This window comes from Prinia subflava, chromosome 1 (genome assembly GCF_021018805.1).
Source record: "Prinia subflava isolate CZ2003 ecotype Zambia chromosome 1, Cam_Psub_1.2, whole genome shotgun sequence".
Classification (NCBI taxonomy): Eukaryota; Metazoa; Chordata; class Aves; order Passeriformes; family Cisticolidae; genus Prinia; species Prinia subflava.
Genome location: NC_086247.1, coordinates 114,592,697 through 114,736,875, shown reverse-complemented (window position 1 = coordinate 114,736,875; position 144,179 = coordinate 114,592,697). Strand labels below are relative to the sequence as shown.

The 144,179-nt window shown below is 40.0% G+C and overlaps 1 protein-coding gene across 2 annotated transcripts; it reads left to right on the top strand.

Annotated features, from left to right (window-relative positions):
* The first annotated feature begins 92,220 nt into the window (after window positions 1-92,220).
* Window positions 92,221-141,346, top strand: LRRC3B (leucine rich repeat containing 3B). 2 transcript variants are annotated; one of them, XM_063420649.1, is made up of 2 exons: window positions 92,221-95,094; window positions 139,635-141,346. In XM_063420649.1, the coding sequence occupies exon 2, from the start codon at window positions 139,800-139,802 to the stop codon at window positions 140,577-140,579; it is 780 nt and encodes a 259-aa protein (XP_063276719.1). In that variant the 5' UTR covers window positions 92,221-95,094; window positions 139,635-139,799; the 3' UTR covers window positions 140,580-141,346. The 2 variants fall into 2 exon arrangements, with proteins under 2 accessions (XP_063276719.1, XP_063276710.1); XM_063420640.1 differs by having other exon boundaries at window positions 92,221-95,378.
* The last annotated feature ends 2,833 nt before the right edge of the window (window positions 141,347-144,179 follow it).

Below are 144,179 nucleotides of genomic sequence, written 5' to 3'. Positions count from 1 at the left end.
CCATATCTTCACCTGAGAGCTCCCTAATTTTCAAAATTACAATAATTCAGAGGGAGAGAGTTGGAATTCTTCATTCCAAGGGTGGCTCCAGTCTTCCCTGGCAGACACCTGTCTTTCAGACAAAGACAGGACCATTTTTTTGTTATCATTTAGAACTTAGTTATAATATACTTATAACCGCATTTTAACATTGGGCAGCTTGTATTCCAAGATTTTGTTAAAACCTATGATCAATTTAATATGCTGCCATTTCTGTCGGCTATATGGTGCACACACAGATCGATTATGTTGTGCCAAAATATTATTCAAAGGAATTATAAATTGCACCATATCAAAACTGTTGTGATTAATATCTCTAACTCCAAAATGAGAAGGTCCTTTTCAGGTATTGCTGGCACTGAGGCTGCGATCTGGACCAGGGAACGAGGGTGGATCCATGCCAGCAGAATCAAAGGACCTGTGGAAAAGCCTAAGGAGTGGACAATATCATCGGAACCGGGTGATACGAAATTAACCCTAAAACGGGAATGGGAGGTGATGAACTGGGGAGATCCACATGATCCAGGAAACATACACAGGATCACACCAGACTGGGAAGCTAGACCGATTTTGCACCAGTGGTTTCAAATACCACCTGGGAAAACTTTGAGACACCTCTGGTACCCTCCCTGGGGAGGAATACTTCCACCACAGACAGGAGGATCGGGATTGTTTCGGACAGAAAACCCCTGTGTTTTTGCCTTAGCCTGTGATTTATATAAAGAGGAGGGGGAATTACAACCTCATACATTGCCAAGCCAAATACCCTGTTTGATTCCCCCAAATACTGGACATGCTGGTTGGTGTAAATGTAAGTGTTTGAGCTGTGGGAAAAATTGGTACTGTAATTCACACAAACGACGCTCTCGTTGCATGAAGTGTAGAGTGTCACCTGAGCCCCCTATCCAAGAAGAATTTGAAACAACTAAAATAATAACTTTGTTGTGTGGATGGGAATTATTAGTGCCTGTTGAACGAGAGGTGGCTGAGGAAAAGTGGGAGACCACGGTTAAGGAGTGTCAAGAACGATTTGCCTGGAAATTAGCTAAGAGAAAGTGACAATAGAGGAGAGGGCAAGACCAGATTGGCCTCTATAATCGCCACCGAGAAGATCACATACACCTGCTGTGGGCTGCAACCCCATAGGCATGGGAGGTGGGACTATAAGCCATACTGGACCTCTCCTGGTTCTGTCACTCATTTTCTGGCTCTTCCCTTTTGGGATGCCGACCAGGCCATGCTACAGGTGTTAACTAAAACTGTGTATGGAAAGACACCGAGGCTCCTTCTTTATTTCTCACACTCATATCAACAGTCACTGTTATAACCCTTCCAGATTAGGAAACTGCATGTACAATTGGAAAAGTATTGGATTGCAGAGAATTTAGGGGGAAGTGAATATGCAAAAGGGGAGAAATGGATGTGTTTCACCCACATTACTGAGAGTAAAGCAAATGTTTTGGTAAAAGAACAATTGATAGACAAAAAAAAAAAAAAAAAAAAAAAATTAGGCCAACACCACCACCTAAACCTGTACCAATTTCACTTGACGGTTTGTATAAGAAATTGGAACAACAATTAGAGAAAGAAATAGATATTTCACGGATGGGTAAAAATCTGTTTGTAGAATTGGGAGAAAGAATAAGTAAGGAACTTAACGTAACCAATTGTTGGGTCTGTGGAGGGGCTTTGATGTTAGAAGAATGGCCATGGAAAGGCAGCAGCTTAGGCCCAATCGAGCTCCTTAAGTGGAACCAAACAAGTATAAGGGGGAGAAAATCGGCCAAGAGGATGGATTTTAAGTTCAGTAGTCATAGGGGAGGAATGTCTTTGGTGTGAAGGAAAAAAGTTCCTTCATGAAGTAGGAAAAACCCCTTGTAAAAGATACAAGGTTAGTAATAGAACCTCTGTATGGTGGATCCCAGAAGAACCTACCATGTACTGGACCCAGAAAAAAAGAAAAAAACGGAAATTGTGAAAATAATAATAAAATCAGGTTTTTTCAATGTAATGATACAGAAAAAAATCCTTATGTTGGCATCCCAGAGATTTCTAAATTTTGGGAGAATATGGATAAGCAAAAATTGGACTATGGGAAAGCTCCAGACGGTTTGTTCTGGATATGTGGGAAAAGGGCATATCCAAAACTTCCCTCTCAGTGGAAAGAGAGCTGTATTCTAAGAATCATACAGCCAGGAATTTTTCTTTTTTGCCTAGACCTGAAGGGGATCAGTTTATGAATATTTCCCCCTTGTTTGATCCCTTGTTTTATCAGATTAATTACTAGTGTAGTTCAAGGTATGCAATTAGTAACCTTGGATTAAAAGATGGATACAACAAAAACGGTACAAAAGATTATAGTATTAAGGAAACAAAACAGAGTAGAAGACCCCCTCCAGGAAGCTAGACTGATTTATGAAGAAAATGAACATAGAAGAGATGCAAGAGAGCAGTAAATATCCGCTCGAGCCAATTTTATTATAAAAAGAAAGAGGAGGGATTGTGAAAAATGCATATTGTGTGTGTGGCTCTACGCAGATATTTACTATATGTAATATGCTAGGTAGAAAAGTTATGCAATATTAACATTTTAAATAATATAGTAAATGTAGTTTTTAACATTGAATCTAAGTAAGAAGTGTGTGTAAGGTATTGTCCTTAGCTCAAGAGCAAAGAGAAGATAACCCAGAGGTTTCTACACAGAGAGAACAATTACAACAAGCCAGACTAAAAACCCCTCTTGGATGTTTCAGAGGGAAAGATGCATATCTCCTTGAATCCACAAAGCTATCTGGTTAAGCCAGACTCCAGGACGCCAGGGGTTTTGCAAAAGGCTCGTGGCAAACGGGCTTTTCTTAGATAAAGTATGCATATTCATTAAAGTTGGTCCTCAAAAATAGAGAGGCTTCTCTCTAACGGGGCCCTTCTCCTTCTCAGCCTTTGTCTGGGAGGGAGGGGGGACGGTAGACCCGGGCTACCTACTTTGCTCTTATTTGCCTCATTATTTGTCCTGTCTCTGAAAACTTTTTAAACTTTTATTATTGTATTAATTTTTTTGTAACCAATTTTTATTCTTTATTAAATTTTCATAAATTTCAAAAAGCGAGTTATTGGCATTTATCACAATAACTCTGTGTCTTTGTTTCTCTTTGCTCTAGATGGGGGCTAAGATTTCTGAGCCATCTTTTTATTTCCTGCTATGTTTTGGAATAAAACTTTAGAATATTGTTCATTATTGCATATTACAGAAATATGGCTTGAAAGTGGTTGTTGTATTAACTTGTACAATCCTGTGAAAGTGGAGCAGGTTTACTCAAGCCACAAATGCAGCAGTGCTTGGACTAAAGACGCAGTTAAAGCACACGTTAAACTGAGCAGCACATGAAGCTGTGAGCACTGGTGAGATAGCTTAGGTACTGTCCTGGTTTTGGCTAGGATAGAGTTGACTTTTTGCTAAGCACAATGCTGTGTTTTGGATTTAGTATGGGAGAGGTCTGTTGGATAGGCAGTCCCTTCAGGCAATTGATGGAATCATACTGGGGGATGAGCAAGAAGAAAATTTTGTCTTTAAAGTAGATATTGATGGATTAGTTCCCACAAACACGTCTAGGTTTACTTCTTGACATGTTGCATATATCTATCTGCTCAATGAGTTAATAAACAACAGCAGAGTAAGCTGTAATTCTGAAGGAATTGGAACACAATAATGCTGCACAGAGATGCTTAATTAACAAGACTGTGAAGTAACTGGAGTAAATTAGCAGAGACAATTAATTTACATTGCATCAAAATACACACTGGAATGCTGCAGAGTGAATGCATAATTTTCATCTCTGATTGCTCAAAAGAACTTATGGGACCTGATATTCAATTTATTTTCACCTGATCCCTGAAAAGCATATGGAGGCTTCTAATGTTTTCAAATTCCATTGTGCAATGTCTGGAATTTAAAGTATTTTTCTGCTTCAAGAGGTTGGAGTTTAATCCCTGAGTGGCAGTGTATCCATAATATTAGTTTCTTCTCTCCAAGGCTAAGATTATACTCTAAAGTGCAGCAGTGGTGACGGTGGCAACTCTTTGTGACCATCTCTAGGAAAAAGATTCATTTAGGTGCAGAATGCAGATAGGTCCTGAAAGTCAAATAAAGAGGTGTTTAAAAAAGGACAAGTTTGTTGTTGCAAGCAAAAATACTCTGATCCAATGAGTAGTTTGAACCCTGTCTCAGATGCCCCCTCACAGGCAGCTGAGGCAAGCTGGTGAAAACCTTGCATTGTGCTGATACACCACAGACTAGGCCCAGGATTACTACATGCTAATTACACTGTAAATTCCAGGTGCTGCACATCTTTAAAACACCACCTTTCTGGCCTCATAAACTACTTCTCTGCTACCAGAGGAAGGGAAGCTAGGATAACTTTGTAGAGTTCCTTGGTGGCACACATTTGATTCTCAGCAGAGGATTTAGGAACACAAAAGCTTCTCCTGAATGACTAATAAAGCGCATCTTAGAAACTCGTGTAATTGAACGCAGACCAACTTGTTCTTTCTTCTGCACCACTTTATTCTTTATTCACAGTCCAATAAGGGTAAAATGCAGGAGGTTCTCTTCACATAACTCCCTGTGTTAAGAAGACATGTCTTAAAGGCCAGTTCCAACCATCATAATGAGCAAAGTTAAATCTGAAGAGGGTCTATAGCCAAATAAATACCCACCAGAATTAAGTGTTGGCTCTGAAGAAACCTGTCTTCAGATTAATGGCTTTGGCACTTCTGTGTTTGCAGCAAGTAATTCAAGGTGCCTACTGTTATAATGCTGGCTGGTAACAGTGAAGCAAAACCCCATCCCTCAGTGTATTAAATGCTTGGTCCAGTAGTGAGTGATGAACTAGGTGCACTTAGCTAGAAGACCTGTGCTAATGTCCCTCTAACGCAAGCGTGCCTCTGAAAGAGCTGCTATAAATTACATCAGGCAGAATTTGTGTGTTGGTAGACTTGGGTCATTTTCTAAGTGTGAATTTGTTGGTGTGAGTATAATGCTTTGTAATTGGGAACATCCTCCTTGGGCATGCCCTACTTACTGTATAGATGAGGTGCTTCTGAGAAAGAAAACAAAGAAATATCTGCTTTTCCTCACTTGAATAGCTCTGCAGAGACTCTGAATGCTGGAGCTACCACTTGCAAGTTAATGAGCAACTAATTCTTAAACTGTACCAGTCTAACCTGAAGACTCACATGCAACTGCATGTGGGTAACAGAGGCAAGAGAAATGTTAGCTTTGAGTAAGAACTCATTCATTTTCATGTCTTCACTGGTTAAAAAGACCCCAAACTACAGAAACCTTAGGTGGAAAGATATAGCAACTGCTTTGAAGAATTTTTTAGTCACGTCTTGAAAGGAGTGTTTTATTTGCTTTGAGTCAAAAAGAGAGAGAGAAAAAAAAGAGAAGACATGTCAAGACATTCTTCACCTTCTTATGTGACTTTTACATTGCAATGTCTACTGAGAAATCCCTGCTGAAGAGGATGATTGCTATTCTTTACCAACACTTCTTTAGGAACTCTGAGTCTGAATTCCTTGACCTTTCATTAAGGGTTTGATTCTATCAAATGAAAATTATACTTCTGATTGATTTTTTGTTTGGTTGGTTTGGGATTTTTGCTATGATATATCTAATTTTACAGTATGGACAAAATCAGCAAAAGTCACAGGAGCATATGTGGGAGAAGGATTTTGGTTTTCAGTGAGAACTAACTGGCTGAATATCTTTTTAAAACTGAGATCATTAAGCAGATTTTTTTTCAAGTAGGAAGGATATGGAGAAGATTCAGTATTTTGCAATCATTGTTTAATTTAATTGATGTTCTGATTCTAAAAGTACAAAAGATTTAATCAGGATTGGCTTTAGTATAATTATTTAGTAAGCTTTAGTGCTGGAAGAATGAATTTAAGTGGGAATGAGACATTACTTCACTCAACTGCAAAACAGAACTCTTGAACTTGATGAACGGTTTGACCTTCTTTCTTTTTATGAATCTCATTTTGCTCTCTCTACTTCAAGTTGTTCGGCCAAGAACAATAGCAGAGGAGCCATGATGCTGCATCAGATGATATTTTCTGCAGAAAATGGTGCTGGGAAATCACACTGGATAGACAATGTTTTTGTGAGGGTAGAAATCAGGAAGTCCACGGGTTGTTCTCTGTAGATTCTCCTAAATCAAAACCCATATTTTAACAAAGTAGGGAAAATGTTCCAGAGTGAGTCGGCTTGTTATGACCACCCTCTGCAGACTCTGACTCAGTTTCATTGTGTGCAGCGTTGTGGTTTGAAGTGTTGCTGCCTCTGGGCTGTCCTTCTCTGGAAGTCCCTGCACCCGTTGTTGTAATGGGTAAAGGGAACCTGTGATTTTATTTGCAGTTTTGGTGAATATGAAAGGGGGAGTTCACCAGAGCACATGGCTTGGTGGGCTGGGGACCAGCTGCTCAAAGTGCAGTTGCCAACTGCTGTGCCTTGGCAATGCAGGGCACCCCAAAAGCTCAGCGTGGGGCCTAGGCAAGAAAATAAAATGAGGCTTAAGATGCCTGAATAATTTTCTACACCACACATTTAGAGGCATTGCTACCAGACAGGAAGATCAAGTTAGATGTCAGAAATGCAATGATTTTATGCTTCCTGGAGGTTTTATTGAAACCTGCTTTTTAAAAAAAGTCAAAAATCTGTTACATAACCACAGCCACCTTGTTTCCCCTGAGGCAAGCTGAGAACAGGTATCATACCAGGGTACCAGAAATTAAACTCCTCTTTTGTGACATTTTCTTTTAATTTTTATGTTCTTTGTGAAATACCCCATCCTAGATGGGACTTTGATATCCACCAGGTCACATTTACTAATATTTTGCTTGCCCATGTTTGTCTGGCAAAAAGGTGGACCTGGGATTAGAAGAGTGAAAAGAGAGGTTGTGTCTGGGAAACCGAGGGCACGTGGCAGCTTTGCCAGGGGAAGCCTGCTTGTGAATGTGGAATAACTCCTGGGAAGCTCATTTAGCTCCAGCTAAATGTTGTAGCTGAAAAAAGAGACCTAGAGAAATCAAAATAACAGTATCTTATTGAATATTTCAGATGGAGAAGCTCACACAAAAGGCTTCCTGAAAGTCTCTTTTCACTTAAAAAGCTGAAACCAAAAATAAATCTCATCTTTAATAATCTGAAGGAGATAAAATCGGACAGTTACTTTTGGGGTTTAATCTTTCTGATGATATCATCAGAAGGAAGAAGCTTAGTATAACATGAGAGTTTGCTAAGTATTTTTCAAGATGTTTCATGTTTGAGAGGAAGAGAAAGGTAACAAAAAATCCCTCGGTGAAAGCTTCCATCATTTCCTTTGTTTGCATTTTGATGACATTTGATTACTTAACTTATAAAGATATTCAAGTGGCTGTAAGTACTTCACCAAACCCTTGTGTGTTATAACTGCATAAACAGTTGAGCAATAAATACTGAGCAGAGCTTTTAGGAGCTGTGAGATGCTGCTCCTGCATCTGTTGGTTGATATATCTCGGCCAAGCTGAGATTTGCCTCGATGAAGTGCAAATTTTCCTTGCTTGTGCTAATGAACCTGGAAGCTGAATGACAGGTGGTTTGGGGGAAGACCGGGCTATTTTACTTCCAGGCATAACTGAGCTGCTTCAGCAGGTCAGGGAATTTCAGAAAGCAATCGGGACAACTAATGGTACTGGCAACCGTGCTGTCTCTTCCAGAAGTTCATTCTAAGTCTTCTCATTCAAGCACTCATTCAGAGGCTGTGTCTAAATCGGGACGTCTGACCAGTTGCTGGTTTCCTTCCAAGTATTCCACCACTTTGCCCAAAGTGGTGTCTGTAGGCAATGAGATGTCTGTTCCTTCTATTAGCACTGACTCAATTTCTAACACTCCCAGAGATCCAAATCGGGGAACTCAATGACTTTTTTTTTTTTTTGAAGATGATGAAGATTTAATGTTTAATATTATTTGGAGTGTTTCCTCTGTGGCCTCATAGACTAGATTTGGTCCTTGCTTTTCTCTAGCTGTGTTGTAGTGAGTGACCCTGGGTGACAAAGTACTCTCAAAGTGTCTTTAAATTGTGATGTGTCAGTGTATAAACAGGTACTTCCATTACAGGTCTTGAGTGTATCATCATCTACATTTTCTTGATTGTGTCTGACCAAATGTTCTTGCCCTAAAGGGGTCAGCACTAAAAATAAACATTTCACGTGGTGAATTACTGCAATTCAACTGGTATATTCTATGAAGGGAATGAAAAAGAACAAAAGAAACTACACTGCTGTCCTTGGCCATTACAGTGAAGAATGAAAATCACACACTGAGGAGAGGAACAATGAGGGAAGCCAATAATGGAATACTGCATCACAAACTGGAAGTACTTCAAAATGAAATACAAATACACATTTCTGTTTGTGTCTGTTATTAGCTCCGTACTGTGGTGCAGGAGGTCTGGGGTAAAATTTAATAGAAAATGTCTATCAGGAGAGCAATGAAATTCCTCTTGACCTTAAATTTGCTTGTTTTTCTGGAGTTTTTTTGTTTGGTGTTTTTTGGGTGGTGATTTTTTTGGTTTTAGTGAGAAGGGACTTTTTTGTTATTGGTTGGTTTTTTTTTGGTTTTTTTTTTTTTTTTGTTTTTTTTGTTTTGTTTTGGTTTTTTTTTGTTTGTTTTTTTTGTTTGCTTTTAAATTGACACAAAACAAACAAAACCCATAAAAAGAACACATAGTGGAAATTAACGTCAATAAGAGAAAATGTGGAATTCTGAGTCTATAACTGCCTCAATGGTATGTTCCCATCTCTTCTCCTGTCAAGTTAGCAGATCTGTACTGTATCACTTGCAGATTCTGTGTGTTCCTTAAATCATCTATTGGCATGTCAAGCATGACAAAACATTTGGACACACTTAGAAGCACACCTTATTTTATTGTCATCTTTGGTTGCACAACAAACTGTAGTACTTAACAGTTACAATTCAATAGCTATGAAGGCTCATCTCTTTCCCATGGGCTTCAGTCATACACTTAGGAAGAAAAAAAATCCTTTGAGTCAATTGGAAGCCCCTCGTGTTTTATTTCAAACCACCGTTAGAGCAAAGAAGTTTTGAAAAATCAGTGGCATGAATGAATGAATGAAAGGAATGAATGGCACAACACTTTCTGGTAGTTGCAGTGCAAGAATAGGAGTCAGGGAAGTCAGATATTTTAGTCTTCTCTTTTTCTGGACAGAGCTATAAAATAATGGGTGTCTTTTAGAACTACAGCAGAAGCTATATACAAGTTAGTCATGTAAAGCAAAAGTTTAAATCTATCAAAGAAACATTAGTCCCTCAGTTCTAATCAAAGGTCATACAGCGTGATGAAATGGAGGGGAGAAGATGGAGAGAAACAGATGATCCACTGAGTGCTCTTGCTAGGAAGCAGCCTCTGAAAAGAATTCACTACAGCTGTAGTTCTGCAAAGCACTTGTCTGTATGTCCTTTTCATCTTCAATAATAAACCCACACCTATGTATACACTTATGGTCTCCTGCATGCTAAACAGCTCTGCTAAATCAAGGTCTATATTATAAGGTTTTTCAAAGTGATGTTTAGAAACTGGCATGTAGTGTTGCTCTGGATGGGAAAACATGGAGCAGTGTTTATCAGACCTTTGTAAAATGCAGAGATCTTCTAGGAGCGATCTTTGTGTTAAGGTATTTTTGTAGGCACACATATGACAGTTTGTTCCTTTCAAAATGGAGAACAGCTGTTTTGTTGGGGTTTTTTTCCCCTTCTGTTTTTGGTTTGGTGTCCCCCGCCATTGCATCCTTCATATTGTTTGGAGCAAATGGTTATCCCATCACTGGACACAGCTAGAGAAAGAATTGTAGCACAGAATTTGTGCTACTTGATAAAAATCCAGGAAAGAGCAGTACTTTCTGTCTTTGTCCATCAGTAGCTAAATAAATGTGGTTCCAAGGGAACAATATTTGCATGGTACAGGGTTTTTTTCTCTAGTTCAGGAGCTAGAAAATTAACAAAGCTGATTTTTAATTCTCCAGCCATCAACCGGAGTCTGTAAATGTTGTTTTGAGTAGAGTGGCAAACAGGTTATTGTGTGAAAAGGCTGAATCTGAAGTGCATGAGGAGCATGGCCTCTGCTACCTACTTACATCAATCTGCCTGTATAGAGATATTCTGGTCTATTCTGGTAAAATGCTACTGCTCAGTGATACCAAACAGAGATGTTTTTACTAAGTGTTACAGTAGCTTTTCCCTGCTTCTATATTTGCATAGAAATTATTCATGTTTACATTAGCTTATAAACTAAATTTAGAATTCTTTAGGATCTTCTTCTTAAATATTCTGCACAGACTGCCGAATACTGTAATATTAGGATTACTTTAGATCCAGCAGCTGCCTCGGATAACATTGGCCATACGGTGTTATTTATGTTTGTGCTCCCTACCAGGAGCAGATGGAATCTCCTTCGAGCAGCTTTTGCATGTGGGAGGCCCGGAGAGAAACTGTTGGTAGCTACTCATCTGCCCTGCCTCCCTTTCCATCCTCCCACCTCTCGTCCATGAACAGGGGACAGAAATGCCAGCTCTGCTCAAATCTTGCCACTGAGGCCAGCTCAGTGCAGACTCTTTCTGTGATGCACAGTCCCTTCATCCTGCTGTTGCTGGAGACACAGAAACGGCCTGGAGCTTGCAGGGAACTGTCAGGTGAGAGCCAGGTGGCCACAGCTCAGTTCAGATATGTCTTGGAAACAGCTGATGCACAGCATCTTTTCTTAAACAAACTTTGGTATCACGATCCTGGGTACCTCTGCACAAGCCTGAGGGAAGCTGCTGCAGCACCCCTCTCTGTGCTCCAGCTTACCTGTGTGAGCACCTCCACATCCTCCTGGAAAGATTTCAGGGCTGCAGGGAACCTGGGACTACCATGACAACACTGCCAGGAGAAGCAGAGATATCTGTTTGAGATGACTGGGGTTGAATGAAACAAATGGAGCAACTTTCTGGAAGGGTCTTTTCCCATTTAAAGGTTATATTCATGGCTGTGCCTGGGTGCACAGGTGGTTCCCCTCTTTCCTACTGTGCTTTATGTCTGTGCAGCACCAGTTAGGCAAGACTAACTTGTTCATACCATGTGAATGTTTGAAGGCACAGACTGATAAAGCACAAATATATGCAGTGATTCAATAACACTATTTTACAAAAGAAGAGTAATTCCTTAAACTGATAACCAGATTGGAAATTGCTTGTGTATAGGAAATGGCTGAAGCTGACAGTGTAGTAAGAGTAAACAAATATGGATATTATTTTCCCAGCAGTGGGGTTCTTCAGGACTCCATTTTAGGCCCACTGCTATTCAACACCTTCATAAACAATTTGGATGCAGGGCTGGAAGGAATAGTAAGCAAATTTGCTGATGATACAAAATTGGGTGGAGCTGTTGACTCCCTCAAAGGTAGAGAGTTTCTGCTCAGACACCTCAACAATTTAGAGGGCTGGGCAGTCATCACCCATGTGAAGTTCACCAAGGACAAGTGGAGAATTCTGCAGCTGGGATGGGGTAACCCTGGATGTACAGACAGACTGGGGAATGAGAGGCTGGAGAGCAGCCCTGCAGAAAGGGGCGTGGGGGTCCCGGTGGATGGTGAGTTGAACATGAGCCAGCAGTACCCTGGCAGCCAGGAGGGCCAACCCTGTCCTGTGGGGCAGCAGAGACTGCATCCCCAGCCAGGCACGGGAGGGGATTGTCCCGCTCTGCTCTGCACTGGGATGGCCTTACCTCAAGTGCTGGGGGCAGGTTTGGGTGGCACAATATACAAAAGATATTAAGCTATTAGAGGGTGTCCAAAGGAGGGCAAAAAAGAGGTGTAGAGGGGAAGATACATGAGGACTGGCTGGGGTCATTTGGCTTGTCCCCCTCACTGGAGGAGACCAAGGGGAGACTTGCTGTGCTCTACGGCTGTCTCGTGAAGGGAAGAGGAGGAGCAGGCACTGATCGTTCCCCTGTGGTGACCAGTGACAGAACCTGAGGGAACGGCCTGAAGTTGGATAAGGGAAGGTTTAGGTTGGATATGAGGAAAAGATTTTTCACCAGGAGGGTGGCTGGGCACTGGAACAGCTCCCCAGGGAAGTGATCACAGCACTCAGCCTGACAGAGTTCAAGAAGCATTTGGACAGTACTTCTGTGCACATGGTGCAATTCCTGGGGATGTCTTGCACAGTACAAAGAGTTGGACTTGATGATCCTTGTGGGTCCCTTCCAACTCAAGGTATTCTGTGATTCTAAGATAACAGTTTACAATACAATTTATCAGAAAACCATAAAAAGGTCCTTTCTCTGTTTTTTCAGTTTTAGTTTCTTTTTCTCTTTTTTTTTCCCCCCATGTAAATTCAAAGCCGCACCTCAAAACAGTGGGATAACATGTTCACACAGCAAAGCTTTTGGCAGTTTATGTTTGGTTTTTTTGATATTTGGCATCCATGAAAGGAAACTGTTCCCTGACACCCAGCAGTGGCTAGTTACATGAGAAATCATGCCCTCCTCTGTTCATGATTATTTATTGATTAAAATACAATGTACTGAATTGCAAATTACTTCTTGGACAGCTTGAATGCCAGATCATTGTTTTATGCCCTTAAAATGCAGCAATACATTGGATACACAATGTTCTGAGTATATCTACCTATTCTCACCTTCCATTTATAAATTATAAAGCAGTTGGTTTTGATAATAGTAGACTGTATTTGTCTCAATAGTACGAAACCTTTATAGCTAAAAATAAACAGGAAATTTAGATGGAATTTTAATTAAATGTGGCTTTTTCTCCTCATTGGGAAACCCTTTCAGCAACAGCTTGAAAACATAGGAGGAAAGCTTTCTTAATGTTCCTATTATCTATTCAAGTCTCAAAGGAGTTTTTCCATCTTGTTATCCAGGGTTTATGTGAACTATAGGTACTTTCAGTGTCTTACTGCACTTCTGATGTTTTAATTTGGATGCCTTTAATTAAATAATTTTAAGATTATTTTTCAGCCTGTTAGAAATGATATATACATTGCCTCATAACAGGTTAGGATATTTTAAAGCTGAAATGACATGTAACCATTGGACACACTTTAGAACTAAAAAGTATTTTTCTAGAGTTCAAGAAATATGGCGTGATGATTTAGAGGACCAGACAGAGTAAAGTAGGCTCTGTGTGTGTAAATGATTTTATGACCACTCATGGTTTAGGAATTTATTACAAGGATTTTCAACAACCTGATTTAAAGGACATGTGAGAGAAGGCTGATGAAACACTAAGTAATGGTTTAACAGAGCACAAGTGAATCATTTTATAGTAATAATCTGCATTAATGAATGGTTGATAAACACATTTATATGGTGGTGGCTCTGAAGCATGAACAGTAAAGATAGTAATAAATCTGTATCAAAAATATGTATCTGTTTTCATAATTCAAGTGAGCCTCCTTACAAAACCCCTCTACTGCAGATGCTTTTCCCCTAACAATAAGCAAAATGTAAACTTATTTGGATATTAAAATCCATCTACCCTGTGTTTTCACATGACCATGTGAGCATGACCATTCTCATAGACCCTTATTTCCTGCTGATTCCTACTGGTCCTACACTCTCACACCTAGGCTAAGTGTTGAGGAATGCATTTAGTGCAGGTGGCTCAGTGTGCAAACTGCAGATTGAAGCTCTGGGAAACTTCCAGTGGAAGATCTGGGAGTTTCCAGTACCTATTGAATGATCATGATGACCAATTTTTTTTGATCATCTGGATTGTTAAGTGGCAGAGGAACCAGAAACAAAAGTGACTTGGTGAAGATCACACAGCTGCCTGTGGCAGAGCTGGAAACTCAGCCCATCTCTGTTGATTCCCATTTCAAAATGTTTATCTTCCAGGTATTCAAATCCTTTTGGGTGTTGCGGGAATCCCTGTACATCTAGCTGAAGGCTACCAACAACAGAAGTGTGCAAAAGCTAAGAAAAACAATCATTCTCAAATTCTTTGTGAAGAGTTGCTCAGGCTGTAAGAGCAAGATCTATCTATGGCCTGTGTTATTAGAGCCCTTTTAAATCCGTGCTTGATCATATATCAGTATTTTATTGTTATTTTGCAAAATCACTCTTCAGTTAAATTACTAATTTCACTCAGGCTAATATGGTATATAAAATGTACTCTTTTCTTATAATATCTCTCTTGATGGAAAAAATAAAAAGGTAATTTATTATGCATGATATTTGCCTAAACTCCTTCTTTATACTCATTTCACTACATGGAAATTTTGTCAAGAAAATGTGCCATTCAACCACCTGTGTTAATCCTGTGTAAATCTGGAGAAGCTCCATTCAGGTTCATTGCAGGCTTAAAATGCTGTAGCTGATAGCAAGATGTGTCCCATGGCTCCCTTTTTCTAAAGATATTCTAAACTTATCATGTAAATTCACACTTTTATGTGCTAGGAGTAGTCATTTGTATGCAAAGATGTTTCACTGCCTTGACTATTCTAAACTGAAAAAATAAAGACTTATTTATCCTGGCAGAGGATGATAAAGATTTATATTGTGTAAATTTGAAGAATTTTTCATTATTTTGGTTGGTTAAGGCTACTGGGGAAACAATCATTCTGGATTTTTTAAAGGACTTGTGTTAGAGACCATATACGTAAGCAAATAATATTTTAGCTCATGAATGTCAATAGAATGTAATATTTATTTATGGCCTTTAACTATTGTGCCTGTAACTAAAGTTGTGTGGAAAATTAGTGAAAGAAAATTTCCAGTGAATATTCTGTGCTGAATAATCCAAGAGTGTGAATCACAGTGTGCCACTGGTATTATATTCTGAGGAAGATTGTGCACACTGGTTACCATAAAATATCTCTTCAGAGACAGGAGGCAGTGAGGTGAAACCATCTGCTGTGTATGTTTGTGTGTATACACATACACATACATGTAAAAATAAAATCTCCTTTGACTTTTCAGAAGTTCATTTGAATTCAGTAGAACTATTTCTAGTGAAACAGGACTTTTTTGGTGTGGGATTGCAGACTGATTCAGTGAGTTATCAGAATGACTGACAGCAACTCCTGATACAGATACACCTGTGGTGAACTTTCACTGGGATGACCCCATTGCACAACCATAGAATCCTGCCTCTCATGAAGATGAGCATGCAAGTGAAGAGACCCAAAGGAAAAGGAATAATGACTTATTTATTTTTAAAAAGTGTATAAATAATTTGATTAAATTATAACAGTCCATGTATTTAAAAATAAAAGGTAGTTAGCAATATGTTTATTTTTTACATTCCCCACATTGTCTTCCCCTGTTTCCCTGATTTGGTTTGGTGTGTGTCAAGCCCTGTGTGTCAGCACCAGATTTCTAAAATGAATTAGCAAGTGATTTCTCATGACACTGATTTTGTCTGGGTTAAGATCTCGTTCATCCTTGGTAGCAATCTGGGGGAGCTGCTGCTTAGATTGTCTTTTTTTTCCCCCTCCTCTCCCTTCTAGAAGCAGTTCATAAACCCATTCTTTATCCCCCATATTTGTGAGGCAAACAGACCAGCAGACAAGCTAGCTTTCAACTTTCTGTTTTTCTTAAGCCTCAGTAAAACAGCAGAGAGAAGATAAAAAAGAGACATCTAATTTTCTTTGGAAGGAATCACACTATTGTCCCACTTGTTTATCCAAGTCTGGCTTTATGGAATTGTGAAGGCTGTTTTTTTTTTGGTTTTTTTTTGGTTTTTTTTTGGTAACTTTTGTTTCACTCCTATAAAAATGATGTGGTGCATTTTCCAAAAAGCCCTCCAAAAGCCTTGACTTAAATAAGCTGTAATGCTGCATCAGAAACACTTACTGAAGCCTGAAGTGGTTTTGCCCACCCTTTTCTCTGTCACAGTTTTCTTAGGTTGTCCTTCTTTAGCCACTGTTGCTTTAAATTATTTTCTCTATTTTTTCCCTTTATTTTGAAAATGCTAAGTAGAGTTAAATGCAAACCCAGACGTTTTTCGTTCAAGGTCCTTAGCACTGTTCTTAGTGCAGGTGGGATGACATTTTATAAGGGATAACTTGCCTCCTCCTATTTCTTTCCTACCTCACTTGAACAAGAACTTCGGAAAGATTTATTTTAGTGTGATGCTGTGTCTAGGAGAAGACATTTGCTCAAATGTGTTTTTGAAAGCTGAATGCATGTGCAAGTGCATTCCAGTTATCTGATTCCCTCTTGATCCTAATGAACGGAGAGAAGCTTTATCCTGACAGACAGTGCTTGACTGTTTTGCTGCTCTTTCCAAATTGTCGCACTGTCTTACCTGTTACAGCTGCCTTCAGGCTGTCTGTGAAAGTTCACAGACTGTAATTCTTTGGGTCATATATTAGCCTTTGGTTTACAAAAGAGTCTAAGTAATCTGAAAATTTCTATGGCATGCCTGCTGACTTTAATAATCTATTATTAAATCTATAAAGATTTTAGGTACTTCGTGCTTTACCTTCATTTTTCTGTGTTAATTAGGGCAAAAAGTCAATCCCATGACAACTTTGTAATGGAAATTGGGTGAATAATGTGTTGGTCAGGCAGAAGTCAGGACTGCTGCCAGAGGGAAAAATAACACCTAATTTTTGTGCCTGAGTAACTAGAAAGATGCTCTGTGGTTAGGAGGGCTGGCTGTGCTTCCCTGGATATGCCTTGCAGTACCAGCTGTCCAAACTTTGAAGGCTGAACTGTAAGCATCTTTCACCAGGCACTAAAAAGCCTGGAGCCATTGGACGTTAAAGTCTTGACCTCTCTAAATTAAAGTTTGTTCTCAACTCACAGAAAATACTTTCACACTTTGGTTAAAATAAAATAGAACAACAAATTAAGAACATCTTAAAGTATAATTACTAGGTTTTTTCATTTTAAGGTGAGTAAAGGGTAATCCTTCTAAAGAGGAGCTTCAAGTCAAATCGGTTTGACTCTCTGGGACATAAATAGCTGTAGCCGTGATCTACCACTGAGAAACCAGAGCTTGATATCAAATCTTTCCTGATATTTTGTTCGATCTGCAGCCCCTCTATTCAGAAACCTTTTGGCAAGTTACTTTCCTGCACTTTGAATTCCACAGCAAATATCTTGTTTGTGATGCCCTCACTGGCTAGCAAGAGAACCTAGGGACAACAGAGCCCAACCTGGGATACAGACAGCAGTGATGATACTACACTCTGCTATTTGATATACCACTCTGGTATTTTTAAGTAGTACTGGCAGCAGGTTTGCAACTGGAAATTTTCCCTCCTGAGAAGAATACTCAATGTGCCAAAAGCTCCCAAACACACTCCTCCTGCTGGCATTTGGGCCAATGAATTTTTCACTGTGAATGTATCAGAGATAAACACCTGTGGCAAACACATGTGTGGAGAGATCAAAAAGCATCTTGTTTGGGTTTTTCAGTGCTTGAACTTTTGCCAGCATCAGCTGTAGTGAGCAGTCAAAGAGCTGTCATGTAGTTGTACTGGGATTTTTCAAACCAAATGAAATCAATAGTCCAGAATCCACACTTCCGCTTAACAAGTCAATTTACAATTAAGAGAATGTACAAGGGAATCCACCTCTGCTGTACAAATAATAATTATGAGTAATATTTTTGCTTGTCTCCTAACTCAAGACACCTTATTTCACTGTCTCACAGTCTCCTTTTCTGTCTTCAGTCTCCAAGTTTTGAGTCTTGTGCAATATTTAAAAAATTAATTTCTGCAGCTTTAATAGTTTCTTACTGGGAGAAAAATAAAGCAGATGGTGTGATTGTTTGTCAACGAGCAAAATCTTCTTTCACAAAACTAAGATGGATCTTAAAACCAACTCTAATAACATATTCTCTATGTACTTATAATGGAAATTTTAGCAATTAAAAAGCTTCCCACTCTTTATTTGGAAAGGTAAACACTGAATATTCCCCGCCTCTTTCTTTCTGTTTGAAGATGATCCTTATGTAAAGACTTGGACCAACCTGAGCTTCACAATTCAATCAGTAGACCCAGTTTGCCCACAAATGTGGAGATATAGTTTCAAAATAATTAAATTGTATGACTGTTCCTGGGACTATATCTGCCTGAAAATTAGCTGTAGCTAGATAGGTAGACATATAGCTCCAGATTTGGCACAAAAGATTATAAAATACTTTTAAATGCAAAATTTGTTATCCAATCAACAGAAGCATCATCAGTTATCATGACAAATTCTGAACAATGTGCTTTGAAAAGTTAATCTTTCTTACTAAAATGATTAATCTAAAGGAACATCTAACTTGTCATATTGGAGTAGACTCATTTCTCCTTTTGGTTTAGTATCTTGCGTCAAAGCACATCATCAGACACTGTAAACCTGTTGTGGCTGGCCTCATCTCACTAAACAAGATTATTGAACACCCTCAAGTGTGAAGGTGTCTCAAGTACTCTTGGAGCCCTCTCTGTCTTTGGGAGGACTATAGGGATGTCTCTGCCTGTGCTGCCTCATGACCATTGTTACACTGCTGCCTGTAAGTGCTCAATGATGCCTTGGATCTACATAATATGAAAAGTATCAATGGCTGAGCATAATATGTTAGGAGAGGAACAGAAAATATATAGGGGGAGAAATGAATTGCTGTGCAAGGAAAAACACTGTAAGCTTTGGGTTGAGGGTGGATTTGTGGTTACCTGATTTTTGCTTTCTTTTTTTTTCTGTAGTATTTATAAAACATGGGATGTTATTGGGAGATGATGCACCTAGTCCTGAGAAGTGCTGAGAATGTAATCCGTAAGTTTCTGACAAGCCCTGACCAGCCAAAATTCTACTTCTTGCAAACACTTTTGCTTGTCATTTGCCCAGAAACAGGGGTCTGTTACAATGAAATGAAAATGTCTTTGTGCGAAAAGAAGTGGATGTTAGGGTTGTTTTTTTGCCACAAACTTTTGATGTGCATGTGTTCTGAAGGGGGTGGGGAAATGAATAGAGCCTTGGATTTTTCTGGCATGTGTATTTCTTCCAACAGTTTTATTTCCTGTAGTTAATTCTCCAGTGTTTTTCAGGATAAAATAAAGCAGATAAACTCATGCATAGTGTAAGAAAATGAAAGTAATTCCAAAATATCTGGCAGAGACATTTTAATCCTAATTAAAACTGAAGGAGGAAAGAGATGAAATGAAATACATTTTATAGCCCTGACTTACTCTCCATCAAGGAGATTTTTTTCTGTTCTAGAATGCCCCTGCATAATTTCTAATCAGCCTTTCAGCCTTCACCATGAGTGACAGAGCAAGGAGGAGAATGTCTGCCAGTGTCCTGGGAGAATTTATTTAAGGTTCTCCTGAGCTGTGGAAGGGATTTGTCATTGTCAGTATCAGCAACGTGGCTGATCAGCACCCTGGTCAGTCTTGTCATCAGAAGAGGAAATAGAGTACGTGCATGTGACAGATAAAGAGAGAGCGAGAGAAAAATTGCCTTACAGAAAAATAATACTCATTCTAGACATCTGTGTCTGTGTGTATTCTAGCTGTTGTTCCACTAATTCTTGGGGAAATATAAATAAGAACCGTCATTCAATTTACTCTCTAATTTACTTCACTGAGCACTTGGGAGATGAACCTGTGAGGGAGAGCAAGCTGGCCTGAGGAAAAAGGAATGCAGTGCTCGTTCCCAAGATATCCTCTTTTATACATCCTGAAAATTTGTCAGTTAATTTCAGGAGACCCCAAAGAAACTGTGATAAGTGAGCCTCTTGTGTTAAGAGGTTTGGGATCTGCAAAGCATCCAAAATTCCAGGGGTTTATCTGAGCTTATCAGCAGTAGCTGACACTGTTTGATCTGCCAATTGAGTCAGGAATATCTTTGAAACAGGTGTTTGTGTGAGGTTTTCCACTGCATTATGATTCTGGTCAGCTTCAGGCTCTCACTGCACTTCCAATTTGATCTAAAAATACTTTTGCTGATGCAGGCTATAAAACACTCAGTTGTAGGTGAGGTGGTACTGTCTTCCCTAATTGCAAGATTCAGTTATTTGTAATTTTAAAGGTTGAGAGATACATCTCTGATAAAACCATTTACCAGCATATTTGAGCTCTTCTGACACAAGCAGGAGGTTTTCCTTCCAGATCATAGGTAAATATAGAAGATGTTTTCTGTAAAAAAAAAAGATTTCTTTTGCTAAAGCCTGAGGTGCATCAGACCTTCTATTATTGCTTTCTTTTCCTTGCTGGAGCAAAAGAGCTGCTGCATGTTAGGGAATCCTGGTCAGCCTGTACAGCAAATCCTGCCCAGGCTGTTCCTACAGCCGAAAGGGTATGGCTGTGGCCAGTGTGCAGAGTTCCTCTTGGTTGATTCAGCCTCCTTTGAAGCCATTAGCTGGCTCTAAGTGGCTGAATTTTAAGTTTAGTAAAGGCATGGCATAAGAGGACAAACAGAATATTAGTAGACACACCTAATTTGCTGAGTTTGGGCTCATGTCTTCCACCCATGACCTTGGAGTCTTGAAATTGGGGCCTGAAGGAATCAGCTGCAGATTATCTCTTCATACACTCATAATCTGTGTTTAGATACTTCTTCTTTGGGTTCTGTAGTGGCATGTGGGAAAACATAACACTGTAAATCCTTCGTGCCGGCTTTAAGAATATTCAAGGACTAGAATTTAAGCTGGATATCTAGATTACAAAATTTTAATAAGAGAACAGGCTATCACTGTGTTTTCACTTCTTTTTTTTGCCGATTTTAATCATGAAACAGCTGTACTCTTTACAGCATCACAGGTTTTACAAATGTTCTTGAATCTTATAGAAAATGGTAACAAAAGCTGCTCTGAGGTTCTTGACTTTAATTTCATTCACATATACATTATAAGACGCTATTAAGGAAATTAAGCAGTGATAGAGTGAGAACTAAATTTGTATGAGGCACTAGAAAAAATCTGATGTGCAAAAATTGTTTGAATAAATGGCTGGTTTCCAACGTCACTAAAATCCTGTAGCTAGTATCTAAAGTCCAAACAAAACTGCTAGAGTTGATGGTGGTCAGTGGAGAGGGAAGGTTTGTTGCATTTTTTTAAAAGAAGGAATTTCAGTGTTTTCAGACTTATAATATTAATTAGAAAAAAAAAAAAAAGATCATGTGACATTCTAATGAAATCTAGTTCTTCATTGTGCTTGCCTATCCAGGACTGCATCAGTTATGTTATGACTCCAAGACAACTTGGAAGGTGGATTTTCCACAGGTGCAGTATTGGTTCTCATTCAAAAGGGAAGCAATGGCACTTGGGGAAGAATATTTCAAACAGTTTAATCTCACGCTTAAGAAGAATAATGCAGTCAGTCTCTGCTGCGTTTGGCTAGGATAGAGTTAATTTTCTTTCTAGTAGCTGGTACAGTGCTGTGTTTTGGATTCAGTATGAGAATAATATTGATAACACACTGATGTTTTAGTTGTTGCTAAGCAGTGCTTGTTCTACATTGGAGACTTCTCAGCTTGTCCTGTCCTGCCAACGAGAAGGGTGGAGGGGCACAAGAAGTTGGGAGGGGGCACAGCCAGGACAACAGACACAAATTGGCCAAGGGGATATTCCATATCATATGACATCGTGCCCAGGATATAATGTGGGGAGAAAGTTGGCTTGGGAACTGGTTGGGTACCAGCTGGCAAGTGGTGAGGAATTGCACTGTGCTTCACTTGTTTGGCATATTCTACCTCTTTTTTACCATTACTGTTATTATCATGATTATTATTTTCTTTCGTTTCTGTCCCATTAAACTCTCTTTATCTCAACCCATGACTTTTCTCACTTTTACTCTCCTGATTCCCTCCCTCATCCTGTTGGGAGTGCATGGTGGGAGTGAGCGAGTGGCTGTGAGGTGCTTAGTTGGCAGCTAAGGTTAAATCAAGACACTTTCTCTGACTGAGACTTTTATAGGGCACTTTCCACTAAAAATATTTTTAGATCAAATTGAGAGTGCAATTTGGGTGAGGAAATTGGAATGAAACTCACTTCTAAACTGTTACTCATCATTTGGAAAACAGGCCCACAAGAGAAACCAGGCATAGGGATAAGTTAAGCCTTAACCATGAAGAATTTAGAGAAATAATGCAGCTGAATATGGAAATGAATAATCCTACCCTAATTTTTAAATTTTGGCTGTCTTCTGTTGAAAATCATACAGTTAATAACACTTTCCTCAGTAGGGTATTCTCATTTCTTTGCCTTTTTGTTGTACATTTACCTGTTTGGGTTTTGTCCTGTTTTGCCAGCCAGATCTCTACATCTGTGTCAAAAGACAGGTCATAAAAACTGAAAGTGAGTCTTGAAAAACAATTTTGCTGGAAAAAATAACTAAACCTGCTTACATGTATTGCTGGATCCTACATTGCTTTTGTCTTGGGCAAGGAAATGCAGAGAAACTCTTGGTCAGCCAGCTCAAAGCGTTGCTGCTAGCCATCAGAATTTATTGCTGAAGAGAACTTGTGGTAATCAGTTCCCAGTGCAGAGACCACGCTGCTATATTTGGATCCTGCTCAGAAGGGAAAATAATATCCAGGCAACAAAATGTTTTGCACTGTTTACCTCAAACTTAAAAACAACAACAAGCAGCTTGAAGGCTGAAACTAATTGTGAGAGATCTTATCCCATAAACACCTACGAAAGACAAGAGGTATAAAAAATAGGGTCAAATACATGGTGTCTTCTGCTATCCATAGGTGTAACATCCTGGGGGTGACAAATCATATATAATCAATATATATGGAATTTTTCTATATAAAGAAGCATGGTGGCTACATGGATGAGTGGAAGTTTCTCCCTTCCTTGCCGAAGTTCAAATTACTTAGTTATTTTTTTTCTCTTCCTAAAGTCCTGGATGTTTCAGATCTCTCCCTCAGAACATCATATACATAGTGATTTGATTGTCTGCCAGGAAACTGGTGAGAAGCTAATTTACTGAAAAGAAAACAAACAGTAATTGCAAATGAACAGCGAACCTTCAAGTGTGGTCAAGAGCCCTCTCATACTTGTGGATTTTTCTCTGTTGTGGTGGTAATCGTGCTCCACACCTGAGCAGGTGCCAAAGGAGGTCTGGTGCTACTGTCTGGATACTGTTGGTTGTTGATGTTGATCTCTCCTGAGTTTAAATAGTTGGTTTCAGCCAGTCGTCCTGCATCCTCCCAAAGGCAAGTCATCCTGTTCCAAGTTGAACAGCTCAGATGGTTTGCCTTCCGAAGGGCTGGCTCCATCACCTTTGACTACTGAGGGAGTAAAGCAACTTGATAATTAGGCTGTGTTGGATCCCTGCACTCTTAGCTGGGGACAAATTTTACCTCTCCAGGAGAAAGGCAATTCTTGTGAATGGAAAACACATGTCATCCCACAGCTTTAAATCTATCTATGGGGAAATATAAGAAATACTGAAAATAAGATATTAATTTGATTTTAATTGAAAGTATAGATTAAGTATGTCTAACACCTGGGGGAAATACATATTTTTTGTAGTCTTTACCGAGTTCTGGTACACTCTGGGTCAAAAAAGGTGCAGAAGGCAACAAATTGTCTTCTGTGGATGAATCTTTTCTCCAACTGAGTTAGATTTGTTGAGGAGTTTCATGCGCTTCTCACAGGAACAGAGCAATTCCCAGGGAAGGGAAAGGTCACCTTCTTCTAGCTGCAACCAATGTGGAGTCCAGTAATTTGTAACTAAATCATGTCTGACAGAACTGATAAGTCTGCTCTATTGTGAGTGTAAATATCAGAGCTGCACTTATTAACCTATGAATGCGAAACCTCTCCAGAAAGCCCACTTAAAATTAAGGCAGATGATAACAAATTTATGCTTTTTCTCAGAGCTGAAGAGAATAACAATGTATAAATATATAAACTTCTAATTACGAAAGCATCTGTTTATGTCAGGAGTTGGTCTTGATACTTTTGATTTCCTTGCTTTTGCTTTTCACATTGAAATGGCCAAGTTTAAGGTGGCACAGCCATGACTCCACGAAGCAGGGCAGCACCAGATTGGCAATCCCCAAGCTGCCTCCAAGCGGTGAGTGGTGTCCGTGTGGCACAGTGTGACATCACAGAACCAGGCTGGCACAGGCCCCCAAAGTTGTGCACTGCATCAAGTGTTCCACACGTGGAAGGAGCCCCGCTGGCACCAGCACAGGAGTCCTGGCACCAGGCTCTATTGCTTGCTGTGCTTCTCATTCCACAGTTCATGCAAGGCTGGTGAGCTGCCCCTAACTCAGTGCTGCACACGGCCCTGACCTCGGTGACTACTGCAGCTGAAGGCATAGACTGAAGTAAGAGTATAATCATTTACTATTAAAGTTTAATCCCTGGTGAGCTGGATTCACAGAGTTACACGTGTGACTCCATGAATAATGATAAAGCTGGTTGCCACGTGAATGTATGATAGCACTGGCTAAATATAGAGAAATCATTAAAATTCTATCTCTGGTTTCCCTTAGGATCTGCTTAGAGATGAATTTTATCCTGATGACACTCCCTCCTCAAAATTATATTAAAAAAAAAAAATCTGAGCATACAATTTGTTTACATGCTTTGCATTCCTAAAAGGATGTAAAAATGTAAAATTCACTGAATGGTGCTTCTGCTGGGTATAGCTGTGTAGAGACACAAGAAAAGAAACTTACTGAAAAAAAGATGGCAAATTTTCAGTCATGTATTAAAAGGTCTATATACTGGCCTGATTTGATGAAAACAAAATCCAAACGGACTATTTAATTTTTTTTTAATAAGCTAGGTGTTATTTTCCTTCTCCAGGTTTCTCTAGGAAAACAAAAACCTCAGCTTCCAAAATTGTGAAGGAGAAATCAGGGTTAAACCAACTCCTTCATTTTGTAGCACATTTCCATCACTTCCTTTAGTGCACCAGCACTGCAGCTATAAAAGAAACCAGGCATAAAGTACACTTGGCATAGTTCACAAGAAACAATTCCTAGCAAATAAGATCGTTTTGCAGTAGGGTCTTAATTAGTTTTTTGAAGTCAGAAGAGGAGTTCTCTAAGCCTCCCTTCCTTCCACCCTTTTCTGTTGTAGCAGCACAAGAGAGAGGAGCCCTCAGTAGCCTGGGATTAACTTCAGGCTCAGTGCTGGGCCCTTTGCATGCATTTGCATATGGATGTAGCATCTATCAGTAACATCAACATTACAAAGACCTGAAGGCCCCCTGTAATTTGTGCCTTTTTGTCAAAGCTAATGTCATATTCTTACTTGTGTCCTATGAAAGTGCATGGAATAGAGCAGGGTCTTTCTAATACTTTACAGAAGAGTCACAAAGTGTGAACAGAGACAACAAATAGGTCATTTTGATGCTGCAATTATTCATTTCCAGATTCATGGAGAAAATTTAGCTGAGACTTGAATTTAATTACCTCTGATAGTGAACCCCATATTCAGACCTAAAGGCATTTGCTATTCTGGCAGAGGGCTGAGGGTCTCACTAAAAGCACTGGTTTGGAAAAGGATATTTTCACAGCCCCAGGAACTCCAAGGTAATCCTTAGAATTTTGAGCAGTTAATTTTGTTTCTACTTTGGAGGCCAACAGGCTGAATTCATGTCAGACAGTGGTGAAGGGAAATATCCATCTGGAAAGTGAAATGAAGGGCACTGTGAGCACAAGAAAGTAAAGCAGGATACAAATATTGGAGAAAAAGAAAAGAGAGGAAATATGTGGATGTTGTTCTTCTTCTCCCTTTTGATCCCAGGAGTCCTTCAGTGCTGCCTCACAGGGAACCAGTGTAACACCTGACCAGGGAGGCAGAGGATGATCCTGTGAGAGATGTTTCATCTAAGTGCAGAGTTAGGCACAAAACTTGAGAGGGAATGATGCCATTTGTACTGAGAGTATTGCTAAGGCCAGGGAATTGCAGGCTTCACTGCTTCACTAAACTGTGCCCCAGGGACAGATGCAACATTTCCCTCTCATCCTTTCTCCTGCCCACTGTTCTGCTATACAAGATATGCCAGCAACAGAGGGGAGGTGACAAGTTACAAGCATGGTTTTCCTCCAGACAAATCATATTGTGGGAGATTAGAGAGGCTTCAGCTTCTTGGTTTGTCCGAAATAAGGTAAAAATAATGGATAACAAACTAATGATTGTTTTTTATTAATTGGGAAAAATGAATTGGTAAACCTTAAGTTTTTGACCTTGGATATACTCAATGACAAGTTGAGTGACTTTTTATTTTTCAGATGAGAAAATAGTTGTACACCCACACAAATATTCTCATTATTAAGAGTAATTATCTATCCAGTATTCCCAATTATTTCCATTATTCTCATGAAATACTTCTTACAAATCCGTCTAGCATTCCTTATTCCATTTCTACCAGCCGAGGTGACATAGATGCAGGTGATCTTGCCTTGGGTCAAGAGGAAGCACAAAATTATCTTACCTCACACTTTATTTTCTGTTGCATTTTTCTATTAGTTGTTGGTTTGGAGAAGCGTATTCTCATTTTTTTGGAAAGCAAATTTCTTTGAGGCTTGTTCAAGGTAGGCGAGTGGGACCATACATGATTTCCAATGTATGTTTTGGCTCTCATCAGTGCACTCTGTCAGAGTTGCACGTCTGAGATATTCTCACAGGTCTGTTCAAGTATTTCACTGTAATGTCATGGTCATAGGGCAGCAAAACTCTGCTTTTATGGGTGGGTAGGTCCAAGTCTTGTAGCACTATCCCTGTGAATTCAACTCAGACTTAACTGCTGTACTCTACTGATCCTTCCACTTTGATCTTCTGTTTTATACTCAGTGCAGCTATGGAAGTGAATACAAAAACTCAGCATGAAAAATGGTTTCAATGTGGAAATTGAGTTCTTCATTAGAATTTAAAAATGCAGGCTCTCATATCTGCCTCCTGGGGAAGGCAGTCAAAAAAGAGAAGGAGAGAAAAGGGGAAATAAAGGAAAACAATTTTTTATTTTGCAAGTGCAGTACTGTTGACTAAGTCCATTGGGCTATCAATGTTGTTAGCTGGAATTCCTGGGATTTGAAAGTAGTTGAAAAACAAACAGCGTATGTTTATATGGGGCCACTGTGGAATATGAGCACGCAGCAATATCTCATTTTGAGGAATGAAAAATATTTAGGAATTGGAAGTTATTTTCATCCAATATTTGTCTGCTATCACCTATCCAAGGCATGGTGCATATCAAGGAGTCAACAATGGGAATCATGTTTCTTCTGTCTCTGCTGGTGTTTTCATATATAAGAAAAGTAACTTTACTTTTCATCTTTGGAAATAAAAGGGAATTTTTAGAGTTCTTAAAAATTGTTTTTTTAAGAGTAGCAGAGGGCTATCAAGATGGAGCGGTTTTATATTTTCAATTTTTGTAATCTTCATGCTAAAATAGAGCCATGTTTGCCTTACTTTGACTTCTGTTTTCTGCAAGCAGCTCTGTGCAAGCCACCCAGAGTCTGTGCTGCCAGCTTGGCTGAGCTGTCTGCATTGTGGGTTGGATTCTTACTCACTGTCTGTACAGCTACCTTGAATGCATTTAATAGCGCCAAGAATGTGGAAGCTATTCTCTTGTGCTTCTATAAGAGAAACCAGTTTAGTTGCCTTTTTCTCCCACCAAATTTCCTGTTCACAGCCCTTCATGAACCCTTTTTTTTTTTTCTGCAATAATGGTGGGCTGACATTCTCTTGAAACCTCTCATTTCCAAGAGATTGCCTGTGTATCCTTACATTTTTCACCACCAGTTCCATTTGCCATATTACTTTGGCTCCTATAGGTGTTGAAAACAGTGATACAACCTGGAAAGTAAGCCCAGACATTTCAAACATTGGATCCAGCCGGACAACAAAACTTATTTGAGCTTTTTGATAAACAATTATTTTAAATGCTAAATGATCCACAGAGTTTGCTTCAGTCTGCCTTGCTCTTTTGAAATCCTTATGAGTCCATAGAAGGCAGTCAGATTGAGTGTCAATGTGCACTACCATTAATAACTATCACCAGCATCTCTCCATAAATGTGTGTGGGTTTTTTTGTCTTTATGGACTGATATTTACATATGTAATTTGTATTTTATGTGCTGCTCATAATGGATCATTTTGTTCTTGTCAGCTTGAAATTCAGCAGGACTTGACAAAATCTCACAAGTTTCCAGTGCACTTCCTTTAAGATGCAGAGCAACAGAAATCCTAAGTGTTAGAAATTAATGCTATATACATAAAATTAGGGAAAAGTTTAAAATAAACAGATCAGTTTACCAAATAATTCTAGATCTAGGAATATACCTGCTAGCAACTGAGCTGCCTAATGAAAGACAGTGATCTTAATCCTTAATTAACAATTAAATTATTAAAAAATGCTAAAGTTTGCTTAAGGGAAACAAATAATGGTGAGATGCCTGTCTCACCTTTGCTTAAGATTGTGTTATTTTATAGTGGAGATTGAACACTTTGCAATCTTGTTTTCTTCAGAATTTAATAAAGTTATCCTTGGGACCTGTCAGCTGCCCATGAAGAGAGGATTTGGTACCATGTACATGTGAGAAATGGGAGTATTTATTCCAGAATGATAGTTCATTTAGTTCTGAAGTTCTTTATGCATGTGATAATGGCAGATCTTTAAATTAATCATCAGGATTAGTTCACCCGTCTTTATTCAAACAAAGCTGTATGCAGAAACAGAAGAGAGTGATTTGAGGTATACTTGTGTTTTGAACATAAAAGCCAAAGTAGATATTTTCTTGCTTTTTGCCAATCTACTTCTAAAGATGTGTATGCAACCTCCTAAAGTATTTGTAGGGGGTTTTGTGTTTGTTTGTTTTAACACAGGCAGGTTTCCTGGAGATTTTTATAGAAATAAAGAAGCAGATTCTTTCTTGGAGCTTACAGCTTGTATGCATTTTGTATTGTCAAAGACAATGGGTCAGCAACAATATTGGAATAGCAGCTGAAGATGTAGCTCTGCAGGCTTTTGAACTTGTGGTTCTTCTTGAGCACAGCATGTTCACAAGCTCAACCTTATATGCTAGATATTCAATTAAAGCCATAGAAAGGCTAATTAGTAGGTTAGCTGTCTCTCATGTGTTTATAATCAAAGCAGAGCACTGGATATTGGTCTCAAACCCATTGTGTTTGAGATGGAATATGGGATGATAATTTTCGAAACCTCACAACCATATGTTCACCCTGTGCTAGAGAAACAGATTAACTTGGTACTACTTAGTTGACCAATTTTTCTTGACAATTTGGAGATTTTGATAAAAGGGTGTCACTTTTGGGTACTACGCCACATGCATGGGAGCTGGTTTTTGCCCCCAGAATGCTTCCATGAGCACAAAGACAGTGATCCAGGAGACACTGCCTACAGGCCTAAGGAAAGATGACAATTCCTTGAGGACCCAGTGTGGGGTGAGACAGAGGGTGATCCAAAGCTCATCCCACCTAGATCTGCTGTCTCTGTCTTCAAGAAGATATTTCTGCACTCATGGGAGACGAAGGCAAGTGCATGGGGGCATGCCTCGTGCCCACATGAAGCAGTGCATACGTGGGCTGTGCCCACATCACCAGAAATGGAGAAGACCCAAATCAAAAATAAGACCCAGGCAGACCCAAAAGGCCCTGTCTGACCAGGGGTGCTTTGAGACTGCTGCCAAAGTTCTCAGGATACAAAGGGGTGCCTTTAGTGAATAATCAGAAACTCGCTCCAGCCCTGTAGTACTGGTTCTTGGCAGAATTACAAACTGCCCTCTGTGTGCTGAGATACTGACCTCAGTCAACATTCTCAGGATTGCTCCCAGAAGTTTTTGAATCTGCAAGACAACCAATATTTTGGCAGATGTTCAAGACCTGTATGTGTGTATGTGATATTTATTTCTATATCCTGAATCATAGTGTTCTGTGAAACTTCTGTCAAGACATTAGAATGTGTCAAATTTCAAGTCAAGCGATCTAGACTTCCATTTTACTTGTTATTCTACTGATTTCCACCCCCACCCCCCATTTGACTTTCAGGAAAAATGAAGGCCAAAAAGCAAATGCAAAACTCCTCAAGTATACAAAGAAAGAAAATATACCTCACTTCTTACCCAGTTAGTTTCCAGATCTATTCATACCCTTCACATCAGCGGACTATTGAGTACAGCTGACAGGCATGAAAGAGTAGCTTCAGACAGGCAATAGTTTAGGCTGATACAGGCAATTCTGCAACTTGACAGTCTGGGAGCTAAGAAGGATTTGAGGAGAAGGATGAAAGTCTTGCCCCCATGTCAGCTCTACCAGTAGCACAGCTTACCATAGACCCTACACTTTTGGTATTTTGCTGGTTGTGTAGCTAAGAAGGTGAAGTAGATGTGGAGTGGTTTTTCTGGAGCAATGCCAGCTCTTTCTTCCACAGAACAGCAAGGCTAATTGTATCCCTGACCATTTTCTGGCTTGGCCTTCTAATCACTTTACCAATCTTGAAGGATGTAATAAAACTAAAATAAGTATCAAGCTGAAAACAATTGATTTATTCGAATAAGGAAAGTAGAGATGTGGATTTTCAAAATGTAGAGCAGAAATGAAATAGAAGTTGGAAAGCCAGATTTGGAGGAGCTTTCAGTTCTTGAAGTTGAAAGAAATCCTCAGTGCTGAAGCCAGAATCTTTGTCACCTGTAACCTAGTGCCATGTTCTGCTTTAATATGTCTGTGGTGTCTTTGCAATGGCTATCTATATCAGTGGCATGGAACTATGTCCAGAATGATGCCCTGCCTCCTCTTCAGACCTGCAGTACTCCTCACTCTTGAAAGTCACAGTGACTCCCATAACTTATTCAGTGTAATATTTACACATGGATCTCAATTCTGTTTTGCTACAAAGCTACATCAACAAGAACAAAGTTGGAAAAATCAAAATTTACGTTGTGGGGGTTATTCCTGTTCTCAGATGTTATATATAAGTTATAAAAATTATATACAAAGACCTATTGAGTCAGGAAGATGCTGGTATCACTTTATACTCCTGGAAACTTTTACCTGGGTAAGGTTACACCTTTTCAGTATTCCAAAACCTTTTTTTTATCTTCTTCTTTGCTGGTGTTTTAAATTGCTAGCGTCTCAGAGGTGCTAATCTCCAGCTTCACTTGTTCTGGAAATTCAATTCAGAAGGTAATTCTAATGAAGGTCCTCTGGAAGTGAAAGCCAGTAATGCACCTCAATGATCCATGGATGTTTGAGCTGCTCATTAATATTCAACCATAAGTCCTGTCTGAGTTACAAGAGCTCCAGTGGTAGAGCCGGTGCTTGAGAGGTAGAAAGTCTCAGGGATGTTTCAGGTAGATAAAAGTTAGATTAAACCAGGATGAGAAGATAAAGTATGGATAAAATACCTAGCTAGACAATGTAGAAGGGTGTAATAGTAAACTAATAATCGGAGAGATGTTTATACTATTTTCTGTAAAGTTCATAATGGGGAAAAGAATAAGAGTTAACTATGTCAGTAACTTAGACATTGTGCTGGGGCTATTCAGGTGGTGAGCCCACGATAAGGACCAGAAAAACTCTTCATTCACAAGTGCAGGAAAATACTTCACTAAAGGGAAGTCCAGGGGCATGGAGTCTCTGTGATACTCTAAGTCTGCAGGATGATTTTCATTCAAATACAGGTAGCAAGCACAGGTCAGTCCGTAAGTGTGACACTTGCTCCACACAGTTCTGGAAAGGCAGTCTGGTGCAAGCTCCCATTTCTCTCCCAGGGATGTCCTGTGCTCTTCTGGCCCAAGATGCTCATGGGGAAAGCACTGTCTGTGCAGTATTTGTCTTGGTAATTTATAGCAAATAATATCCATATTATTTTCCTTTGATTCTATGTATTGTGTGGCAAATGGCCTGTCTTGCCATCAAGACAGAATTGCTTTCTATTCTTGCAAGTGTAAGTGCTATGGGGACTTGAAATGCTGCTCTGCTCTGAGACTTGACTGGGCCAGATATTTCTCCCTTCCCCTGGAGCTGTAAGGGTGAACGACCTGAGCAAACCCCTTCTCTTCATTTGTGCCTCCATAGCCCCCTGTTGCTGGCAAAGTGTTTAAGAAATGTTACACTTCTGAGGGATTAATATCACCCTCTCCTTTGGGACTCCTGACTTAGGTGCTGAAAACTAAGCACTGGCTTTAATGTAGTGTTTTGTCCCCCATCAAAAATAAGGAGAAGGAGTAATGGCTCAGTGCATTACCTGGCCAGCTACTTTCCCAGTTAATTCCAAATGGCTGCCCTAGGCCAAAGGCGAAGCACCTGCTCTACTTTGTTGTGCTATTAAGCATATTTCTGCAGCTGTGCTTACATTAGGTTTGTTCCACTGTGACCTCCTTGAAAGGCTAAGTGCACCTTAGTGCAAGTAAGAGTTGCAGAATAGTCTTCAAAGACTCTTTCATGTTATATTTTTATCTTTGTCCAAAGATAGGCTAGTCATATCCATAAAGCTGTGATTTCTCTTTGATAAACAAGGTTCCTTAAGATTCTCAAGCAGCTTAATAGCATCTATGTCAGAACCTCCTATTTATGGTGCTAATCAAAGCCCTTTGGGATCCCTACAGACCAAATACCTAAGCTGCTGTCTCTACATCCTTCCTATCTCTGTTTTCAGCTAGGGTCCCCAAGGCATCTTATAGACATATTCTCTATGAAGTTATTTTCACTTTGTTGTATTTTGTTAGAGCTCATAAAAATATCTATCAGTAAAAAAATTGTTCTAACTCACCTCACATAAATGTACTGATGCCTTAATTCTCACAGTACCCTGCCAGACTTTTAAATATTCCCTTATTTATTTACTACTGATTAGATGATGTATTTTTTTTAACCAAATTATCTCTTCTTACAGTTTCCATTATACCAGTTTTCTGTTGATGATGACAGTAAAAATATGCACGATATGGGGTGGAATAATGAGCCTGCTGAATAAAAAATAAGGCCAAATTTCTTATATGTAATAATATAGCAAAGATAAGATGTTAGATGTCCTTCTTTGCTACTGTTTAAAATGCATTGACTTCATCCAGGGACGCTGGATTCCTGGGATACATGCAGATAGTTTTCAGAGATCATTATAAAGGTACCATTCCAACAGCAACAAAATATAACTAATACTTACAGGGTCCAAAAATCCTAATTCTTCAAGCTGTGGTGAAATGTTCAAAGCCTTTTTGACTGCTGAATTGTCTGCTTGAGATGTGGCTAGCAAGTTACTGCTTTTTCTCCTGACAGTCAGATGGTATAATCAGAACCTACATGACATATTTGTCTGTCTTTAACATTTTATCACATTGCTCCGTTCTTTCATCTAGAAACTAGTACTTGTCCTTCTATGCAAATGTATCTATCTATTCATTAGTCTGTTGGAATGTCTATAAATATTAGATTGTTTTGAGGAGGCAGGGCTTAATTTGTCAAATGAAAATATTTTTCTCCAGTTTTTAAGCACATGAACTGTGATGGATGCAGTAAAACCCAAAAGGTATAGCTATTTAGCTGGTGGGTGCCTCGAAAGTGTGTCACACAAATTACCCAGCTGGAGAGAATTGAAACCACAGTGAAAATCCTATTATTAACTTCAAAAACATATGGACTGAAAAAAAATATCGACTTGATGTGGCAGTTGAGGCCCATTTTTAATGACTTTTTCAGTCACCCATGAGTAGGAGCCCAGTCAATGTATGGAGTACCCTGAACAATATTTCAATCCTTACATTTCACTGAAGATCTATTTTCTTTCTCACCTTCATTGAAACCTCTTAGACTATCTGGTTACAAAATGTCTCAAAATATGCTCTGGCAGCCAAGTGAAAGCAGTAAAGTGGTTTTGTTTCTTTTGCCTCTTTTCCAAAGTGGAACCATTCTGAAATCCATCAAGCAGCATAACAGCAACACTTTGTGCGTACCCTGAAATAGAAGAGGTGTAAAGTGATGTTGTTATTAAGAGTGCCTGTCCTTTGTCAGATAGCTTTGGAAGTAGAGAGAGGCATTACAAGGAATGATATTCACACTGATAACCACATGTCCAGTTGTGCTCATACATGCACTTTTCAGAACACTACCGTGTGCACTGACAGCCTGCAGAGGATCAGCTTAAAAAATTTCCTTTGAGTTATTTCTTAGCCTCCAGCAGTGTCTGGGAAAGGTGTTTGTGATCAAACTGAAATGTAAAACTGTGATACTATAAATACTAGCAAGTTCTATCTCATGGAGAATATCCTTCTCCAATATGACATCAAATTCTTATTGAAGACAGTAAAATCGGTGTTGTATTGACATTTCCTCTGTATCTATTTCATGTTAAAGGATGTTGATAACTGCCTACTCTAATCATTTCTGCCTCAGGTAAATATTGGTATTGTCCTGAAAGAAAAGCTTATTTCCTTATTACATTAGGGTTTTGTGGGTTTTTTTCAAATATTATTTCTACTCTGATCTGTGGTGAGTCATACACTTTGATATAACCTTTGTTGATTTCCCTGCAAATATTTCATTGGGTGACAAGTACCCAGAGTACTCAATTCTTTGGACAAAAAAAATGCCCAACCTGTCTTTCCCCTCTACATACGTTTCCTCTTTTGTAAGTTTTCAATATTGCGCCTCAATCTGGGTATGTTTTTCTGCTCATCCTTGGCCCAGTACCTTCAAGCTCTACTGCAGCAACATGAGAACAGGAATAAGGAGTTAGGAATCTGTGTGCAGTTTGATGACTGGATAGTCTGAAGGTCCTAGAACCGCATTTTCAAAGTCACTGGGTTGATAGCCACTACCGAATTGTCCTCTTGAGGAACAGTTAGGGAGCAGTCATAGCAGCCTGTATCCCACTGGTATTTGAAGTTTCCATTCCTAAGCATGGAACTATGCTGCCTGCTCACACATCTCAGACACCTTTGGGCAGCTGCCTGGGGTTGGAGAGGCACCTTGAGTGTTGGTCCCATTCCTCCGTGTATCCAAGATGCCATTAAGCATCTGTGAACTACCAATAGGGTCAAGAACCTTTTGTATCTCAGATATGACCTTTAATCCTAGACCAGAGATTTCCAGGGCCTGAATGAGAAATATGCATACTACTTCTTTTTCAAGCCAAAGTTCAGTTTTTCTTTCTTTACATAAGCTGGACAATGAGTTCCCTTCTAGAGTGTCAAGGGTTTGCAGCAGAAGCTGTCCAGCATATACCCTGTTATTCTGCTCTGTTTTCTTATTGCAAGGCTGCATGTCTTGGTTTGAGGGGAACTGAGTTTTTCAGGAAGTTGTGGTCAAACCAATCAGTGGTCAGGTTTGAATGTTGGCACCTGGAGTGGCCACTGAGGGGTTAGACACGCCTCTGAGGACACAAGGGGTTAAAAGCAAGGTCTCCCAGAGGGAATTTCTCTTTCTGGCTCTGCTTTCAGGAGAGGAGCATCTTCTCCCTCTTCCCCTGCCCAGCTGAGCAGGCTGGGTGGGGGAGGGGAGCCAGGTGGCCAGGCTGAGGTAGGCCCGGGGCCCAAGGCGGGGGAAAGAGAGAGAACTGGACTGGAGCTGGGCCAGCCCCATCCAGGATGGAGGGTGGAGAACTTTGGAGGTGCCTTCTGTCCCCCCATCCCCCCTTTTCCCATCTCCCCTGCCCCGCCAGGGAGAAGGTGCTGAGCTGCTGCTGCGTGTGGGAGCTGTTGGAGCCTGCGAGTGCCTGGGCCTGTGGCCCTGCCGGGAGCCAGAAGCTTTTAACCTTATCTGAGGCAGAAGAAAACTTTTCCCAGACATTGATTCTCATGGCTGATGGTTTCAGAAGAGAAAGGGACAGCCTGGGACCGAGATGATAAAGGACGATGAAAAAGAACCCCTCGATGGCTAGAGATGAAGAGGAGTGGCTTCTGAGCTGGACTTTTCTTGCGTAATGTTAGCCATAGACAGACCGTGAACTCTCCTGAACTTAAATAAGACTGTATTTGGGTGGATGCATTTGGCTCAAAACCAAAGACTTTGTGGCCTGTTCTTGGAACCCTCGGCCCCAGGGGTAAATGAGGGGGGGGACTGCTTGTCCCAGTATCAGAAGATGGCTGGTTTGGTACTTGTCCAAGCATCGTTAAAAGAGCCCTATATGCGGTTTTGGTCCATGGACAGTGGTGAGAGCACTGGACATGGAAAGGAGGGTGTCACCCTGGTAGAATTCTCTGGGCAGTGCCATGGGTGACGTGGGAACACGGGAGGGTGGACCTGTGTTTCCTGTGGGGGGGTCTGTGGTGTGAGAGAGACTCCTCTCTCCCTGGATGGATTAAAGATTGGTTTTTTTGAGTGATGATGACTTTGATTGGGAACCCAGGGTTTTGGTTTAAGCAAGTAAGATGAGGGTAATGTGTAAGTGTTAACAGTTTGAGCCCGTAAGGGGTGGAAATTGGGGGAGGAGAAGAAATGTTCCGGGAGGTTTTAATTTCTGTTTTTGGGTGTTTAGGTTTTCTTTTCTATTTTCTGTTATTATTTAGTTTAATAAAGTTTTCTTTCTATTTTAAGTTTTGGGCCTGCTCTGCTCTGTTCTTGACCACATCTCACAGTAGTTCATTAGGAAAAACAAACACTCATGGGTGCACTGGCGTTTGGCCAGTGCCAACCCATGACACTGCAAAATGGGGAGGATTAAGAATTCTGAAGTTCTGTATTCTTTTCTTCCAACAAAAGGCAGTACATTATGATGGCTTTATTATTGAAGAATTAGGGAGAATAAAGCCACTTTAGAGAGGAGAATCGGTTCATTCACTGTAGTGCTTACTAAATACCTGCATGTTTCTAGTATGAATACCAGCCTCTGGAGGATGGAGATATCTCCTTTCTTCCTGACAGAGGTTCTGCCAGTGATTCTAGGCCACATGAGATTGCAACTCTGGAGGAAAGAGTTTGAATTATGAGTGATCTTTCTTCAGAGTTCTTTGTGATTTTTTATTGTCAACATTGTTCTTGTTCTTATTTACATGTACTAGGCCAGATGTGCACAGGAAAAATGAGGCATGTATGACCACCAGATAAATTGCTACTTGTAAGTGCAAAAGTTATTTTCACTAACAGAGTGGATGGCCAGGAACCTGTTTGGTATTTGGCCTATTAGAGGCAGCTGGTGACAAGCTATTAACAAAGGAGAGTAGCAGATTGGTTTTGTTGGGACAAAAAGAAGGCTGGGCAGTTTCAGTGGTGCCACATTTACCCACAGAAGGGAAATGACTGAGAACAGACACCAGAAATGTCTTATTGTGGGTTTTATTAACACCCATTTTCTCTTTAAAGTAAAGAGAATAAAACAGTGGCTGTAGTAAAAGTTAAAAAGAATTTGGAATAGAAAATTGTCTGGTACCCTATCACTCTTCCTTTGTTGCACTTCTTCCTAAATCTGTGATTTCAATTACGGGTTTTTTTCCTTCAGATAATGAGTCTATACAGTAATTTTTACAACCCAGAAGGAAACACACCTTTTAACAGAAAGATAGTGGTTAAATCTGCAAGTGAGAGTTAAATCATCCAGTTGAATAAAGGGTGGGAAATATTCAGCAGATTGGGTACATGAACCATTTCTTGGACAGTCAGTGATTAAAAAGAGAGTTTCAAAGTCCTAAATAAACAACATATGGAGAAGAATTATGAATTTAACCAAAACTGCAGTGTGATAGAGCAGGAGTTTCTTATGTGTTACTGGTTCCAATAAATATTTTAAATAAGTAAATCTGCAGTAAATAAAGACAAGGAGGAAATGGCAAAGCAAAAAACTTGAGGGAACAATCATTTCAGAGAGGCTGAATGAGTTTTCCAAAGACTAAATGTTCAAGATAATGCTGTTTCTATATTTCTATTGGAGTACAAAAGCTGAGTTTAAGAATCAGCAAAATGCTGTGCCAAGGCTACAACTCAACTTGTCCAACAACAGCCTCACATATCAGCCATAAGGGAAGCCTTCAGTTGGATAAGGATGAGCTCCTCTTCGGGGCAGGATTTCTTTCACAGGCATTATGTTGAACACAGCTCCCCATTTTATGGAGAAATGTTGGAGACCTGTTTCAAACAGTTGATAGTTATATAAAACACAGTAAAGTTTTTCAGGATCACATCCTTCCAGCACTATATTCCTCTGCCATCTTTTGATGGTAATGCTAAACATTCAGAAATTATAGGTTCTGTGTTAGATTCCCTGATGCTAACAGAGTGCAAATATGTAGATATCCTCTATTCACCATGAATAAAAGATTTTAAGATAACCAAAAATAAAGTCAAAAGAAGGTTTTTGTAAACCGGCAGGATTGAAGCTGAAGGTACCCCTCTGACTAGTGTTCATAGGGGCACCTATTCAAGGATAATAATTTGAATAACAAAAAGCAAGTGAGCCACATTCAGGAGCCAGAAGCCTTTTCTGTCCCTTCTACCTCTGCCCAAAAGGCTGTGCTGAATTATGAGGCTGCTGAAACAGAGGCAGTGAGAAGGCACAAGTGGTCTGTGCTTGGTCAGGGGAAGGCAGCTGTAGGGTGCCACTGCCACTGCCTGCTCTTGTGCCTGCCCTCCCCATGCAGTGCTGCAGGGTTGGGAAAGAGTGGCTGGAAAGCTGCCCAGGGAAAAAAGAGCTGGGAGTATTGGTCAAGAGCCATCTGAGCATGAGCCAATAGTGTGCCCAGGTGGCCAAGAAGGCCAATGGCAGCCAGACCTTTATCAAAAGTAATGTCACCAGCAGGACCATGGCAATAGTCACCAGTGAGGTCACATCCGGAATGCTGTGTTCAGTTCTTGGGCTCTCACTGCAAGAAAGACATTGAGGTGCTGGAGGGGGTCCAGAGAAGGGCAATGAAGCTGATAAAGGATCTGGAGCACAACTCCTACAAGGAGCAGCTGAGGAAGCTGGGGGTGTTTAGTCAGGAGAAGGCTCAGCCACTAGTTGAGCCACACTGCCTTTCCCACACACCTGAGCTGTTTTACATGAAGACCTCTGTTTAAAATGAGAAGGGGTTAAATACTTCATATTCCTGTGCTTGGAGTTCTAAATAGTGTTGAATGTTCATTTTTCTTAATGAAAAACACATTTAAACAATGTAGGCTTTTCTTATTTCGTTGTAACTATCATAACACTACAGATTGCTCATAATATGCAAATGCCTATATCTATTTGGAAGCGTGGCTACTATCACACTGACTATAAATCTAAATTAACAGAGATACATGATTTACGTGCATATGATGTAAGCACTCAAGAGGCAGGCTATTTGTAAGAGAAACATAATTCTTTTATTAACTTCCAAAACCACCCTGCTTACACCTTTGGGAATTCACAGAGAAGATGTGCATATATAATCGCATAGGAGCAATGCAAACAGGAGTGTGATTATGGGAAATACAATTCTGTTTACTATCTATAACATCTTTGATTGTTGATTATTCTTGTCTTGGTGCCAAAAAGAGTCAGAATATTGCTAAGAGTTAGTTCAGGACAGTGGATCGTAATGAGTATAATTGTATAATGAGTATAATTTACATGGAGAAGAAAGTTTTTTCTCTGTCTACAAAACCAGAATTAAATCTTAATTTGCTCTGTATGAAGCAAAATCAACTATCTACTTGCAGCAGAGCCCCTACCAACATAAAGACAAAGAAATGAGTTCATATTAAAGGACCCTGATTCAACATATTTGGGCTCATTCACTGATTTTTCCACTTGCCCTTTGACATGTCACCTAATTTCCCTGCTGAAATTCCTCTGTGAAACTGATTAATAATATTAATATCTTTAGCTAATTTATTCAGAGAATATGCAGAATCTGGAAAGGTGGAGAGCTAGACTTTGCTGTGGAGGAACCACTTTATTACAACTAGCCTGCTATACGAAGGACCTAGTCCAAAATCCTGCTGTGCCTTAGATTTCTGTTAGTAAACAAGAGGAATGAGGTCTCCTGACCTCCAGCACATGCTAGAAACCATGCTGATTTAGTCAACAATGGCTCATTATCCAAAGTGTTTATTGGATTCATTAAGCACTGAAAGCTGTGGATGAAAAAGAGGGCGTGCTTTAATTTCCTCATTCCTGCTGCCACTTTTCTCACTTTCTTCACACTGACATTCCTGCTTTAATTAAATGTTTAGCTCCTCCTTGTGATTTCTGCACACACCATTTCAATGACATAAAGTGATGTTTCTTTGTGGCAAAAATATGTCTAGACTGTTAGTAGATCCTCTTGTGTTTTAGAGATTATTAACTGGGAATGTCCTCCTAAATATTCCACCTAAAGTGTATTTGTCTGGCTTTCTCCTCTGAGTAAAAAAGTATTGCCTGGGACTGGCTAGACAAGCCTGCTGTGCAGAATTGATTTTCATGTTTTATAAGGTACTGATGACTCCCGTGCTTCTGTTGCAAGTCATTTGCCTCTTGATGGGCTCTCTTTCACATCAAAAGCCCGAGCAGCAGCAGTAAGCTGATCAACATCAGAACCTCAGCAACTACAAATACTGAAGACCTTGAAAGAGAGGACAACTAATGTTTAAAATATTATTTTTAGGCATTTTAACCAGTTTTGTGTATTTGAGGGCTAACAGTAACATCAGTCTTTTGTGTTGCCTGCCTAATTATTTGACTTTAAAAACTAACTTATAGTGGGATTGATATCCAGCAGTGGGAATATTATGTGAATACAAACCTTCTGAAGACAGATGAACCAAATTATTTTTTCAATTCCACTGAATTCTACCCAACACAAATTCTCCATTTGCTCCAGCATAGCATTTTGAAGAGGGCTGCACTTTCTAGTCAGACTAAATGAGAAAGACAGAATACTCTGGGAGCTGGCAGGAGGTTTGAGCTCAGCTGTCTTTCATTCTTCCTTTTTACTTTTTTTTTTCCTCAGTATTTGAAATAATTTCTTACTGTTTACTATTTTCCATTATTCTTCTGTTCTACTGCATATAACAAATTGGAGGTGAAAAGTCACAGAAATTATTTTTCAGGTTTCCTGTCATTTATCATTAAAATCAAGTTACTGAGAAGTACTTGTTATTAAAACAAGCAGAGAATAAAAGCATCTGGAGTGATTTTTTTTTTCTGGAATAGTGACAAAAATGTGGCGTGACTTTCTCACAGAGGCCTGTGATGTCATCAATATTTTCATTCTATTCAAACTTAATTCATAGGACCACTTTTCATAGCTTTGTACTTGTCAAGGCTCATTGAGTAAAAGTCTGAGGCAGTAAAGTGTTATAACTATCTCAGCACACGTCCTTCTATCCATCCTTATTTAAGATCTACAATTACTTCTGGCTGTATTTTCTCTTTTGTTACTCTTAATTTCTTTCTGCAGTAAATTTTTAGCTTTATATTCTTTACTGTATTAGTTGCATAGAAAGGTCTTATTTTTATACTCTTGATGCAGATTTTCAAAAGCAGTTCATTAAATGTAAGGTAATATTATTTTTAATCCCAAAATTTTCATGGTGAAAAAAAAATCACATTTTGTAAGTAAAGACTATATTTTACTTAGCTAATATCTAGGAGGTCCAAGTCTTATTCTCCAGTACTGGGACAAATATATTTACAATGAGGTATTAAGAAACCAAGTTCTTATTCCCATATTTTACACAGAAAACAGATCTATGTTGGATACCAGAAATGAGGAACAAAAATCCAGAATGCTCTCTTTTCCCCCCTTTTCTGTGTTCTAGAACATCTTCTTATCTTTTTCAAATTTTGCAGCTATTGGCAGGAGTCACTGAGATTGCATGCATCCTTTGACTTATGGCTGTCTTCTGAAAACTTCTGAAGAGCTTAAATGTCAGCAGTTTGTCAGCTGTAGTGAAAAAAAAATTGATCCTCAATACGAGAACAACCATTTAGGAAATAGGAAATACTGTTTTAAATTTGGTAAGATACATCTTTCTTCCTGAGAACTGCATTGAACATTAGAAGTGTTGATGCCGTATCTCATCTTTAGAACTAAGTTTTGGTTTTTTCCTTGTTAGTATTATGGTTCAGAATTACAGTGAACTTGTTTTTACTTAATATTATTCATATTAATGAAATTATTCATGTTTAAAATATAAGTTAATTTACTTGGTTTAATTAATTAATTAATTAAATTAAAACAAGGAAGCCTGGTTAATTGAGTTCTTCAGTCTTCTCACATCCCCCTGGAAGCCTTTTATTCTCAGCAAAAGCACTTCATGGTGTGCTGTAGTGGTACAGAGAGAAAGAGCATAGTTGTCTACTTGTTCAGGTACTTTGTCTCAAAATTATGGATATTACTCAGCAAGTTTGAGGAGGCCTCAGACTGAAGTCGCACAGTGTCCAGGATGCTTTGTATATTAATCCTCTTTTATGTATCTTCTTAATTTGCTGGTTTTAAACTTGTTAAGAGCTTTTTATGTGCTTTCCCCTCAGATTCGCTTAAATTACAACTAGTTATGATTAAAGAGATGATTGATAACTCAGGTGGCAATAGGCATATACTGGTTTGAGGTAGATAAAATTTTAAGTATCTCAGATGGGCATTTTTACTCTGGTCTTCTTTCAGTGGTTACAAGTGTGGAATATTTTAATGAGCAAAGAAAGATGTTAGTTTTCTAGGTCCTTGGGGTTTCAGAAATAATGAGCTTATCTTCATAAATTTCTGCCATTTTGGTCTTTCCAGTTCTATTCAGTTCTATATTTCTTCTATTGTTAGAAGCTATGTTTTAAAAATATCTGAACTTGCTTTATGATGGCAAGAAGCATTTTGGAAGACTAGGAGTTGATGAGGGAGGAAAGCCTTGACTATTCTGTGAGGAAGAATGAAAGAATTGGTTCTAAGGAGAATCAAGAAGACAAAAAATAGTGTTTGGCATCAGACTGAGGATTAGATCTGTTTTATTTGCTCTTACCAGGAAAAGTCTGACTTTGCAAGTGGCTAATGGGAGCCCATTGTTTTAGTTACAGGAGTAATCTGCTAGAGTGTGTATTTCAGAGTGAGATAGCAGAGATCCTTTTCTTTCACTGTTACCATTTTCCTCACAGTCCTTTGGAGCTGGGTTGGGATCTGGACCTCAGCAGTGGAGACACAAGCCATGCCCAAGTCCCTTCCTCCATATAAATTCTTCCCCAAAACATTAATTTCTCTTCCTTTCCGTTAAGTTCTTTCCTGGCCCGCCCCAGAGTTAAAAAGGAAAGCTTTGTATCTTTGTGTTTCCCAGGTAGCTTTTTTCAGCTGTGTTTCTTGCTGTCTTCTCATCAAGTTGGTCTCTTGAGAGGATTGGCATTCCCAGCGTGTAGTACGGTGCTCAGTTGTCACTAGCCTTGATGTCCCCACGGAGGAGCTGAAAGCTTGCCATCAGGTGGCTATCCTAACTAGGAGATGATCACTGGAGCTCTACATTTTAGCTAGTCTTGTGCTATGGAAAAAATAAGTTTACATCCTCTCCTATGAGGTCAAGTTCTACAGAAGTGCAAAGCACAGCAGAGAGGATAACCAGCTCCACACTCAAACCAAAGACTGGAATTTCATGCAAATGCTCTGGAGGACTGTTCTGGTCACATTCATAAGCTTGAACACATCCTCCAATGTGTTACAAATTTTTCTCTCTCTTTCTCTCTCTCTCTCTTTTTTTTTTTTTAAGATGACTCATTTTAATATTCTGAATGTAACTTTTTTTATCTTTGCATATTATGTTAGAAGTCATGATTAGGAAGCAATAAAAGAAAGTAATTGTGCAGTAATATGTATTCACATTCCCTTTCTTATTTCTCTTACTGTTTGCTAGTGGTATTTTTTACTCATGAAATTTGAATTATTTCTTCTAGATTTCTTCTAATAATGTTTAATTGCAATGTGTGCCTTGTGTCCTTGTTTTAAACTTTTCTTAACTGCACTTTCAGCAAAATACACAGTTTAAATTACAGAGAGACGGCCTTAAATAATGAAGTGTCATTAGAGGCTTCTTGCCTGTGTTCATTATAGCTGATATTTTTCAGCTTTCTCACATTGTGCTGTAGTGGTAAATGCTTCCTTTATGCCTCTGACCTTTAATACATTCATTAAATTTAATGAGTTTAAAATGTAAAAGAAAAATCATCTTGACAAAAAGAGTCATCAGGACTCTTATTTAATAGGAAAAAGAGGACCAGATTCACAAAGCAGGTCTATACAAACCTGCTTTGTACTCCTTCTACCTGCTACGATATTTTGTTGATACAGTATATTCAGTCTGAAAAGCTGAAGGAAAAATAACAGCAGGCACTTGAATACCATTCTCCTTATGTGGTGTAAGAGAATTTGCTATTTTTCATGGTTAGCAAGGCAATGTTTACGTCCAGTTGTGACCAAAGAGTCTGCTACAAAATGTAAGAAGTGGCTTGTTGAGGAGTCAAACCTGGTTTGTCGTTTGTTCATTTTTTATTTTATAGGAAGAGTTTAGCCACAGCTGCCTTAGTTGTGATTACCGGTAGTTCTTGAAAGTTGTGCCAAAGTAATACACTATGAAAAATTTACCTGTTGTCCTCTTGAGAAAGATATCTCCATTGTATTGGGCTAGCATGGATTGGGAGTGGGATATGCTCCCTGTGCTGCCTTACAGAGATAGAAACTCCTTCTACAGTACCACTGCAGAAGAGATCTCCATTCCAGGGACAGATTCTGCATACTGCCATCTCTCACTTTGTCCTACTGAAGAGTGCTAAAGTCCTTCTACAGACATGCAGGTATTTTATTGGTGAAGAGTGGGCTCTTGGCTAGCCTTTTCTGCAATAATTTACTTTTTTTTTTTTTCTGCTGGGCTTTTGAAGAGATGAATAAATTCAGACTGCAAACTCTGTAGCTTCTCTTACCATTTTAGAAGTCAAAATTTTTAGTGTGTGTGCAGAAACTGCAAGAAGTCAACGAGATGTGGCACAGTATCAGCAGGGACAATGCTGACATTGCCAGGGTTTCTCCTGGACTAATCACACTCAACATGGTACCACTTGTGTCCGTGGGCTCTCTGCCCCAGCTTCTCCTCCAATATTCATGTGTTGATTTCCCACCCTCTTCCTGAACAAGGCATCCTGATACAATCATGTTGATTCGTACAAGCAAAACCAGAAAAATAGCATGGAGTCAAGTTAGGTTTGCGACTGTTGGATTTTTCATTCTGTGCATAAGGCACATTTTTATCTGCTTCTCTTTGCCTTGGTCATTCAGACAGTAAACTGGGATAGGGACTGGTCTTCAGAAAGACCATGCTCAGCTACTTGCAAGGGTGCTACAGCAGTTGAAGTAAGGAAGAATTGTAATCAGCAGATATGACTAAGAGGGAGTGACTACATTGCTTATTTCCTCATGATTTACATGCCATCTTGAGCACAGGCAATGCATGATGATGAACTATCTTTTAAAGAAGGAGGACCAGCCATATCCTTTAGATATTAATGTTGTGTAGGCTTTCAGACCATAAAAAGATGTAAGCCTTTTTACTCATTAGGTTTATGAAGGTCTTCAAATGGTTAAATATGAAAATATTGACATGCTCTTGAAGCGTTCATAAGAAAGTGGAAAAGCAGAGAGGGGAATTAGCTCAGAGTAATGCTTTGTGTCGTGTATTTAGCATGGGAGCAACTTGAAGCAGAGCATAAAACTTGTGCAAAGCCACTACATGCATGATTCTTTTGGGTATGGGGAATACCAGAGGATAAAGATAACTGTATTGATGATCTCCTAAACTTCTCAATGACACCTCTGGCCATTTGAAAATGTGGGAAATATAAGACTTTCGAACAAAATTTTCTACTACAAGGAAGTTGTATAAAAGAATGGAGACTTTTTTTCATTTAACATCTTGTCCATTGCCTAGACAAATTTGCAGAACTGGTACATCAGCTTTAGAGTCTTCTGAGGGAAAAGAATATTTTGTTTTTGTTTAATCCTACCATTCTTTAATCTGACATTGTACCATGAGCCAGCACTTAAATTCAGGGTGGCTTTGACAGGTTTCATGCTTTATAACTCTATTTTCTCTCTCTAATTCTTATATCTTAAACCTATGACTTCTTTTTGTGTTTTCAAACTCATATTTGGGCAAAAGTCATTCTAGCCTAATCTTCCTGGAGATTTATGAAAAAGGGTTTTGTATGTATGCAATAAGGGTGTCATGAATTGGCTCAATAAAGCTCAAATAGCTTTACAGTAGCTATTGTCTATTCCACAATACTGCTCTGCACATAAACTATGGCATTATACTGGAATTAACCAGCTTGACAGATGACTTTAGTCTTGTTTTGAATACACTGATTGACATGTCATTTTGACCTGAAAATAATAATGGAATGCTGGAAAGAGTCTACAAATTCAAGCATCAAAGAATTGCTCAATTTACTTCAATAGTTTTCAGCCTTTATAATACAACTGCAGAATACATTAAAGATTATTTTGGTACTAGATGATAATCTAACTGAAAATATTATTTCCATGACTATTTAGAATATTAATTATTTACTACTGCCTTGACTTATGCTATTAGTAAATTCAAAGCTGAGAAAAACACTATATTTTTTTTTTAATAAATCAGATTTCATATTAATTCTTATCTCAGTTGCCTACAGTCTGATAATGGATAGCATGAAAAGTACTTCTTCTAAAAAATTTGTTTTATTAATTGGATTTTACTGAGTACATTAACAGAGAGGAGGCATTTGGATGATCTGCCATGATTTTGGTTAGGAGGTACATTCTTTACTTTCCAGTATCTAATGAATTCTGATGGCTCCAGCTTGTCTGTTTCCTCCTCCTTGGAATGGTTTTAACCCACAACTTTCATTTTCTTGTTTTCAGTTGGCCCATGGTATTGTGTGTTCATAGGGAATGATATCTATATATTGCTTTTCTAAGGAGTACTTTTGTGTTTAACATCAACTTCTTTCTACTTAACTGTTTTGTATCAAGAATATCTTATGTTACCATCATTGTCCTTTGTTTCGGTTTAAAAAACTGAAGATCTTGGAGGTACAAAACAGATCACATGCCTTTATCATGGACCTCCTCTGCATCCATCTCTGTACTCCTTGGTATGATTTAAGTAGGGTATTTTGGCTTTTTAAAGTAGTTAGCAATTTTATATCTCTCAATTTTCCCAGTTTTATCTTTTCTACATCTGTAGCAAGTCTGTTCCTTTTTTTAGCATAATCAACCAAAAATACAGACTGATTGAAGTTAATTTTCATTCCATTGTGTTGGTATAATTTCCTTTGGGTTACAGCACTCAAAATATACTTACAGACTGCACTGGTATGTAATCTGATTTTTTTTTCTGGCATTCATTTAGCTCAATAATGGCAATAGTTAGTCCTGGTTTATGGTATATTAAAAGGAAGCAGCACTTATCACAATGCTTCTTAAAAAAATTTAAAACCCTTTCAGTTTTCTTATTTTCATAATCTCTCCCTATTTCATTATTTTGATATATTTAATTGCCTGACTCCTTTACCTACACCTACCTAATTCTATTAGCCTGAGCAGCAGATTTTGAGTTTTGCTTTTCCTCACTTCAATTTACTGTTTATTGTTCATCCTTCTAATTTACCTCACTCTCGACCTTGCATTATTTTAAAATTAAAATTTCCACTTTCTTTCCTCATATCAGCCAGGAGTAGTGAACAGCACTTAATTCCATCATACTGTGGCAGTTGAATCAACCTCTGTGGCACCGAGTCCAGTCACACTTATCCATTGCATGAGATTTTACGTGTTTTTATCCTTCCATACCCAAATTTCCTAAGGTCTGATCATCTTCCTCACAAGGAAGAGAGCCAATGGTATTAGTAGCCATGAATGTCCAAGGATGTATTTTTCATTAAAATTTTCTAGTGATGCTCTTAAATTAATTCTCAAATTCCCAGAAATTCTCATTGCTCTTGGTTCCTTTTCTCTGGATATTGATTATGAAGAAGAAAAGCCATAAAAATTATGACTATCATTGCCAGCACCATCATCACTAATACAGCACACTGAGTAGGTGGCATTCCTAAAGTCAGGCTTTATCAAAAAATTCTGAAATATATTTGCCAGGTACCAGGGCAGGCCTTTCCTGTGAAGAATTGCTATGTATGCAGGAAAATGCCTCTGTGGTAGGAAATCCCCACTGCACTGGAGTTACACAATAAACTTCAGGCAGGCACTTCTGCTCCATTTTTCTATAGAGTAGTGACAAGATTATAACTATGCAGTTTAGGTTTTATTTAATCACTGATGGAATTTCTTTTAACAGAATTGCATTTGTTTTATTTGGAGAACCCTGAACAATATAAAATGATATTTTCCTTAGCAAAAGATGATTGCTAGTGACAGACTGGCAGGAGGACAGCTGTATTCTAGGAGTTAATACTGCTCTGACAAAATTGAATGGAAAGATGTTGGTTTTATACCAGCTGAAGGCTGATCCCACATCTTGCTTCTGCTGCCTGCCAGAAGGAGAGGAGAAGTGTAAAGTTCTCTGGAGGTGAGGGCATAAGTTAAGGCTCTTCACAAGTGCAGCTGCCCCAATGTCAAGCACTGCTGTGGTAGCTTAGCACTTCTCCAACTACATCCTCTAGAATTAATCTGGTGAGCCACTGCTGAATTTCTGAGATTAGAGAGCCCCCCTGCAGGAAAACTTGGGTTTGGAGGAACACAGAGTCTTGCTCCTTGTAGCAAGCCTGGTTTGAGTTGGCTCACCTTTCCCAGGATACTCCAGCCTATCTGGTAGCAGATCACCCCTATCCCACAGGCTACTGTTTAGGTCTCCCCACATCAGGACTTTGTCTGGTTATTACAGAATCCTGCAGGTTACTCTCTATTTTCTTGACAATACCTCCATATGCTATACTTTCTGTCTTAAATTGTGTTACTCCAGCTCAGAATAAGAACATCCCATCTTTAAGAGTGTCCAGGTTCATCAATTGAAAGAGAAAAAGCTGAGGCTTTGCATGAAGAAGCATGAAAGCTGCAATGAAAGCAGAGAGGTTCTCTCTTCCACCACATTGGTTGATTAACATATAGTGGACACTGCAGGTAAAACAAGTTTTAAAGAAATTAAAATTGAAAGTGATAAGAGGGAGCCTATTGTGTGAATCCAGATAAGAAAGGCTGCCAGGAGGTCTGTGTAGGGTGAAGGAATGGAGATGGAGGAGAATAAAACAAACACAGCTTTGACACTAACTTGGCTTTTGTTCTTTAGTTTTAGTTCTAGTTTTGTTTTGCTTTGTTTTTTTAAAGAATGCATAATCTACCATTAAATGTAAAATAAGTGATTCCAACATACCAGCCCCTAAATCTTGCTCCTCCTTAGTCACTAGAAGTGTATGAAAAATGCAAATCACTGATCTCAAAAACTTACAGCCTCAGTAACTGAGGTAACAGGGTTTTGTTTATAAGAATAGCATAGCACTCTGCAGCATAAACCTTCAATTAATCCTTTAGTGCAACCTACGACGATAGACTGCATGGCATTATCCAATTCTGTTCTAGCTGTACCATAAGCACAGTAAGTTAAAAGTGCTTCAGGCAGCTAAAATGACACACTTGAAATTTTTTGTTGTGTTTCTCTGTTCTGCGTTCAGTTGTGCTAGCAGGGGGAAAAGGTGAGGGGGAGAGAAGATCAGAGAAACCCACACAGGTTTTAAAATAGAATTTGAAAGGTAGTGTTCTTTATTTACATATTTTACTGTGTTTTTTCCATTGTGTATGCATATAATCCTTTCCATCCTTGCTTTTTTACGTGGGTGTGGGTACAGATCCTTACCTAAGGCAGGCAAAATAGGTGTCAGTGGGAGTGGCGTGGTGCCACTCTAAATACAGGTTAGACGTAAAGGCTCAGTTTTAACTGCCTAAGTTTTGGGGCTTACCCTAGATTCAGGTTTGGTGTGTAGGAGGAATCCGTGGGTCTGGGAGAAACCAGGCTCTTTGCCAGGCAAGACCTTGGTGTGCACCACCCTCTCTTTCCCTGTGTCCTGGCATGTTGATACGGGGAGGGGGAAGCCAGCAGACAAGTGATCTTACTGGGATAGTGAGGATGACCAGGCAGGTCATGCTCTGCCCACTGTCTCTATTTGCCTTTGAGATGCAGCCATACCTGGCTCAGGTTTCCTTGATAACCCTCATAGGTGTCTGCAGAGCTTAACCTACTCTGGGAAAGCCAATGACTTTCCTCTGAAGGAAGCTAGGACTGAATATATTTCCAACACAGACTATTCAAGAAATTGTCAAAAGTTAGTGGGAAGAAACTACTGAAAAGATATGTCTTTGGAAAATAAGAATGTATATGGGATGTATACATGGAATGATCTATACATACCTTTCTTTGTCTGTATTCATAGTGTGCAGCCTGAATTCTGCCAACACTGTTGGCAGAATTATGTTTGGCATAAGAATGTGCTTTAGTGCATCTCAAATATGATGGGACTATTTCTTTGTCCTCTTTTGGCTGGTCTGACAAGAAACAAATTTCTTCAGTTTATTTGTTTATTTATTCATTTGTTTTTTTATTAATTCAGTTTATCTTTATAGCCTATATCTTCTCAGCCAGGATTTTCATTCCCACCTTTTCCAAAAGCTTTTATTGTTCTGTATTATTTCCTGTTGTTAGAGTTTTCCTACTGTTATTCATCAGATATACAGGCACATATGCATTTTCTGTAGACTGTAATGCAAACTACTGCTTCACTCTAACAGGAGTATTTGCATGAAAGAGGACCAGAGATCTTTAAATTTATTCTGAAAAAATCCTGAAGGCCCTGAAGAACATGTGCTAGGTGATTTTCATTCCACTACTTTGAAACAGTACTGATATTGAAATGTCCTGTAGGGATGGCTTTAGAGAGACAAGCAGTCAGTGTTGGCAATGCAGTGATGGCAGTGCCTGTGGTGCTTTGGACATGTTATTGCCACTGCATTTTGTTCTGGAAGATAAGCGAAGCACAGTAGTTATGGGCTCTTTGACCAGTATTGTTGGACGGCAGTGCTTGTGGTTTCTGCAGTGTGGGGTCCTCTCAAGCTATTCTGTGAATGAGAGAATCTAGGAGGAAGTAGTGGCATTACCCAAGAGAAAATGAACCTATTGATTCCTTGGAGTGTTATTTCTGGCAAACAGTGGTTTTTCCTTGGATACTTTTCACAATGCTGGAAGACCCAGCAGGCACGAAAGTGCTAAGACATGCCATGTTTTCAGACACCTGTGAAGATAAATTGGTTGTGAATTAGGGGTTTTTGAGTTAAGTGCCCTCAGGACAGGAGATGAAAAATTAGTCCTCCTGTTTGTGAAATGTTTTCTGTGTAGCTAAAATAAATTTTTAAAACCTGGTAAGATTTTCCTGGTGAAAACCAAATCTGCATAGAAAATTTATTTCCAGATTAACCTCCACTGGTGTGTGGTTTATTTTTTCCAAACTGACTCAGTGTGCTTCAAGGCATCTCATTTTACTTTCAGTATTTCTGTGGTGGATAAATTCCAGTCTCACATGTGTGATTTCAGGAAAGTTTTATTTTCTTTCAGCATTTTGTGTCTGTCTTAAGATGAGCTAATCAAAGGTATGGATTCACCGCTCTCTTTCTCTCCAGGCAGCACCAGGCAGAGTAGTGTGTACACCTTTACCACCTGCAGTCAGCACTGCAGCTAGACATGTGCTTACTCCCTCTTCTCTCTCTCTCATAAATGATAATTATTTTCTGTCACCCTTTATCTTGTCTCCTCGGATTATTAACACTGTGGGGCAACAATATTTCTTTGCTTTGTGTTTTTACTGCACTAGAAAAATGGGATGTTGATCTGTTATAGTTTCTGGAAAAAATTGAACCAACCTCAATAAGCTATTTATGAATATTACAAGGAAAGGATATGACTCCAGCTAGCAGTAAAACCATCACAGACATTATTTTGTCTATTTCAGGAATGGAAAGAAAAGACTCACGTTGTTCAAAATCTTTTGTCTTCCTTTTATATTACTTTTTCTTCCTATTATGAGTTGTTCAAGTGCTGCCTAAAGCAGCTTCTAAATTTCTAATCTAATGGCCGTGTTGTTAAAGGTCTTTTTCTAAGCCCCTGGCTTTGTTGTCTCTTAATCCCATTAATTTTTTTTCTCCTCTGTTCCCTTCCCCTTTGTCACTGGCCCTGGTGGAGCTACCAGGTCCATCCTGTCCCTGACAAGAAAACCAGCCCAAAAAGTACCAGGGACCTCATTAGTTAGAGAGTTGTTGAGTCCCCTAGTGCTGTCTGTGTTTGGTTCTGTGGCATATACAGACTTTTTATTTTTAAAAATCTCTTTGTTTTCTGTCTTGCTGGGGGTTTTTTGTCCAAGGACTTCATTCATAGCAAGCAGAGAGGGCTGGCAAGGGATAACCTGGAATAGGTCCTGCATCCACAGTCCTTGATAAACTGGGAAGAGGCTACCCTTTCATTACTGATCCTCTTTGTCCCCTTGAATATGAGAAAGATGGAAAATGTTGATTAGCTTTTTGTCCTTGTTGCCTGACTGGTTAGAGAGAGAAATGAGAACTGGCAGTGGGGTGGATGCCTCTTTCCCTATACAACCCTTGGTGCTGCTGTGGTTATATGACAGGGAAAGGACAGTAAGAGCTGAACTGGTCCACAAAACTCTCTCACATCTGTTCAGTCCTCTTTCCTATCACAAGTGGATATCCCTATTGAGAAGTTACATTTGTCCTCTAGCACACTTGTCCCAAAGCACTGCCAGCAGTGAAAGTGGATTCACTGCTGAATGTATATTATCAGTCCATACCATATGCAGTCCTTTAAGTTTCAGCAGAAAATGAGCTATTTTGGAAAAACAATGGGTTCTTTTGCTGCTACCAGGCAGGGGTAGATGAAGGCCACAAGAAGAGGATCAGTGAAGTTGGCATGTAATGACATTAGTCTCCTTTGAAAACAGCTGAGGTGTTTGAATTTGAAGCCTTTGAATTTCACAGAAAATCCTTGCTGTGGTGTCAGGTGTCGGCTGCACACTTTAATATGGTTGTTTATAATTTTTTCCACTTGTTAAATCTGTGTATATAGCATCATGTATTTTTTTAATATGAATATTAGCGTTTTTATCTTGGGATCACTGAAAAGGAGATGTAGTGAAGATGTAATGTTTACTGTTGTGCACATTTTCTTCCTTTGCTGTGAGGGAAAATAGTAAACATGATATTTAATAATATCCAGAGGTCTTGAATGTCACTTTTGCAAGAATAGAGTGCTGCAGACGAAGTCTTTGATCTCTGAGAGGCTCCTTTAACTAAGCTTTAATGAATGTGTTACCTAACCGTCCTTCAAGAAAGGCCATGATTATTACTCTGTTGTGTAACATTTCAGACACTGAAATGCTGAGATTCTTCACCAGAAATTATCTTTCTCTCATGTACCTGGCTCTGATTTCCAATGAAGCAGCATCTTCTGTGCTGCTGGAATACAAGTTTGTTAAATGTTGGTTCAGGATGGTCAGTGTATATGGCTGGGCTCCCTTTAGGTGAGGCTGATGTGCAGACCAGAAAATGTTGCTGCTCACCAGCTGACCTGGCTGAGTCACTGAGTCCCTGATCCACAGGGTGTGCTGACATGCAAAATTTAGTTTTGGAAACCCTCAAAAACAAACAGCCCGACATCCCATTTTTCCTTGGTGGATTCTGGGTGGAATGAGATCGGTAGCTGGAGGAATCCTGTGCTGCTCATCTGTGACAGAAGTGCAGAGGAGACCTGTGAAGCTCTCCTAAAGCAAATACTGCTTCCAGACAAGGCAGCTCTGGAGCAGAGCTGTTACCACACAGCCAGGAGAAACCCATGAAACCTACAGTTCCTGTAGTTCCTGTGCTGAGCCTTGGACACCACCTGAGTGAGCTATTAGTGGGGAGTACAAAAACCTATCCACTGGTGTCAAAATCCATCAAAAGAGATGGGGTTCTCTACAGAGTTTCAAGGTTCAGGGAATGTTTTACAAATAAACTTGCAAAGCTGCTTCATGAAGAAATTTCTGTCTACTCATAACACTGGGCATTAATTCCAAGCCTCTGTACTCTTCTCAGTCCATTGGCTTCACTTCTGGCTGATGTTCAGAATGCCTTACACCAAACTCAACAGAACTTTTAATTATAGTTTCTGAAGGTGTGGTTCGGGTTTTTAAATTTTTTTCCAGTGATTGTTTGGTATGTCGTGCGTAGTTAGTGCTTTCCAAAATGTTAAAAAAACATGGCTTAAAGCATCTTCAACTTCAAGGCAAACCAAGGAATGCAAAAGCTGGGCTACTTACAAGATTTATGCTTCTGTTTGCTGCCAGCCAGATGGATTGTTGATTTGCAGATGGGAGAGATTAGAAAAGAGTCAATGAATCACTGGGGCAGCCCCTGGTAGAAATGCCTCCAAAAGCTCAAATGAATATTCCTAACAACCATCTATTCAGTACCTCAGTCTGCAGCACTCACTCTGCACAGCTTACTTCATCTTATTTGCTCATGAAGAACAAAGCACCTGGCTTAGCAGATTTGTCAGTAGTGCCACACTGCTCACAACCAAACTTCATTTTCTTCCAAATAGGAATAAATCCTTAAAGAGAGCAACTAAATGTTCTCACACATCAGATGGTAAATGATGGCCCAAAGTCAGGGTGTGATATTTACTAACCAGAAGGAAAATGTCTGTGTGCACACTCATTCACAAAGAAGAAAAATTTACTATATTATTTGTCTTTCCTTAGTAATTAAAGATTAAAACTCCAATCCTGATTTGGCACCTCCTGCATAGCCCAACCCCTGCAAAGATTTCAGCAGTCTCAGGGACACCACTGATACCTTCATGTAGTGCTCAACAAATGCTGTAATGCTGTGATCAAGAGGAAAGCAAGATTTCATCCTAAAAATTGCATTTGGTTTATAACCCTGATTTTAAAAACAGCTGTGTCTGTCACTGCCATGAGATCTGGGTGTGTGTCACCTATCTGGGAAGTCTAAGAGAGTCTTTGAGTGTGCATGAGGTGTCCTGTGTACCATACTAGGGAGCTGGTGTGGCACCAGCAGCCTGGCTTTGGTCTCCTCTGCCTGCTGCTGTAGACTCTTCATGCAGGAATGCCCTCAGGTCAGACAGCTCACTTTAAATGTCAGTGAGACCTCAGCAAGACAATTTCCTTTAAAAAAAAACCAACCCAAACACAAAACTCTCAGCAGGTTCTTTTCCTATATAAAATACTATCTATAGTATATGTATATAGTATTTTATATATAATCCTATATATAATATATAAAATACCAGAGAATTATAGGACTTAAACAAAAAAGAAAATTTAAAAAGGAGGTTTGCAGAGGGGAAAAAATAAGTTTCAAGAGGCTTTAGGTTACAGACTAGCTTCTCTAGAGGATGAGAAAATATGAGCTTTCAGGAGTTTAACTGCCCCACGGGCAGCAGCTACCTGAGGGTTGCTCTGCCCAGGTCTGGATTTCACCATCAGGCACTCATTAAGTGGCAGTGAGTGCACAGTCTTTACTCACATGATCCTGCTTATACTCTGCACACTCACTTCCTGCAGCTTACCCTGCTCTTCTGGTCCCTATTTTGATGGTCCTGGGTTGCATTCCCATTCATTTCACCCTTGGAACTGATGGGCTTTTTAATCTTTTTTTTTTTACTTGCTCATCTTGACCTGCCTTGGTTGTGGGCTTTGTCACTTGTTTCCACCTGATTGTCAATCCAGCCTACAAAATAGATTTATTGCTTTGCCTCTGTCAAAAGGGAGAGAACCTTTCTCTCATTGTTCAGTAATCGGGGTTTTGTGCCGTTCCTTGTCACAGCAACCACTAGTTACTGGTGATAAGGCAATGGAGCTGGCAGAGTTTTGATCAGCTACAGAAATGTTTTCTTTCTTGCTTTATGTTGTTTGTAACTGCTGTAATACCTGAAGTCAGATAGAACTAAAGAAATCGTAACTAATAAGGGTATAATGGAGACATGTTATTTAACCAGAAATCCATTATACTCTAAGAAGAAAGTTAGATTGTTGCAGAAGGAACTAACCTGGGAATTAGTTCAAGTACTGAATTTGAGAACTGGTAGAAGGCTGAGCTTACAACATGTAACTGTCTATATTAGTTACCTTTTCTTGATTTTTTTACTTCACATACAACATGATTCATAGCTTTGTACTCCACCGTATAAAATGAATATTTGTTGTGCTGGAAACACTGATTCTGAAAGTGTCTGACAGTCTGCTTCTCTGGCACATTGTTCTTCTGCTAGAAAAAAAGATTATAAGTTCCTTTAACATGGATTTTCTGTGAATCTTCCCGGCGTACACCTTGTTTGGAATTCAAATTTTTATATTATTATCATGGGAGCAAATCCTGCTGCCCTTATTCAGTCAAAACTGTCACAGATTTCAGCAAAGCCTTGCCTAACTAAATGGGGTGTGAACATCAGGAAGGAAGGTCTAGATTTTTGCAGGTACAATATTTAAGAAGTCACACATATCTGTATTTCTTTCTGTTCATAACATCTGTGGAGAGGATTTTTAAAAATAATGGCATTGTCCTGGGTATCTAGGAACAGGGATAGAAATACCTATTATGCCACGGGGTGCATTTCCTCACTTCACTGATGACAGTTTGTAAGTCATCAGCCACTTCTAACCCATTGTGGTTTTCTTAAATTTCAAGGCAATATCCAGGTTACTGGCAAAACTGGAAGGGCCAACGATCTCCAGATCTCTTGTTTTCCAATAAATATTGAAGAATTTTGTGATTGCAATTATTTGATAAATTTACATTAGAGACGTGAAATATTTACAAATACAATCAGAATGTGAACTTTAGCATGGGAGAGGAGGACAGCTTAAGGTTACTATGCAAGTAACCTTCATTCATTTATGTCTTGCAGTGTGCTCATGTTAATCCACTTCTCTTGCAGTATCCAAGGTACTTGTCCAATTGCTATAGGCAACTAGAAGTCTGAAATATCTAAATATTTAATTATTTAATTTTTAGAAAGCTGGTAACAACATTAATCAGCCTTGACGCTTTTCTTTGAGGGTTATTTTTTCAGCTCAGGTTTCTACCTTTAGGAAGAGCTGGAATGAGCAAACTAGTTGCACAGCTGAAACATTACAGTTTAGCACCAACAGAGTTGTTCTAATCAAATTGCCCTCTCAATCCAAATCCCTTGCTACTTTACTGAGGAATAACATAGCACAGAAAAAGTACTCCCCAGTCTAGAAAATAGACAAAAGCTGGTTCTGCTCAAAAGAGAAGCAGAGACTGCAATAAAAATCACTTTTTCCAAGTGAGGAATATAAGTGAGAACACTCACTATTTCTGGAATTGCCAAAGAAAGATCTGGTCTTTAAAGCAAATCTGACAGTGATAATGCAGTATAAAACTACTTCAGTCTTGAGACCATTGCAATTTCCCAGCTAATGTGTGTACAGATTGCTTATGAGGCACTCCTGTGAAATGCATTTGCCTGAGCATCAGGCTAGACTGCAGTGTATTAAAGGGCACACAGAAATGAATCCTTAATAAGTCATCCACCCGACACCCTCTGTTTCAGCAGAAATGTTACAAAAAGCTGGTAGTGAAGATTATCATCTTCTGGTGGCCAGAAAGTCTCCTGCTTGCCCAGCGCTTCAGGGGCAGTTCAGTCCTGGCTAACAGCACGGGCTTTCAGACACACAGCTCCTTTCTGTTGGCACATGCTGTCCTCATTTAGGAATCTTTTTACAGACTACTACTCTTTGTGAATTTTGCCAATGGCAATACAACAGGGGGTTCTCATGGAACACAGCATGGTGTCTTATGAAGACTTCCTTATTTTTGCAGGCTAGTGAGTCTTCCACTTTCATGATTTTATAAGGATACTTCAAAATATGAACAAGAAAAGAATCGGAGAGGAAGAATGTACTTTTTGTTATCACGTTGCTAGTCAGAGTCTTTAATGATTTACACCAAGGAGCTTGTATTTTCATTATCTTCCTTTAATGAAAAACTGTAGGAAACAAAATTAACAACATCAGGCAAAAGGTCATTGTCAAATTAGCCTGAAATCTAATAATGAAAACTGACCACAAGTTCACATCAAATAGCAATAGAGTGGTTTCTTTTGTATTAGTAAAATGTTCCATAGGTAGGTGGCTTGCCCTTCTGAAATACTTTTGGAAAGAAGAGCAGATGGGCTGTGATGTCCTCTCCTAAAAAAGAGCCAGGTGTTCAATGACAGGTAGGAAAAGCTGAGCCAAATGTATGGCTCCAGATGCAAATCTGGAGTTGGGTTATTTCATTACAAGCAAACCAGGAAGAAGAGATCATGTTGTTTGATGTCCTGCTGTATTTACCTTTTTTCTAAGACTGAAAAATAGAAATTCTTATGCCTGTTCTGTTGTTACGCCTGGTGCTCATCTATTAACCTGGTCCAGGTCCAAGTTGTTTATTGAATCATAACTGCAACAATGATTCTCCTCTGTAAGCATGCAGAAAATTAGAATAAAACTAGATTTTCTTCTCAGTAGCTGAGATTCAGTAGCTTTAACTGCATTAAAGGGAGACTTTTTCAGCACAGTGAGATGCACAGCAGTAAATTATTCCACTCTCATATTTATCTGTCCAAATTATCAGTGTCTTGTATAAGAGAAGTTGAAAGGAAACTCTGGTGCAGTCACTGTCCATCACTGCAGTTCCAGTGCTGAGCTGTCAGCTGCAGTGTGGGGATGGGAAAACGGGAACAAACTCTTCTTGTGACCTCTATAATGGCTGTTCATACACTAATGTTGCTTGCACAGATGCAGTGTTTGACAGGGACTTGTATCTGTCCAGTTGCTGGTAAATCAGCACTTTTTGGGGAGGGAGAAGAGCGTAGGAGAACAGGAGGCTGGATCTCTGAATTTTCCTCAGGTACTGGTACTTCAGAACTCACAACGTGAGCACTGGCCGTGTATTTGGCATTCTACCTGTGCTAGCAAGAGATAAAATAAAACTTGATTTGCCTACATATTCTGACCATCATGGCCGCAGCAAAACTACTATTATTCCTTTGATGCATAAACACAATCTCTTACCCACACCCAGAGCTCATTTCTACAGACTGCATTTGGAAAATAATTTTCTCAAGTGTTTTCCAAGGCCTGAAATCACTGCCAGGTAAATATTAGCAAATTATAATAATGAAAGCTAGTGATGAAACTCCTAAGCCAAGTTTATATAGAAGAGAACTTCACTTTTCAGTATTCACATGAAAACAGATCATGAAAGTATAAAAGGATTTTTCCTTTTGAATTTTGGAAACACCGAGGAGCACAACAGAAATGAGGTCCTTATCATACCAATCAATAAAAAACAGTTTGCAGAGCTGCCCCTCTGTTTGGAGAAAAGTAAAATATTTAAAAAACCCTTTGTATCCTTTATTTTGCTAAACAACACAGACATGGAGCTATTAATTGGCTTGCCTAGTGTCATGCAGAATTTGTGTGACTGATCAAAGAACAGAAATCAGGTCTCCTGAGTCCTGTTCTTCTGCTTTGACCACAAGATAATACTTCATTTCAAATGCCTGCCAATCAGCTCTCCTGGATATAATGCTGGCTGAAGTGTTACGATTGCATTATGTAAATGGAACTAGTCAGTGTTCATCAAAGCTGGACGAACAAAGGAAACTCCCATTACCCAGCCCCAGGACTTCAGGTACTGCTTTTTTAGGATTTAGAACAAAATTAAATGGGACAAACTCTGTGAAACTAGAAAATTCAATAAATCCCCCTCACAAAACTGGACAGTCTGAATAAAACATGGCCATGAGCAAGGGGATTGCCTACTTTTATATTACTCCTTCAAGAATAATTTCATTTTCAACAGGAACTGTAGATTTCTTTGGTTGGGTTTTTGATAAGCGCACAGTGAAGCGGTCCAGATTTGCTCTCCTTGCTGTGGTACAGCTGTTCCTGTGCCAGAAGGGCATGCTGTAGGGAAGGGCTCTCCATGCTGCCATCTAGCATGTGAATTTCTTTACTTTGTTGTGTTCAGCATTGACACATGTGTGTAGTGGTCTGTGCAACAGGACGAGGGAGGGAAATTGCCCATGAGAAGATACAGGCTGCATCTTCTTAGAGGATTTCCTCCCCGTGGAGACCTGATAACCCACGTAGGGGAAAAGCAGAACAGTTTTGTGTGTTAAAAAGGTGCTCACAGAGCTGAAAAGATGCTCTGACTTAGCAACTGCCCATAGTGTGAGCCAGCCCCTATCAGCTCCTGTGTAATGAGAGCTAAGAGGCCCTTCCTGCCTGGGAAACCTCAGTTAATAGTTCCCTGGAAGTAAGGTGTGCAGCCATAGCCTGAGCACCAAAGCGGTGCAACTCTTTAAGGAGATAGGATAGAGTTAGAAAATTAAATGTAGAACTTTAAAAAACAAAACCTTTCAACTATTTGTGTTAGAGTTGTACCCTTAAAAATGAGGCCTAAGACCTGAGGCTTCAAAAATCCAGCCTTAAACCACAAATCCTCAAAGGTCTTTAGACAGCTAATTCTCAGTGGCACAAATTGCTTTTGAAGAGATATTTTATGTGTCTAGCACACACAACTATTTTTTAAAAGAGCTTGCAATAGCAGCATTGCTGCTGTTGATAATGGAGCTTCTGCATGTTTAAATTTCAAAGAAATTATCTTTCTGAATGAGGAAATAATGTGTTTTCTAAAAAAACCAAAACCAAACCAAACCCTAATGTTTAGTCTTATTTATTTATGTATTTATTTATGTCAATTATTGAAAAGTGAATTTTAGTCCAGGCCGACAGTATTTATCTGATTGCACACATAGCTGTAGGATGCTGTTGACAAATTATAGGTTTTGGTCTGCTCACCCAAGAGTAATTATGATGAATTTGGCTAGCTTACCTGGAAACATTTTATTTGAATTTTGGACTCCTTTCAGACAGCTGCATGATTTTCTTCCTCTGGGTACCATTCACTAATAGGTAGCTTTAAACTGCAAATTAAAATTTTGCTTTCTGTGTCCAAAGTTAATTTTTGAACTGTTTCTCCTTACCCAAAAATCTCTTCCTCTGAGAGGTAAATTGCATTTTATGTTAAAAGGAGAGAACAAGAATCAATTTGCACCAGCTCAGTGACTACAAAAGTGTGATGTGTCATGAGAGCTGGCAGCACCGCAGCTGCCTGGACTTCCCTTGCTAAAGCTGCTGCACAGAGTGAGTCACTGAACATATCTGGTCCATAGTGCTCCCACTGCTCAACCAGGGCACACTGCTTGTGCTCAGGAGTTGTGCAGGGTGCTGCTCCCCACTGGTGGTGTCACAGCAGCTCAGCCCTTCTCCCAGCAGCACTAAAAGCATGATTGCTTTAGTCTCGAGCAACTGATGTTGAGCAAATGTGCTGTTTGTGCTCATGTGGGCACATGTGCTCAGCACAATACGCTGTTAGGAAACTCTGTGTGCCCTTGCAGCTAATTCCATTTCTAGGGTAGCTGGGAGGGCAGTGAGCTGTAGACTGGTGGATTTGCTTTTGTGGATAAAACCATGATGTATTTTCCTTACTAGATCAAGCCAACATGTAAACCCTAGAAAGTTCAGTGAGGCACTACAGACTCTGCTTGTACTGTCGTTCCTTGAATCACGATCTCTAAACCAGCAACGCAGTTTGGCATGCTGAAGTCTTGATCCCAGCTGCTGTATCTAGCAAGAATTAGTGCTCCTTCACTGATCTGGCCCTTGATGCTGCTAGGCACTGGAGCTAGTAGGAATCCTTTCACTAAACTGACTTTTGTCTTTTCTAACTATGTGGTACTAGAATTTATAATGAGAAAAAGTGTGTATTATTAGTAACATCTGCATCTTCTTTAGTACCAAATACTCAATATTATTTGATAGTCAAATATATGCCTCTCACTTCATTAAAAGGGTAATTTGTTCATCTTAGAGCTAAATCTCAAGTGTGGGTTGTGATATTTTTAGCTCCAGACCGTGTGTTTTCTCATTGCTGTATGATATTACCTCCTTGTACACCTAGCTGCAAATGTCAGAAGTGAAGGATTAATTCTAATTGATAAGAGAGTTGCTTTAATGTAACTTCATTTGTTGAAATAACTTACTACCTGAACCAAGGCTTTGTCTTGAGAAACAGACTACACACACAAGATATTAAAATTCTTTTCAAATGGTAAAGTCTTTGCTTCATCACACGTCAAAAGATAATGTTTATTTCTCAGATAAAGTGAATCAAAGAACACTACCAACTTTCTATTTCTGCCCCTTCTAGATAAATTCTAGCTTAAATTCATGCTAGAATTTTATGGTACATTTTATTAATTGATATTGTAATTTTGAAATCTCATTTATAATGAGCTTGGTCAGGTCATGCTGGTATTTCACTCCATGCTCTAATTGCACTGCACCCCAGAGTGGCAAGACTAAGCTAGTGATAATTGCTCCTCTTTTGTCTTCACACAATACCCATAGGCATCGACCCACACCTGAGCTGAAAAACCTCTTGAATCTCTGGTTTATTCATTTTTCTGTGTCATATTTCTGCATTAAAAACAAAATGAGGAACCTTTTAGAGCAAATTATTGTCCAATAAAATATACCGATGAGTATCATTTAGGCTTAAAAACCTTAAATCAGACCTATTTACATGCCTTCCCTTCTTATTCCCCCCTCAAAAAGACTATATAATTCCTAGTCAAAGGCTCCTGTGATGAGGATCCATCGTATCTGTTTCCATCCTTTATTTTCTTAGTGACAAAGAATAGTTCCTAATTTTGCCTCGGAATCCTCTTTGTTGCAATTGAGACCTACATCTAAACAGACAATAACAAGTTGTTTCCTTCACCTTTGCAATTGTCTCATCTGTATTTTAAGGCTTCTTTTGAGATAAACAAAATTATCTTGATCACTATTCGCTGGTGGTGTTTCTTCCTTTTCTGTTACTATGGTGTTCTTTCTCATGCTTTCCAGGTGCTCCAGGTCATTCTCCAAATGTTTGGTCCAACTCTGGACATACAACTCCAGTTGAGGTCTTAACAATAGAGCAGCTTTCAAGTTTTACTCCTCTTTTTATAATTCAGGGTGATTGTTTTCACTTTCCGATAGCATTGTCCCATGCAAACATTATAATTCATTGTAATTATTAGACATTTTTGTAGATCTTGCTGTCCAGCTCAATCTGTACTCATTTGCTTAGACTGTGCCTTTCTGAGTGTAGTACACTGCACTCACCCCTGCTGAGAACATCATGATGTTTGTCCAGAAAGCTCTTCCAATTTACTGAGAGTATTTTGTATTCTAATCATAATCATCCATCAAAAATTTGCCAAATATTTATTCACCTGACTTAGGCAGACCTTAACAACTCAAATACATGTTTAAAAGTATCTATGTATTAAAAATTAAAAAGTATCTACAAGATTACATTATCAGAATGCTGGACATATGAACTGGCATAATTATATATCCTGCTTCCTCTTGGCTTGGTGATTTTTCTCAGTTCCATTGCCAGAACCAACCCTTGGGAAGAAGGAAAGCCAGAAAGCATTTCCTAAAGCCTCTCTGATTTTATCCTTAGGCCTAAAGGCTGGTTTACACCAGCTCCTGCTGCCAGCAGAACTGCCCCAGCATTTAGCTATGAGTGGGCATCTCCAGATGCCTGTGGTGAGAGGGCACTGGGTAGTGGTGGGGAGAGGATATGGATAAGATTTGCCTTCAGAGATGTTCTCAACATGGTGCCATGCATTTTGCAAGGGTAAAACAACAAGGAGATTCCAAGACTCTGTGCTGTGATGCAGGTGCAGGGCACTGAAACTGCCGTGAAGAATTGAGCTTTTGTCGCCTCTGAGCTACAGCGCAGCTTGCTGTGTGAACATACCCCCAATTTATGGGCTTGAGGATCAATACAGACCATTTTCCACTTGGCTAGGGCATCCTCATCCTTACTGTATTCCTGGAGAAATTTCACTGAGTCCAGTGGTATTATTAATTTTCCCTAGATGACTCGTCCATTCTTTGAAGATCCTGGCAGACTCGTACTTGGTGGTGACATGGTTGCAAGTCAGCCCTATTCCTGCCATGGGTTATGGGTCATGTACTCCATCAGCTAGTGTCAACTGTAGTACTCTTCTCTCTTTTTCTTGCCTCTGTGCCATCTATCTTCCCCTTCTCTCCTTTCTTTCTTACTTTCTCTTTTATTTTTAATTTTTTTTTTTTTTAATTTTTCTCCCAAAGACAGCAAAGGCAAAAAGTCTAAATAATGAGAAGCCACAAGCATTTCTATGTAAGACCTCAGGCTTTTCTCCCCTTCCACACATCTGTTTGGACAGAAATTCAGATTATAGCTCTTTATGTCAATTTGTCTCCTCACTATATGATTGAATTTGCTTTAAAAGGTACCATAAATAAAACACACTTAGAGCTTTATGAATGATGCTCAGAAATTTCTCTTGAACATTGCACAGCTTTCTCCTTCTCTGTCTTATCTCTCTGTGAAAACAAGCTGTGTTTATGAGCCATTCATCCAAACATTTTTCCTTTTTGCATTCATGGCATAGAGGAGTCTGGGGACAGTGAATGTTCCCACAGCTACTGTGCAAACAGCAGCTTAGACTCAAGTCTGCCAGGATGGGGGTATATTGCAGCTTTGAAGCTGTTTGATGGGTTGGTTTGTATTTTCACATTTTTAAATGCGTATTTATTGCCTACAAGATTATGTAGCCATTTCTTTGAGGAATCTGGAAGATAAATGTTAAAATGACACAATCTCAGTGTGTCCCCATGGCAACCCTTACACGTGATGAGCTCAGAGTCAGTGGATCAGAGATGTTTCTCTGGAGAAACACCAGATGTGGCAGACAGGACTTTGACCCAGGCAAGAAGCTCTCCCCTTTACAGATGCTGGTCCTACTCATGCCGTGGCTGATGTTGAAAAAGTGTTTGTAGACTGGTTTGATTTCCCAGCTGAGGATGTTCTAATTTGCGCCCTGATCCAAGAGTTCGTCCAGACTTAGAGCAGCAAAGGACTGCCCTGTCTCCTATTTCTGACAAGTTCTCCTGGTTTGACTCCACTGGAGTGCCTGTGGCTATAAGCACTGCATATGACTCCTTAATTCCCTGCTTTCTCTAGTATTTCTGAAGCTTATGTTGTGCTGCTCTCTGTAATGGAACAGGGTGGCCAGGGGGAAGTGGAAAGGGCTACTTCAGTGGTAGTGACTGAGCTTCTAGTAATCAAATATATACTGAAATCCCTAATTAATACAGGACCATTCTCTTATGTCTCCAAACTATTCTGCTGTCAGCTGGATCAGAACAGATGCCCAGTAACATCTGTAGAATACAGAGATTTCTTGCCTTACTTACAGCATTGTACAGAGTGTCTGTGTTGTGTTAAATGCCCTGGCTTTGGAAAGGATAGCATGAAAGTGTAGGGTGCCAAAAGAAATTACACATTACAGACACACTCTGTATTCTCCTGCTGTCCTTGCCATTGCAACAGCTGTAGCCAGCAGCAGTACCTGTGCTGGAGCAGTTTGAAATGTGAGAGTGTGGGCGTCTAGTGCTGCTTCCCTGCAGGTCCTAAAGAAATTGTCCTCACCCTCAGGAGATGAGCAGAGTGCATGGAGAGCTGCACTGGAAAGGGTTTAAATGGGGAACCTGGACAAGGCTGACCTCACTATTGGTTTGTTTGATCTAATTGGAACTGGCATGTTTGTCAAAGTATCTTAAAGGACAGTTAACAGTACCTGGAATCCTCTTGTCAGGTACTTACAAAACCTAGGGAACAAATACATAAAACACAGCAGGACCAACACCCTAACATACATAAGAAATCTGGTCCAATCAAACCCTTTACATGAATCCAAATAGAAATAATGGGAAAAAAGCACAATATTCCATCAGAATCAAAGGACAATTGCAACTGCTGTGAAACAAAATAAAACAAGATGGCCAAGCCTCAGAGCACAACAGACACTATCTGACTCTAGTTCTAGATAAAAACTGGATATTTATGAAATCCATAGCCTTTTTCTTCTTTCCTGGAGTTCTCCTTTGATGTTGTAAGCTAATTTTGGTTGCTGTGAATGTCTTTTGTTACACTTACATATCTGCTAGTTGGGAGCAGCTGTACCATATCCTGGGGTGTTGAGCTAACCAGATGAAGCAGTTAAGTAGGTTTTTATAAAATGATGAGATGTCACAGGAAGTCACTGCTCACCAGGCATCCTGACAGTAATGAAGCTCTGGATCTGGGGTGGGTTCCCTAAGGCAGCTGGTAAAGGCAAAGTTTTGGGAATTGCTCTCTGAAACGGTTGTGTGACGAGGAAAAAAGAACAGATATGAAAAACAAAATAGAGAAATCAGAGGAAATGAAGCAGTGATATTTAGCACAAACCTCTTTGGGAAGGCACAATCAGGGATCTTTGAATACGGTGATTGAGGTTTTTGCTCCTGCCATTTTCATGGAAGTAGTGCCCTCAGTGGAATCTTTGTCAATAGAGGAGGGCATTAAAGGAAGTACTTGACTAGCATAATCTGTTTATCTTTGACATGAAAAAAACCCCCAAAACCAGCTAGATCCACAGCCTCAGGCAAAAGTATAACAAAAATACATGTGTCATTATATTCCTCACTTGGGCTTTGCTATTATCAGAGAGCATACAACTGCCTCTCCCTGCCCCCAGGCTCTTTCTCAGATGAAGACAGAGATTATGTATCACCAACACTCATAGTTAATAGTCTTCTCATCAGACAGTTGGCATTTATGAAGGAAATGGAAAAGCTCAACAACAGCAACACTGCTGAAGAATAAAAAGTTATTGTGCAAGCATAAAAGGTCTTTCATAGGAGTTAATTTTCATGTAATTTTTCAAATTTAGCATTTTTAAAAAACACAACACCTCTTACCTCTTCTTTGTAAATAAACGCTGTGCAAACAATATCTAATTCTTAGTTATTAAATAAGCAGATATTAATATCTTCATTTTGGTGATAGAACAGAGGAGCAATTTCTTTCTTAAGGTCAGGTATTGAGTCATTTTCTTGGCAGTGCTTGGGTATGGCTAGGAAGGGGGTTAAGCTCTGGGTTGTGCCATGAAATAAACACCTGATCTTAGTCTTCCTGAATAGCAGTGCAGCAGCAGAGAGAACATATGTTTGTTCTCAAAATGGGGACAACAGAAGTGAATCAGGCCTGGCCACCACTTTCCAAAACACTGGCTACCATCTGGCCTATCAAGATCAGACCACAGTGATGATACAGGCCAGCTAACAAGACTACTCCCACAAGGAAGCAGGGGAGGAACTGCCCTAATCCTGGCTAACAGGCTCTTTCAGAGGCTCTTCTTGGTTGGCACATTTTGGGTACATTTTCTTGGTCCTGAACCCTGCCTGATTCATAAGGTAAGCCCCTAAACAAATTGACCTAAGTCAAAAAGCAAGCTTGTACTGGTAGGGCTGAAATAGGGCAGATGTGTTGCACCTGGGGGCTCCAAGGTTGGATGATTAGTGTTAACTCATTAAATTAGGATATTATTACACAACTATGTGCCTGTCTTTTTGGCGGATAATGTAGCAAGATAGGCACCTCCACAGAAACTATTCCATGCTCCCAGGAGTGAAGAACAAGATGCTTGGTCTGCCAAAGAGAAACAGCAAGACAGGTGTATATTTTAATGGGCACCTAAATCAGGTTTTCCCATTAAATACATCCATCCTTTCAGTACTTAGTCTATGTCAGAGGGTGGCTGTTTGCTGGAAGGGGAGGAGACAGCAATAACTTGCAGAGCTTACCTGGGAAGTGTGGGTTCTTCTCAGCCTGAGGGCTTCTGTGCAACAGCTCCCTTTTCTAAAAAAAGCTGAGTCTTTCCCACGAGGCTGCAATGGAGTTTCTTGCCACTTCTGTGCAGGTAGCCCACTGTGCAGGAAGGCAAGATGAAGCAGTGAGGAAGGCCCTACAGAGGCACAGGGCCGGGTAGGCGACTTGCTAGAGAACAGCAAGGAGAATATAATTGTAATGGCAATTTTCTTGACCTACTTTATTCAACTATGTATGGCACTTTGAAAGCAGGATCCCTAGCAACAGCATTGCAGTCCTGGGGCTTCCTGATAGGGGCTTGGTGTTTGGTTGTTTTCAGCTGCTGTTCCACATCCTGAGCAAAGCAGCTTGCCAGCAGCTTAACAAGGACAATGCCAAAGAACCTGTCTCTCTTACCCATGCTCTCTCACCCATTCATTACTTTATATTGTTACAGTAGCCAGGTTTGGGATAAAAAATCAAACAAAACTTTATGCTATGTGAAAAAAATGGTGAGGAAAAGAATGCTGTAGCCTACTTGTGCTGATATGAGGGTTGGTCTGTGTATCTGAGCTCACGATCCTATGGTTAGATACAGATAATGAGTCAGAGCTGAGTGCTTCCCATAGAAGCATTACATTTTCCATAGCTCAACAACATACTGCTGGGGTGGTTTTATTAAGTTAAAAGCACACACAAACATCCACCAATGAATAGACAGTCTTGGGGGAATAGGGAGGGCCCTAAGATCATTTCATGTGTTTGAGAGTCTGTTTAAATAATGGCATTTGCCTAGTGAAAAAATCCAAAAATACTACTTGGATTTCTTTTATTCACATATTTGTCTCCTTGTTTCTTTTTACATTTCTAGGAACTCAGAGAGAAAATAAAACATTCCCAAACCTTTTACCATTAGGGTCCTGCTGGCCGTCATAATGCTCATATAACCAGATGTGGTGTCTATATTGTATAGATCATATGAAATAAGTTAGTGTCCTCAGTCCAGCCTGTAAAAACTGGAGTGATGTTGAGTTAGGGTACAGACACCCTTGTTACCATCAGGGTTTGACAATACCTCAAAACCCTGGTAATTCAGATGCAGGAAAAAGCTGTCATCCCCATGTGATCTCTCCCACCACTCCACAGCCTTGCCTTCCTGCTCTAGGCAGAGACCCAGAGCAGGACTTGTACCTCCCATCTGTGCTCTGATGGGTCTCTGCAAGCAGCACCAGAAGCATCTCAGGCCCTGAGGGATCTTAACTCTTAAAAGAACTGGCCACAGACCATCCCTCTTTTAATAAACCCCGACAGTTACTTAAATGTTCCTCTCTGTTCAGCTGTTCCTCTGAAGCCATTAATCTAACAACCTTTTAGTACCACAAATGCATTTCAGTTCTGTTTTCAGTTCTCCTGGCTGTAATAGTTGCCAGGTCCAGAGCCAGTCTCAGAAAAAAGAGGCTTTCAGAGACCACCTTATTCTTCCTGAGACATGAATCCATCTTATTACAGCTGGCCAGCAGCCTGGAGTATGTACTGTTGCTGCTGGAGATAAATACATTGTGGGCAGAAAGAAAGACGAGCAGTATTACCTGCTATGAACAGCACAATGTAGAATGTCAATCTCACAGCACCTAAGGAAACTGAATCCCCAAATATCCATGTTTTATGGTCCTACATAGCATAATCCTGCCCATAACTTTTACTTGAAGTGCTGAACTGAGACTTTGCAGTAAAAGGTTCAAATGTGTGTGTTAAAACTTCCTTCTCCAGAATTGCACAGAATCACAGAATATGCAGGAACCATCAGGTCCATTTTCTGTCCATACAGCACTAAAACAGTTTGTATGGTGGATTTTTTGAGTAGTTGTTAATAATTCGTTTACATTGATCCAAGTCAGGTGCCAGGGGCGCTGGGCTCGATGCTTTCTGAGTTGTTCCAGACCTGGGGCCACTGAGCACACAGCTGGGACGCAGCACAGCAGGCTGTCACACACTGTTGGCTCTTTATGGGGAACTATCTTGCCTCCTGGGTTAGTATCCAGCTTGATTTGCTAATCCTCTGAGCCAAAGGAAGTAAAGGAAACATTGCCTGAGGCATGCAGACAGAAGCAGCTGTGTGTGAGTGAAGACAGAGAGGTGGAGCTGGCAGCCAAGGGGTGTCACAGAGGCAGACCAGCACTGTGGTCACCTAGAGCTGGGGCTGGAGGCACACACAGCCTGGTGGGGTGCCAGCAGTGGTTACAAGCTGCAGGCCAACAGCAGACTGAGGGGGTTACATCATTCTATTGCTTTTGCCCAGACTGCCTTTGGAGGCTGTTACAGAGACAGGTGGCATTTCATCCTTGCTGTGATCTATCAAAGTCATCCATCAAAACTCTGGCTACAGGGAAATTAAGGAATGAAACGTCATGAAGGGGAGCAAAGATTTCATCCACTGCTACCAGGATATCACACTGCCTGCTTGCAGCTGCACTGTGGCATTTATTGCAGAATGCTGTGGGTGTGCTTGTAGGAATCCCCTAAAAGAGGGATACAGGATGCTTAACTGCTCATCTGGATTCACTGGTCTCACCACACAGCTGTTAAGACCCTGATGCTCCAGCAGAGCCTTAACAGGGACTGAAGCCATCCCTCTGAGTATAGGTATTTACAGAAAATGCCCTGTTCAAAACATACTGTCTCTCTATGTGCATACATGTAACAGGATCTTTACCTATTAAGTGAGACAGGTCTCAGCTACATGTTTAAAAAAGGATCTGGATGTGTGCTACTACCACTTCTCTTTGTCTGCTTTATATGGCTTGAAGGAATGCAAAGCCATGGCTGGTTTTGCTTGTACAGAAGGAAAACATTTTTTTTCTTTCTAAATAAGAAGAAAGGAAACATAACCTTTTTTTAACAGATAAACAGTTTCTTTGAATCTGTGTTTTACCTTCCAGAATTCACTTCCTTCAAAGGCAGCACTGAAAATGCTTTGTTATAAATCATGCAACAGTGGGTGTATTTTATTTGGGCTGATACAGATTGTGTTGTTTTATGCTACTACTACACTATGAGCTGTGCTCTCCTCGTTGTGGGTTTTTGCATGTCTTGAGGTACTTTACCCTGTTTTAGAAGTTCATGGCAGAACCTGGATTGATTTGAAGGTGCAGAGGATTGCAGTATAATGAAAATTTACCTGAGGTTTTTGCTGAGCTCATGGGTCTGTGAGCAATAACGTACTCATTGCTATTCATAAACAGTGAGATACTGCATGCTACTTCCCAAGAATTTAATTGCAGTTGGCATTATAGACCTATTGCTGGTGGCAGGTGTCTTGATGAAATGGGGTGTTTCTGGGGATACCTGCAATGTGAAAACTTCCAGGAATCATTATCATCCAGTTATCTGCAGGTAAAAGAAAATTTTACATTTCATTTCTAGAGGTGCATTTAAACTAGAATGTTAAATTTGAGCCTAGCTTCTGTTAGAGTGACTTTGGAGGTTCTGATGCCTGCCACTGAGGTGCTGAGAGCTGAGAGGTGTTTTGATGTATGATCTTGGGTCTAGGTAAGTCCATGTCCAAAAATATGTGGAAGCCATAACCCAATGTGCAAACAATCCTCATCTCATATTATCAGGCCTTCTGAAGGGATGGTTTCCCAACATTTCACTTCAATCAATGCTAGTTTTCTTCATTGTCTCTTTCTTTCTTTCTGTTCATCTCCTTGTGAACACTACTTGTTTGCCCAGGGTTGTTTGTTTCTTTGAAAGTATATGTAAAATTAAAAGTAACCTGGGGTTACCCAGTTTAAATGTAGACGTCTTTGGTATTGCTTTGATGACCCTGAAAGGTGGCATAACCAAATGCAAAGTTAGGCATGACTTGCACTCCCTCTTCTGCTGGCAGAAATGCTGCATGAACATGATGACTTGAATTGGCTGGATCAGGCAAGAGTGAGAAACAAATGCAGAATAACTCCACATGCAAGGTGCTGTTGGCAGGGAGATTCAGTTCATGGTGGATCTTTGGGAAAGCACGAATGTTTCCAATAAGTAAATGGGACATAATTTCTGAGGTTAGGCAGAGGAGGAGGGAAAATGCTATCAGCCATAGTCACGTTCACTTACTAGTTGTAAAAGTGACATTTGCTCAGTGTATTCTTCTTAGGATCAGTGCTGAAAATACATCTCATCTATTAGCATATCTGACAAGCCCAGTTTCCCAGCATCTTGCCTAGGAAAATAGGTGAGTCTGTTTGCTGAAATATTTTTCAGCATATTTTTATACCATTACTGAGGAAATGGTCATATTTCAAACAGTGAAATTTCAGAATATTTCAGAATATACAGAGTACTGCCTGTCACGTCAGCCATGGATGGGTGGTTCACTCCTCAGCTAGTGTAGGATGGCACTGCTTGTGCCACAGCTCTGAAGTAATTTGTGATGGGTAGAAAGGAGAAGCTCTCTTCCTATTCAGAGTCTTATTCATAAGAAAGAGATATAATCAAATAAGAAGTCTCTCCTGTTCTTTAGATAGATACATAAAGAGTTAAAATTACCTCCTTGTGCAGGAGTTCAGAAGTTCTCATCCAGCTGATTCACTCAAGCTTTCCTGGAAAATACACTTTATTACTGTAGAACTTTTGTGTTTGGCCAGATGAGAAACAAAAACATTGTTTAAGCTCTTTGGAAAAGTGTGGTTGAGATTTGAACCACACAGAAGGGATAAATTGCTGAACGGAATGGTGATATGATATGAAGGCAATGGGAGAATGTAAAGTTGCTGTGTCATGACTGCAGCAACAAAAGTATTTTAGGGGGGTGATTTCTGCTAATTGCCTTGAGCCGTTTGCTCGTATCTGGTGTCCCTTACCACTGTTCCAACAAGATCTGTCCTATTTTGGATTGTGTTCTGTAGGGGGAGATTAGTGTCTTCATGTTATTTGGAAAGCACCCCGCCTGGGACTGGGCAGCCAATAATGAGCAAATAACTCATGTATTTTGGGAGCCTGTAACAGTAGCTGTGTGGAAGATGGCAAGTCTGTCTGGCTTGCACTGCTGTGTGTGTGTGCTGAGAGAGTGTCTGTACACAGCACGTGTCTCTCTGGCTGATGTGACCACCAGTGACTGTGCACATTGTGCAGAGGGAACTCTACAAAAACAGAAGTGAATTGATGGGAAATAAGTGAGTGTTTCACACAAAGCAGATCTGAGAGGACTTTGTGGCCTCTGCAGCCACCAAAGCTGATGTGTTGTGCTTGCTTATCCCCATTTTCAGCGCTGGCCACAACAGCACAATAGATTCCTGACTTGTTGGGTCAGGATGAGCTGCTCTCATCCACGATAAGGGCTGTAAACATGCTGTTTCTTTCTCCCTTTGGAGAGACAATAGTTTGTCTGGACAATAGTTCTCCCAGACTTCTCTCAGGGGCTCATTTTGTGCCCCATTTTCCTATTCCTTTCACTCAAGAAACCCTGATTCACTACCCATACAGCCAGCCTGAGGAAGGACATTAGGATCAAAGTATGATGCCATCAACTACGCCAAAAATCTCCTGACATAGTTTGTCTAACAGAATGGTATGTGCCTTCAACCTCCTGCTGCCAAAGTCATAATTTCTTTACTTTCAGCAACGTGACGATGCTAATGCCAAGTATATAAACTGGGTCACTTCATTATCACCACCTTCAAAAATTCAAAGTTATGGGAAGGCAGTGCTCCCAGTTCCAACACTATACCTGGGGCAGGCATCTTTCTTGTACTGGGCTGTAAAATAGTTTTTCCTTGGTTCAAACTGGTAAGGTTATTTTTTTTTAACTTACTTTGAATTTAAAATGATTTTACAATTTGAGAAAAAAAAGGCATGCTCCCCAAATCCCATGCTGTATTAGTTCAGCATGCATATTAAAATTTTCCTTTTATAGAGGCCTGGAAAGTTAGGAACAGGAATAGTTCTGCTAGGATTGGCTATGGGAAATGGGAAAGGCTAAGTGTGTCATTGCCTGATGTCCTGAAAATAAGGCTGACTGCCCAGTACCAAGCACTGGAATGGATGGGTGAAGAGCAGCCCCTGTCACCAGAGGGAAGCAGACTCTCTGATCTGTTGGCTCTTCTGCATCTCCTGTGACTTAAAATCCATGAGAAAAATTTATGTATGGTGTGGTTTTACTGGGTTGTATTTTGCTTCTAACACATTGTCTATATTGTAATAATCCCTTAATCCCAGTTTAGTTACTTAGGTGAAGGCTCCTAATTTCAGGAGGGCTGACAAGTCCCCTAGTACAAAAGACACACTGCTGCTTATGGATTTGTAGTCATGATCTGGCCACAAGACTTCAGTTTCTTCTCTGGTCTGCTACACAAGTATGGCCTTCTGGCCAGCTGCTGTTAGTATTTAATATTAACACTGCAGTTTGAGTGCACTTTCCCAGAGCACAGCTTTGCTAGATTCCCAGACGGAGGAACTAAGGCCTCCTCTTGTCCTTTAATCCTTGTACTCTGCTTTTTTCACGTCCTCTGTAGATGTTCTTCTTTCACCTTCACAAGAGAAATCTGCAGATAAAAAGTGGTTTTCCAGCCACCTTGGATATTCAGTCATCTTTTGGTGTATTAATGCTGGTTCTTACAGAAGTCTTGCTGAAGTTTTAGAAAAATCTTCCTTTTCCTTTTGAACTTCTTGATGCTTTATTTGAACCTTTACAACTAAAGCAGAGGTTGATCTGCGGCACAATATTTGGATATAAACTCACTGCAGGGTATTGTTTTGGTTTACTATGTGCAACAACAAAAATATTCTGGAAATTCCCACACAGTGAAGGATTTGTAGGATGAGACAAAAATTAATTACTGTAGGTACACATTGACTGGTTTTATAAAAAGAAGAAATAACCATCAGATTAAGAGACTGAGCTCATCTAGAGTAATTGCAGTCATACAATTCAACAGAGAAGTTTCTCATGCAACACAACATACGCTTTCTGAAAATATAAATCACAACAAATGAACTGGGAAAGGCATGGCAGCGACTCACATAAAATTACAGAAAAGAAATCTCTCTTGGTTTTCTTTGTTTGATTACAAAAAGCTGAAAGGCAAAGATTTGTTTATCTCGTTGCACAGGGATACAGCAAGATTCGTCTGTCAGGTCTTTACGCTCAGGGCTGTTTCATGTGTGCGGTCATGACACACTAATATTTTAGGCACACTGTTATTTCTTTTAAATATTTGTTGGGGACCTATGATTGTACTCAGGTAAGATCAACACACAAGGAACTCAGCAGTGATTGACTTGAAAGGTAAATACCTGTGGGGGAAATCTCAAAAACAAAATGTTCCCATCAGAGGCTGCTTTGGAGGCTTGGAGGGGGATTTTGTAGCTACTGAAGAAGTCTTGCAGCATAAGTTTTAAAGCTTTTCTTGGTTCAAGTGGCAATAGTTAGTAGTTCAAAACATGGCTCAAGGCAGCAATTTCATTTCTCTGGATTTTAGCAGGAGGAAAATGCAATAGTTCACATTGTTGTACTCGACTTGCAATTGAAAAGGAGCTTGTGTGCTCTAAATGTATTTCAAATGCCGAGACAAAGCAAATGTATTCTTATAAACAGCTTTGTAAAGCCAGGTAATCTAGTCTCTGTATGTATTATACCCTCCTGGTCTCATAAGTCATGAGATATGCAGAGAGAGTAATTTATAATGTGAACATTCAGAACTTATCTGTCAGATAAGTTCGTACTTTTTTTTTTTTTTTTTCATTTGATGTATTAATTTCTTGTATCTGTTTCAATTCTCTTAATCTGAGAGGCAGGTTTTAAAGGAATTCCAGATGTAAGGCAGACTGCAAAGACTCTTTTAGGCACCTAATTTTGCGTGGAAATGTCCAATGATATTTCCAAAACACCCAGGTCTATTTGATGTCTAATATACATTACTTCTCAAAATTAATTAGTCCCATATCCTGTGTAGGCTTTTTTACAAATCCTATTTGATGTCTATCAGCACCTTTAAGTATCTAAATGCCTTTGCAAATCTGGATTCAAGCTTTTTAATACTATCTCAGAATTTAATGATAAGGAGAGTTTTACCTAAGAAAGCATTTCAGTATTCAGCTTGGAATTAATCAGGTGCAATCCAGGGAAGATTAGGTTCTAGATAATCCTTCCAAAAATTAATATCTTAACATTCTCTCTGAGTCCTTAGTGCCATATACTGTAATGCAACAAGGCAAAGATATATTCTACATCTGTTCAGCAACCGAGTTATTTTTTCTTTTAACAAAGGGCAATAGATCAACTTCAGCCTAAGTCAACTGAGAAGTTAATGTCAGATTTTGTTTAATTGGACTGAAGTTCCCAGAAATGTCTAAATGGAAACATACTTCAATGAGAAATCTTTTTAGGTTACATTTTCTTTCAGATACTTGAGTCTAAGTTTAATGTAAAAATCTTGTACCGCCATCCATTTTGCTAGAGAGTGCTTTGGAAAGATACTTACTTTTCAGGGTTTTTTTCTTTGCTCTAAGAATCACTTGAAAATCACCACATTTCAAATACAAACCAAATAGAAAAGTAATCTCAGCTTTCTAAATGAGGAAAAAAATCAGAATTCTTGCTGTTATTCTTGCTCGCTCCATAGCATCTAATTTTCTAGTTGATGTCAGAAAGAAACGTGAAACAAAAATCAATTTTAGAAGTGAAGGAAGATGTTGAAAGTAATACTGCAATATGTTAAGACCATACCAACCCCAAGATCTCTTTGTCTTCTCAAATGCTATTGTTTTCAACACTACATAGATTGCAGCATTAAAAAAGAAAGTGGCACATACACACGCTTTTATGACCTCTTGTTGTTTTCTACATAAACAAGTAAAGTTCAAAATCTTCTTCTGATATATAAGTTAGGGATGAAGTGCCAGACAGGTAGCCTTTATATAACATTTACTTGTTTAATGATACACATATCTAAAATTAGCCATCTTGCTCTTCCCTGTAGAACCCCACATCTTTCTTCCTGGCACCTTTACTTCAGTGTATAGTCTAGCTTCTTTAAATATTGCTAGTAAATACCAGGTGCCCATGAATAGAAATAAAGAAATGAACAGGTCTAATCATGGCTGTGGTGGTGATACCCTCTAAGTAAAACTGATTTTGTTAGCTTTCCAAACCAGGAACAAGGATGAGCATTGTCCAAGAATGTGAGACCCTACCTGCACTTAGTTGAGTTCTCATGGTCATAGTAGGCAACAGGTAGTTAGAATGAGGAGTTATTTTTATATTCCTTCTTTTTGTTGTAGCAAACTAACTTGTGAAACAATGGATTTAACTTTTGACAATGAACCTAGCTAAGGAATATTTTGACATCATACTAAATGTTTTGAGTGCGTGCAACTGAAATGTCACGTAGCTACCTGGTTGCATATATTAAGTCCACTTACAGACCAGCCCTTCTTACAGACATAAATCTATATATTTTTATCTCACAAACTCTACTGTTTCTGCAGAAACAGTATTTCTGTAGGAGCTCACTGAAGTATAGGCACACAACAACATTTCATAGAAAATCAAAAAATCATCAGGTTAAATAAAAATTTTCTTCTATTTACTGGACCAAAGCCAAAGGCATTTACAGTGTGTGAGATAAAATCAGAGTGGCCTGGAAGTTGATCTGTGAGAAATTTGAGGAAGAAACTAAAAATGCAAGATGACCAGCAACAGCTTGTCATGATAGGAAGAGAATTTTGGAATTGTGACATGAATTTAGAAAATTAGTGAACTATTTATAACAATGATAAAAGTGTTTGTAACTTAACTAATTGTCTATTAATATCATGAAGGATAGTTTTCCGTCCCATTGTGGGTACACATCTTTTTTGCTTTGTTTTCCCTGTTCCCCTTCAGGTTCTCATAAAACCTATAATATGTGAATATCAAAATCTTGTTTGTTTCAGCTAGTATTAGTGACCTCATTTTTGATCTTGTTTGCTAATAGACTAGAACTTTCTGCATGTGCCACAACAAAGACAATCTTCTTTGTGAAATAAGCAATATTAATTCTCATCATTTTCTGAAGCAGCAGAGCTTTTCATAGGAGCATTATTTTTAAGTGCTGTTACTGGAATTACTCAGGAGAGCTTAGTTTAAATTAGTGATGCTTAAATTAATTAAAGAGAGCAGCCTGTGAATTTTCTCATCTGAGTTAGGATTCAAGATCTTATTTGTGAAGGGTTTTTTTTTGTGTGTGTATATTTTCAGCAGCAGCAAATTTGAAGAAAATCTGATTTGAATGTTGTCTGCTGCATAGGAGATTACATTAACATTTCAATTAAAAATTATATGCAGGCAATTGCTCATTTATCCTGAGATTTCATGTATCTTAGTCTTGTGTAATGCAACATAGACCAGCAACAAGCAGTGATACTACAGTACTTATATGAGCAAGGTCCTAGAAAGAAAATATTTGGCAGTGAGAAAAGGGCATGGGAAGTTTGGACACCTGCCTCCTTTTTGAGTACTTCCCTTGTTGCACTGTGCCTTCATGGAATAGGGCAGGAGGAGATGCACTTCATGGAGCAAATGCATGACTGATGAGTAATTTGAAAATGCATGAGCTAATTCAGCTTGCACTGACTTCAGGTGGATGGATTAAATACAAGAATGAAAAGTACTGCACCTATTTTGAAGCATTAATTAATTTATCTTAAGTGGTCTGCTGTATCTGAGTGCAATAGAGATCAGTGATCTTAAGGCCTCTAGCTGCTGCAGGACTTGTAGGTTGTACAAGGATGGGAAAGGGATGAAATGGAAGTTCAGGCAGGAGCTGCTAAGGAAGAATATGACTATAGATGAAGTATGAGTGGTGAGAGGTAATTTACAAAATGTTATGGAAATGTTTCCAAACATAAAATCATAAAACTTTTTTGTTCTGAAATTTGTAAAGTGGACTTCTGGAAAAAAAAATTTTGCAGTGAAGATCATGTTGGCTGGAGCTGACATTTATTTAAATAGCATGAGTTGCTATCCCTTCTCTATATCTCTCACTCTTTTTTTCCCCTGCTCTTTTAAATAATCAAACCCCTTCGAGAGAAATGGAGGGGTTAAAATTTTTACTTTAGGGAAACTGTTGGATTGCCAAAGCCTACTCACTAGACCTAATTTATTTAGTAGAGATCCCAAAGGCTTTGCTGATTGAAATCAATTAGAAGCTCTTTCTAAAGAAGGGTGTTGGACTCCTGGGATGTATGTGTATTAAACATTTTTCATTCATAAGAAGCCATTCTTCCTGAAGACTTTTTTTTTTTTTTTTTTTTTTTTTTTTTTTTTTTTTTTTTTTTTTTTGCTTGCTAACTGGGACATAATCTTCTTTATTAACATAGGTGGTACAAACACCTGTGAAAGGAATGTTGAAGATGTTAGTCCGGCATGATGAACTGGAAACAAACTAATCCTGTTCTATACAATTCCATTGCTTCTTTGAAAAGAAATTAGATTTCTGATTGTAACTGATTTAACGGTAAGATTGTGTCAGTTTTCAGGTTCTGATTTTTGTGACCTCTTCTTCTTGGATAAGAAAGCCAGAGTGAAGAGATCTTGCTTTATATAAAGTGTTACCTGCAGAAGCAAAAAAAACCCCAAAAACCCAACAAACCACTTCTAACCATTACAGATGTATTTATTCCTTAGAAATACCTTTGAGGGGCTTGGCATCTCTGATGAATAAGAAAGGCAGTTTTCACTTATATCCCCACATTTAATCCCTCAGTGCATCCGCTTTGGCAGAAATCATTACAATGGGGTTGACACATCTCTGAACCTGAGAGGTGTTGTCAGAATACGGAGGAAAGAGCACACAAGATGAAGTCAGAGCATTTGTTCCTTGACAGCTCAGAGACGCTGGCAGCCAGATAGGGCTGGGAATAAAGTGAAGGCACTGTGGTTCCTCCTCACTGATCTGAAGCCGGCAAACAGATATCATTTCAGACATAAACACTCTGAGCAGCATGGTTTCCTCGGAGGTTGCTGTAAGAGCGAAGCATACTGATGCCTTCTCTAAAGGTTTATGTTTCATGACCCCATTTTAATGACTGGGGTTTTTTTCCTAACAGTCACTCTCTGCAAAGATTTGCACTCAAATAACCTATTTATGGTATGAATGAGGGGGTTTTGGAGAGATTCAAACTGAAATCCCGATATCCTTATCATTACTGTTTCCAAAAATAAAGTTTAATGTCTGAACTGCTACTGAATTTTTAGATTTTGCATAAATCAAGGAAGGCTTTTTTGATATGCTTGCTTTTTTTTTGGTTATTAACATATGTAACTTCATGTCTGTAGGTCTTTTGTACTGTAACTGAAAGTATGCCTACATTACTATCAAGCAACTTGCCTCATATCAGTATCAAAAATGTCACAGCAATGTCACCATTGGAAAATATTTTGAAAGCTCAGTAATGGAAGCCCAGTAGCTTCTACTCTCTCTCTTTCTTTCGTTCTTTTTTTTTTTTTTTTTTTTCCCTAGGAATGCAAGGTGAGTGAATTTGAATGCTGTAAATATTCAGGCTGTGATGTGTTTATGCTTTTGTATCCAACTACTACAGTGACATGCACAGAGATGCATCCATTCTCAGCTGTTTTTCAAGCTGGAAAGCTTGTGCTATAGTATGACATGGTTAGTCTTTGGAAAAGAGGGATTCCAATATTCAGGGACTAAAATTTTAGAAGTCCTTCTTCTCTGCCATAAACCTAAAAAGCTTGTTCAGGACTGCTCTTTCTGCAGCTGGTATCCCAGTGTCTGTTCTACTTATAGTGCTATTTATAACTGCTGGTGGTGTCTTACAGAACCTTACCTCCAAGTTATTGTGGAGAAATGCATGGAGAAAGGTGCAAAGATGACCCCAGGCCACTTGTATCTGCCTCATTCAGACAGAACATGTCTTTGCCAGTGAAGAGATATATCAAATAAGACATTGGCCCAGCCAAAACTTGAAAGTTGTGTTGCTGTCACTAGTACTCATGGCATAATGTTGACTAAGGTTGTTGGTAGACCAAAGGCTTCTGTCAGTTCAGATTTGGGAAGTGAGTCTGTTCCTTCCACCCCTGGGATGAGGCCGGGTTTTGGATGCAGTTGGTAGCAAGGAGAGATCAATTGCCTGCATGCCAGGCATCCTGCCATACAGCTGCCCACAAGCCAGAGCAGTTCTTCACAGCACAGGACTCCTGACATGTAATTCACTTGGCATCACTGGGTGTAGAGAAAAGGAGTCTAATAACAACTCTTGGGAATTTTAACTCTGCAGTCCTCATTCTGTCTCCTAATCATACATGGGTATTATTTAGATTCACAGTTTCAAAATATACTTCTACATGTCCAGCTCCAAAATTAGGTCAAAGCATCTATTCTGGCATCAGTACTAAAAAATCATAGGGTAAGAATAGAAGAAAGACACTTATAAATGTATATCCTGCAGCCCACCCTGCCCTAACTGCAAGAGAGAAAGTGAGTGCAGAGCAGGATGCCCCAAACAATAACAAGGCACATGGCTGAGAGCAAAATCTAAACCTATACGGAGGGTTTCAAGCCGGTACATCCCTTTATGAATCTCTGCTTATCTCCCCAGTGGCACTAGTACATGGAAGTGCAGGGTATTTCTCAAATTCCAAACCATTTAGGGCATACAAGGTTAAAGAGGGCCTCTTAAGTCTCCTCAAGAAGGTTGTTGGAAACAATCAGTGGTTTCAGAGCATTTGTACAATGCATTTTCAACAGCTTGTCTGTGTAAGAAAGGGGCTAAACATCACTTAAACAACACTGGCAAGCTCTAGCCTGGGTGGCACTAATGACTAAAAAAAGGCTATTCTATCTGCTGTAAGATTAAGAAAAAGAATCTTTTTCAACAACAGTTCTAAATTCCAGTCTACTTCTTAATATGATACTCTTATGGTTGGAAGATGATTAGCTAGTTTTCCCACGCATTTTATTTAACATTTATTTACTCCCAGACTTGAATAACTTAATCATAATAAAAATAGATTTATTGGTCTGTTTCTCCTTCTAGCCCAATTAGGTAAAGCTGAGAATTTTATAGGACATTTAGAACACTGAAGCGGATGCTGAATAATAACAGCTAATCTTTGTTCATTGTGATAGAGCCCAGAAGAGCACCCAATGATGGCCAAGCTCTGTTATGATCCTGGATTCCATGAAAATTAAAGATATCTTTGAAGTACCTCCTCTACAGTACAGACCCATTTTCATTTCCCAGTTAGTCTCTCATATGATCAAAACCCCATGACTTCCTATAGATGCAGAATAGCTATTCCTGATCCTATGTTCACTGAGAGGGAAAGATTGTGACTCTCTCAAAGTCTCTTTTGACAGGGCCAAAAAAGACTGAGGTTGCCATGGGTAATTCCAAGTGTTCCCTAATTTATGCTTATTTTACTGAAATGTAAGTTTTGAAAATACAGTATACACAAACCCAGTGTTAATGACAAGGCTACAAATGCTTTTGGCAGCACCTATGTGGAGTCCACAGAGAGCACAACACGTGTTAAATATGGGGAGTCTCCAGTACACAGGAGAAATAGTCAAAATGCAATAATCCTTGTTAAACTGGTGCAGGCTCTTTCAGCAGCCTTTTTGGACTTCATATCATGTAAGATATTACAGCATAAGGTGTTCCTTACCAGGTCATACACTTGTCCCCCACGCGTGTATCCCCAAGCTAATATTTCTCAGTCATTCTATCTTCTCTCCACTGCATTTTTCGTGTCTCATCACTGTCTGGTCTCCCATTCCCAAGAAACTGAAATAAATATAGTCCAAGAGACTAAATTTTAGTAGAAAATGTGCCTGGAAAATTCTCAAGAGTGACACCACCCATCTTGCAAGCACTGAAGTAGTAAGTCATGGCAATTAAAGTGTTGTTTCTTAATGAAAGTGATATATAGTAGCCCTGGTTTTATTGCATCCTGGCTGCTTTTTGAAGTGTGCTAGGCAATTCTAAAAATAGATGTAATTGCCAGCAATTGCAAAGGAGCCTATTTGTGAATGCCAAAGAGATTTAAAGGTAGATACATTTTGAAAAAATTGAGGTGGAATACTCAAACATCGTTTGGGGGGATGCAAAGGAAGAGTGTGTGCCTGACGAAGTGCAGTTCTGCCAGCAATCCACACCAAAGGGGACAGCAAGGTCTGCAGACTGTACAAATAGGGCTGTTTCATAAAACATATGCCACCTATTTCAATACAGAATTTTCCTCCAAAACAACAAATGCAATGGTTTTTTCGCATGTTTCAATGCTTATGAAAGCTGCCAGTTGTAGATACTCATATAGACTGTCACAGCTTTCCTGAAGATGGCAGAAATAAGAGAGCTTAATAATTCCCTATTTGTTCCAGAGAAGTGAGAGAAAATGTGCAGTCTTGCTACTTTCTTTTGCTCCAACTTGATCCCAACCTTGAGAAGTCACCCTCTCGTTCCAGAAAGACAAAATGCTGCCCCTGTCCCACTGTGCCTGCTGCCCTTGATGACAACCAACCACTGATGACTTAGAGGCAGCAGACAGGGTTTGCTAGACCCCTGAGTATTAATGAAAACTTGGGTGCTGCTGATGGCACGGGAGCCAGGGCAGCTCAAGTGCAAAGTCTGCACAGAAATATTTAGGTAGCTAGCAAGTGCGTACTTTGCAGTAGCCACAAATTATGTCGTTTGAAGGGCTGCATAAAGGAGCAATGGGTAAGCATGGCTCATGAGAGGGTCACCTGGTGCTCTTCACTGCTCTGCTTTTGTTGGGACTGGGAAAATGATCATGCAATATCCCCCTGATGTGACCACTCACTTGCAATGTGGGGAAGTTTACACTTGAACCCCAGGCTAGTGACTGCCTTGCGAGGCCTGTTTGCTGACCTGAGACTTGGAGCAACTCTGAGCAAGTGTTCCACCACAATTGTGGCTAAGGAGTATATAACCTGTTGGTAATAACTAATGGCCTCTTACCATTTTCATGAGTCACCTGATTGTTTGATTCAAAGCCTCTAAATTAAAATTTCCAGTTGCAGGACTTTTAGCAGTATACCTCCCAATATACTTCCTTCTCAGTTCTGAAAATGTAGGGAATAACAGGGGAAAAAAAAAAAAAGATAAAATGCATTCCCAGTCAAATGCATGCAGTTTATGATGCATCTCACATATATATATATATACTGCAACAGATTTCAAATTCATCTTTCTTGAAATAATTTTAGGCTCAAAGATTTTTTCTTTGAAGACCTGTAATGGCCAAAAATGTTTAGTTTTGCACTGAATTATCTTTCTTAAACAGTAACAACTAAATGTACTTAGGTGTGAAACATTAGTTCTTTGACACGTCTCAAAACACCTTACAAAGGACCACAGAGTGCAATTCATTATCATACCCCACCATGTCAGATGACTCATATTGTTATCAACAGATATTTAAAACCAAATTCCATGGAATTTCAACTGCTCACTGCATTATCTCTGAACATTGTTTTTACCCCCTAGTATTTGGTATGCCAATATTGCAATGTTTCTTGCCTAATTTGGCATGGCCATTACCCCACAGTATGAACTCTCATCTTTTTGAGCAGTTAGCTTTTAAAGACAAAGATGCTGTGTGCAATCTGAATACAGTTTCTAAAATCTGAAAACTTCCACTAGCATTTTGTTTGTCTTTGAGCTGGGTAAGAGTTCAGCTATTTAATTTTATCAAACTGTCCAAATAAACCATTACTCTTGTGCTGGTGGAGTTGTGTGCCAAATAGTAGCCTGGAGCAAAGCTGCTTGGCACTGTTGAACTCCTGAACTAATTGGCTCATAAGGAAAACCATTCAAACCAACCTGTTAGAAGTATGGAAGGGCCTATGCATCCCTCATTAAAATGAATCAGTTTCTCCATTGCCATTCTGTGTTAACAAGGGCCATGTTTTGACTCACCATCCAAAGCGGGCACAGTAATTGTGCACTAAACCTCTCCACAAGGAGATTGCTCATATAAATGTAGGAAACAAGGAACCAGATGCAAATCAGTGCTTAAGAAAAGATAAAGATCCCACTTCAGTTGTGTCTTGAAGGTATAAATGAAAGAAAACTGCACAGGCCTCCTTCTGCATCAGGGGTGGATGCTGTTCTAAAACATGGTGCTGCATGCCCAACAGGGAACAGTGAAATGCTGCGTAAAAAATCTTCCTCTTTGTAGGTCAGATACAGATACATGTCTTGACTCAGTGATGACTAATAAGAGCTTCAAATTCAGTTATTTTTTTTTCTTTTCCAAATGAGTTAAAGGATTTCTTTCCACCCTGTTTTTTACTGAATCATATTATTTCCAAGATCATGATCTTCTGATCTCATGCATACACAGAGATCTCATGATTAAAATGTTTTCAAGCACTCATCTACCTCAAGTTCATTTTTGCACATATTTTCATTGTACTTCTGTATGATCTAGAGAATATTTGTCCTAAAATAGAAAACTGATGTACAGCTGACTCTTTCTTTACCTGTTCTCCTTGACTTTTGAAATGGATCTGTCTTTGGTTTTAGACAAACAATATCAGAAATATTTCATTAGCAAAACCAATAATGTAGTTGTTTTTATCGTGGCAATGCAGCATCCTAATATATACAAGATCCAATATTATTGTGCTCATGCTGCATTTCTGCAAGCACAAAAAATGTATCATCACTGGACAATAATTTTGCCAGATGAAGGCTGTGACTTTGTCCTCTGAGGGTTGTCTGTAAGCAAATAATGCTATTGAACTAGACAGAAGAATTTACAATGAAACTCCTTTTAGTTATCATGCTTAAGTCCTGGGAGCTTTTGGAAATGGTCCCTCTTTGAGTAATTTTAAGACATTTCTAAAAGATTTAAAGTGATATAAGCTCAGTGTCAGAATGATATGTATGGCTATTTTGAAATGGTACTGTAAAACCCCAGCTGCACAGCTTTGTCTGTGTTCATATTTTATTAATCCATCTGTTTTAATGTCCTCACTTCTATCTTGCTCTCTCTCATTATCTTCCTTTAAGTCCCTGCCCAGCTACTTCCCAGAGACCATTTTAAAATTAATTCTAACGATTTTAGGCACTTTTAATATGACTTTCATCATAAGACTTCTCTTAGTGAACCAAGTTGTTAGCTGACAGCAGTATTATTTGGGGACCTTGTCTTACTGTTTCCCCCAAGCTAACAAGAACTCAGGCTAAATGCCTGGTCTAATCCTGTTTACTTATTTACAATTTAAATCAATTTAAATGAGTATACCACAGGATAATTGACTCCCTTAAAATATGATAGAAATATAGAGAGGATCTAAGCTGCAGCTGTTTTTCGGAGAGGAAGACAACTCAGACAGATGCTGTGACCAGGCTCATTTCCTCCAACCAGAAAAAACCTGAATGCATGGGGCATTTTCTCTGTCCTGTTGGGAATCTGGGGCAATTTCTCCCCTCCAATTAATGATTAGTATGGCTAACAGCTCCAGATACTCCACTGAGTCTGAAAGAGTTCTTGGCAGACCACTGATTTTAAGTGGGATCTAATGGTTTTTTTGAGTTGAACACTGTGGATGGCAACCTGTAGTGCCTTTCAACACAATGGTGAATGAGAAGGCTAGCCAGGATTTTTGCACTTGACCAGTCAAACAAGAGCAAAAATGTCTGATCTTATTGACATACAAAAGAAATGAGGCAATTATGCTTCAAAGATTTCTGGTTACTTGAACTTCTTTTCTTTTGTTTCGCCATTTTTCTTGTGGATCCCTGTATATCTATCAAGAGTCTGTAACTTCAGCTTTGGCAATTTGCCTAGGATCAGTGACTTGTAATAAAAAAATCCCTTAGTGGGCTTCTTTGCAGAAAGTCATGCCTCTCCCATTTCCTAAAAAACAGCAAGACAATGTTCATGCATGTCATTTTCTCTGGACCTCTAGTTCTTTTATTGTGCTTCTCCATCCCAGTTGTAGTGGCAAAACTTAATTCAGTGAGGGGTTCACACTGGACTTTCTGTGAAATACACCAAAAAGGAGACTCTTGAAAAGTGATAATAAGAAACAGAAACTGTGTTAAACCTCCATCAGCTTCTTTTCAGAGTTTGATTTATTACTGTGGAGAAATGCACATCTTCTTTAGGGTTTCAATCTTGGTCCTCCCTGATGTTCAGCACCAGAGAATAGTAATAATGAGGGATGGCTGATATCTGAGAAGAGAAGGAAATCTTCACACATAGGATATTTATATTTATATTTATATTTATATTTATATTTATATTTATATTTATATTTATATTTATATTTATATTTATATTTATATTTATATTTATATTTATATTTATATTTATATTTATATTTATATTTACATTTACATTTACATTTATATTTAGTATTTTACTGGAGATCATGTAATTTCCCCTGTAATACCTGTTATTACACCATAATGTATTTGTCAGTATCAGAACACACCTGTTATTTCACCATAACATAATTTTCTCATGAGACAATTTCAAGGAAGATAAAAGCACTTTTTTTGCAACAAATTGGCTGCAGAAGAACAATAGTGATTTAATAGTAATAACTGCTTTTATGGAGCATTTTTCATCTTGTGAGCAAGATCTACCTTGAAAGTAAATTGCATATACTTTCCCATTTTATCTAGGTGTCTAAGCAGGAGGTATCATTTAACCTACATATTTTGTTCTCCCAGTGTTTCTATAGGTATTGTTACAAGTGTCATTCAACACAGGACCTAGGCAGATAGTTTACCTTAAACCCTTTAAAAGGCTCAGTTGAGGTCAATATCAGCACTCTTGGTACATTATATTGAACAGATATATAAATATCTGCAGGATCAGTATCTTATGTTAGCAGTTTCTTTGGGGCACATCATGCTTCTATTAATGTAAAAATACCACATAAATATGTGCCAAAATATGCATTTTCTGTAAATAGGCAAAATATCCCAGTGAATTTGAATAAGAGTTTTGTACATAAAAATAATAGACATTATTAAAAAATTCAGTCTAAAACTATTCAATCAAGCCAATTATTCTGAAGCACTCAAGATAGCAGGTCCTAGGTACCTTGTGAATTCTTCAAGTGCAATCAAGTTCTGTGAGTCCTCATGATACTGTACATAAAGAAAGAAATATCTTCAATATCCTCTGAACAGTGTCTCATATGTCCACACATCAGATGGCTGAAATGAATAGCTGTTATGCTATTGGTAGTTGTTGCTGGACTACATTTTAAAAATCTTTTTTTTTTCCTGTTTAAGGAAGACAATAAATCCACCGAAGTTTCTCATTTTCAGCCCAGACACCCTGCAATCTTCTTCTGGGATAGTGCTGGTTGTTGCTTATATGTCCCATCATAAACAGTGATTCTTTATGGAAACGTTTTTTCCATCTAGCTACTAAAAATGACAGCAAAGACTATGCAATAGAGGATTTGCTTGCAAAACATCATTTGCAGTCTGTACATAAACTCAATGACACAAGCCCATTTCTTAAATAAAACTGTAGTTTAAGAGAAACCTGTGATAAATCTAAACTGAGAATATCTTGATGAGCTGAGGCTACAATGTGTCCTTTTCTCTTACCCTTCAGCAACAAAAAATATCCACTTTCTGTGAAGATAAGCATTATATGAAGCTATACCTACTGTGATTTTACAGGCTTCCAGGTGCAAGCATCTTGGGGATCTATCATACCATTTTTGTTTATAAATAATTTGCAGTGTCACACTGTTCATCACACTTACTAGAGATACATATAACACTTATTTTACAAGTATATTATTCACAGGCACTAAGTCATGGAGATGTGTTTCTACCTTGTTTCACCAGTCTGAGTTGGTTTTCTTTCACTCCTTTTCATGACTCCTCGGGTAAGATGTTAGAAACAAGTTTTCACTAATTGTGTCAGTCTACGCAGAGAAACAGCTAATTTATGTTTATTCAGTAATTATTTTCCTGGATGCAGCCACTCTCACCTTCCAATGCAAACACCATAGTGTGCTTATAAATGTTTTCTAGAGAAGGTGTTAAGTATCCAAGTTTTCATGCAGGGATGCTGAGCACCCTCACCTGTCATGAAGATGGAATACCTCATAGTTTAGGGCTGGAAGTCTTCAGAAACCTGCTTTCAATCTTGCTTTTCCACAACCAAGCTGCCACAGTTGTGTCCTGTCAGCCTAGGCAGGATGGGGCTGCTGATGGCAGAGGCTGTGAGAACAGGTCTCTTCTACTACACACAGACACCTCTGATAAGTTCTTCAGATGCTTGCAAGGCAAAGACCTACAAGCAATTGGCAGTATTTTCTGCTTGCACGTTTTTAAATTTTGGTGGGAATTGCTTGGTTTTTGAATTCTCAGTGAGTTTTTCTATCTCTGACCAGAGACTCTGAAGACTTTTTGGTGCTCGTGGCTCATGGTGTAACCATGTGCATTCCTGGAAGCCATGGAAATTAGATGCTGTTGTTATGTACAAGTTTTAAAGTTCTTTAAAATTTAAGGCCAAGAGAGATCATCAAACTGTCTAATCTATCTTGCATATAGGTGCCTGCTAAATGTTGTACATGTACACCAAGGCTTAGAGAACTACTTTCTCATTAGCCCATAGTATTGTAGTCCTTGAGAAACCAAATTAAAATAGTGTCTAAAAAAGTACCTGAGCTTCCTGTGATGCTTGAGGACTGATAAGGCATGCCCAGACAACCACAGAAAAAAATCCATGCAAAATATCCACCATGCTTGCCAATCTGAGCTATTAAAATTTCTACTGCTTCTGTGCTGTGTTTAATTCAAACCAAAGCATCAGATGTCTAAAATAATATTCTGCATTGGTTTAATCTCTTTCTGGCTACAGCAAGATAAATAATACATGGTTCAAGGGAAGGCAAAAAGTTCTTCTGCAGAATATATGAGACCAAATATCTCTCAGAGGAGCGGAAAAGAGATTCTTCCTCTCTGCTGTAGGCAGCCAACTGGAGCCCTCAAGTATGGGATTTGATTATACTTATTACCTTAATGCCAGCCTGAAAATGTCTGAGTTGGCAGGGTGCAATTCAAGCCATCTTTTTCCAGCCATAATGGAAGATGTTGCACAGATGCATTGTTCTATTCGATGTAGGGCCAGAGGGATCACCAGGGGATCTAGCCTGATGTGAACCCTCCTTTCCTCCCGGAGCCTTCTCTGTCCATTAGAAGTTCTCCCAGAAGCTGAAGGCTGTCTTTAAGAAAGACAATCTTTTTTAGGACAAGATCAAACAATGGTGAGTGCACCAGCTCCCTTCATAAGCTTTTACAGAGTTTAATTACCTTTACTGCTAGGAAATTGCATCTGATTTCAAGGTTGATTACATCTAACCTGAAACTTCCAGTCACTGGATTTAGTTGTGCTTTCGTCAGCAAGAGTGAAAAAGCTCAACATTGTTATCTATTCTCTCTGTCCTCTCACTCTTTTCTTAAGTGGAATATGTCTAGCTCTTTAAGCCTCCCATCTCAAGACTTGTGCTTGACATACAAAATATTTGGATTTTCTTCAAAATTTTCTCATCTTTTTTAAAGGGCAGGCACCAGAACTGTGTTTGATATCTTGGAAACATGCAAGGGCTGTGCTGAGTCCTTTCCTCACCAATGTACTGACAGCTCATGTAAGGGGTGATTAGGATAATCACTTTTTATCATTCTCTGAGTCTCTGCTCTCTGAGCCAGTGTCCATTCCTACAAGCTTTTGGACTATACAAAATGAATTTTGTGTGCTGCTTGTTGGACGGTGATCATTTAGCCAAATCAAATTACTGCAGAAGTAATATATCTTCTTTATTTATTGTGCTATATGCAAGCCTTTAAAGCAAAGATTCTATCTTATGGCCCAAAGTGCTGAAAACAATATCAGGCAAAAACTCTTTCTGATTCTGCTTTGAAAGCTCCTCACATTGAATGAAATCTTCCCATTAAAAGGCTACATTTTGAAATGTGTCAGCGAGACACTTCTTAATCCTCACAATAGGTGACCTGTTAATTCCATGTAATGCAAGACTTGAAATCAAAATGTCATGTGTTATTAAGGTAACTGCCTTGCAGAAATGCAAGTGCCTCCTATAAATACAGATGCCTTTCTCATGCAGACCAGATATAAATCTTCAAAATAACCAAAAATTCCACAACAAGTGTATGTGTTGAGAACTAACTGCCACTAACCTGTTCTGACCAGGATGAAATAGATTTATTCTTTTTCTAATATTCTAATTCTAATATCTAATATTCTAAGTATCCCAGAAACACATGCTATTTTGTAAGGAGACCAAAACATCAGTTTCAACTAATGGATGGCACATAGCAGAAAAATATAGTTCCCTACTTACATGGTTCTCTAAATCAGAGCTAGGTGGAGTATGAGCTGAACTAGCTGAGCTTATTTACAACCACTCTTTCTCTCTCAGAGTTAATGAATTACTGACAGTCTAAGGATCTTCTGTTATTTAAAACAGAAACTCTCTCCTAAAAGTCACTTCATCTCTTTTCTGTGTAGAAAAGGGACTAAGTAAAAGACCAACAAGAGCTTTCAAATGACAGAATCTGCCAAATACAGGAAACAGAAACTACTGGTGCTTCTTGAAGGAAGTGTTTAATGCCCAGTCCTCAAAGCCTTGTGAGAGCAGTTGTGCTTAGAAATCAAGATGGTCTGCGCATTGCCAACACAGAGCTTTAAAAGATTAAGAGATGCAAAGGATTTTTATTAGCCCTCTGTAAAGAGGATTTTGAGGGCAAAGCCTCATCACCTATACGTGCAATAGCAGTACCCATGGACTGAGAGGAGAATGAGGACTGCTGATACCATCAAGCCTAGAGAGAGAGCAGAAACAGGTATACAATTTAGGAATGCAGCTATAGTGTGAACATTGTGGTTTGTGTTGCTTTTAGTATTTCCAGGTTGCAAAATTTCATGCTTTTTGCTGTTCTCGTGGCTCAACACAGACTACTGCTCATGTCCTCCCTTGGAGTATGGAGTAATCCCAGGGAGAATGTGCCCCTGACATGTCTTTGCACTGCTCTCCACAAAAAAACCCACACTCTGGACCATGAGCAGAATATTCCCGCTAAACTCCTAAGCATGTGCTACTAGAGTTAAAAACCTTGTGAGATTTAGCTCTTTAATGTACCTACAGCTAGAATATTAATTTCATGCTACTGTTGGCGATGAAAAGAATTGATCCTATAATGAAAGGAATATTAGTCAAGGGATAAAGAGAAGGTCACTCAATTTATCTCAGCACTGGAAGAAGCTGTATTCTTTGCTGATTTTGTAAAAAGCTATTAATGTCTCAGAAGATCAAGGGAATAGATGGTACCAGATGACTCTTTAATTTAGCCATTGAAATATTTTGTTAATATTTATAAATTTTTAGGGATCTAATCCTAAAGTAAAGTCTTGTTTATATGAATAATCCTTACTCACTAACAGTCTTGCTGAATTATGTAGGGGTTTTTGCATTAGAAAAAAATAATTTGTGTAAAGATCAGTACTACTGGGCCCTTAAATATTTACAAACACTCATCAAAATTATCTTATGAGGGAAACTGAAGAACCATCTGGTATCCCCGTTATTTAATGCTCCCTGTTTTTCCTAACTATGTGTAGAAGTCAGCAAATATTAGCATTTTCTTTCTTATCTGAGGGCAGCCAAATTACCTTCTCCTTATCCTTTAAACTTACATACTCCGTCCTAACAGAGGACTAATCCTTTCACTTCTACTTATGTAAAATGGACAGGCGATGCCACTAAGCCAGTCAGCAAATCTGCTGCTGGGTTTGTTCAAGGACCAAAGTTTCTTTCACCTAGAATAATAATATAGTCTTTCTTCTGCACACAACCACCATGACATCAGCAGTATTTCAGTCCTTAAAAATCTGCAACATTTTTAACAGCAAGTAGCTGTGCATCCCTTTATAGTAATTTTCCCCAGAAAAAAGGACTCTATTCTCCTCTCCAGAGATATACTAAACACCCACTTTTTAACTGCAGTTGTAAAGCTAGCTGCTCTCAGGAGTGAGTCTTTGAATACAAACTTGCAAACCAGCTACACATGTGTAGCTGGTCAAAAAACTTTTTATGAGGTGCAATTTCAACAATGACAAAAAAGTATTTCTTTCTTTTTGTGAGGTTCTGTTTTCCTTGGCAATTACACTTAAATCATTATGATGAAAGACATCCTGGCTAATGCAGTAAGTTAAGTTATGCATGCTAAGATCAGTCTTCTCTTATATTGCTGTGATATTTAACAATGCATCAGTTCATTCCACAAAGCATCACTAGAGGTTCAATTTTAAAGGGAAATGACTGGGTATTTTTTGTTTGTTTGGTTGGTTTGGTTTTGTTTTGTTTTTGCCTTTTTGGGGGGGGGTGTCAAGCCAAATGAAAAGCAGATCTGATAACCCTTTTTTTTTTTTTTTTTTTTTTTTTTAAGATTAAAAGAATATTTAACAATAGCAAATCACTCCAAGGAAGTTTGCAGTGCTGGTAATGTGGAGTATTGCAACCAAGTGCATATCCAGCTGTCATATATCTATATACTAAACAGTAAAAATATGAACACAAGCTGTATTTGAAGAAAGGGATGCTGCACATTAGATTTTGGGTTCGGGTTATCAACAATGATTAATTTTTTTCTATTTCCTTAAAATGAATCTAAGTCGGTTTCAGCTAGAGGAATTCAGAAAACTCACAAAGCCTGAAAATTGTTTCCCATTGCAAATAATACAGGGCTGTAATGCAGTCATGGCTTCTTCAGTCAGTTTCACCAGCTTTATGACACAATCAAACATACTGCAAAAACAAATGCATGCTCACACACTATGTATTTTTTTTTAAATGATTGTGTCTTCAAAGCTGGGTTGAGTCAGTCAGTGTGAGAATTGTGTGTAAGGAATTCATGAAAGTGATTTTTATCAAGGTGCTTTTTGTATTTATTTTCCCTTACATTTATAAGAATTTTAAATGATTGACATACACATAAGTGTTCATGAGCCAATTTGTAAATATTCTTAGGAGAAAAAAGAGCAGGTTTTGCAATAGTACAAAGGCTTGGTCCTGCATTATCTTGCTAATATGATTCAGATAGATTACTCAGAGAGGTAAATATTTACTTGGGTAGAAACTTCCAGGACTGGGGTTCAATGATGAAAAATTACATTTAGTAATGTATTAGTTGCATGCCTTTCCTCTGTCCCCCTTCCCTCGAAAGACCACCTGTCTGTGGCTATAGCACTGGTCCTTCTGACCTAGAAGTTTCTTTTTGCCAATGGCTGATACGGAGATAAAACAGTTTTGTATAGTTAGAGGCAAAAGAAGCAGCCCACAGGAAATCAATGCCAATTCTGTTCCGTGCAGCATCGTAGGCAGCTTTCCTCTCAAAGCAAACCAGCTAAGATGGATCTTTCTAAAACCCATCTACCCAGGTGCTCTCAACTGGAGACAGGCAACAAAATTCTTTTCTGCACGAAATGAATAAAAAGTTTACTTTGCAGAGCCAGAACAGAAAAGTACTCAGCAGAGAATGTATGTTTGAGTGAGAGATGCTACCAATTGGTGATGTTTCTTAAAGTCTGGGTTATGACAGGCCGTGCAACTGCTGCAACACAGCACATTTCACAGAAGCCCCTCTTGCAGAATAGAGAGAGAAGAATGTTCTTCCTCGCAAGAACCGTGGTAGACCCGAAGCAGGATGTGAAAAACTGGATCATCACAAAAGGCTGGTGAGGTTGAGCACAGCATCAATTCACCTATCATAGCAAGTAATATACAATGGCAATGACAGATGTTCACTCAGATGAGCAAAACAATTAACCCGATTCGTACTTTGCTGGGGAACCCGGTGGGCACTGGGGGGAGCAGAAGCACACTCTGAAGGCACCCCACGGTGCTCCCGACAGGCAGGGCTATCTCTCGCCGTCGGCCCGGCGCGGGCAACCCCGGCCCTACCCCTAGAGCTAGAGGGTGACAGCCACAAGCAGCCCCGGGAGGGAGACGGGCGGCATCACCCCCCGCGGGCAGCACCTCCCCGCTGTGCGGTGGGAGCGAGAGGGAGGTCTCCTCCTTCCCTGCCTCCCCGCCCCGCTCTCTCCTCCCTCCCTGCTCGCCTGCCTCCGTGCCCGCAGCCGCAGCGCAGGGGCCGGGAGCGGCGGCGCGGCAGGCACACCTCCCGGCGGGCGCCCGGCGGAGCAGCAGGCGGGCGGTGCTGGCTGCGCCCGGCCCCGCCGCGCCGCCCGCAGCCCCGCCCGGCGCTCCCATGGCGCGGCGGCCCCGCGCCAGGTGAGCAGCGCTGCCTGTTGCGCCGAGCCGGGCGGAGCGCGGCCGAGGCGCCGGGGCCGCACGCCCAGAAGTTTTGCGGGAAGGCGCCGCGATATGAGTGGCGGCGCCCCGCGGATGCGCTGGGTGGGGGGCGGCAGCGCCGGGAGGAAACTCGACGGGGAGGGAGCGGGGGGAGCGCTATCGGCGCCGGTGCCTCCGAGGGGCCACCGCCGTGCCGTGCCGATCGGCGAGGGCCACCGGAGATGCCCCCTCCCTCAGCCCGTGCTGGCGAACCCCCGGTGTCCGTGAGTCCTGGGGCTGACGGGGTCGGGATTCCGCGGAGGCAGCGGGAGATGGGGAGGGAATCCAGAGGCGGAGGCTGCGGGAAGGGGGTTGACACCCTCTCACTTGGGAGCAAACGAGGGATTTGAGACCCGCGGCCCCCGATCCCGTACGGGAGCAACATCAGAAGCAGGGTTGGCAAATGAAGCGCCCCTCCCATCCGTGTGCGTTCCCGGGGTGCCCGGCCGCGGTCCCTGCCGGCCGTGTGCGGGCGGGCTGCCGGAGGGCGCGCTGCTCGGCGAGCGGGCGGCGGCCGGGGCGCCGAGCGGGGCTGCCGGGGAGAGGGGGCAGCGGAGGCGGGGACGGGTGGCAAGACGCCGTGTGTGTCTCCGTAGGATTTTTCCACTTTGAGACCTACCAGGACCAGTTGCTACGGTTCGGGCGGCGGTGGCCGCGATGCGGGGGGAGGGGGAAGAGGGCATCTCCCTCCGAACGCGAGCAACAAATGGCAGCGGCGGGCGGCAGCCGGGCTGCGTGGCAGCGGCGGTGCCTGCTGCGCCCAGGTGAGCTGCGACGCCCCCGCTGCCCGGGCAGGCACCGGGCGGGACCGCAGCGGGTGGCGCTGGAGCGGCCCCGGGGGGGCCGTGGCGGGTGCGGGGTGGCCCCGGCCCGGGACAGCATCGGGGGTTCAGGGGTCCCGCGGCCGCGGGGGCTCCGTGCGACCCGGCGCTCCGAGCGGGGCACGGTCCCGACCTCTGAGCCCGCACAGAAATGTCGTGATCTCTGGCTGCAAGCGGGTACTGGGTGCTGTGTGTCTGTGGGAACCGCGGGCTCTTCTCTCGCCTTTCTGGCAAGCTACACGGTCTGAATTTCCCTCGCCAAAAATTTGGAAAATGCCTCAAATGTGCCAGCGAGAATTCTTCTTTCCTTCTTTGCTTCTGCCTTCAAAATTTAGAAGATTTTAGAGTATTGGGTAGAAAATGTGAAGGTGATTCAGGCTGCAGGTTATCGTCCAATCTTTCTGATTGTCCCTAGACAGCAGAAATGGTGTAATTACAAATGAAAACAGCCAAGCAACTTGAAGAGCATAAATAGACTAACCACCTAAAGAGTCAGAATGAGAACCAGGCAAACAACATTTAATGCTCTCCTCAAATAAGTAATCCTAGAGTTATTTACATAGATATGAAAATGACAGAATAAGCTAAAGCTTTTGAAATTATTGGAATTAATTAAAATATAATAACCATGAGAAAATGTTACAGATTTGGTAAGGAAAGGAAAATAACCCTTCTTCAAGCTGAAAACTCCAACTGAGGTAGCCTTTTCTAAATGCTGAAAAAAACTGTCAAAAATTTCTTCTCATGATAACCTGTCTAATAATTTGTCGGTTTAATTTGGAAAGTGTGCATCACACCCTACTCAAAGAGGTAGCTTGAAGGCTTTGATACAGAGCACCACAGTGTTCATATGGCTTACCTATTGATCTTATTCTTAGTAATTTAATTTAAAAGTATAGGCTTCTAGTTTGGTTTAAAGGGAAAGAAAATGAGCTGTAGAAGGAACTAAATTTGCAAAACCTTTGCTACATTCAGAGTCTAATTTTCTAGTTTAGTTTCTAAGTAGTCAAATAGCTCAGAATTAATTATGACTGTGATTGCAGCAGCCCTTACTTGTGCAAGTTGTCTGGGTGTCTGTGGGATTACCTCTACAGGTAATATTCTAATGACTGAAGGTAGCAGGATCAGGCCCATGGTCAGAGAGCTCCAGCATGCAGCACCATGTAGGATTGTGCCCACTGGTGCTAATGAGACGATTTAGACTTTGGTAGGAGAAGAACGTGAGGTTAAGTCCAGATCTCTTGCATTTATGCAGCTATTGCTGGCTGGGTCACTGAACCCTGATCTTGCCTTCCCCTGAGGTCTGCTGTAAAATTTGCGCTGACTTCAGTCCAACCAAAACGAGCTTCTCCTCCGTGACTGTAGTTTTCAGTTGCCTTAGGGCAGGTTGAAGCTGCTGAGTGTCTTGGAGATCAGGGCCTGAGTGAATGAGGATTTTACCTGCCAACTATCAAGAATCAATGTATTTTGCCTCAAATGTGAGATTATTGGAAGAGAAGTATCATTTAATAGGCATGTAAGTCTATGCTGTGCATCCAGTCCTGAGCTCATAAAGTCCATGCGAGCTTTGCCATATATAAATAGAATAGCAGGACTTAAGGGTACAGGTGTGATTTGTCTTTTCCATGTGCTTTATGGATCCATATTTCAAATCTTTTGGGAGGCAGGAAATTCTTCCTGCTCTCACTAAAACAGTATTAGAGTAAGTAGAGTAACAGAGCAAGTGCATGATATATCAGCTCAAGAAATATCCTCCCAGCAGGAGAGCTGGAATTTATAAAATTCAGCTGTATTCAGAAGTGCTAACTCAAGTGTCCAAAGCCAGAGAAAACATATTGCTTCATTTCAAAAGCACCTTTAGATGTTCAGTTAGATAATAAGGTGCTTCTGAGTCTTGTTTTTAAGGGTATTTTCTGTTACTTCACTAGGAATATTTATGTGAATAACACAAGGGATACATAGCTCACTGGCAGGAAGATTTTAGACTTTTTAATGAAGTGGATGATTTAAACAAGAAGGAATATGCGTAGAAATATTTGTTGTTGCCACTCCAGTTAATCAGAAGATGAACTAAGGAAGGTACTTCCTCTCAGAGTGGAATACTGCATTTGTAATGACTTACAGGATTTGCATGTAACTGCTGTCCTTGTCACCTGCATGCCTGGTCTTTGGATCAGCACCCATTAGAGAATGCAAATTAAATTAGTGTTCTGTGGCTAGTAAAATAGTACCCCTAATTCTGCTTCATTCTGTAAGCTTTGTTCATAAGCTTAGAGAAAACTCTTGTTAAGCAATTTAAAAACTTACAATAATGTTAAACAGAACCTTATTTCAAAATGATGGTATGTTGAGCTAAGAATAAATTATTTCAGGTCATAGAATATGTAGCATTTACCTTGGCTTGTTTGACAAGCCTTTTTAAGTTAATATTTTATTTACTAAAAGTAACCTCCAGAAATGCTATTTTGATAGAGCACTTCAATACTGGTATGAATCAAATGTCAGTATGTCTACAGAAAGTACAAGCAAAAAGGATGTAGGAATTTCTCAGCACCTTCAATAGGTATTTTTAAGGGGATTACAGCCTATGAATCCATGGACGAACAAGGTGTATCTTCTGCTTTTAAATCCGATATGCTGTGGGTGAAGTAGCTTCAAATTTAGAGATGTTTTGGTGGATTTAATCCCTGTTTCTGGTTTCAGTCCAGCTCTTTTCATAAGAAGTTTCTGTGCTTCTGTCATTCTGGCACGGTTTATTAGTCTGGATGTACATCAGACTTGTGGGTGCATCCCAGAGGGAAAAAGAGTGTGATGTGGTATTGGCTTTACTCACTGCTTCATCAGAGCTCATGGTTCAGATAAACAATTGCTGTGGAACTCACTGTGGAGGAGGATGTCATTAGTTCACAGTGCTTTAAGATGCATGATGCTGTTTCGTGGAGATTTCTGTGGGTGACTGGTGTCTGTGTCTGTGCTTGCCACTGCTGCCCTGCACTGCTAATCCCTGTAGGCTCATCAGCACCTGTATCCAACACTGGCTTGCTTTACACACAGAGTTTAAGCTTGGAAAGGCAAATGCAGTGCTAACTGTCACCAAACAAGAAAGTAGCTTTTATTCCTCTCTCCCTGGATATTTAAATGCTCCATTGACTTACCTTCAGCAAGCAGACCTTTTTCAAAAAAACCTGGCGTATTTCTGACTTACTTCCACAATGGACATGGGGAAGCCCTTTTACCATAAGGATCATCCCTGCTCCTGAGTTCTGTTTTCCATCAGCAAGGAAAAGGCAGTGGTTGCTGAATTAAAATGGTGTTTCTTTCTCTGGAGGGTATGAACTTCTGTAGGGATGAAAAAAAGAGAGGTAGACCAAATGGGAACGGATGAAGAAAGTCAGATGCCCTCGAAACAGGGAAGAAGTAGATGACAACGGGGAGGAAGTAGTGGCTGATCTGAGTAGTTTGACTCTTTAAGTTGAGGCGGTCCAGGCTGTACCATAGCACTCTGGCTTGACTCTGTGCTGTGCCATGGAGTTGTCATGCACCTCCTGAAAAGATGTGTTGGTTGATTTCAGTGGGACTAGAAACCTTGCTGAGGAATTGAATTTGGTTTTCTGTATTTCAGTTCCACTGACAGAAAGGAGATAAAAATGCCTCTTGAGGAAATAGGACTGGTAAAAAGTCTTTTCAGAGATACATTGAGCTGGATAATTGGACTTTTTACTTAAACAGAGATGAAAATTAGCACTACAGATCTTGATGTACTTGATTAAAGTTTACCTCTGCTTTTCAACTAGCTAGTGTGTTTTAAATGAATTTGCCACTTCATTAATAGCAGTTTCATAAAGCTGCTAACTTATCCTTTGAGAAGAAGAAAAAAAGTTAACCTCTGCTTGCCAAATAGTGCTGTAAAGATGTGCTAATAAGAAAAAATGAAAAGCGATAGAAGTGAGTGACAATACATAAATGGGATGCTACTCTGGCTTGGAAGCAGGAAAGCAAATGGACACTATTTAATTATTTAAGGAACAATAAATGAAAAGTCTGGTTCTCAAGTGACAGTAAAAGGAGAGACAAACAGAATTTTAAAAGGTTAAGAAAGGGAAACAATGCATAAAGAAAGTAGAAGGTGGGCAGGAAGGGACCAAAGGGTCAGGGCATGGACTTAAGGTTTCTTTGTAGTTTTCAGCTGGAAAATATTACCTGTATATTGTGATGCTTGCATAACAGCCAGTATTTTACTCAAATTGTGGAAGTTTGGTGTACAGTGTTCTCCTGGGGGATCACTTCACATTCCCACTTCATCCTCTGGATGCACAACTTCAGTTAAGAGGGCATGTGCTTTTAGAGATGGCATGTCTTAGGTGTAGAGCTCTCTTAAGAGGTTCACTTTGTGGTTGTTGTTAGTGCTAAATGGTGCTATCATTTACTTCTGGCAAAGTTGCTTCCTCCATCAAACAACACTGTTGGTTTTAAATGGAGTGTTTTTTGCAGTTCACCAAAACTGGGTTACACACTTCTGCAAGTGTACTCACTGAAGATACGTTGTATGTCACGATCATGAGTATTCAGCATTTCATTACAAATGTTTGTATTCAGAGTTAGTGGGACGTATGAAAAGCATATGAAGGCTGTTTCCCTCGTGTAGATTACAAATGTGTATTGTTTTGGTGGAATTTGCATCATTCAAAATATTCTTGTAATACTTAGTGTACATTATTATGTGCTTGTGAATAATTTGTGGCAAAAGGAGCCTTTGGACGTGAAAATAAATCCATGGTGCTTGCCATTGTAAAGGCATTGTAATTAAAAGAAAAGGAAAAGAACCGTGTCAACCGTGTTGAGTTCCTGCAAGTACTCCCCTGCCTTTAAAAGCAGAGACAAATATTTCTTCCTCTTTAAAGAGGAACTGCAACAAACATTTTGTGGGAAATTGCTTGTTAGGTAGTATATGGTTAAGCAAGCAGTGGTGGTTATATATCTTAGTAGTGAAACTTCATCTTATCAGCATTAAAACCAAAATAAATTTAAGTTATTGGTGTTTTAGTTCTTGACTTTTTAACCTGTTTCTATTCTGTGTTTGGAAGTGAAAATAGACACAATCTCTTTAGACTTCCATTTCAAATATTTTTATTTTTAGTTCTTCACATAGCAGTGTTTGTATATTGTTTTCAATACACTCTTTTCTTAAAAAAAAATGAAAAGAAAAAGCAAAAACCCCAGAAAACGTTTCCTTACACTTCTAAAAACACTTCTATAATGCTGTTTTTCACTCTGAAGATTTATTCTGAAGATTTATTTGGAAATGTTGATGTTCTGTTATACATACCTCCATCTAGGCAGAAAACGGGTATTTGCCAGGAACAAAAATTGTAGAATCAATATGTGCAAATATAGGAGTTGCAGGAGAGGGAAGGTCCTTAATGGCAGGAGAATGTTCACAAGACTGGAAATCAGTAAATCTAGGGGCTAGTCCTTATAGTAAATCTTGCTGGAGCTGGATTTGGTTTTGTTGTTTGTTTTTTTTTTTTTCCTAGAGGTACTGCAAATGGTCTGTAAAATTTACCTTGATCCCTACATTTTATTAAATGTAATTATTGTTATAAATGTCAAAAGAGTGACCCTTAGGTTTTGGTTTTTTTTTCCTAAAATGAAGTTAACAAGCTAATTCTGCCACTGCAACCTTCAAATAGTGTGATAGTGTTTCTAAACGTCCTTTTTGCCCTTGTTTTTGGCTTTGTTGACACCAAGTCATTGAGATGAGAATTGGTGACTTTTAAACAGTCTATTTTTAACAAAGTTTCTAATAGAGTATTACTGTTCATGAGTATGTGTCAGTCCCAGTCTGCACAAGCACTAAAAGGGAAGGCATGTATCGAGAGGAGATCTGCTTCTAAGTACTCCTTTTCAACTTTGTTGTTTTCTGGATGTGCCTGGTCCTGTTCTCTAGGTGGGAGTACCAATTTTTACTTGGCTGCTGCAAGGACATCTCCTCTTTTTCAAAGCGGAGAGATTCCGAACGGAAATCTTTTTCAAAGGAACGGTCTATATCATGTTATAAAAGGAGATACAAGTGGGAAATTTTGGTTTCTAGGATATTCTAACGTAGAGTGAAATAACTCCTCAAACTTCAGATTACAGTGGTTTTCAGACCTTTAGTTGTTGCTTCTAAGACACTGCATATAACCAAGGCACACAATTCAAGTAGAATAAGAACATCTCAGCATCGACTGAAAAGCAGCACATGAATGATGGCAGGCAATCCAGGAATCCTTTCTTTTCCTGTATGTTTTGAGGCTGCACATGCCATGTCCCTAGTGCACTGGATTTGTGACCCCTTCTTGGTTATGAGCAAGACTGTTGTCATTGAAAGGTTAATAATTTCTGTTCGGAAAATGTATTGGTCATTTCCTCTTTCCAGAGTCTTTCACAGGTTTTGCCCTATGACAGAAAACATTTTATCTGTATTCTGCTCATCGCTTTCATCAATTACTTGGTATGCTTATTGGCATCTCTGATGCATAATGGGCGATAGGAATAATTTCTTGACGGAAGGGGTTATCAAGCATTGGAACAGGTATTTGAGTCACCATCCTTGTAGGTGTTTGGAAGAGGTATAGATAAGGCACTTAGGGACATGGTTTAGTGGTGGACTTGGCAGTGCTGAGTTAACAGTTGGACTCAAAGATCTTTTCTAACCTAAATGATTCTATAAATACTTATTTTGCTAGAGTAGGACTTGACAGGATTTAGACATGCAAGAAACCTAAATCTTTGGCTCAGGAAACAATCCTGATGGATACAAATGGTATTTCAATAACTTTCGATCCAAAAATGTTTCTTGCAAAGCGACAGGACTGTTCTTCTTGCCAGTCATGGCAGGTGCTCCATCTGTGCAAATACCACCTAATTTGAACGAGGCAAGCTTAACTTCTTTTTTTTTCCACTATCTGCCACATCTTTGACAATTTTTTCTCTATTCTATAAACTTAAGTGTGAGGCAGCAGTGTGGAATGAAATGGACAGAAGCCAACCAATTACTTAATTATAGTAGATTTTTTTAACACATTGAAAAACAACAGTCAACCATGCAGTGTCAGTAGCATTGCAACTTCCCTTGGTTGTGAGCAAAAAAGAAAAAAAATTCGTGGATCTGTTAAAAATTGAAATGCATGCTGTTGTATTGTCTAATGCCACCTCAGCCCTTCCCATTGTCGTGCTGTGTGAACAACTACGGACATATCAGCTGTGTGCTGTTCTTTCAGTCTGGTTTGTGCAGCAATAATTGATGTACCCTCTTGTATTCAGGCTTTGTTGTCTGAGAACAGCCCTTCCTCACAAGCTTGCCATAAGGGATATTTACTATTACATCTTTGTCACTGATTTCAGCTCACGTATGTGTATTTATTTTTTCCATGTAAAAAGCTGTCATGCTAGGGATCTTTCTTGAGGTGAAATCTGACCACAGGTCAGATGCAATATAATATATTTTACATTACTTTCAGGATTAGTTTGCATAAAAGTACCATTCCAGTCTGGACTTTCCGTGTGACTGTATCACCACAAACATACTTCTCTAGACCCTGTCCATTCTCCAAAGAACTTCTCTGAGAGAAGCAATCTCTATGCAGTGTCAGCTCCATGCACTGTCATCTTGGTATTTCTTTTCACTGTGGCATGCATGACTTGGCAAGCAATGCTTTGATGCTAAGTAAGTGGATTTAAAAAGCTTATGGACGTTTGAATTAACTGGGAAATCATTAGAAAAACATAAGGTGAGTGAAGTTGCACAGGTCTTTTATTTTCCCCTTGCTATGGGGTTGCAGAGCAAATGTGCTGTGGGGTCCCAAAAGGAGTCTTGTTGACTGGAGTTAGTGTGTCTTGTTTCATTGAAGCAATATTTAATCAGTGAGCTAAGACTGGTAGTTTTAAATTCTGATTCTTGAAGCTGTGGAGTGCAGCTTTGAATACCGAGTAAATGCTTGGGCATCTGCAAAGGGAGACTAAAATATTATATGGTTGGCAGAGCAGTTCTTCCTTAATGTGTAAAGCATTGGTGGGGTAGGGGCTGATTCTGTGACCTCATGTGTTTTTTCATTCACTTGGCTGCTCCAAGTAACCTCCTCCATTTCCTATGCATCCACAGTTTCCTTGAATTATTTATTTAAAGGTATATTGTTGTCTTGCTTCTAAAAGTATGTAAGGGTAAGGGTTTGACTGCTGAATTTAATAAATATCGGTATTGAAGTAGAACTGATATTTTTGTAAATAGAGATGTGATGTGTGCATGAGGAGCTAATGTGACTTTAAAAACATTTGATCTTGGCCGTTCCAACATTGTTTCTGCATTTTAGACCTTTTACCTGCATTTTACTTGCAGGTAAAGGGCACTGACAGGGTAACATTTTATTGACTTTAAATATCACAGGTGACAGAGAAAGAGTGAATTTTTAAGGATCAGCTATCAGGGAAGTGCACTTCAGTATTCCCATCTAGGAAAAAAAAAAAAAAGTTTGTTTTTAATTACAGATACTGAGCGTGTTGTGGCCAGTTGATGCAGAGGTAGCCTGACTGCTGAGGTGGAAAGTTTGTGGTAGTGAAAATTGGAGACTGGTGAGAGGTGGGCTTCTTGCTAACATTAGTATTACTCAGATTCACTGTTTTTATTCATACACCTGACCTAGCAGCATTTGGCATGGAAATGTTGCTCCTGGAAACAGTTTCAATCTGAGAAATTAGCTGTAAACTTTGACCCTTTTCTGGTATAACTTAGACTAGATGGTTTTATTTGACAACTTAATAGTTGTACCTAAGCTGCCTCTAAAAATATTTTGCACTTGAACTTTATTAGTCTTGAATATATTACTTTTTCAAATGAATTTTTATAGTTACTACTAAATAAGGGATGAACCTGGAAAAAGGAAATTAAAAGCAAGTGATCTGTATCTTCACTTCCAAAATGAATGTAATATAAATAATTACATTCTTTTCAACATTTTCACACCAGAATGGGAAAAAAGAAAAAGCCCATCTGTGTAAACCTTCTGAAAGCTGTTTCCTGTGCTGTTGTCCATACTCCTTCAGGTTAGAGAGAAACACTGTATTCCTCAGCTGCTGTAGGGAGAATATGGCTACTGAGTGGTTGTGGCAACAAGCAAAGAAAACGCTGGGCTGAGTGCCAGGTGCCCCACACTGGGTGGCAGTGCCAGTGTTGCAGAGGGACTGGGGCCCCCTGTGAACCTCCTCACCACAAGGACAGGGTGTACCTATGGCCACATCAGACCTTTGGGGTGCACCTCTTTTCCTTAGGGCTCTGTGGGACATTGCAAAGTTCACCTTGCCTCCTTACGCTGTGTTGTAGTTCCCCATAATGGTGAAAACCTTTAATTTTTCAGTAGGGATTTGACCCTTGGTTCATTTGAAGGGCGAATTTGATTTCCTTGCTCCTACAGAAAAAACAAACAAACAAAGCAAAAGCACTGGCCACTGTCAGTACTAATTCATCAGATGTGATGCAGTTGGTGCTCTTCAGCTTGGGTTTGTGTGTCAGGATTTAGGGAAAATGGTATGAGAGGGAAGTGCTGTCTCTAAAGAGCTGGCGGATAAAATACCTGTGTAAGAAGGCTCATCTGAAGAGATGAAGGGCAGAGTAATCAGCACCTGCAGAAACGTTTCCTTTAAGGTTTGTACTTCTGTTGAGAGGTAAAAGATAAAACATGCCACTAATACTACAGCATGTCCTTGCTAAGCCTACGACTGCTTTCTTAGCAGCCCCGAAGGAGGCATTTTGATGGGCCCTGAGAAAAGAAGTGTTTTGGACATGCATAGGTCAAGGGGATTTGTTAAGGCTGAGACATGAACACTGGTGCAAAGGCCAAGTCACGGAGCTCCTAATGTATCCAGTGAGGCATCTCAGACAGGAGCTCAGTCTCTGGGCTCACAGCTGTCAGCATTGATGGGCATCCCTTAAAAGTTTGTTGAAGAGCTGAGCTCTTCTACAAAAGTGGAGTTTCTGTATAGGTGGGTTGGCTGGTCCAGGGTGAAAAAGGAATGATGGCAAGTTTTTAGTACCTGCTGCTGGCAGATTCAGTTACGCCTACTGCACTCTAAAATACCAGTTTGGCTGTTAACATGAATATTGTCAGTGGTGTTTTAAATTGCTGTTGTTTCCATAAGGCCTTCAAGGTTGTGATTGAGGGCTAGAGGAGGAATTTTCCAAAGCCTTGCGAAGCTAAAGGGCTCAATTCCTTTTCCTCAGTGAGTGGCCCGCTGTAGAGGAGAAATGGATAGATGAGATTTCAGTGTTCTCAGCACTGGGTGGAAGGGAGTCCCCATGTCACTTTTGCAATATGGGTTTGCAATATTTTCTAACTTGCCAGGCAATTCTCCTTTGTGTTGTTTTGCTTCTTCGGTAGTTTTAAAATCTTGTTTTAATTTTCCTCTGAACCAAAGTGATGTTTAAAGAACAAAGTCCATGAAAGATGTTGGTACAACAAAGAGAAGAATTCCTGGAAGAGGCTTAGGATGTCTGAAATGGGATGTGAATAGTTCTTTTCCTCTTTCAGGGGAAAATGGTCCTTCTAAATAAGAAGGTAAAGTGTTCCCAGGTGGCAGAAGAGTCTTCAAATTACTTAAGTACAAAATCTCTGTGTTTCCCAATTGAGGGAGGAAAGATGTTTTATTATAACATAGAACTGTAATAAGTTAATAAAAAGTAAATTTTGTGTAATTTTCCTTCTCATTTTGATACTAATGAGAATCTTTACAGTCCCTAAACTTTCTACAGCTTTCTTTTTATCCTGCTGTCTTCCCTTTTCACTGCTGCTGCTCTCAGAAAAAGCTGTTTACCCCTCTCTTCAAGGTATCAGCTACACAGGACTCTTCCAAGGCACCAGCTTGACCCTTTATGTGGGCTAAGGGTAGAATGAAACAGGGCAGCAAAAGTCTTTCAATGCAGGTGCCTGGAGCTGGCCTTCCTATACCCTTGCTGGAGCTGATGGCTGGGTCTGCTGGGGAAGAAGCTGGATTTTTTGAGGAGAGAAAACCATGGGAATGTGCCTAGGTTCAGACCTGAGACTGGGGTTGTACAGAGTTTGTGATTAGACTGGTATTTAGTTTGGAAACATCAGTATTGTGGATTTGTTTTTCTTTTTTTGCTTGAGAATCACTCATATTTAAAGATTTCGGGTAAACACGTGTCTGAGCTTGGTGGAATTGCTTTGATTTACGTGGGTGTTAGGCGTAATAGATTTATGTCCATAATGGGCATTGTGTCTCAATTTTTTTACAGACTTATGCAAAATTATAATGAAAACACCTTGAGAATGGATGTTATTTGTACTGATTTGAACACAGAATATTTCCAGATGGGAAGTGAAGGATTGTTGCTAACTTGCAATATAAAAATACTTGAAATAACTGTGTCTGGGACTTTAGTATTATCTATTGAATTCATATCTAGCTATGTCACCTGACAGGCTACTAAAACAAGATTCTGCTCAAAATGATAGAAGTGACAGTCATACAATGCATTTCATTCCTGCTGAGCCCTGTTAGGTAGTTCGTCTGGGGAGATTTGGATCTTGCTTCAGTCATTCAAGGGCAGTCCTTTGGAAGGGATTTGCAGAATACGTAATTGTGCCCATAAATCTCTCGCTCCCCCCTGAAAATAGGGTAGAATTTCTGTTTTAACCCTTCTGTGTTGAGGAAGCAGCATTTTTCTTTTTAATATTTTTTGTCTTTTCCCCTCCTTTTTAAAGTCCGGCAGTTGCGGTGAATTCCCTCTTCCACTGGCCACGCTTTCCTTCCTCTGTGGTGTTGTTACATGGAATTGCTTCTGTGTTCTGTCAGTGTCTGACCCCTTCCAGCTGGCAGCAGATCGAAGAAATCGCATGTAGGGGAACCCAAACTCTGCCCTGAGCTACGCTTGTGAAAACCTGTGGCATTACACGGTTGGCTTGGAAAGGCTTAAGGAATCCCATGAGATCCACTCCGCTGAAAGTCGCTCTGTAAATGTTAGACAGGCCTGTTGTTTTTGTTCTAGTACATTTTACTTTAAAGCTGCACCTGAGCTGCAGTAGACAATACTGTTTCATAACATTGAAAAAGAGGGACAGATGTGGAGTGTGAGATGTGCTGAGCTGTCAGTGGAGTTTGTCACTGAAACTGTCCTAGCTGGGCACCACGGCAGTGCCTGTGCTGTGAGAAGGACGTGCTCAGTGGGGTTCTGCTTCCTGGCAGTGTTCAGGCCACTGGGGACCATACAACCATCCCCCTCAACAGCCTGATCTCCGCTGGGAAAGAACCAGGGCCACCTGCTCGCAGGGTTGGCAACAGTGCTGCCCAGCACCCTGAGGCATCTTGGTGGACCCTGACCTTGCACAAGAGTGAGTCCTAGGCAGCAGAGGATGTTTCTTCTGGGCTGAGAAAACTGTGTTTAGGTCTGACATGTTCCTAGCATCATCCAGTACGGAGAAGGCCAAGGGGTGAGGAACCCCTTTGGTCTTCAGGCTGTGGGGAAGCTCTGGGGACTGGCCCATGGTGGAGCAGCTGAATGCCCTGTGACTGTGAACCACAGTGTATGCTGGTGCATGGATGGGCCCATATGATCCTTTTGCTTCACCTTTAGTGCAGAACCACAGGAAATAATGTTCAGGCAGATACTGTACTGACACAACGTCTTTGACTCATGCTGATCTTCACCAGTGAGGAGGATACTTCATGCACAAATAAACAAAGAGCTTGAATAGTTTTCTAATTCTTCTTTTTAAAAGTATTGCAGTGATAGATCTGAGCAGATTGAAGTTGCAGTCAAAAAAGCCCTGCCCTGAGTCATTTGCTTTAATTCTTGGTTTCTGTGTCTTAGGATCCTATCAAGACAACGAAACAAATTACGAGATGTGAGGAAGGTAAGCAGAAGTTACAATGACAGGTATTATACACACCTCCAGGACTGTCGTTAGGTATTTTTATCTACTTCTAAATTTTGGAAAATTTTCGAAAATAAGAGTTCTATGTATTTTTTTTCCAGAGTGAATGGAAATTTTGCCATTGGTCAATATAGAAAGGAAGTCGGAAATATCAGAATTACATGTGAATTATTTATGTATCCAATTTGCTGTTGTGAATGGAGGAATTTAAGGAAAGAATCTCAAATGCTGTTAATTACTGTGGATTTTATTTCACTGATTTTGGTCGTAGCTGCAGGCAATGTAGCCTCTGGAGGTGACCTGGGTGCCGTACAGTTTAAGGGCACTTCTGGAAGGGCAAAGGGAATGTGTAAAGTGTTCATTGCTGGCTAGTCAGGTGACATCTGCATGTTTTATCATGTTAGCAGAGAAAAGTGATGTCTTTCCTTCAAGTCCTGAAGGATTAACAGCTTTATTTACATTTCTTCTGGTTATGTCCAGAACAGAAAAAAGAATAGGAAAAAAGTTGCAATTCTGTAGTACAACATCTTCACATTTTTATTCTGTGCTTCCTATATTCAAGGGATTTCCTAGCAAGAATAGAAACATCTGCAATAGCAGCTCCTATTTATGTTAATCTTTTCCAATCAGCATGCAGCCTGAAATAATTACAATAAATGCACTGTCTGCTCCAAACACTCACAACTTCCATTTATTTCAGGCTTCTTTGCTTCGCAAGTCTGAGAACATAATCCTTCATTCTGCTCTGCTTCATCTCCTTTGCTTGAATTTATCCAGCAGTATCTTTTGCGAGCTTCATTAACAATGGTCATGCCATGATAAATTACATAAATTGAGACGTTTTTAATTAAATAAGTTAACAAAACAGCCCCACAAAGCATATTAAATTTAATTAGGTAACATTTTCCTGTAATAAGCTTGCACATGAGGTGTGTAATGAGGTAGGCCAGAGTAAAATCTGTAGTCTGAAGGTTTTTAGATTTCAGAGCTGCAGAAATAGTTTCTCTTTAAAAAAGGTATTTTTAAAAGATCATGTGCTAAAGGTACCTTGTTGTGCAAAGGATTATGCAAACTTGGCAGAAAAACAATAGTTACTGACAAAGACATGACTAAGAGTATGTTTGAACAGAAGAAGACATATCTTCCAGTCGTTCCCCCCCTGCTTCTGCCGGAGCTGCTCCCCAAGTCAGTGTCATTTTCTCTGATTTGGCAGGGGTGCTTTGGCTCAGTTTCGGTGTGTTTTTGGTTCTGGGCAGAACTGAGAGTTGTTTTTGGTCAAATTGGCTGATGTATGTAGTAAAAAGAGCACATTCAGAGCAGAGGCTCCTTGCTGGTGCTGTGTGCGTTTAGCTGGGCTGCTTGCCCAGGTATGTGGGAAGGAAAAGTAAGATCAGCCTTGGCTCACGTGTGGAGTGCTATGGAGCGATTTCTCAGGTGTCCTCTGCAGCTAACAGCATCTATCTTTGCTTTTTCTTTCCTGAGCTTGTATCCAAAAATATTAAGATTGTTATCCCTGCCTCCTACCCTCTTACACAGTCCAGCCAGGCTGTTTTCGCTTGGACAATGCTGCCGTCTAAGGAACTTGGTTCAAAAATAAGAACTTTGCTTTTCATTTATGTCCAGGACAGCTTCAGGACAGTAAAAGGTACTCTGATTTTTGATGGTGAGACCACAAAACAATTAAACAAAAAACAGTGGGATAGGACACAGAAAGGAAATCTTTAAATTGTGAATATTGATTTGCATTTGTCCCACACTCTCTGCAGTAACAGAGAGCAGTGCAAAGGGAGTATGCTGGTACGTCACATTTACTCTTTTGGTTTGATGATGCATAAAGTCAGAGTAAGGTTAAGTAACTGTCTTTCACAAGTGTAAATGAGTGTGTATTGAAGGCTGTGAAATCAGTTACCAGTATTTATTATCTCTGTGAAGTATCCTTTTTATATTTTCATTTAGGACTGATTTAGAGAGAAAAGTTTGATGTCAGCAGCATCAGTTTGCAATTTGGGGTGGGTCTCTGGTTTTTGGAGCCTGTTTACGTTGTTTACCATCAAAACTCTGAAACCAGGGAAGAGGACTTTTGGACGTTCTGTGAAAAATACATAGCACTATGTAATCTGATTTGTGCGTGCATGTAATTATTCTACTGTCTGCAAGAGAGATGTAGTATTTAACCAGCTGAGGTCTGTTGTGAAGATGGAATGGCAGCTTACCTGAGCTGGTGTATAACTCCTAACCAGAAAGGTCACCAAGTTGTGAGCAGGTAGATCTCTTACAGTTTTCTGACTCACAGACTACAGTTAATTGTCCACCAGAAGACATTATAAAGCATTTCAGTGGGTGTGTATATCCTATCTCTTGCTGTTCCTGCTGTTTTACAATCAAGAATGAAGTAGCTGTAATTCTAGAGAATGAAGTAGCTGTAGTTCTAGAGAAGGAGGGCATAAAGTTTATGTAGCAGAAGCATATCTATTTTACAGAAAATGTCCCACTTAAATTTTAGGGTTCTACCTGAACAGTTTGAACCGTTGCCAGACAGCACTCCTAGTCTTGTAGGGTATTGCACAGAAATCATGACTGTGCTCCTTCGCAGAATTTGAGATAACTTGTAGCACACGTGGTAGTCTGGTGATAAAGAGGGACACGCAGGTCTGGAGAGCAAAACAAAGTGAAAGGGAAGAGTTAACAAGAACAAAAAGTAGGGGGGAAATTAATGCACAGAAGCGGGGGTGGGAGGGTGGAAATCAGGGAAGGAAATATAGGAATTAAAATACAAAGTGTTGGCTGAGAAAAGCAGCTCACTAGCAGTGGCTCACTAGCGTGAGAACATTGTATGTTCAAGAAGAGAGTCAAGCAGACCTTCCCCGGAGGTTTGTGAATCTTCCAGGTGAAGGACCTTGGGATGAGCAGGAAGACACTTTGCCTCCTAAAGTGTTACAAGTTAGGTAGCTCAGGCAGAGGAATTTTCTGATAATATCTGGAAAAGAAGATATTAGAAATTAAGGTCTTGATGACAGGAGTATGTCAAATTAATGCGTGATGTATTTTTGGAATTGTACAATGTGTCATAAGCCAGTTTTGTTCCAGGGGAAATGTGACATCTTCTCCCTTGTGAGGGAGGTTTCCAAAGGACTGAAAAGCAAGGAAAATGGAAAGCAAAAAGTGAAGTTGTCAGGTGAAGAAGAAAAGCATCGACTGTGCTATTTAAGTTGTTTAAATTGGTATTGATATATCCTGCTCCTCAACCCCTTCTGATAGCTCTGTGTGTTTTGGTTGCTACACCTGTTTTCCATTTTCAGTCTGTTTCAGGACAGTAAATTTTACCTTGACCTGTGAGGCCAGTCATATCCTTTTACATAGCAGTGACTTCCCAGGAAGTAGAAACATAAATCTGTACTGTTGCCATGAAGTACCTGCTGTGCCTCACAGCAGATCTGTTTTTTAACTCACAAGAATGTGTGCAAGAGAATTTTGCTGGGCTGCTGAAAACATTTGAGCTGCAGTTTTACATACTGTATTCTTATTTCTTCTGCTTTCAGGATCTGGACTGTTTAGAAAGGAAATGTAGAGTTAACGTCTGCAATCTGACGTGGTCTTCCTTTGCAGAAAAATACTGTTTCTGGCATTCATGTTGGGAAAAAGAGGCCATCCTTTCCAAGACTTTCAGTATAGGTACCAAAATGTTCAAAGAGCTGACAATTAGTAATTATTATTCATTGGTGCTCCTCTGCTTCTAGTACAGTGAACATATTTTTGAAGTAGAATTAAATCCAAGTCTCTCTGGGGGCTGTTGGTATTTTGCTTATGCTAAATTCAAGCATGCCATGTGCTGTGCACTAGAGGTGGTCAGTGGTGGCTTGACAGAACATAACTGTGTGTGTGGCAGGGGTGCTCTGAGTCACTGCATGGTAGGTGTGATGCAGCCACGGTCTGGTGGGAAGTCAGTCTCTCACAGCCCCTTGTGTTTTCATGAGCAGGAAGGAGACATTCCCAAGCTGCTTTCCATCCTGCCTGCAGGTTAGGCGATCCAGCTCCTGGGGTGGTTATCCTGCATAGCCAATTTTTGCTCCTTCTGCTCGTCACTTATCCCATTGCTTTTTCAACTCCCAGGCTGTAAATACTTAAAATAAGAAACAAGCTAATTACAAGTCATGAAATAGAGATGGAAGCTGAGCTTCCTTAAAAAAATTAGTAAGTGAAGAAGCAGGTTTGGATTAGAGAAGGGATGTAGTCTTTATAATCTCCAAAATTACCTTCCTATTAAGCTGTTGAATCATGTGTTCGGAGGTATCAATATAAAAATTTAGTAGTATTCCATCTTTAGGACATGGCAGCATATGTTGAAAGTTCTTAATTTGGTACTGCCCTGTTTTGATCACTCACCCTCCTAATACATTTTTGGTATTACTTGTCTTGCTGAGGTCCTCACTGTTCTCAGCCACACTTGGAGTGTTCACCCTGCCCAGGTGACACAGTTGGTGTGCAGGATGTTGCAGCATGGCTGGGCTGAGGTGTTAGTGGAAAGAGAACCACCACAGTTTAAACTTGTGAATGGTGCACCTGAGCCAGATGTCACCATGTAGGGAAGTTTCCTGAAGAGCTGAGCTGAAGGCCTTATTCCCAGGCTCCCCTTCTTCCCACTCTCTTTTCCTTCTCTTGGCGAGGGCTAAACTAGCTCAGGCAGTCATGCACTGGATGGGGATAAAGTTCCCTGGAGATGGTAGATATGATCTCTGTAGCATGCAGTAACTAAAGGGAAATTAATGGGATGCAATGCTCAGTGAGATACAGCTGCAGGTGAAGGATTGGGAGGAAAAATCCTCCTGATGTGTACTGCACCCACAGGGATCCTTGGTGCTGCCTTGGAGCAGGGAAGGAGAAGGAGCTGTGGCTGCAGCTCAGTGCAGGTGCTGTGGCTGGTTAAGTGGAGACAGAGCAGAAGAGTTCAGGAGGAGAGCAAGACATCTGAAGATTCATAGGGCTAGCATGATATTTGGGAGTTGCTGTGTGGAATGGTGGCATTTTGTTAATTTATTTTGTAATCTGTGATGACAGTAAGCTGAATATTGAGCAGCTTTAATCTAAGCAACTGTCATTTCATGCTTTGGTGAAGAGGGAGTGGGTGAGTGAGATAGCTGGGGTAAATTGTTAATAGAAGTGAAACCGATATGTGCAGCTTTCTCGGAACCTGCCCACCTCTTTTTTGAGCAGCTGGAGCTGTACTATCTCAGCTTACCATCACTAATCAGGCTATAGACCTCTGGGGACATGCTTTGCTCTCTGTTGCTCTGGTAGAAATCTAGATTTATTACCTAGATTACTTGCATGTAGACCAGCAAAAACACATAAAACAGATTTTAAGCTGTTTTCTCAGTGTGGTTCATAAGACATACTCTCATTTTTTGAGAGCACTATCTTTGTTTAGTCAAAGAAGAAACCACTTGTACTCAAAATGAGAGAGCATTTGCACTACTGCCTTTTTTTTTTTTTTTTTTTTTTTTTTTTTTTTTTTTTTTTTGTGGAAAGTTGTACTGCTTTTAGTAGATTTAAAACTAAGAGAGTTCACTGGAAATTAATTAAAATTATTTGCTTTGTTTAAAAATGATATTTTCCTAGTCCATAGTCTTAATGCCTGCCTGTAAGAACATAGGACACAAACTTGACCAACTTAGCTACAGAAGTGTATGCTGATGTAATTCAATTTCTTCAGCTATTTCAAGCATTTTTCAAGATTTTTCCCCTTCCCTGACCTCCGTGGAGTTTTTCTCTTAAGTATCCCACTGGTGACCTTATATATGCTCTTTAATGCTGTGTTAGGTAGGTGTGTTTATGAGTTGCCATTCTAGACTACTCTCTGCAGAGATGTAATTTAGAACCGGTGTTTCATTCATTACTGTGCTTACCTTGGTCTGAATCTACGATTCTGTCTGTTGCTTAACTTTCAGACTGATGACTCATTCCTTTGCTTCATGGGATTGCTGCATGTGATCTTATCCCACTCTGAGATGAGCTTTGGGAGTGAAGTAACAAGAAATGTTTACAGAATTCCATATAAATCACAGTTCCACAGAGAAACTTACTTTAAGGGTAAAAAAATGGGAAAAAAGTGTTTCCTGTGACTTGGAGATGAATCTATACCTCAGGGACTCTGTGTTTTCTGCCAGGTAGCTAGTGACAGGACCACAGAAGATGGCCTCATTGCACCAGGGGAGGTTTAGACTGGATATTAGGAGAATGTTCTTCACTGAAGTGGTGTTCCAGGCATTGGAACAGGCTGCCAGGGAAGTGGTGGAATCATCATCCCTGGAAGCTTTCAAAAGGTGTGTGGACATGGCACTTGGGGAGATGCTTTAGTGATGAACATGGTTGTGTCCAGGTTAATGGTTGGACTTGATGATCTTAGAGGTCTTTTCCAAGGTCAATGATTCTGTGACTTTAAGTCATTGTAATAATTTATCTGTTTCATATGACTCCCTTGAGTCTCAGTATATGCAAGAAGATGCTCTCTGCCCCTTTCTGACCTTCATGAGAAGAGGTGCAGAAGCAGATTGGTGCTTTCATTCAGGAATGGGGTGTAGCAAAACCACCTGTGGGAATCCATGTAAAAAAAAGAAATCTTAATGGGGTGTCCATTGTATTTGCAGGCGTTTTCCTTAGAAGAGCAATTCCCTGCATGCCGTGTCCCTGCATGACTTAGCAGCATCCTGTAGGTGTGAATTCCTGTCTCTGCAGAGCAGGATATGCAAAAGATGAGGGGATGGGTGGTGGAGGTAGACATGGTGACTAACTCTTTATTCCTGGAAGTGCACCCTCCCTGTGGAGGGCGGCATTAAGAATGTCCCAGATAGGCTTCTCGCACTGCGTCATTGCTGGGGACTAAGCCCTTCTCCCCAAGGACTCTGTACAGAAAGCTCTGCAGGAAGCGGTAGTGTGCCTCCAGATTTAAACATATCAGCACTTGCATAATAGGTTTATTCTTTATTATCCACTTTTTTTTCTCCTGTTCTGTGGCATGGGCTTCAGATACTGCACGTGATGATTTTGCTCCTGCTGCCATGTGGTCCTACCACATGGTGCAGGGAGGATGTTAAGACTTGAATTATTTCATCTCCCAGAATTTGACAGTTTTACATTGCCACTTCACTTTGTTTTCTTCCTAGTATCTCTTCTGGTAATTTTATTTTCTTTTTAAAGAATCAAACATTAAGGCTAGTGATTGTTACCACAAAACTGGTTGTTCTTGTTTCCAACTAAAAGATAATTAGTGAACTGCAGCTGAAAGTATTACCAGGGTGTAATTTTGCCTTTTTGGGGAGGCGGGGGGAATTTGCTTACATCAATCTTTCTGCTTTGCTAGGTCTGTGAAGACCACAAGGCTTCACTTCTCCAGGTGATTCTAACTTGTTCATGCTGATTGTGAATGGTGAGGGGAAATTTTCAATAAAGACTTGTCATGAAATTTGCCGAGTGAGTACCTTTATGCTCAAGGTAAATAAATAATCTCTTTCTGTATTTAGGTACAAGTCTCAGCCAGCTCCCTTTTGATGGTATCCTTTAGAACTAACCTGGGTTATTGTACATGCAGAGTGCAAACTGTGAAATGTTTTTGTGGTTCTCTGTTTGTAAGGGGTGTCATGGTAGCTAAAGGCAGCGTAGAGTTTACACTTGGCATGTTCAACTTGTCTTCCAAATGCTGTGTTCATACCCCTTTGCTGGGACCTGTTTTCACCTGGTCAATGTTTCTTGTGGCCATTTGGAGAGTCTGCATGCCCACAGTCCTCAAGGTCTTTCTTCAGCCTGGCTGGAGACCATATTTGCACAAGTTAGTATCTAGCTGATAAGGGTAAAAATGGAGATTTCTCTAAAGTCTGTGTGTATTAGGTTCCTAACAAGAGCACAGGAAAACACGAAAGAGGAGCGTGGACTAATTCTGTTTAACAGCTTGTGCAAAATATATGTAGGAGTGTAAAGAAGAAACTGTCACTACTGAATCTCAGTAGAAGTAAATGTAAGAAAAATGTTTAGAATTTAGTGAGGAAGGAGAAAATGATGTGCACAGATACAATGTGAAGCATCAAGTTCTTGTTCAGAAAGGAAAGCTATTTGAAGGCCGTTTGGGAAATTTGGGTAGTTTTCAGTGGGCATATTCTTGTTCATTGGTATCTTGCTACCAATTAACAAGTCTCTAAGTTTTTGGTGCGTGTCATAGTTTTACCACATACCACTGCAGCTTGCTGACTAAGGCTAGTGAAATTTGTTTTTACTGAGGATGGGTATCCTCATAGGACATGCATGAAGAGGTTGGCTGATTTATTCTTCACCTTTTGGGAGAGCTAAAATTTTCATTACAAACAACTTGCAAAAAAGCAAAGAGCACTTTGTTGATAGTGTTAGGTGAATACAAATTTCCTCTGTGATTTTTATGAAGGAAACAGAAAAAAAAAGTGCAGCAGTTTACTCCACGTATTTGGCTTCTATCAATATAGAAAAATATTTGTGCAAATGAATATGACTTCTGTTTGGTGTTGTAAGGGAAAATATGTTTACACTTCGCTTCTTCTCTTTGCCATACTGCTCAGTCTTGCTTACTTTATGTAGCCATGCTTGAATATACCATATTAATTGGTATTTTAATGAATTATCTGGGCATTTGAATTTCCTCTGCATGGTCCTTTTCCACCATAAGAAAAGCTGTGAGCAGTTGTTTTCATTTCATTCAGAAATTAATGACTGAGAGTAAGTATGTGGTGGGCTCCCTTTTTTAGACTTAGTATCTAAGGAAGTTTCTCTTCAGTGTAAAACAGGTGTAGAAATTAAATTTGTCTTGAAGTGTAAAGCCAGATTGTTCAGGGCATTTAAAAGGGATTTGTCTGGTATCAGTGCTATCACTACTATGAATTTCAAAGGTGTTTCTGTTACTGTGAACTTGAAAATTCAGGTGATAGTTGTGGGTTTTTTTTTGGGGGGGGGTGGGGTGTTTTGTTTTGTGTTTTTTTGTTTTGGTTTTTTTTTTGTTTGTTTTTTGTGGGTTTTTTTTGGTTTTTTTGGGTTTTTTTTTGTTTGGTTTGGTTTGGGGTTTTTTGGGGGTTTTTTTTTGTCTTTTGTTTGTTTGTTTGTTTGTTGTTTTTTGGTTTTTTGGGTTTTTTTCCCAAGGCAGGAACTGCATGATCCCATGATCCTAGGTCCTTTGCTTACATGTGGAGGTTATCCTCATGGATGACTCCCTCCTTGGCTTTGGAAAAAGTCTGGTCAAGCAGACGTGCTCCCCTTCTTGCCTCCAAATTATCTGGACCTGTAGAAGTATTGAGCAGAGGTGGTGTGCCTTGCTTCGGCAGTGTCTTCTGGTGCTTGAACTTCCCTTTGGAGCTCGGACTCCTGGGGGTCCCTGGGATTTCTGGGTTAATCAGACAGCCTGATGGAGTGTCTGAATGATACCAGGAGATAAAAAGAGATGTGCTGGCTCTGCTGGAAGATAGCAAGAGAAAGCCACGCAGAATCCCTCAGTGAATGCAGTGGCAGATACCAAGCAGACCTGGGGGCTCTTTGTTTGGCAAGCTGGGGACCAGCATAATAAAAGCCATTTTTCCTTTTAAGGCTACAAATCCCAGCAGGAGGCTTCAGGGAAAGCCTTGGTGGCTTGTTCCTGCAGACTTGGTTTATATTCTCTTGGCAAATGTCATATCCCTGTAGAGGGGTTGTGATTTGGCCTCAGATGTTCTAAGACAGTATTGTAAATGAAGGATGGAAACATGTATTTCCTATTACAATCCATTTGACTGACATCATAAATTAATAACAAAAGTTGGAATTTTAGAAAGCCTGTTCAGTGGGTTTGTTTTGTTTTGAAGCTTTCTACCTACACTTTGAGGGCTACATTCTGTAATTTGTGTACAGAAGACAGAATCAAAGTTTCCCCTTGTTTTCTTGCCAGCTTTAGTGTCATTTTGGTGCCCAAAAGCATTTTTAAAAAGGCTCAAACTTCTTTTCTCTCTCTCTCTCTCTCTCTCTCTCTCTCTCTCTCTCTTTGTTTCTTTGGTTTCTTTGTTTTTAAAACAGCATGTATGAGAGTAGGCACCCAGGTTGATGTTTGATGCATTGAATTCAGTTAATCGCTTAATTGGTCCATGAGGTTCTTAGGAATTTATTTACCTAAATAAATTGACTGTGTGTGACTTGTTGTCATTTCAAAACTCCTTTCAAGAGTTTACAGATAAGTTTATGCATATTTATTGAGGTTATTGTCATATTGTCAATTCAGTAATTCAATTTGTTGACTTCAATTACGAAAATGAATAAACATTTGCAGTTTTGGTCCTTTGCTTTTGGATGTTGGTGTGAGTTAAAAAAGAAGAATACTATTTTGATTTAGAGTCACAGAGCAACAAAGTAATTGTGTCTCTTCAGTGTTAGTTTGCTAATATAACCATTTCTCAGGAAGTACTGTTCTTGTAAAAAGGAACATAATTTCAATTAATGCTCTACACCATGTTCCTTTCAATTAGTATTTTTAAAAGAGAATATCTGTAATTGGGTCTGTTTACTTACTGTAGTCATAGTGGAAGCTATACTCAGTGGTAAGATATTTCATAAAATCTGAGTGATAGAGAAGATCTACAGCCAAATTCTGGTTTGGGGTATGTGTTTGTAACTAACTCCCTGTTGGAAGTGAGGAATCCCATGAAATGCATTTCTTCTCTACAGACAACACAGATTGTACAGTCATGTAACACAAAGAGGAAACAAAAATGTGCATCTGTAGGATTTAAGCATTATGCTGCAAAGCTTAGAATTACGTCTTTCTTAAGTTATGCTGCTTTTGAGTATTTTCTCCTTGAACTGTAGTTTTTTCAGCTATTCTGTTTAACTTGATTGGAAGTAATCAAGGAATGGCTGAGGCTGGAAAGAATTTCTGGAGATTGCTTAGTCCACTGCCATGCTCAAGCTCAGAGCTATGTCTGCCGGGCTTGGATGGAGATGCCACAACCTCTCTTGGTAACCTGTTCCAGGTGTGACCACCCTCACAGTAGGGAGAGGAAAAAAATAAAAAGAAATTATTTTCTTACTTCCAGATGGAATTCAATGTATTTCAGTTTGTGCCCATTGTCTCATATTCTTTTACTGGACACAACTGGGAAGGGTTTTTCTTCATTATTGTCTCCCATGAGTTGTTTATACTGATGAGACCTGCCCTGAGCCTTCTCCAGGCTGAGCAGACCCTGGAGTCTCAGCCTCTCACAAATCAGATCTTTCAGTTCTTTTATCACCTTTGTGGCCTTTGCTGATGTGTTCCAGTCCATATTTTGCATATACCAGGACTAGCCTCTCTCTGTGCAGGTGTCCTCACCAGGCCTTAGTGGAGAGCGAGGAGCACCTGCTGGTGATGCTCTTTCTGATGCAGCCCATGATGCTGAAACCCACCCTTTCCATGAGGGCACACACTTTGTGTCTGTCAGGACCCTGATGTTGCTCTCTTCAAGCCTTCTTTCCAGTTGATCAGGCCCCAGCATGTAGTGATGCATGGAGTTAACCATACCCAGGTACAGAACTTGGACTTCACCTTTGTTGAGCTTCATGAGATTCCTGCCAGCATGTTCTCCAGTCAGTCCAGGTCCTTGTGGATGGCAGCACACCCACCTGGTGTATCAACTGCTCTTCCCAGTTTTCTGTTGTCAGCCAGCTTGCTGGAGATTCTTTCCCACCCTCCAGGTTATTGTGAAAATGTTAAATGATGTTGGTCCCAGGACTGACCCCTGCAGTACTCCACTAGTGATGGGCCTCTAGCTGGACTTTGTGCTGCTGTGCACAGCCTTTTGAGCCAAGCAGTTCAGCTGGTGTTCTCTCCACCTCAGCGTTTACTTATTTAGTCTATACTTCATCAGTATGTCAATGAGGATTTTATGGGAGACAGCATCAAAAGCTCTGCTGAAGTCAAGATAAATAACATCCACTTCCCTCTCATCTCAGCAGGCATCTCATTGCAGAAAACTATCAGGCTGGTCACATGTGATTTCTGCCTTCATAAATCTGTGCCAACTACTCCCAGTCATTTAATTTTACTCCATACGTTGAGGGAATTGTTCCCAGATTGATTTGCTGATCACCTCCCCAGGGTTGGAGGTGAATTTGACCTGCCTGTAGTTTATGGAATCCTCGTTCTTGAAAACAGGACTGGCTCTCATGCAGTCCTCAAGAAATTCCTCTGATTCCTATGATCTTTGAAAGCTTCACTGAGCTCCCTCGGCACTCCTGGATGCATCCCCTCTGGATCCATGGGCTTGTGTATGTCCAGTGTGGCTAAACGTCCCTTAACTGGATCCTCCTCTGCTGACAACAAGCCTATATGGCTCCACATTTTCTCACTGGTTGCAGAGGCCTGGGGTTTCTGAACATATAACATTGAAGGAAGAAGTACCTCTTAAATTGACAGTCTTTTTCCGGGTAGTCTGTCTTTCCAGATATTAGAGATTCACTTAACGTGCTTTACACACAAACCAGTTCTGTGCAGAGTGTGTGAATTTTAAAAAAATTAGAGTCTGTTGATAGACCTGTATTTAAATCAGGCTATTAATGTCTTTCCATGATTACACTAAATAGAAGAATTCTGCACAAAACAGTATGAATCTACCAAAAGGGTTTGTTTTTTCTGTATGCTTCTTTCCTGTGTTGGCTTGGCTGAGTGCTGACTGTGCAGAGATGTGTAACAGGAGTGACTACAGACCGTGCAGCGATTTCAGAGATGGTTTTCATGTGTCAGAACAACAAGGTGAATTAGTCTGCAGTCACATTCATGTTGCCACCAAGAGCTGTCGTCCGTGCCTGAGCAAGGTTGTTTTAAGCTTACAGGGGTGTAACAGTCCCAATCTACAAGTGTTTATGTGAAGTTGTCAAATCAGAAGAAAGAAGGAGGAAAAAAAAACCCTGAAGCTTTTATTTCCAGCTCAGCAGGAACCTGACAGCTCCTGAGCTCAGCAGGAACAGAAATTGCTGCTTCTTGGGTGGAGCCATCAGCTTGAACCAGGGTTCTGGCTCCTGCCTTCTTCTTGAGCTCCAAGTCCAGCCACAGTGTGGGCTAACAGGGGTACAAAGCACAGATCATCCCTTTCCTGCTGAGCATGTGCCACTGACAGGGAGCATAGGTTAGTCAGTCCTGCCCTCCAAAGAGACATTGGACATCCACACTGGATGGAGTGAGAGCTGAGAAGCCACTCATCCACTGGATTGAAGTTCATCATAATTTTTAAAAGCCTTTCCCTTTCTTGGGCTCCAGGAACAGCCAGTGACTCTCAGAGGGTTGCACAGCAGTTAGGACTCAGCCTAGCAGCACATGGAGGTCTGCCAGGGTTGCTTCTCATCCTGCATGGAATGGCTGTGCATGGGAACTGTGGCACTGCCTCAAAACTAGTGAGAGGCTGCAAGTGTTGCTGTAATTATTCCCAAGAGTAGCTGTACCAACTTCTGGGCTGCTTTCTGCTGGCACTGTCACACAAAAAAGGTTGTTTATTTTTCTTCAGCATATCTGCTGTTGTCATCACATCTTGTGAAGTCAGAATTGCAGTGTGTGTGTCTGTGCATGGCAGACCATTCATAACATAGCCCACATCAGGTGTCTTGTCTGAAAACACATTGTGTGATCTCACCACAACCATCTGAGCTTCTGCTTCAGATTATTGCTAAGTTCCTGAGTGTGAACCCAGCCAAGCAGCATTCAGTGGGGCCACCTTGTTCCTGTTCATGAAGAGCTGCAACCTTTAGTGTACCAAAGCACCACCTTCTCTTTGTTTTGAAGAGAGCTTACTGAAAGCTCCAGGAGGAGGAACTGCTAAAGAAAAAGTACCGTGTTTTCAGAAAGACAGAGAAATGCCAATGTGGTTTAAATTTTGTATTTTGATTGGAATTTTTCAGATCATATAATGTTTTATACGTGTTTTAAAGTTTTCCAAGTGTTTCAAAATTCCTATTGAATAAAGAAAACACATGTGTTTCAATAACACCAAAATATCCCCTAAAATTTCAGTAGCAGTATTGATACAAATGCTATGAAAAATGCAGTGGAAATAACTATTTAACTGAAAGAATGTCACTGTATAGGAAAAAATATTATTTTTTTCCTCTTCATCAAACTTCAAGCCATATCCTATTTTAATGAGCAAAGGTAGGATGTAGTGTTTCACCTGGGAAATACTTGGATAACTTTAAATTAAAAATGTACTAACATAATATAAATAAAGTCATTTTTTCTCTCATTTTACTACTAAAATTGATTCTAATAGAAGGCTAGTTATTTATTTTCTAATTAATAAATGACTACCTTACTAAGGCAGCTGTTAAAGTCATTGATGGAGAACTAATCATTCATTCTTAATGGAGCTTTTTGTACAGCCATGAAAGTAAGTTTATCATATGAAATCATGATGCAGTGGGTTAATATTGTAGATGAACTTGCAAGACATCTCCTACGAGATGAACTTGTAACACCACTCTTGTAAGGGTGGGTTGATGGTTGACTTTCCCATGCCTCCCTGTTTGCAGAGGTCTTTGCCAAAGCGCATTTCTGTGAGCAACTTTAAGGAATTCTAGAGGGGTTATTTGCAAAATGAGAGCTCTTTGGTAGAAAGAGAAAGGAGAGGTTGAATATATTAAACAAAAGGAAAGCAGACCCATTACAGTAGCCTTTCAGGGCTGTGGAGGCTTGTGCCCCAAGGAACCAGAGGCTTGCCAGCCTGCAGTCTCCTTGCTTGCCATGGTGCAGCCATGCAGTAGCACACACTGATACCATAGCTGTGAGTGTCTCCTTTTAGTGTTCTGGGGACACTTTTGAGTGCAGAGCACCATGAGAGCCCTGGTGGTGCAGTAACGTATGGCTGCTGTCACTGTGAACACCCTACTGTTGCTCACCTCTCATGGATTGGCTTGAAAATGGGTTGACTGAAGTTTAATACTGGGATGCTCCTCAGGCTAGCAGAGGTTTTAAATGTAGGACTGCAAGGGTGGGCTTTCCTTGCAGCTTGGAAGAGACAGAAGATTTGTCATTGTCATTTTCATTTTCAGAAAGCATCCGTTTGGGGTGATGTTGTTATGGATTTTGAACAGCACAGAAATAACAACATGACTCTCCATGATGGTAAAGATAAGAGCAAACTTTATTCTTCTAAATTTTACTTTTATAGAGTAGTTCGGTACAAAGAACATGATCGGTTATTCAGTGTCTACACCTTTTAGTAAACATTTCTTTTCAGTAAACATGTTGGAAAAACACCACCTGCAGATGGTTTCTCACTTCTCAAGGTTTGTTTGAATTCCTCCTTTAGATTTCTCAGGCTAACATGAGAAAGTTGCTTGTCTGCCTTTCACACAGACACTGGCATAGCCTGAAGCCTAAATTCAGACCGATGTCAGGCCTACAGGGTGCATGCAAGCTGTCCTTGGACCAAACAAGTGATGCTGAAAGGTGTAGGGCACAACTTCATTCCAGAAGCTTAGTCTGTTTTGTTGTCCTTGCTCTAGTCTGTTATCTTCACTGTCCAGTGAGGAAGGGCAGGATGGAACTGGAGGACACCTTTGCCAGACTGAAGGCAAGAATGGAAGCAGTCAGGAGTGCAGGAGTGCTCAGATCTGAACCAGCTTATGAAGATGGCTGCATATTGCTGCAGCACTGTGGCACTGCATCTATGGCAACTAAGGAAAGGAGAGTGAGTAAGATAATGTTTCTCATGATGGGAAGCATGAGGAAAAAGATTTGAAAATGCTGCTCTCAAGTGATACAGTTTGGTTTACTCTTTGTGTGGTATTCTTCTATGTAGTATATGGCCTGGGAATCGATAACAGTGTTATTTAGGCCATTTGGATTTCTTCGTATGTCCTGGACTCTTGGCTTGTATTCAGATGTGGAAATTGAATACATTTGAAGGTAAATGTGCCTTCGAAAAAAGGAGGACAGTTAACAGGCTGCTTTTCACTATTGACTCTCGTGAAGATGCGTAAATATGGAGAAAACTGTGGTTTTTCCACCATACCAGTGCATCTCATCTCTATTGTGTTAGTCAATAGAATGCTGGGCTGTTTCATGGTTTGTCAAGTAGCTCCCAGAAAGATGGTATAATCTATAGAACTTGTTAAGGGTTGGCAGTTTTGCTGGGCTCCAAGTTGTAAGGAGTTCACCTGTTGGCGTGTGAGCCAATGTAGTCTGTCATGTCTCCCACATCTGGCTTCCTCCCTTCATGGTGCTTGCACGGGCCTGAGATTAACTTCTGGTTCTCTTTCTTCTTTGCTCTTCCTGCAATTCCACAGGCTCATCTGTTACCCTTAGACTTTCCTGTAGGTACCACTGTTCTTCTAGCCTCTGTCTTTTTGTCCTTGAATAAGTAGTCTTCTCAGTGAGATAAGGACTTTCCTTTGTAGCTGGGCCATATCTATAAAGAGTCCATGAGTTGTAATGTTTGCTTCTGGCAGAGGAAAAAAGTGGGTGAGTTGCTTTGAATTCACATGCTTTTATTTGGGCCAAACAAAAGAGCAAACCAAAGAAACAAACAAAAAAGAGGCAAGTGACAAATAATCAGATAAAAATACCTTAATATCAAAAGAATATCCATTATTTATTTGCTTTGCCATTATATTTCATTACTTCTCCATTACTTTTTCTGTTGAAGAAATTGTTTCAGGAGAGGAAATAAAAGTCTTGTTTCACCAAGCAGTGCCCAGACCATTTTGGGAAAGTGTGACACAAGGGACATTTAGTGGCAGATAAAGCCACCATTGTAGTTGTGCTCAACACACTTCACTGAGAGTAGCTGTTGCTTCAGGAACTTGAGGAGAAGCAGCAAGAAGGAGGGTGTATGTGTGCCATGTGCCAGGCACAGATTCCCTTTGCTTTGACTTTTATACATCTTACTAGAAATGAGTGGGTTGGTGGCTGGGCAGGGATCGCAGGTGACACACTGGGGCTTGGCACACCAAGCAAAACCTGAGGCCACTTGGACTCCTGTACTGAGTGAAGAAATTCAGCTTTATGGCTCTCCTGGAGTCTGACTGAAATAAGACTGGTAGTAAACAACTTATGTGCTAATAGCAGGGTGCCTTAGCGTGCAGGTGGTTTGGAACAGAAGTGAGTGCCTTTAAGCATTGTTTTATGGTGTTGTACATTTCAGACTGAAAAATGGCCACAAGCTTTATTACTTTAATATTAACACTTTTTCATTACTCTCTCCCTCCCCACTCCTGCAAACTGCTGCGTTCATCCATTATAGTGGCTCTTTCTTCCCCTTCACCTGGTGTTTCTCACAGCATGGGAGACGTGGGTGGCAGGAGGGACAGCTGAGGACATAATGGCACCTTGTCTGTTGCCAAGTGAAGCCACAGCCCAAGCTGGCCCGGGTAACCCGTTGAGGTAACTTGCAGAGCCCTCAGGGATGACAGCATCCCTCCTGCCATTGCTGCTGCCTTCCAGTAACCTGCAAGGGGACTGCGCCTCTTACGAGACCTTTCCCCATCAGGTTTTTCCATCCTCCCTCGTGCTCCTTGATGGCAGGGGCTTTGCAGTGCAGATGTTGTTATCCATCCTTTCCCAACCCTTGCAATCAGCTATTTCCACTGCACTTGCCACTGAGGGCTATGTGCCAGGATGTTTTAAAATTGGGAAACAAGCAGCAATGATTCACAGGATCAAATTTGCCATGCTTTTTCCTGCAATGTGGAAAAATGGTGTTAAAAAAGTTTGGTTTTTTTAAAATCCTATTCTTACATTCTCTTTCCTATTCCAAGTATGTCAAGTTAAGTTTATCTCAGTGCCAGTACCAACTGTAAACCAGAGTTAAATTAGCCTTCCTGTTAGCTCTGCTTGGGTTTCACTTTTCAACAAGCTTTAGTAAAATAAATCATGCCCCACATGTCTTTAAATTTCATTATCGTGACCTAACTTAATTTGCTATAAATTATTTCTACCTGAGCTTCTTCAGCTGTGAACTTGCAGCCTCCAGTGTCTTGCTTATTGGATCATTGCCCAGCTAATCAAGATTTTTTTTTCCTTCACACCTCCTGCTTTTTGTATCAGCTAGGTCTGCCAAAGTCAACTTGGCTGTATAACCTCAGAGGGGACACACAAAGAGCTGATATGTACTTGTCTTTAAAATAAGGGTTTTATTGAACCAAGTTTCAGTCTGTTCCTGTTGTGCTCTAGTGCTGCTGATAAAAGACCTCTTTCCCTTAGTAAAAAAGTGACCTCAAGGGTTTGTTCTCTTCTTGGAGGTAGCCATTGCAACACTTCCTTTTGGCTCTTCCTTCCTTTTGTTTTCTCCTTGGGAAAAGCGACTGACTGGAAAATCTGTGCACACTCAGTGTTGAGCAGCTGTGCCTTGGTTTTGTGGTTTTTTTGCACAACTAGATTCCATGTGTGATAAAGGCTGATGCTTATTTCCACTGAGAAGAGCAGATTTCTTTTTCTTTAGAGCTATTCCTTTTATCTAGCAGTTGGTGATAACTCTTATTTCAGTGCTGTGAACGTTGAAGGCTTGCTTGCCTCTCAAACTTATGAGTTGCAAACAGACTGAAGATTTTTGCTGAGTAAGGGTCAGAGAACCCCTAAAGGATTTCAGCTTGCAACCTCAAGTTGTAATAATGACTTGCTATTATCGTATGTCCTCAGAAGAGAAACTTAATGCAGCAAGTTTTTTATGACTTTGGAAAAGTACTACATGGTTAAAAAAATAAAAAAAAATAAATTACCTGACTTCCTGGGAAGCCTTGGGGATGCTCCAGGGCACTTATTTCAAAATGAAAACATGCTGATTGTTGCTTAGATGTAACACATGTAATTTGAAAAGTTCTTTAATGGCAGCTGAGGGCCTGATGTAACTCACCAGCAGATTAAAAAATAGCCAGTTTGTCTAACTTTCATTTGGAGAAAGTGGTAACATGCAGCTGTTGAGCAGCGGAACATTATCTTTCAGTACAGCCTTTCTTTTGAAAACAGACGCTCTTGCTTGCTGTCTGGATTCTGGTGGAGCAGATATGTCTGCTAGAGTAGTTTAACTCTTACAGTGAATGTTGATACAGGATGCTGCAAGAACGTGGGCATAAAAGGTATTGCCCTGGGCACACAGAAGTCTTCTCAGCTCAGACATGCTTCAGTCTGACCTAAATTTTTGGGCTCAATATGAGGTTTACTGGTAAAATGACACGTCATGTGGTAGGCAGGGGGTCAGATTAGATGATCTAATGGCTCCATCTGGCCTTAAATTCTTAATTAGGGAAGTGCTGCCAGCACAAGATGGCATTGAAGCTGCTAGATTTTGCTTGCTTGGGAGATCCTCACCTGAAGCAGGGCTGCAGAAGTTGTACCTGGACTAGTTTTTTTCCTCAGCTTCTAATGGCAGTAGCAGCCAGCAGAGCAAGAAGTAGGTCCTGACGGGAACCTGGTAATCTTGCTTTTATGGTAGTATAAAATCCCTGTGTCTGACTATTCCGGAATACCACATGTTGGGCTTTTAGAGTTATAATGATACCTAAATTTAGAAGGAAAATCTATTATTAGGGCAGAAAAAAATGAGGTAAGTCTCTCTGGCAAGCTAATGAAAAAGAAATTACAGTTATTTGAAGCTGCTCATGGATTAAAATATTAGAAGTGGGGATGTGGTTTTTGTAGTGAGTGGTCTGATATAGTAGGTTACAGTACCTTTGCTTGACGCCTTTGGTGCAGAAATGGGAAGTACATTGTGTGTGTGGTGTTGTAGATGTGCTCTTGGCTCTCTCAGCTGTGCAAGTGGCAGTGTGCAGGTGTAATAGCCACTGGCAAAGCAAAACCAGCATCACTGATCAGCCAGTTCCTTTGGCAAGCCCAAATGGCTTGTAGCTAACTCAGTATGTCACTAGATTGTGGAAGGTCACTTGAATGTCTTTAAAGTTGCTTAATTGCATATTGATCTCATAATTATTCTATACTTGCTGTCTCTTTTGCATTGATAAATCACAATTTTAATTTCATTAGGAGAAGGTTGTGGTTTTGTGGTGTTGAGCATTCACTTTTAGGTTTAGAGCTTTTAATTGGAACTTTCAAACTTGATTGGTTTCTTTTATATGCTGGTAAACATTTTATTTTTCTTGCATTTTTCTAAATTAGTTACTCTACTTCTGCATGCTTCTTTAAGGTCCTGTTAATATACAGGGAGCATATTTCAAAGCACAAGGAGCTGAATTAATAACTACTGTATTTTAACTGCTGTCCCCTTTTGCTAATTTATCTTGTGGGATTTTTCTCCTCTTTAAGATTTTTTCAGAGTAATTGCTCTGGAAGTATGTTATTTTTCTTTCTAGTCTCATCTTGTGTATTACTGTAATTCAGGTTGCTTCATTTTAGTAATAGCTTTTACTGGCTTCTTGCCTTGCAAATTATTTGTGCCATGAATTATTACTCTATGTTTGTGTCACTGGGAAGTTGGACAGGGAGAGATAGAGCCTTGACTTCCTGGGTTTTAATGCAGCAGGGTAATCTAGACCCAGTAAAAGCAAGAGTTTGTGAAAGTCACTGTGGCACTTCCTCTGCTCACATCTGTTGAGCTGTCTAACCCAAGAAATGGTTTCATCCATGGTGACCCAAGGTAGCTCTTGGGAACCTGCTCTGTGACAGAGGGACAGCTGGAAAAAGCCAATTTCAGCCGCTCTCTGCTCTGTTCTCCTTCTCCCTCCCTAGCTTTGGAGTCGGCAGCACCTCTCTGGCAGGATTCCCTGGTGCCCAGGTGTCTGCTGCCAGCAGCTGTCTTGCTGCTGCTTTGGGCAGCTGATGGCAGCTTTGCACAGCCACCAGCGTGTTCCTCACTGAATGGTCCCTTCAGGTGTGCATGTTTATTTCTGCCTTGCTGACTTCATTATCAGCACAGCCTCACCAGCCTAATGACAGCTTCTGTCTTCTACTAAGTTCCAGGAGCATTTGGATGAACCTCACATGAGCCTAAAGATCACGCTACACAGAACCAAACACCCTTAAAAATGGAAGGAAGGTCTCTAGGTGGTCTGAATCTTGCTTATCTTTGCAAGGTGGTTCCTTAAAGGCCTATCAGTTTCTAATTAGACAGTTTTGTTACCAGGGGTTAGATTTGCACTTTGCAAAAATAGAATAAGATTTTCAACTGGGCAAGGACACCATCTGCAGTCACCAGATGCAGTTATCAAGATTAAATTGCAAGACTTGCCACTGATTATGCTGGTAGTCATTTATGTAATCAGTGTAATTATCTTCAGATCAAGACAAGATTTGATAGATTCTGATAGATTCTGCCTAATTAAATTGAAAGAGCATCCATCATTAGCTACTGGAAAGAGTATGGCTCCAACTTGGCACTTGTCTGTTTCACTTTGATCATGTTATTTTATAATATGGGAGAAAAAATAAATTGGCAAATATTGTGAAATTGACATCTTAGGGTAAAAACATTTTCCATTTGGTTATATCAGATTTCTTGAAAACCTGCAGCATTGCTTATTCATGAGAGGCTCCTGGGTATTCTCTTCATAACCAGACTTTAGAAAAGACTTTAGTCTGGATCTCTTCAACCAAGGAAAATGAAATATTTCCACTTCATGTTATTTTAAGCTTTCAGAGTATACTTTTTTCTACTATAGATCATGTGGAGGATTGACTCAGCTGCAGCTGGAAAGGATTTTCTTGCCAAATGGAATGGTTGTTGATGTTTTCACAGAAAATGTGACTGAGACTTGGTAGAATATAATCCCAAACTCTTAAAATGTTTTTTACCCTAATGAACACTAATAATCTAGAAAAAAAAATGATGAGGCTTTGGAGAACTCTTCACAAGTAGTCATTTGTGTGTGTTGAAGCATTTTCCTTTAGCATCTGTAATGTGGTTCTTCATGTTCTTATATAGTGGTAAAAAAATCTTTTTGCAGATGTGTTTGCTGAGCTATAACTGGCATATCTTGAGCCTTTGTTCATTTCTTCTGTAGGTTGTCAAGACAATTTCTTCCAAACATAGTGGAATTATGTTACAGATTGTGATGTATCTTGTGCCTTTCATTTTTAACTTGCTTTATGTTGCCACTACATATGCACTGTAAGTGTATGTAACGTTTTCTTTTCTTTTTCAAATGGCATAAATGCTGTTTATATTTCCCATCAGGGTATATTGCTCAGGGAAGGGACAGGAGCAGTCTGTAGTCTATGTCAGATGAAGAAGATGCAGGAGATAACAAGGAAAAGTAGGCAGCACTGAATACCTTCTAAAAAGCAGGTGATTCAATCTTTGTTAAGGCTCAAACAAAAAAAGGTCTAACAGCATCCCCAACAACTGTTTCTTTAATTTCCAGCAAGTTCATTCCAAGAAATATGTTGCCAGAGACGACTTCCAAGAGCAAAGCATCGTAGGAAAGTTAGGAGATGATTAGTAATATTTTTCTGTCATCAATCTGTTATTATATCTGCTAAGCTTCACACAATTATTTATCAGCTAAGAGTTACGAAATAATTCCTGACTTGACATGAAAAGGGAAGAAAGTCAAATACATTTTTTAACATGAACCCAAGCCGTCAGTCTTAAAGTGCTGATTCATTTGCCCACACAGTATAATTAAGATGTTAATCTGTAATAAGGAGTGATACATTCAGTGATCTCACAATCAGAAGGTAATTATAGCTTAAAATGTTCATTTGGCTCTCCTCAACCATTTTATTAATCTGTGACGGGTAAGAGAGGGCATTCATAGCTCAGGATCTATAAACCTTTACCTACACACTTTGCTTCTACAACTGGAACAGGTTTGCAGTTATATATAGATGACTATACTGGAAGATTTTTGGGAACAAAATGTCGACTGGCATTCTGAATCCTGTCCTAGGGGAGAATATTACAGTTACAGTACATTTGGTGTTTCGTTAGATAATGAATCCATTATGTAGTTTAAGTTCAGGCTCACACTGATTAATCATGACATTTCAATTATTCATAGAATCAGTGATCTTTTGCACCCCTTTTTTCCCACCTCATTTGCCGTTGGCGTTCTATTAATTTCTCTTTTTACTGCTTTAGGATTTTTCATGTTGCCATATTCTGAAATCCTGAAACTCTTCCACTGCTGGAGATTTTCATCTGGAAACTTAAATGACCTGGTACCTTGCAAGTAGCTCATGGCACCTCTCTGGTTTGGTGCTTCACAGCATTTTATCTGCCTATGTTGGAGGTGGCCGCTGCGAAGCAGCCAGGCCTCCACGTTTAAGCAGTGACAGGGAGAGATGCATGTTGTCGTGGGAATCCAAACCAATTCCAAGCATGAAACTGTTTCATTTAGCAGGTGAAGCAATGTTCCTGTTTCATCTGCTAACTGGAATTTCCTCATGTTGTCCTGGAGCTGTGGAGGGGGTTGAGTTGCCTGACTCGCAGTCTGTCTGTGCAGCTGGTGAGATTGCCCTTGGCCGTGGTTTGCTGGCAGCACACAGGTGACATTGTTTTAAAGGATTGTATTGTTTGGAGGATTTCCCTTGGTACCTGTGCAATTTGTTGTTCTATAGTGCACAGACAGCACAGAGGTCAGAAGTGGCCGCTGTCATCCCCTTTGGGCCCTGCTGCTTCTCTCCAGCTCCAGCTCTCTAGTATCATCACTTTCCAGCTCAGTACCCACTCAGTCACATTGCCATGGTGTAGTTATATCGTATATCCATGGGTATGTAAAAAAAACCCTGTAACTTTTTATCTTTACATGCATCTTGTGTTTTTAAATTTTGTGGGCTGATTCAGCCTGCAGATGTTGATGGAGCCAGGCAGGATTTCATGGAGTTTTTTCCCCAGTGTGCACAGACTCTGCTGGCCTCCAGAGGCTCAGCTGCTCTCAAACCTGGTGCACAGGACAGCCCAGTGTGCACCATACTGGGAGGTCTGTGTTTACCAGTAGGGTAAGATTTATTAAGTGTAGGATGCATATAAATAGTTCTTTCTCCAAATATCTTCTCTGTTTTAATTCTTCCTAAATACGCCATTAGCAATTGTATGGGAGTAGTGGTGGCAAATCTCTTTCTTTGGGTTCAGGAAAAATTGTCCTGTCCTCAGTCCTCTAGCAAATTGGACTTTTCAGGATGGATAATCACCAGTTAATTTTAGCCTACAATCTCCATTTTATGGCTGTCTTGTCAATACTAATTTAGAGATAAAGTAGAATATGGCTTTTTATGAGAAGAGGGAAAAAAAAAGGAGTACAAAGTCATAAGACGCAGCTCTGTTGTTGGGGGATAGCAAGGTGGGGGTGTGTGTCTGTTTTGTAACAAGTGGACTGACATTACGGGAAGCAGGACTCATGGAAGACAATGTATTAGAAAGGGGCATATTTTTTATTTCAATGGTTAATTAGCTAAACCCAATGTAACCCAAAAATATTCAATATGGCAAAGTTAAGGCTTGTTTTAATAGAAAGTGGAAAACTAGATTGATCAAGGAGCATCTTTTCCATAAACCAACATAGTCGATGTCTTAAAGGAGGGAAAAAAGTTATAATAATGTCAGGTCTTTCAAAACTATAAAACATCTCAGTAATTTTCTGGAAGTCAGTTAAAATAATGATCTTTTTACAGTGCTCCATTTAATGGATTTTTAGTTATAAAATTTTAATATTTATTCAAAGTGCAAGTTTGCTTAAAAGATGTCTAAAAAAAGAGCCCTGTAGGAGTCTTATTTCCTGGACTTTTCTAATTCTGTATCAAAATTCCAATTCTGGCACGCAAGGAAGTTATTACTCTGAAGGGTAGGACTTTACTTAGACCAGGCTTGAAAAGTTCAGCTCTTTCTCAGGGATCTCTTGAGGGCTTACTGGGAGTTGAGAGCTTCTTTTGAAGGCAGTAAAGCTGCCCACAGAAATGGGAGCTGTGTTCATATATATGAGTTGTGTGGGCTGTACAAGAGGAGGATGGGAGGCACCCTGACATGTGCAGTGCATCACTGATGTGGAAGTCCTGCAGTTGTGCTTGGGGATGCCTTCAGTATTGGCTGAGGACACATGATGTGTGTTGTGGACTCTGTGATCCCAAGGAGTGTGGAGCTCAGCAGTGCAATTTGGGATCCATTTTCAATGAGGGCTTCTCTGGGCACTGTGCCTAAAGTCACTTAAGCTTTACAGCTGTATATCCTCAGAAGCATGGTAAGCCTAGGTAGGTGAATTGTGCATCAGTCCTTGTGATCCACATTCTTAGGAAGCTGGGTTGTTCATAATTTTTTGCAATTTTTCTGGTAGCTGAAAAGTGACAGACCAGACAGATTGAGCACAGTCATGATGCAGCCAACAGCTCACCCCCTGTGGTTGATCCGTTGGCTTCTTCCTTTTCCCTGTTCTGATCTTGCCTGCTCGTTTGAGCACATCAGTCACAGTAACAAGAAATTCCTTTCGAATCATGGAGCCTTCAGTAACCTTAAGTACAAACTGTGTGCAGTTGCTGAGCATTAGTAATTAGCTGTGACCCCTTTGACGTTGCTGGAGTAACAGATGCAATCTTCTTCATCAGTGGGTCCAGCTTTGAAGAGGAGACATTATTCTAGTACCTTGCATTATTTACAGGGAAAATGGAGTTGCTATCACTGCATTTCTGTCACAGTGAGACGTGTGTGCTGTGCAGCCCTTTTTGCACATTTGATGGTGTAGTTGCTGAAATGCCAGCGAAGGCATAATTTAGCTTATGGGATCGGCACAAGTGATTGTACACGAGGTGGAAGTATCACTTCACATAAGTGATCAGCAGTGAAAAACCTTTGTAACTAAACTTTCTGACCCTGCATAAAACTCTTTAGGTGGCTGCCAACTATGCTTGCACTTTCAGGACTGTGCTTTAGCTGCAGTTTTTTCTTTCAGTTTTCTTTTCCTTGGCATTCTATGGTACTGTATCCCAAAGAAAGAGCAAAAGAACATCTTCCAAAATATCTTCAGTATTTATCCAGTTGTTGTTGCTAGGAGGGTGTGTTCTGCACAATGCCTGTGCTTATCAGCTAATGGAATGAAGATGCTTTTAGGATGAAATCTTCTTCCATTTTCCCATTTTTCCTTGTTTGTGAATTATAACAGCAAAAATTAAAAAGCCTCCCTTGTCTCTTGTCACTGAGGAGTCCTTACAGCCTGTGATCTAGTGAAGGCCAGTGTGGTACTGAGAGCAGAGAGCTGCTGCTTATTCTTCCCATCAGTGTTTAACAAGCAGGCAAAACGAGCGAGGATGCAGTGTGTGAGTCTCTCGTGTTGGCATGTACCTGTGTGATCCTGTTCTACAGACCTAATTTGTGGCCCTCATTCTGTGATTTACAACAGGAATCTTCCCATAAAAACATTTATACATTAGGTCCTGATTTTGTCTTTGTCATGTGAGATCTTGCTTGATGAAAAGCTGTCAGAAGGATCTTAATTTTTCCTCAACAGAAATGTTTGGGAGTTCACCTGACACTGTCTGAGAATTTAGGTGAAATTCCAAGTAGAAGTGTTGTCCTACTGGAACAACTTGAACAAAGATATTTCACTGTCACAGGTAATATTTGTAGTGCTAGAAAGTAATCTTTGAAGGACCCTACCAAAATAGATACACAATGCATGGAGAGGGCATCTACTGAACAAATAGGGAGTAAATCTCTCTCTGGCATCTGAAAGATACAAATTTGCAGGATGAGTGTTGTCAACAAGTGGCTCCACTGATTTCACCTGAGGCCTGAGGTGGTTGTGTGTGCGGGTGTGCTCAAAATACTATAGGCAGAATACCTCTCAAGGTTGATGGTAGTCTCTGCTTTTGAGTTCTCTGAGAGCAGAGGCTGGCCCTCAAGCGCAAGGATTTGGTAGCTGTTCCATTCTCTTTTATGGAAGCAGGGGATGTGTGAGTACTTTGGTGACCAAAGCTGCCATGTGGACTCTGAAAGTCTCAACACCACAGTGGAAACCCCTTCCCCTAGTCGGACATCTTTAACTAAGCATACATGATTGATTGTTGCTTCAGGCATCTTTTGTTGTCTTTGTATTGCCCTAAACAACAAAACGTCTCAGCCTGTGTCATTTTTTGGCTGTTCTGTGTGATGGTTATAGGATTTCCTATCCTCTTTCTCTGAAGACAAAAGAGCATAAATTAATATTGCAGGCCTGGACTTTCTGGGTGATTTTGTTGAGTCTTTGGTCCTTTTTCTGTGTTGGTAGTTGGAGGCAGTGATGCTTCCTTACATCACTCATTTCTTGCAGGGAGAAGTTATTATACAAATAGGTAATTTAGTAGTGTTGCATTCAGGAGCTAAGATACGGTCTCTGCACCTTGTTTGCAGTAAAGACAAACACTTGAAAGTACCCGACACCTGAAGCTCAGTAGAAATCTCACTATGTATTAAAAGCAGTGTGCTTTCCCTGAGGATTTCCGGGTTTGTGCATTTTCCTAGATTGTTGGATGTTAGTACTGGTGAATGGTCTTGGGAGATCTTCAGAAGAGGAAGACTTGGAAACCTGTTTAAATTGCAAGACTGTAAAGGGCTCTTCTGTGCAATCTTCTGCTGTAATATCATTCCCCTGCAGTATTTGACTAGGCGTTAGGTATTCTATGTTTGTACTTGTATTTTAGAAATGTGCACAAAAATCCTTTTCATGCTATGCTGCTACAAGTTCTCCTGGTGTGCTGTCATTTCCCTGTGCCTTCGTTCATTTTTGAATTTAATTTTTTTCTTTATTTGTAGAGTTACAATTAATTCATATATTTATTTTAATTCTGTGTCTTTCATCCCTTTGTCTGTAGTCATTAGTGTTTCTTCTGGTATATCTCTCTTGTATTTGTTCCAACTTTGACACCTTCTTTATTTATTGTGTTCCAAGCAAGAAGAAATTAGATATAGCTCAAGAAGCCACAGATCTTCCTATTGGCATTAGAAATGTGTGAATCCTAGTTTTCTTTGCTGTTAGTCACTAGAAGTAAAGAAAGTTCTTGCTCTAGGTTTGTTGTTGAAACCTAAACCTCAGATATCCCTTAGATTGGATATTCTGAAGCAAACAAAGCTCTGTTTATCCTGACTGATCCTCAGTCCCATTGTATTTCTTCTGGTTAATTTACTGCGAATTTGCTGAGCTTTGTTCTTATTGAGACAAGTTTTGTTGACTGGGTTGTTAATTGCAGGTTTAAACTTCTATTTGCTCTATCTAACAATTTAAAACATTGCGAGTTTTTTCCTCTCTATATTCATTTACTTAGTTAGGCCTTTAGAAGAGGCAAGGCTTCATTAAACACTATCCTGCTTAGTCTGTAATGACTTTACTTCTTCCACTCTAAACACATAATTACATTAAATAGTTTCATTTGTCTTCAGTGGGATGAGGATGTTTTACATTGTCTTTGGTGCTTGGGGCCTCTTTGATACATGCTCTTTGGTGATGTAACAGTACTGTGGAGGACTCAGCAGAGTCCATGTTGTATTTCCAGTTTGACTGGGGGTTTTTAGCCTGTAATAAAGCAAATTTGATATTTATTTGTCACACTCTGATGAAAACAGTATTATTTTTATGCTTCTATAAAATGAAGCACCTGAGACTACTTCAGGTGTTTGCTCTTTCTCTGCAGTCTCTTCCTGCAGTAGGACTCCAGAGCCAGTGGTGTACAAGTAATAGTGATGAGATGATGCTCAGTCTGTGGCAATGAGCTGGACCACTCATCTGCTCTTCTGGTGCAGCAGCACGGTAATGAGACACATGAACATGAAGGGAAAAGAAAAAAGGTGGCTGTTTTTCCGGGGGACAGGCAGTCCTGCCACAACACCCAGGGCTGCTGGAGGGAGCAGCAGATTGCCAGCTCCCAGTGCCAGGGGGAGCAGCTGCCAGCTCCAGCTTGGCCTCTGAATGGGCTGCACATTTTAGCAAGTACTTAGCGCTTTGGGGCAGGCTGGGAACAAACAAAAACAACTTCTGGAGCTTATCTCCTTCAGTAGCAGGTTTCTGTCTGGTCTGAAGAGCAGGCACTGCAGTGACCAAGGAGCCAAAGGGAGAAATGGGGAGGATGTACCCACTGCAACAGGGTTCTTTCACGTAAACCCTGCTCTTTCCACAGAGGTCATGAAGAATTTCATTGACTCGGGAGGTGCTACCTCACCTCTCTCTCCACAAAGGGAGCTTTTCATGCTCTGCTTAGTTTCTTTCTAAACAGTTTCATGTTTCCAGGGTTAACTTCACAATTTCTCATTTCTAACAATTACATTTTTTTAAATTTTAGAGTAGAATTTTATGGAGTCCAAGTGTAAGCTTTCTGTGTACATTCTTGGGCAATCACTAATTTGAATAATAGGTAAGTTGAAGATTAGTGGTGATACACTCTCTCCAGTAGTTGCAGTGAGAGTATGCTGAGCTTTTGCCATTCCCAAGCCATGGAGTAATCACAAGTAATGTACATGCTGTTAAGATTGCTCTGGGTTGTTTTATTTTTCTTTTCCTGTGGGGTTACTGACATACTGAGCCTCAGCAAAATGGGTTAAATAGAACTTGAACTATGAGTCTGAAATTATGCTTGACACATTTGATCCATATTACTGCAATGTGGCAGCAACTGCAGTTGGTATGTCAGTTCTGCAAGCAAAAAAGTGATTGCAATGCAATTTCTTCTTTTTGATGTAAAATCACACATACCCTCCGTGCAGGGATTTTCTTGTTCAGTGGGCTACAGTGTGGATTTAGAAAAAAACATAATTCATTTATATGTAAATACAACCTGAAGGCTACACATATCCAAGCTGCTACAAAGACAGAGAGCGTGTACATGAAAACAAGTGGACCTGTTGTTGTTAGAAATTCATAGTTTACCATAATAGGGGTGGTGAGGGGGGAAGGGTTGTCTTTGAAACCATATAGGTCAGCATTTCAGACTTCTCTATTTGTGTTCCAGTTAAAGGAGAAAGTGGAAAAGCTTCTGGATGTTTGCTATTTTAAAGCCAGCTTGAGGGGGTAGAAACAGAAACAGTATTTTTCATATGTCCTATTAGCAAATAGGACCGTGAATAAGATATTTTAATGTTTGGCTTGTAGATAGGTTTGTGAGTTTTATTTGTTTTGAAGGGTGGAGTATGTGAGTTTTTGGCAATTATTCCATTTCTTTTTGTTACATGAAAAGAAAATTTTCAAAAAACTGGAAGTAGAAATTATGTCTGAGGGTCTCACAAAATGCTGGGAGGTACAAGAAATCTAGCATTCTAAAGCAAAAGAGAAGGAGGGGGAGACAAACAAGAGGATGGTAGGTGATTGTGGTGTCTTGCAGCAGCATTTGCTTTACCTGATCTTTGTTCCTTGATATAGTAAAAATATTTCCTTGCTGAAGTACTTTGAATTGGATTTAAAATAGCATAAATTATTTTGAGATAAGTTCACATTAACCACCACAAATTTCTCACTTAACCTGTCACTGTTGCTGGAGATACAAGTCTTAGCTCCTATCAGTGTATCTTCTACTTCAGCAAGGGAAAACACAATTTAGTTTTATAGCTGTTTTAGAAGAGTCTGTGATAAAAGCAAACCACTGCCTTCCCTAATAAGTAGTAAAGACCAGACTCAGGCAATTTGTAGTAAGTGTAGGCTATCCGCTTAAAAATGTCGTGGGGATTTATACACTAAACTCAGATTAATGCTAGTAGAAGTTACCTAAGATAATAGATCATTTATTTAGTGTGGCATTTCCCTTTAACACCTTTTTATTTCTATTTTTTTAATGAAAACAAAGTTAGGATTGGAGTTTATGGTATAAAGAACTTTTTCTCCTTCTTCTCTGTAGGCATGCTTCTAAGAAGGGTATTGACCATGAGGAAGCCCATGTGTTAGTAACCAGCTGTTACTAATCCTGCTGAAGAAAATGAAGCCACGTTTCAGCTTTGCCCATCCTTTTCCCACCCTGTTGGCTGAATGAGAAGTGGTCGTGTGATTATGCTGACAGCCCAGCATGCATTTGGTAGACCTGTGGTTAACTCGTTCCCTCTCCATGTGTCTGCTCTTACAAAGTTTTGTCCTCATGATACTGTGCTTTCATTCTGCCAGTATGTGCCCGAAAGGCTGCCTCTGTTCCCACTCCGGAGGCCTGAACGTCAGCTGTAGCAACGCAAACCTCAAGGAAATACCCAGAGATCTTCCTCCAGAAACAGTCTTACTTTATTTGGACTCCAATCAGATAACATCTATCCCCAACGAAATTTTTAAGGACTTGCACCAATTGAGAGTCCTCAATTTATCAAAAAATGGGATTGAGTTTATAGATGAACATGCCTTTAAAGGGGTGGCAGAAACCTTGCAGACTCTGGATTTGTCCGACAACCGGATTAAAAGCGTGCACAAAAACGCTTTCAACAACCTGAAGGCCAGGGCCAGAATTGCCAACAACCCCTGGCACTGTGACTGCACGCTGCAGCAGGTGCTGCGGAGCATGGCCTCCAACCACGAGACGGCCAACAACGTCATCTGCAAGACCTCTGTGCTGGACGAGCACGCGGGGAGACCCTTCCTCAACGCTGCCAACGATGCCGACCTCTGCAACCTCCCCAAAAAGACTACTGACTACGCCATGCTGGTCACCATGTTTGGCTGGTTCACCATGGTGATCTCGTACGTGGTTTACTACGTCCGACAGAACCAGGAGGATGCAAGGAGGCACCTTGAGTACTTGAAATCCCTGCCAAGCAGGCAAAAGAAACCAGATGAAGCCGATGACATTAGCACTGTGGTATAGTATTCTGAATACAATGACTGCCTTTGTGATGGAAACTAGAGTTGGATGACGCTAAAACCAGAGGTTTACTTCTAACGTTCATTGTAAACATTAAGACTTTTGGGGCTTTTTTTTTTCCTGTTTAACTGAATTACGCCACTGTTGAGCTTTCTAACGGAAAGTTTTGTCCGGGTGGTAAATTTCAATTATTTCTCTGGTGGTATCCTAAAGCAAGTGAATTAATATGTAAACATTAGTTTAGACCCATTCCACTATTTAATAACGAAATTTATTTTTTTAATTTAAAAACCAAATAAAAGCTTAAATTTGAACCATGTAAAGCAGAGTAATTTATTGATCAGAAACCTGTCCAGTGCCAGAGCACTCTTGGCTTGTTCAGTGCTTGTGAGGTAGAAGAGAGGAGCGATGATGAAGTGGGCTGTGAGAGGTCCAGGACTGCAGAGTCCCCAAAGGGCACATCTCACCCATGGGTGCGAGGTGAGCAGCTGGTGAAGGGTAGCCCGTTTTGTGGGCTGCCTGCCGTGGTGGGAAAGGGGCACAGCGTGGGCAGAGCAGAGTGGCATGGCTCTCAGTGTAAGGGACTGATGCTTGGTTAACTTCTCGGAGGGCGTTTCGGCAGTGCTGGGGAAGAGGCAACCTGGAGGAACTTCACCTCAGGACATCGAAGAGAGGTAAGCCAGGGGCACATGGTGGTCTTCATCCTACACCCACTTACTGCCTTGCATGAGCTTCAGACAGGTGACTTCAGCACTGGCGAGTACAGCAGGAAGGCAACAGCAAGCTTAGTATGCTGGTCAAACTAGAGTACCACTAGTGATAATTAGAAAAAAAAAATCTGGTGGCTTTAAGCTGTACTTTTATTAATAAGTAAATGTGACTTCTATTTTTTAGGGAGCAGCCTTTTTAAAAATTGAAGGAAATAAATGAATATATAGGCTAGGCATACTCTGTTGTGTGTTAGGATATATGTATGTTTTTGTATGATTTTGTGGCTAAATGTTTGGGAAAATATAGAGTCCACATGCAGTTAAACTCAGCCTTGCATATGAAATGGATGTTTTAAGTCTCTGCTGTCTTTAAAAAACACAGTGTTTTTTCTCTGTTCATAGATAAAATTTTCAAAGGGAACAAATCCACAAGGATGTATTCCTCTTGTCCTTTATTATGATAATAAAATGATGCTTGTTTCTGGGTCCCTATAGATCCAGTCTAACTGACATTGGAATATATATTACAGAAGGGTGGATTAAAAATGTATAAAACACTGCTTTGCAAGAATAAGTGGTAAAGGCCAGCCTTAAAAAAATTTTAAAACCCTCCAGAGTAATCTCTCCCATTAGTTTATCCATTATTTCTGTTACAGTTCTGAGGGCAGAACTTGTTTTTTTCAGAATACTGTATTTATTTAACAGTATTTTTCAGAATACTGCTAAAATAATAGCTAACACTTGTTTCAAAGCAAGTGAGAGAACAGGAAATAAAAATGAAAAAAAAATTTAAATGGATATAGAGTCAAGTTTTTATGCCATCTTTGCACTTTTTTGTCATCTTTGTAGAGTGGGTCCTTGTGACTGACTTAGCTGGTTGCATATCTCCATGAGCAGGTTTTTCTCCATGAGCAAATTAGGAGATTATTAATGTTTGTAAAGGGTGCAGTCTGTCCGTAAAATATCCACTGTCTGATATTTCTGTCCCTGCCACCAGCTCTGTTAAGTAAAAATTTTATTTCCTAAGGAGAGGCACGCATTGATTACATATCCTCCTTAGTTACCATTTTATGCTTTCCTGTTTCCAAGCTCTATCTGATTACCTACCCCAACCTCCCAAGCTCTGTGTGCAGGACCCAAAAGCAGTAGGGTTAAATACACATGAGTCTGAAGAGAGCAGATAAAATGTGGCACTCTTCTGGCAATATAACAAACTCTACTGAGCAGGACATATCATGTAGTGTCTCTGTGTAGGCTGAGCAAAATTACTTCCTGATGTAATTCCCCTAACTTCTCTAAAATTTCCTTCAGAGTAAAATTGGTCTCATTTCTATAACTATGTTCCTCAAGCAATATTTAGGATCCCAGCTAATGTACTAGTGTGGGAAAAAGCAGAGGGAGACTTGCTAAAAGATGGCTGTGAGCTGGAGGTACTAAAAATCAAGAATTTGGTGTTGCTTATTCACAGCTGAATGCAGGAATTTCTCCACAAAATTTGGACAAAATTATTTAAACAACATTTAAGAAATTTTGGTCAGTCTTAAAACACATTAAAAACACTTGGCAAGTTTTAAAAATTTAATTTCAAGCAATGTTTTCAAAAAGAAATCCTCTTCCCAAAACTAAGAAAAATATAAATAAGTTATTTTTAGGTTTTTTGGGGTTTTTTTCTTAATTACTTGATCCGTGAGACAGGATCTGGTATAGTTTTAGCCCAGCTGAACTTCTGGCTGTCCAACTTGAAATTGTGACCCAAACAAATTAAACCAAGTGAAGCATTACTCTGTAGAAAAGCTTTGGAGGCATGGTTCCAAGAAGATAAGTAGTTGCTTGTTTTTACTGTGTTTACTTCACATCTTTCTTTCCAAAACTACCATCTCTAGAAAAGCCTACATGCTGCCCTTTGAAATCAGTGGCACAAACTTTTAGACTTTGATGACAGTTAAACACTTTAAGGAGTTATTTCATTTATAAAACAAATTTTGCTGAAAAATGAGTAATTTGGTATATTTTTGGCTGTGATACCTTAGCATGTAAATACAGATGAGAGGAAATGGATGTTTCCTTACTCACAGGGGATAGTATATACTAGAAAATAAGAATGGATATACATAACACAGTGATTTTTTGTTGTTGTTGTTCAATTAAGATGCTTGAGGAAAAGTAGAGCTGAGTCTCGATATCTTAAATGTGATTAATTTCTCTACCCTGATTTTCTTACAGAAAGCATCCATATTTTTGTTTCTAAATGGTGAAGGATAACTCTCTCAACATTAGGGGTTTTTTTAAACTAATGGTCATTTTTTCTCTGCTAATTTTCTAGTGTTATGCACTGTGGGTAAGATCTGTGGTGGTGCATTTGGTCTGTGTGTATTGAGGCTCAGGCTTTATGTGTTTCTTTTAGTCTCAGTGTGGTACTATTAGATACAGACATCTTCAGTGTTAATGTACACTACATTCTTAAGTCTTTGGTAGCAACATTTTGCACTGCAATTGCCATAAATTTCAGGGGTTGAGTATGAACAGAAAATGTGGTGATCCACGTTCTGCTCTTCCCAGGAAGAAAAGAAGAGAATAGAATTTTCGTTTACTAAATTGATGCCATGCAGAAAATCTACCACATTTGTTTTTCAGCTTGAAAGGGGGAAATCTAAGCATTAGAAAGCAAAAAAAGGAAAGTAAGAGGAGTAGCTGGAGGCCTAAACACTTGAAGGTGTCATGGAGTCTTGCAGCATGTTTAAATGTGCAGTGGGGTCTCAGAGTGAATCTAAATCAATTTTAAAAAAGGGTGTTGCTCTACTTCCACCTAGAAAAAGAGCTAAACAAGCTAAACAAGAGTAAATGAGATCTGTTTTAACAATAATTTTAAAACTTGGGAGGGAAATCTAGAGAA

Coding starts and splice junctions, on each gene's coding strand:
- LRRC3B (XM_063420649.1), top strand. CDS start 139,800: ATGCATTTGGTAGACCTGTGGTTAACTCGTTCCCTCTCCATGTGTCTG.